Raw genomic sequence first — 141,819 nt, 5'->3', positions numbered from 1 at the left:
GAAGACTTTGAAAATGCCAAGTTGGGTGAGTCTCTCTCTCTCTACTGCTGTTTTGTCAGCACACAGATGCGTCTGTTCACCCTGCTCCAAGCTGCTGTCTCCAAGTTGCTATCTCCAAGATCTTTCTCCAAGCTGCTATCTTCTAATATCATCATCTACTCAATAAGCTGAGGTTGGCCACCCTGTGCTGATATTGAGCAGCTATTGCTGGTAACTATATCTGATGTATGTGGTTGTTTTGTGTATAAGTGTGTCTGTGTGTAATGATGTGCATAATAATTTGTGTGTGTTTGTATGAATGGTGTGTTCAAACTTCCACATCTAATTCATGTAATCAATAAACACAGCACTTTGTCTTATCCCCCCTTATCAGGTCTTGCTTTTGATTTGGGCAATTGGCAATTTGAGTAACACCCGGAGCTCCTGAGAGTGAGTAGCCCTGCTACTTGGCAGGGCAGTTTTTTGCACTGATGGGGCCAGGACAGGCCAGCTTTTTATGCTGCTGGGGACAGCACAGGTACTGGCTCCCAGCTCTAGCTTCCCCTGGCTGCAGACCCAGGAGGAGCCAGGCAGGGTTATTTTGCCCCAGGTGGCACAATTTGCCCCACACCAAAGTGCATGTCTGGGCACGTGCACTGAGGCAAAAAGCCCCTCCTCAAATTTGCACCACTTCTATATGAGCTACTGCAAGCGCACGTTTGCATGTGTAGATGCTCCCCTAATGTCTATGAACTCAATGAAGGGTGACCACCGTGATTCTTCCATGGGTAAGCAGGGAGCATCAAGGGATCTGAAGGCTGAGGACCCAGGAAATGGATGCAGAAATAGGGCAGGAAGAAGTAAGGAGCCAGGAGGGATGTTGTGAACTAGAGGACAGGGGTGTGGTGAGGCATGAGGGAGGCTGTCCCTCCCTGAGACTTGGGGAGCAAAGCAACACACTGCAAAAGTTACAATTTGTTTAAGTCCCATGATTTTTGCACGCCTCAATATTGTGAATACTTGTTTTTCAGTATCACTTTGGCACTTTGGGGCGATATAGCTAATTGCAGTGGTTCCCAACCTTTTTTAGACCATGGACTGGCAAACCGCAGACCGGAAGCGACTAGTGTACTTTTATACTTTTATACTCTGTATAAAAAAGGGTTGGCTACCGGTCTGCAGTATGCCGGCCACTTCTGGACTTCTGGTCCGGCACCTAACCCTCCAGTGGAGTGGCAGTCATCCCTTCACGGCCCAGCACTGAGCTACAGTCCGGGGGTTGGTAACCTCTGTCTTTTTGGACCAATTGCCTATTTCGAAGAAAATAAGACAAGATTTTCAATGCAGGATGTTCGTTAGGTCTTGCATTCAAAAGTGTGTCTAACTTTATTCTAGTCATGCAGATAGACCAATACAAGATGAAAGCATAAACATTTCCATGCCTCTTGCATAATTCCCGGACCTTTGTGCCTACAAAATCACGTTACGCTACCATGATTATGAGACAATGTTGGCAATCATGAATAAACAAGCATATTTTTACTCTTTGGGGATGTGGAGTAGAGTCTGAATTTAAAAAACCCACTCTGGCCTGAGGGCTTAGAAAGCAAAAAACAAAGCAAAGACTGCAGAAGTTACAATATACTTAAGTCTCATGATTTTTGCCAAACTCAATGTTGTGAATACTTGATTTTCAGTATGACCTGGGTACTCTCTGTTTTTGGCCACCTTGAATCATCAAACATGTGCATCTATGTCTATGTGACCACTGCAGTGCCTCTTGAAAAAAATCTTTCCATTGATCTTTAGATATGTTTTGAAGGTAGAGCAGTTACAGAACCAATGAGAGACTGGTTTGTTGCCTCTTTATTTGGTGATGGAGTCTCTAGTCCTCCAAAAGAACAGAAACAGGGGATGGGAAACAGAAACAGACAGCCTATGTTGCTTCTAGTTCCACTTAGTCCCACTTGCATAGTTAAATTCTGCATGTCCCCAAAAGTGACTGTATTTCACTCTTTCCAAAAACCACAAAATAGCTGGATCCCTCACCTGCTTCAGGTTGCTGTGATCCAGTTTCAGCTGTGGGCAGCGGTGGCTGAGCTTTGTGTAATGGCCTATTAGTGAGGGCACCTGTTCTGGAAATTGGAGGCCAAGGCTTTAGCTCCCCCTCAGCCTTGCAGGGATTTGAGGCTACAGAATTAACTCAACACAGATAAATGTAAGTAGAATAGAGTGCTTGGAGAAGTTGTGGGATCTCCTTCTTTGGAAGTTTTGAAGCACAGGCTGGATAAGTATCATTAGACAGGGCTGATTAAGAAGTAACATTCAAGCATTCATTCAGGTGCTTGGACCAGATGACCTTGGGTGACTTGAATGCCCTTTCCAACTTGACAACATAGCATAAGAACATGACGAGTGCCATACTGGGCTGGACTAATGGTCTATTTAGCCCAACATCCTGTTTCCAACAGTGGCAGAAGTGGGTGCTATAAAGGGAGAGCATTGAACCAGACATTTCTAGTTGGATGTATCTAATATTAAATAACCTCCATGGCATTTATTGGTTTACAGCTGCCAATGGTCCCATTCAATAGCCATCAATCATCCATGAAACTCTCCAGTCTCTTCTTGAACCTATTTTATCTGCCTCCACGAACTCCTGTGCAAAGAATTCCAAGTTATCTTCAGAGTGCATAAAAAGGTACTTTCTCTTATTAATTGTAAACCTGTCACCTGCTGATTTCATCAGGTGTCTTTTCCTTTTAGTGTTCTGGGACATGGTGACCAACAGTTCCCTGTTCACTTGAACCATACTCCTCATGATTTTATAGACCTCTACCATAACCCTGCCTTAGCCTTCTACTTTCCATACTGAAAGCCTCTGAGTCTAAGATTCTCACCTCCCAGTTCTCAGAATAGTGCCAGAAGCCCCAGACCATGGCCTATGCAAAGCTGAGAGCACCACCCCTCCTGCTGAAACTAGCTGACTGTGAGAAAAAGGATGCAAGAGTCATACAACTAGAAGAACATGCAAGAGGGAGCCTGATTTTGTATCTGCAGGAGGAGGTCCTTGGGCTTGGAGAAAAGGAGTCCTGGTTCTGCCCCTGACATTGATTATGCTCATTGCATTTAATGGTCTTTGGATAAAATGAATAAACAACATTGGGAGCACAGTAGATGTGCTTTTTGCAGACACAGCTTTGGGCTCCAGGACTCTTGCAACCTTTTCCTCTCTGTAAGCCGGCTGTACCTGGAGGAGCAGAGAATCTTCTCAGCTCTGCCCACTTCACATTCAGATGACCAGAACACTTTGCAGGGCAGTGGCAGATGTGGGTCCAGATCCCCCTGAGGTTAAGTTGAGGCCTCTTTTAACACTAATGCCCTCCTTATTGCTTTTGCACAATATGTCAGGAAGAAAATGAAGGACCAAATAAGATCAGCCTATGGTATGTGGTAGCTAGCTGTGGATATGTTAAAAAAAAACATATTGCCCAGGCTGAAGTAGAGTTCCAGCTCTGCTGAGAGGCCTGGTGTGAGGTCATGCCACAAATGCACATAGTCACTGTCACAGGGTACCATCTCCAAAGGTCACCATGAAGCCCCTGGAAGCCAAAAAAAAATGTCCTTTTACCCTATTCTATGGGCAATTGGCCCTTCTCACTTGCCACGCCTTGATAATTAATGGTTATTTAAGATGCAGGAGGCTGCCCTGGTCTTAATTCAATGATCACCTGGTGTTTGTGGTCTGCACTCTATGGGCTAATTGCATAGCTCCGATCTGTCCCTATTCCATGCCCCAAGCCTCACAGATGTCATCCTCATTGCCGTTCTCTCATTACACACACAAGCCTCCCCTGGGCCCTTAGAGCTCTTGGTGTTTCCCTCAGCCCTTCCCTGGGATGCCATACCCCTTAGTCTCTCATTTGGCCCCTGTCTGGGCCCTCAGGACCCTCAGTTTCTCACTTGGCCCCTCTCTTAGCTTCCAGGTTCCTTGGTCTCTTCCTGGACACTTTTAGTCCCACACATTCCTGGCCTCTCTCCAGGCCTCTGGACCTGTCTGCTCTCATATTTTCCTGGCTCCTTGCTGGACCTCTGATCCCACTCTTTCCCCGCAGCCTCTGGACACTTCTGGACTTACTTCTGGTTTTACTTTCTCTCAGCTCCAGCTCTTCCTGCTGGGTACGCTCTCAGCCTCAGGGTCCTGTTCTCAATTTCTCCTTTGGACCCTCCCCAACTCGAGTGGCACCACCTTAGCCATTGTCATTTTGGGCCACAGTCTCCTCGATCCTGTTCCTTTCAGGCTGTGGCCATACATGGACCTTTTCCCTATCCATTCCAAGGTCCTGGCCCTGCCTCAGGCCAATTGAGATCTCCAGGCTTCTTCAGGTCTGGCAGGCTCTGCAGTGGTCTCTCCTGGACTTTTTGACCCCTCTTGGGCCCTGGCCCTGCATGGGTCCATTGAGATTTCTGCTCCTTCTAACTGGCCTCCTCTTTGGGCCCTAGGACCACCGAAACCTCCTTCCAGTGCTTTTTTCTCAGGATGTGCTCCCCTAGCCTTTCCCCACCAAAAGGTAACCCATAAGGCAATGGGGGATGGTGTTTTTGGGTGCCTTATACTTGCCCTTCCCTGGAATTTGCCATCAGTGGTACTGTCTAGAAGCAACACTGCCACAAGCCTCCCAGTTCTGGCTATCTTTGCCCATCCTGGTCTGTAAGACTCCAGCCTCACCCATCTTGAGCTACAGACTCCCAGGCCTGCTGGCCCTAGTTCAGTCTCTTTACCTTGGGCTCCCCTGGTTCTTTCATCCTCCGGTCCCTCTGGACCCCCCAGACTCTTCAATAGGTCCCTTACACTTGGCCCTGCTCTCTGGCTTGCTTACATACCTCATCAGGTCCCTCATACTTGGCCCCTGGACTCATCAGGCCTCATACTGGCAGCCTTTTTCTAGGTGTCACACCCCTCTTCAGGTCCTACATGCTTGGCCCTTCTCTCTGGGCTCACCCTGAAATGGGTCCTATATACTTGGCTCCTCTTTCTGGATTAGCCAGAGCCCACTGGCTCTTGGTCTCTCTTTCTGGGCTCATGCGGACCCCTTCCTGGGTCCCTGGGAACCTCCTCCACACTTAGTTCCTTCCCAAACCTACAGACTGCTTCAAATGCTGACTTCCTAGAGCTGCAGCCATCCTGCTGAGGTGGTGTTCTCTCAGCTGGCTCCAAAAGCTTACTGCCAGCCCTGCTCAGGGACCAGGCTTATATCTGCCTTAAGCCCAGCCCTTCTCCTGGGTTAGATGAATCCCTCCAATCAGCCCTAGCCACCTACTGCAGAATCCCTGGGTCAGATAACCCCATAATCAGCTCTGGACTCAACTGCAGGTTTCTACACCAGCTACATCTCCCCTTCAACTGGCAGGCACCCTATGCAGTCTGCCAGTACTGCATCAGAAGAACAGGCTGTGGGTCACAATTTCTTTCTGTCCTGGGAGCAGAAACTTGGTTTCTAAATGAAAATCAAGCCTTTGGCTAACTTCCTGATTTCATATAATCAGTTGCAGGAGATAGAAGAGACCTAAAGGGTTGAAGAGAGTAAAAAGAAATGGGATTTTGGGGGGCTAAAAGTGGAAGACATGGAAATGCTCCAGGAGGCATGGGGAACAGAGGGATCCAGGTCAATGAACTAAGCCCAACCTGTAAGGCCTGGCTTTCTCTGAAGCAGCCTCCTCAGGGCCCCATGTACCTCTTTGTTCCTCAGTGTGTAGATCAGGGGGTTCAGCATTGGGGTGACCATTGTGTAGAACAGGGAGACAATCTTGCCCTGACCCTTGGAGGGAGGTTGCAGGTATGTGTAGATGCCGGGGCCATAGAAAAGTGACACCACAGCCAGGTGGGAGGTGCAGGTGCTGAAGGCCTTGCGCCTGCCCTCAGCCGAGCGGATCCTCAACACAGCAGCACCAATGTAGCCGTAGGAGATGAGGATCAGGCTCACAGGCACCACCAGGAAGATCACACTAACAGAAAGCAGTTCTGCCTCATTGAAGGAAGTGTCAGTGCAGGCCAACTTGAGCAAGGCGGGCACCTCGCAGAAGATGTGATCAATATGGTTCCGACCACATCGTGGCAGCTGCATAGTTAGCACTGTCTGTGCCAGTGAATTGACCAGACCACCAAACCAGGATCCAGCAGCCATAAGCAGGCAGAGGTTTTGGCTCATAATTGCTGAGTAGTGCAGGGGCCGGCAGACAGCAGCGTAGCGATCAAAGGCCATGACTGCCAGCAGGAGGCACTCTGTGGACCCCAGGCCAAGGGAGATGTAGAGCTGGGCCACGCAGCTGCCCCAGGAAATTGACCTGCGCATGCTACGAAAGTTCACCAGCATCTGGGGGCCAACGCTGGTAGTATAGCAGATGTCAAGGAAGGAGAGGTTGCTGAGGAAGAAGTACATGGGTGTGTGGAGATGGGGGTCCAGCCGAGAGACGACAATGATGGTGACATTCCCAAGCAGCGTCATCATGTAGCTGACTAAAATGAGCACAAACAGCAACAGCTCCAACTGTGGTTGATCAGACACCCCGAGCAGGATGAATTCCTCGGCAGTACTCTGGTTTTCTTCTTTCAGGTTCTGCCATGCTGCTCTGCTATGCATCACCTGTAGGTACAGAAAAAGGAAGGGTGACAAGGACCCTTCGGGAAGGAGGTTGGTGATAACAGGTATCAGAACGTGACTGGCAGTGTCTGGTGCACGTGAATCATGGAGAGCTGTGCAGCTTAGTGAGCAGATAACAGCTACACCTGGAAAAGGCTGGAAGGCTGGGATTGTGAGTATTGTTAGCAGTTTAGACTCCATGACTAGGAAATGGTGGCAGGTCTAAGAGATGGTGTGAGACTATCTACAACAGGGCTGTCCAACCTGTGACTCATGGACTGCATTTGGCCTACAAGGGGCTCTTTTGCAGTCCCTGAGCCCTCAGCCAACAGCAACTTACTGACAACTCTGATTGCAGTAGCAGACGGGGCCTCCATGCTCCCTCTGTGGTCTGTGGCTTCTGCTTCCTGCCCCTGTCCTGGGGGATAGTAGGGCTATGCAAAGCTTCGGATCGTGATTCAGTTATGATTCAAATGATTCAGAGGCTGAATCTATAAATCTAAATGGAATCACTAGAAGGTTAATGTTTTCCAAATCAATTTGGAGCTTCCAAATCGATTCGGAAAAGATTCGGCGATTCAGCTCTACGGTATAATGTGGAATCAATGAAATATCTATAACTTTGTTGTTTTTGGTTGATTCAGATGAAACTTACAAGGATGGTAACTTCTGCTGAGGGCATGACGCCTGCCAAGGTTCAAGGTGATAGGTGCAGGGGTTTCTGGGAAACTGCACCTTAAATCCTGAAAGCAAAACTCATGTCACGTGTGTCTGTTAAGCCACAGTGGGGTCAAGATTGCAGGATTGGTAGCTCTTGCTGAGGCAAAAAAGTGTGCCAAGTTTCAAAGAGATAAGTGGAGGGGTTTCTGGGAAACTGCATCTCAAACTGCTGACAAGCAAAACTCACGACATAGGTGACAGTGTGTGTGTGTTAAGGCGCAGAGGCGTGAAAACTGCAGGGGAAGTGTGGGTTCTGGGGCCCGGCACCTCTGGCTGCAGGCAGGCAAAACTTGGACAGCTGACTCCCCAGGTACCTCTGCACTTTTACTTGCGCTGCTACTTCCCTCTCCCCCGCCCCCCTTCTCCCCCACCAGCCTGTCCCTCACCCCCTAACACCTCCATTTCCATTTTCACTGACCGGCTTTCTTGCCTGCATTGCATGCCAGGTCAGCCTCTGGCTTCTTTATTATTCCGTCCATCCAGGACCAGGAGACACACCAACTGCAGGTACTTCCTCAGCCTGACAAAAGGTTTTTCCACCCAAAAGCTTCCTAAGATATATTTTTCTTACTATTTTATTTTTTTTCATAATAAACATATAAACATAAAAACACAAGATAAGCCACCACATACCACAAGTAACATATATCCAACACAACATCTTTACTTGTTGCTGTCAATTCCTTTATAAAAAGAAAGGCTCTGTGACAGTTCTGTCTGGTACCTTTGATGCTGCTGGTGCTTGGGTGTTAAGTTATTTTAACCTGCCGTTGTTTACAGCGGTGGACCAGGCCAAGGCAGTAGGGGAGGAGAAGGCCTCATGGAGGCACACCGCTATGTTGTGCAGAGGCCCCAGTGCCAGGAAGGATGCACCTGAACACACACACAGTCCCACAAGCACCTATGTCATGAGTTTTGCCTACTCGTGGCCAGAGGTGCAGGGCCCTAGAACCCAGGCTCACCCTGCACATATATCCTTGACAGCTGGCAGGCTTTGTGGCCACAGCAGGGGCTACCACCCCTGCAGTTTTCACCCCACTGTACCTTAACACATACACAGTGTCACCTATGTCATGAGTTTTGCTTGTCAGCAGTTTGAGGTGCAGTTTCCCAGAAACCCCTGAACCTATCTCCTTGAAGCTTGGCATGCTTAGTGGGCTCAGCAAGAGCTACCACCCATGCAATTTTCATCCCACTGTGGCTTATCGGCCAAATAAAATCAGGAAAGCGATTTGGATCTCCGAATTGAATCGGCTGAATCCGAACCAGCTGAATCCGAATCTGAATCGAATAGTTGCCTTTTCTCACAGGCCTAGGGGATAGGGGGAGCAGAAGGACAGTCCATGGTGCTGAGGTCAAGGTGGGAGGCACTCAGCCCCAGCTCCTTAAGGAGCTAGACATCCTGAGTCTGATACATGCTTGTTGGTAGATTAGTATCTGGGCACATTCTTCGTTGAAAGACTTTTTACTTACAGGACCAGCTTGCACTAATACAGAATAATCCTATTTGATGATTCAGTCCTTGCCCTTTTCATGTCCTTGTCACAAGGTATTTAGCGGAATTCACAGATTTGTTCGAATCTGACTGAGCCATCCAGTGAATGCTACTGCTTTGGCCTCAAAGTTTGCAACCTCTGAGCTGTCAACTATTCACCTTAGCAACCATGCCACCCCAGCCCCTGTTGAGCCAGTGATCCATAGGTGAAGACATACTTTCATTGTAGTATAGAAGTCTGGATTTTCCTAGCCTAGAAATAAAGCAAACACTAAAAAAAGAATTACAGCCTTATTCCCCATTACTATATAGGTAAATGTTTCTGGTGGAGGGTGCTAATTTTTCAGAGGCCAGTTAGACTATAGGAAACTGGATTTAAAATGGACTCTTGGTTAGCCACAGTCCATGGTTACAGTTGTTCCCCAGCACATGTGGATATTGGTTATGGGGAACTTAGAAATTATAGAGGTCAGGCAGGCAGAATGGAGCTGCAGCTGGTATGTATGGGCATGTGTAGATGAAATGGGGGCCCTAAATTGAAGTGGTGGGATTTTAAAAACACCACTTCAATTTAGGGTGAAGTAAACCCCCGTGTTGTGTACACCCATGCCTCACCTTCCTCTCTAGCGGGTGAAGCGGTCCCTGGGCTGTAGGAGGGTGGGGGAGGGGGAGTTGGTAATTCGCTTCACGGCAGTGGCACCCCCCCCAGTGGCATTCATCCAAATGAACCTGGCTCAGGAAGTCCTGGGGGGCACCGCAGCCACGAAGGGAAGGAGCTCATGCAGGCAGGCAAGCTCCAGAAGGAAAAACAAAGATCAGGCTTGCCGCTTTTTTTTTTTCCTTTGGTGGAACTTGCCTTCCCAGGCTGCTGCCAGGCTGCCTGCACAGCCCCTGAGCCTCACTGAGCCTGTTGCTTCGCTTCATGGCTGTAGGGCAGCGAATTAAAACTTCTCAGATGTGTTTTAGTTTGCTGTGCTCCAGTGTCATTTAAGGCGCAGTATGCTGCCGAATGTTCTACAGCAGCTGGAATTAATGTTCAATACACCATGGACACATGCAAACACCAACACCATTAAAATGGTGCAAAAGCATTTAACCTGCTTTAAAGTGTTGTGCACACATGCCCCTCATTTTTTCTATACATGCCCTATGAGAAGTAAATATCTGCAAAATCTAGTGAAACTCAACCTAGCACTTGAAATATATTAAATTTCTATGTGAAAGTACATCACCTAGGCTTCCTAGGGTTGTAGTGTTCCTACAGGATAGGCTGAGAGGTGGGAGTGGAGAATAAACTGCTGTGGCCCTGCCAGTTTTGATCAGACCTGCAAAGCAAGGAGTGTGCAAGTCAAAGAACCTGGAGCAGAGTTTGGGTCTATAGAATTACATTGGTAAAAACAGGGTCCATTGCATCATCCTATTTCTAAAGCATCCATGTACACGAGTGGTTCTCAACCTTTTTTTGTACCAGGACCCATTTGTAAACATTGATGGCCAGTCCTGACCCAGTAAATAGTTTAAGTAGAAAATAGCCCCTTGGTCCTATCAGTACTCCTCACTCCTAACCCACAGCCCTCACTCCCTCCAGCCCTCCTGGTGCCACTCATTCCCAGCCCACTGCCTCCACCCCAGGCGGTGAGATTCATTGCTGCCACCAACACTGCTGAGACCCCAGCACCAACCATATCAACAGCAACGCAAGGAGTAATGGACAGGGGTGGGACTGTGCTGTTCTCACTTCCTTCTGCCTCCAGCTTTTCAGGCATTGGACCACAGGTCTACTCTGCCACCATGGCCCAGGTGCTGCCACCACTCCTCTCAGGCCACCCACATATCCCCACCATGCCTCCATCCCTCTAGGGTAGAGCTGCAGCCTGAGGGCAGTGGCAGTGGCAGCTGGGTCATGGTTTTGGGATAGAGCTGCACCCGGCATACAAGTGGCTGGCAGTGGGAGGAGGTGAAAGCAGAGTGGCCTTCATGCTGGTGGCAGTGCAGCTGGTGCGGGGGTCCCAGCAATGGCAGCATTGAGTCTTGCTGCCCCACTCTGGGCTTCTGCCTGCTGGGCTATGAAGCAGTGCCTGCTGGTACCAGTCTAGCTAGGCTGCAGAAATGTGCCTACTGTGGGTACACAAATCGGGAGGGAGGGGGGCACATACCCCCCCCCATGCCTCTCTAACATGTCGCCTATGCCCCCCCCATAAAGTGGGTCATGACCCACAGGTTGGAGGACACGGATGTAGAACTTTAACCTAAGTATGAATCCTTCTACATTTGGGTATATGATGTTATTCTTTATTTGCTAGCAATATTCTATTTTGAAAATTTCAATAAAGTTTGTTTTTGCATTCACTCCACTGGAGGACCCATTTTGCTGAGAACAGGGGCTGTCTAAAAAAAGGTCTCAAACCCCTACATGTCCTTCAGTGGCCAACAGCTATTAGTGTGCCCAGATCTAGCACTCATCATATTCTTGCTCAATCCATTCTGGTGAGTTCTGGCTTTTACCTTTCCTCCATCCTCACATCCTGTCTCATTCCTCTTTACCTCTTTACCGTGTTCTTATTTCTCTCCAGTAGCACCACTAACCTTACAGAGCTGTCAAATGAGGCAGTCTCTCAAATATAAATTGAACTGCTAGCTTTTACTTTTCCTTCATCCTCACATCCTGCCTCATTCCTCTTTATCCTGATCTCTTTGATAGCACCACTAACCTTACAGAGCTTTCAAATGAGGCAGAGTCTAAAAAATATACCGAACACCTAGAAGACAGCATAGCAAACTCCTGAGGGTATTATACTCTAAAACATGACATTTCAAGTATACACAGGATTGGAGCAGAGAAAGAGAGGAGAAATCTAAGTGACAAACCAGGTAGGCAGAAAGATTAAATGAGTTTTGTCCAGCTGCTGCATGACTTCTCTGTTCTTTTGAAATCAGCATTAAGCAAGAAAAATGAAGACAAGGATGGGAGAAAACCTGAAATACAGGAATTCCCCACCGGTGTCTTTGATGGGTGTTAATTTACAAATATTCTAAGGAGTTTGTTAATCTTTCTAAGAAGCCAGCGCATGCATGGGGAGTGACTTCTGCCCTGCCAAGGAAAACCCTCACTATCATACACCTCTTCCAAGCCAGGAAGCAGGAGTGCTTTTGGCCACTGATGCCTGGCTGAATTTTCTCAGTTGAAGTGATGGACTTGTGAGAGGTGTGAAAGACAGTGTGTGTGACAGAGAAGGTTGGAAAATGATGGTCTGGGAGGATGGTTACAGCAGGGTGAGGATTCAAGAGATTCCCCTCCTGCTGCAAGCTCAGTATTGTGTCTCTGGCCAGTCCCTCCTTCTATTTGAGAATAAATATGTGCTTCTTGTATAAAATTAGTATGATAATTCTTTTCCCTCTCCGTTGTGCTACTTATGTAGTTAAATCAAAGTACCTAGTTTCTGTCTCTCTCCAGGCCTGTCTGTGCAGCACCTGGAACAATGTGGCTTTGTCTCAACTGAATTAAAGACTGTCTGTCTCAGGGTATCTGTGAAGAGCCCAGCAGATAGAGCCCACATCTCAGCTGGGGAAGGGGCTGCCTCTCTCTATGTGTCTGTGTTGAGCCTGGCACGAGGGGACCCTAATCTCATCTCAGATACAGACCACTTCTCATCGTGTGCATGAGTAGCGCATGCAATAATGATCTACAGAACTTAGCTTAAGCCTCTCAGTTTTGTTGTGATACAGATTCAGTACAAATCCCCCTGACTGTCTGTCCTAGAGACAGACTGTGAAGAAGAGAGTAAAATTGGAGCAAAGAACAGAGAAGGGAGCCTGGAAAATTTTCCATGCCCAGATCCATAAACTAGAAGTTGTACAGGAAAACCTGCATCCACTTGTAATTGTACTGAGGTTCTGCACAGCCAGACCAACAGTGCCACGAGATACAAGTGCACAGTTGAAAATATCTGTGGCCTTATCCAGTAACAACAGTTTTTCCTGGGCTTTTCAGAGGGCCTTAGTGGTCTAATTGCCCAGATCCTGCCACATAGCTCGTATTCAGTCAGTCACTCTCATTATCACAGTGTTAGCCCAAGGCAGTTGGTCAGTCTTTCCCTCCAGCCATTCTGCTCTTCCCTCCCCTCACCCCCATGGAGAGGGCCATGTCACACCCTCTCCTTTGTAGCTCAGACTCACCTCCATTTAATGCTGGTTGTGATCGCCCCAATTCCTCCTGCCTGGGCTGTGCCCAATAGTTCAGAATTTGTGAGCAGATCTCAGATCGATGATCTCTGATCTCCCTCTTGCCAGAAAGACAACAGCCAGTAGTTATGGAGCTGCAATGGCTCTGAAGCACCATAGGCAGGGTAACCCTAGCTGTCCTGTCTGTGCACAGAGGAGCAGAATTGCTTGAAGCTGGCTCTGGAGGTCGAGGGCAACAAGTGCTGCTTCACATCCCAGTGGCTAGGTGGTCTGGGGGAAGGCTTGGTCAGAGGGAAGCACAGCCCCTCAGAGCCAGCATCACCCTGGTGTGAGGTCCCCCGGTCCCGGTACCAAGGCTTGACGTTGAGTAAGAGACCTGGAGATGATGCAGACCTTTGTGTCAGTGCACTGATGCCAGGCAGGGGTGTCCTAAGTCTGTCTCCGCTGGAACAGCATCGTCAGAGCCCACTGACATTGTTGATGGGAGAATTAGAAATGTCAGCTGTGCCCCGGTCAAAGTGCATGTGAGAGAGGGAGAGATGAAGAAAGATGGAGAGAGACAGCCTCAGCTGTAAGGAGACAGTAGCTGGATAGCTCTGAGTCAGGGACTCTGGAAAAGCAGAAACAAAGGGATGGTTGGCTATTTATAACTGGAAAGAGGGAGAGTGATACATTCAGAAAAAGAAAAACAACACAGTAAGAGAAAAAGATGTATCAATTGACAGAAAGAGAGAACTAAAAAGGTGGGCATATGGGAACAAAAAGAGTTGGAGGGAGAAATATATTTGATATATAGATTTGAAAATGGATACATAAAAGGATCAAGAGGGGATAAAGAAAAGCAGATTGAAAGAATATCCAGTAGGAGAGAAAGAGTTGGATAAAAAAATCAATTGGGGGAGAGAGAGTGGTGAGTGGGAACAGAGAGAAAGCGATGGAGAGAAGTACACAGAGGGGGAAGGGGGAGAGAGACAGAAAGTAGGATACAAATTGGGAGATAAAAATATGCAGAGAGCTAAAGAACATGAGTTGGAAAGGTCTGCAGAAGGGGAGTGGATGCAGGAGTGAGAGGCCCATCTGTCTGCAAGGCTGTGTGCCCTGCTGCAGCCTAGCCCTGCTCTCCTTGGGCTCACAGACCTGGTCTCTGTCCTGCAGAGACATGAGCTCAGGTCTGAAGCCCCATGTCTTTGCTGTGCTCGGCTCCCACTCACAACTCAGGATCCCTCTCCCCAGCTCTAAAGGCCATGGCCACTGGGGGAGGAGGCCGGGAGGCGGGAGGGGGTGGAGCAGAGCATGGCTGGAAGTAGCTGTGCGTGGCATTGGGCACTTGGCTGGAAGTAGGCATGGAGCCCAGGGGAGCTGCATCCCAAACACAGCATGAGACTCCTGCATCAGTGGGACCCCCCGAGGGAGCGCCAGGGAAGTGACCTCTCACCCACGGGCCTTTCCCACATCCGGTCACAGCGCTGTGCAGCGCATATGGGTCCTGCCCCACCACAGGCTCCCCCTGGTTGCAGTCTCATTTCCCAGCCCACAGCCCTGCTTGGTGCTTGTAAAAGCAACCCGGGTCTCACAGCATGTGGAGAGCTGCTCAGCCCTGTCCTTTTGAACAAGAGTGGACAGGCGAGTGGAGGGGGTGGGAAAACAGTGGGGGTGACTAGAGGCCCCTTTTGTTGAGAGCACCACATACAGCCACCAGCACAGTGGTGGGTGACAACCAGGGCCATCCATGGCAGGAGTGGGGGGGGGCACAAATTGGAGCTATCGCCCTGGGCCCCGTGCTTTGGGGGGCCCCATGGAGCTGGGCAGAGCAGCAGCTCCACATCCAGCTGCTCACTACCCCCCCCACCCGCTGCCCCCCCACGTCCAGCTGCTCGCTACACACCCTCAGCTTCTTCAGCTCTGGGATCAGAGCGGGGGGGGGGTCCCACATTGGCTGATTTACCCCGAGCTCCACACTCTGCTTGGGTCACCTCTGGTGACCATGCACCGCCACTGGCATGGTGACAGCTGGCACTGTCCTATGTGTAGCTGCCACCATGGGCATCGAGCAGCTCTGCTACATCTCTTGTCTTGGCTATGAGTTGAGCTGGGAAAATAGTTACTCTTTTTAACTGGTTTGAGCGCAGGGCTGAAAACAATGTGCAGCAGAGCCGTGTGGAAGTGAGAACGGGGAGCTGAGTGTGGGAGGAAGGGGGGATCCAGAGGGTACGGCTGAGAGTCTGGACTCCGGGACTCCCTCTTGCATGAGAGAGTCCCAGAGTCCAGACCAATCTCTCTCTAATGGTTAGAGCAGTGCAGAGCTGGGAATCTGGATTCCTGAGCTGTTTTCATTGCTCAGTTATCTGTTCTGTGTAACAAGGCCCCTACCCTTTACCAGAATGGGAATGGTTGTCCAGGCGTAGCCAGCCCTTCTTCCCTCCATCACCCACCCCACTCCACCTTTTCCTCTCTTACCTTTAGTACTTTTGCCAGTGCATCCTGTCCCTGGTAGAGGTTCCTCCTCCCTAATTTCCTGGTTACCTGGTTCTGATTCCCCGCGTTGCTCTTGCTTCCTTCTGCCTCATGTCCATGTCTCTTCTGCTTGTGCCGGTGTGGTGATGCCTGAAGCAAACTGATAGGCAGGGGAGCCTGAAGCAAGATGGCTTCGGGATCCAGGTGCAGGCAGTGCCTGATGACCCAAGGGGTAGAAATAGAGGGGACTTCCACACAGCTCTGCTGCACATTGTTTTCAGCCCTGCGCTCAAACCAGTTAAAAAGAGTAACTATTTTCCCAGCTCAGCTCATAGCCAAGACAAGAGATGTAGCAGAGCTGCTCGATGCCCATGGTGGCAGCTACACATAGGACAGTGCCAGCTGTCACCATGCCAGTGGCGGTGCATGGTCACCAGAGGTGACCCAAGCAGAGTGTGGAGCTCGGGGTAAATCAGCCAATGCGGGACCCCCCACCCCCCCGCTCTGATCCCAGAGCCGAAGAAGCTGAGGGTGTGTAGTGAGCAGCTGGACGTGGGGGGGCAGCGGGTGGGGGGGGTAGTGAGCAGCTGGATGTGGAGCTGCTGCTCTGCCCAGCTCCATGGGGCCCCCCAAAGCACGGGGCCCAGGGCGATAGCTCCAATTTGTGCCCCCCCCACTCCTGCCATGGATGGCCCTGGTTGTCACCCACCACTGTGCTGGTGGCTGTATGTGGTGCTCTCAACAAAAGTGAGCCCTGTATAAGACCAAGCCTTAGGCCAGGGCAGGCAGTCTGGCTGTGGAAGCCTTCAGGGATGGGACCTTGTCTGAGAGGTGTCAGGACTGGAGCCCAGACTGCAGGGAGAGGACTCAGGAGGCAAGCTGAGCACCCCGGGCACTTTCTGTTTTGTTTTCTTTTCTACTTGGAGCCTACCACATAGGGGCATGGTGAACCCCATGTGGGACACTCCTTTAAACTGGGACTGGTGCTCATATTTTATAGTTCTCCAGTTTCCTTGTAGAGCTGAGTTGAACCTGTAGGGGATGTGGAGAGCACTGAAAGGGGATGATTGGGGATATCCTAAACATGACATTGCGCTGAGTGGGCAGGGGATAAGGACTAGAGTAAATTCTGTGCCCACACAAGGCATAGCTTGCCTGGACTGTAAAGCAGGGCCATTAAAGTACGTTCTGTGGCCACATGAGGTCAATCTTGCCTAGACTGTGAAGCAGGGGAGAAACTGACTCAGGGCTCCTAGCTGCCTACGTAGTGGATATTGTGGTTTCTGGAACCTGTGATCATAGGGTGTTCCCAGAGGGCCTGAATAGAGGCCCCTGAGCTAGAGGGCTCAGCAAGAGTAAAATTGGGATGAGGCTGGGGGCAGGGTTGGGATCTTAAAGCAGACGTGGCCCACCTCTTCAAAAGTGTGCCTTGCCCACTGTGCAGCCTCCCCTATTAATTTTGACATCAAGACATGGCAGGAAAGACTACTGAATAGTGGGGAGACGGGAAGGTGTAGGCATTGAGGAGGTAAACCAAAGGCTTAGGAGTTGGTGTCACTGTGCATGCTTTGGATACCTTGACCTTGGTATGCAGTTCAAAGATAACGGTCTACATGCAAGGGATGGTATTGTTACGCCTCAGCTCTGTATTCTTGGGCAACCCTAGCACAGGATGCAGTCTGTCTGACTCACAAAGGACTCACCCCCCCCTCCCTCCCCTCCTCTACCTAAATGAAACTGATTAAGATGCAGTGAGAGACGCACCTAAGACCCTCCAGGTCAGGGTGGCAAGAGTGAAGCAACTGTCCTAGGTCTCATTTGCATCCGAGATGGAACCAGATGACCATTCATTTACACGAGAGATGGAGAACAGAAAGCCTGAAGCAGAGACTGCAGTGAATTCTGGGACCAGAGAAGCAGGGGAGCACTGCATGATGGGAAATCTGTGCTTCAAATGTTAATCAACCCATGTTCACACGCACCCAGCTCAGCATTTATCAGACCAGTTCTAATCTGGATTTACAAAGGACTTTCCCCCCCCCCAGACATACACACACAGCTCTAAGTTTAATAGGCATCTCGGGCCGTACATTCCCCAGTCCCACTATGGGAGGCCTATTTAAACTTGATTGACTAAAACTCGGTTGCCGGGTTAGGGAATGATGAGGCAAAAGACCGAGTCTGAGGGGGTATGGGCAACATTTGAACAATGGTTAAGGGTTCATCACAACGTCCAGCCTGTTGGAACCCTAATCACAGGTGTTGTCATACTTTTCCTGAGACGACTGGTGGGAGTCCTCTCCACAAAAGGTTATGAGCACCCCAATAATTGTCTTAAGTCTGTTAAAAGACTATAGTAAAATCTGGAAAAGTCATGCTAAGCTGAGGCTTGTGCACAACAAGTAAAAATCCAAAATCCTGATGCTGCAAGCTATCTATTGTTCCTGAAGAAACCATGAGATATCCCATCAGTATATCTGCCATCCATAGGAATCTCAAGCTGACTCCCAAGTATTTGGGTTACTCCCTAATCTTAAGTGTTTCCTGATTATCAATCAGTTTCCTGAGATGTTCCAAACCAGATAACCCCTTGTCAATAGAAAAGACAATGATTTACACTATTGAGAGTGCTTCGAAGCAGCTGAACTGAGGGTATAAAAATCTGTAAAAAGTGTGTGTGCTTCAAGAAGAAGAAGAAGAAGAAGAAGAAAGAAAGGAGAAGGAGAGGAAAAGGAAAGAAGAAGAAAACTCCTGTGCTGACACCATCCCCTGTTGTTCTTGAGACTCTGGAAGAACAGATCGTCTCTCTCTTCAAGGATTGTGCTACAGACTGTGCCTGTCAGCTTTGTAGCCTGAGTACCTTGGACTAGGTGAGATCCCATCGCTCTCTCTCTTCTCTCTAGGCATAAACTTCTGAACCTGAACTGTATCAGTTAAGCTTGAGCTAAGTTTCCCCAAATATTTAGTGAAACCAGGGTAGTATTGTCATTGTTTGTGTTTGTTTTTCTTTTGCATGTCTATTACTACTAGTACTATTATATATTTCATATGCTTAGCAATAAATAACTTTTATAGTCAAACTGGTAGTAATTGGGTATATTTTTCCTTCTCTGCTTCTCTTTCCTCCTGTGCTCTGCAGCAACGCTTCTTTTACCTATGCTAAAGATCCCTGTGAAGCCCCAAAATACTGTGGGGTCTGCTCATCAAGAGGCCAAGGATTGGGACGTGCTGAGTTTGAAACACATAAGGGGATCAGCTTGCACAGGCTGATTGACCCAGTTTGACTCAGATGTGCCCTTATGAACTGAATGCTGGCCCATGAGGGTGTCAACTGGACACCCAGCCGGATTCAGAGGGATTCTGTTCACCTGTGTGCTTGTGTCTGACTGCAGTTTATTGTTGCTCTTATGAACTGATTCTTGGCATACGAGGGTGTCAGCCTGTCCATGCTGATCAGCCCGGCCAGGTCAGGCGTGTCACATTAATTTGTGTGTGTTTGTGTGTATGACTGATTTGGTGACTGGAGGAACCCAGTCCCATTGAGATTGAGTCCTGCAAGATAGCTCCACTGGGGGTGAGGGCTTGCAGAAGGGAGAAATACAGCTCCGTATAGTAACACAAGCAGCACATTGACAGAATCACCAAGACCCTAGAAACTATCCCTAATAAATGAGCACACCCCAAAGTAACGGGCAAATTTGGTAACAGTATTCATCTCACAAGCAGAGGGAAGAAGTTCTTTGCTACAAGAATCAATGACTTGTTGAGGAGGGCTTTAAACTAGGCATGTCTGGGGGTGGGGGAGAAGGCTCCACTACTGTACACGAATCCTTTAGCCATGATGACACAGGGGAGGGCATTTAGGCAATGGATGTCCAGATAAGTACTGACAGCTGGAGACACTAGCAGCATGACAGAAGACCTGAGGTGACAAGGGGGGATCTCAAGTGTCTTTATGGGAATGCCAGAAACATGGGAAATAAATAGGAGGAACTGACACTCCTGGTAGACAAGGAATTTGATCCGACTGGATTGATGACATGATTGGGCAGTGAATATTGAGGGGTATAGACTTTATAGGAAGGATTGGGTTGGGAAAAAGGGAGACAGTGTAGTTCTCTATGTGAAAGAGCAGTGCCCCTCTCTGCAGGTCATGTTTGACAGCAGGGAAGGTCCCTTGAAACTCTCTGGGTCAGGATACTATGGGGATTAGGAGAGGTAGGAGTCTACTATGGGCCTCCCTCCCAAGAAGAGGAGAGCTGTCAGGCATTCTCTGGCGAACTGACTGAGGCAGCTAGCACTAGAGATATGATTGTCCATTCGGCCAGCTCCTGCAAGTCAGCCAACTTCTTGGCAACAATAGAAAATCTGTTCTTGACACAGGTTGTGGAAGGGCCTACTAGGGGTAAGGCCACTCTGGATTTAGTGCTGACCAAAGGGGAGGACATGATAGGTGACCTGAGGATTGGAGGTACTCTAGGCAACAGTGATCATGACCTGATTAGGTTCACCATCCACCGTAAGGCTGGGAAATCAGTCAGCAGAACAGAAGTCCTAGATTTCAGAAAGGCAGACTTTGGCAAACTCAGAAGGCTAGTTGGAGAGGCCCTCTGCGATCAGTGACTGGATGATTTGGGAGTTCAGGAATGGTGGTGCTTCTTTAATGAGTCAATTCTCACTGCTCAGAAACAGGCTATCCCCATGTGGACAAAAATCAGGAAAGGAGCCTGAAAAAGAGAAGGCTGAGAGAGGACTTGGTAGCAGCAGAGTAATGGCCACAGTCTGGATACCTTAGTTGTGAAGTAGTTTTTCCTTATGTTGAGCCTAAAACAAGCCTGAAATGATCTTCCAGGAGTTTGTGACCATTACTCCTAGTTTTCCCCAAGGGTGCCTTGGTGAACAGTTGTTCACCAAACCCTAGATGTACACTTCTGATGTAGTGGTAAGCTGCTACCAAGTCCCCTCTTAGCCTTCCCTTTTTCAGGTTGAAGAGTCCCAGGTCTCTCAGCCTTTCCTCATATAGCTTGCCGTGCAAGTCTCTGATCATATGGGTAGCCCTTCTCTGGACTCTCTTGAGCTTTACCATGTCCTTGTTAAGGTGTGGAGCCCTTAACTGGATGCAGTAATCCAGGTGCTGAGTAGAGCCGAGTAGAGCAGGAGAATCGCTTCTTTGCAATGGTTTTGCTGGAAATGCATCAATTGATGCATGCCAGCGTATTGTTGGCCCTACTGGCTACAGCATTGCACTGCCAGCTCATGTTCATACTGTGGGCAATTATTACCCCCAGGTCTCGTTGACAAGTGATGAGGGATCTTTAGTCCTGATGCCCGATGAGAGGCAGCAGTTGCACAAGCACCCATGTCACGAGTTTTTCTTGTCTGCAGCTTGAGCTGCAGTTTCCCCAAACCCCTGCACCTATCTCCTTGAAACTTGGCAGGCTTTGTGGTCTCAGCAGGGGCTAGCATGCCTGCAGTTTTGACCTCACTGTGGCTTAACACATACACGTGACATGAGTTTTGCTCTCAAGACTTTGGGGTGCAGTTTCTCTTTACCCTCTGCACCTATATTCTTGAAACTTCGTATGCTTTATAGCCTCAGAAGGGGCTACGATTTCTGGAAGTTTCATGAAAATCAGGCCAGAAATGACAACGTTATAGCCTGTTTCATCCTTCCTCATTATATCCTGTGGGCGAAACGTCGAAACAGGGTCGAAACAGCAAAACGTTTCGACAGAACGGCACGGAACAGGCATTTTGACTTGAAACAAAAGTCGAAACGGGATACTGTTCTGTCAAAACATTGAAATGCTGGTTGAAATGGAACGCTTCTGTTTTGCACAGCCCTACTTGACACAGTATTGCTAATTCTCACAATCACAGTGCAAGTCCTATGACAATTTGTCCTTTGCTTAAAGCTTTAGCTTGTTAATGTAGGTGATTCTAAGAGAAGCAAGGATTGTTTAGGGGTGATACCTCTTATTGGACCAATTGCCTGATTGGAAACAAATAAACCAAGCTTTTCAATGCAGGACATTCATAAGGTCTTGCACTCAGAAATTATTCTAGCTTTCTTCCAATGACGCAGACGGGCCAATGCAAGAACTAATCCCAAAGACTTCCATGTCCCTTGAAAAATTCCTGGACCATTGTGGCTACCTCATCATTCTGACACTACCATGATGATAAGAGAATTCTGGCTATCGTGGATATACAAGCAAATTCTTAATCTTTGGAGCTGCAGAATAAAGTCTGAATTAAAAACACCCATTCTGGCCTGAGGGCTTGGAAAGCAAAAGGCAAAGCAACACAATGCAAAAGTTACAATTTACTTAAGTCCTGTGATTTATGCCAAACTCAATATTATGACTACTTTATTTTCAGTATGACCTGGGCACTCTCTCTTGGCCACCTTGAGTCATCAAACATGTGCCTCTATAGGATCACTGCAGTGTCTCTTGAAATGATTAGGTATCTTTCCATTGATTTTTAGATCAGTTCTGAAGGCAGAGCAGTTACAGAAGCAATGAGAGACTGGTTTGTTGCCTTTTTATTTGGGAAGCTGATGAGGGAGTCTCTAGTCCTCCAAAAGAACAGAAGCATGCACCGGGGAACAGATAGAGCGAGACAGCCTACATCGCATCTAGTTCCACTTAGTTCTACTTGCACAGTTAAACTCTGCATGTCCCCAAAAGTGATTGTATTTCACTCCATGCAAAAGACACAAAACATCTGGTTTAATTACTGTTTCAGGTCACTGTGATCCAGTTTCAGCTGTGGGCAGCAGTGGAAGAGCCGCTCACCTTTTGTGTAATGGCCCATTAGTTAGGACACCTGTTCTGGAAATTGGAGGTAAAGGCTTTAGCTCTCCCTCTTCTTTATATGGATTTGAGGCTGGGCAGGAGGGGTGGGGGGGAGCTGGGAAAGTTATAGCTGCCCTAGGAACAACAGACTGAGCTCTCCTTCTTTGGAGATTTTGACGCAGAGGCTGGATAAGTATAATCAGACAGGAATGATAAAGAAGTAACATTCATGCATTCATTCAGGTGGTTGGACCAGATGACCTTGGATGACTGTGATGTCCCTGCCAACTTGACAGCATAAGAAGATAACAAGTGCCATACTGGGTCAGACCAATGGTCCATCTAGCCCAACATCCTGTCTCTAATAGCGCAGAAGTGAGTGCTAAACATGGAAAGCATTGAACCAGGCATTTCTATGATTGATCTATCTCCTATTCAGTAACTTCCCTGCTATTTATTGGGTTATAGATGCCAGAGGAAACACGTCCAACCATTCTGTTCAATTGCCATCAGTCATCCATGAATTTCTACCATCTCTTTTTGAACCTGGCTATTTTATCTGCCTCCCACTCTCCCATGGCAATGAATTCCAAGTTATTTTCACATTACATAAAAGGTACTTTCTCTTGTTAATTGTAAACCTGTCACCTACTAATTTCATCAGGTGTCTTTTCCTTTTAGTGTTCTGGGACATGGTGACCAACAGTTCCCTGTTCACTTGAGGTCCTTGGGCAGGGAGAAAAGGAGTCCTGGTTCTGCTCCTAACATTGTTTATGGTCTTTACATTCAATGGTCAATGGATAAAGTAAATAAATTGGGAACATAATAGTTTTGCTTCTTGCAGACCCTGTCTTGAGGTTCAGGACTCTTGCAACCCTTTCCTCATTATAAGTCAGTTGAAGCTGAAGGAGTGGAGGATCTTGTCAGCTATGCCTACTTTGCATTCAGGTGGTCAGGACACTTTGTAGCGAAGTGGCAGATGTGAATTGAGATTCCCCTGAGGCTGAGGTGAGGCCTCATTATAATGGAAATACCCTCCTTAATGATGTTCAGCATGTCAGGTAGAAAATGAAGGGCCAGTGAAGATCAACCTGTGGCATGTGGAAGGAATCTGGCAGTGGATAAATAAAAAAAAATATAGCCCATCTCCCAGGATGAAGTAGAATTCCTGCCCTGTGGTGAGAGGCCTGGTGTGAGGTTGTGCCACATCTGGACATAGTCGTTGTTACAGGGTACCATCTCCAGCGGTTGCTGTGAAGTGGCTGGAGAGCAGTTTGCCCTTCTTGCCTACTGTGCCTTGATATAAAATGGTTATTTAGGTTGTAAGAGGCTGCCCTGCTCTTAATTTAATGACCACCTGGTGTTTGTGGTCTGCACTTTATGGGCTAATTGTGTGACTCTGATCCATCCCTACACCACACCCCAGACCTCACAGGTGTCATCCTCATGGCTGTTCTCTCATTGCACACACAGCCCTCCCCTGGGCCCTCAGAGCTTTTGGTCTTTCTGTCAGCTCCTCGCTGGGCCCTCAGACCCCTCAGTCTTCCACTCGGCCCCTCTCTGAGCTCCCAGACTGCTCGGTCTCTCCCTGGACCCTTCTGGTCCCACACTTTCTTGGCTCTTGTCTGAGCCTTTGGACCCTTCTACTCTCACTCTTTCCTGGCCCCTTCCTGGGCCTCTGGACACCTCTGATTCCACTTTTTTTCCTGCTGCCTCTAGAGTCTTCTTGTTCCACTACTGGTCCCACTTTCCCAAACTCCAACTCTCTGTGTGGGCCCACTCTCAGCCCCAGGATCCTGTTGTCCTTTCTGGGCCTTCTCTCAGTCTCAGGGCTCCTGCAGTCTCTGCAGTGGTCCCTCTTGACCTTTTCATTCCTCTTGGGCCCTGGCACTGCATGCGCCAGTTGAGATTCTGGGTGTCAAACCCAGCTGCCAGCCCTCACTCACCCATGGGTCTGCTTGCTGTGCTAACAAATGTCCCTTCTGTGGGCTCAAGCCCTCTCAGGTCTTCCTCTGGGATCCAATCTGCCCTTCATTGGGCCCTTAAGCCTATGAGCTCTCTGGCCCTGTTAGTAATTGCCCTTCTATGGTCCCTCTACCTGGCCCCACCTTGGGACCCTAAGACCACTGTAAAGCTGCTTCCAGTGCTTTTCTCTCAGTGTGCTCCCCTAGCCTTTCCCCACCAAAGGGTGTCCCATAAGGCAGTGGGAACTGAGGTATTAAGACGCCCCATAATCATTCTTCCCTGGGGTTTGCCATCAGTGGCACTGTCAAGGGGCTACCCCACCACAAGCACATGACACCTAGCCCTGGTAAGGTGCTGTTTTAGTTCATACCCAGGACCCACCTCCAGGGTTTCTTGCTCTGGGTATGTTAACCTAGTTCAGTCTCTCACCTCTGGGCCCCCTGGCCCTGGCTCTTATTCCCTGGTCCCTCTGGGCTCCCTTAGACCCTTCAACAGGTCCTTTACACTGAGCCACGATCTCTGGGCCCCAGATACCTTATCATGTCCTACACACATGGCCTCTCTCTCTCCCCTGGATCCCTGAGCAGGCCTGGGTTCTGTGTGTGCATGCATGTCCAATGCACCCCCAGATACCTGAGGGGGGGGGGTGTGTGTATGTGCCCCCACCCCAAACCCACACACATGCCCGTATCTTTGGGCTCACTCAGACCCCTTCCTGAGTCCCTAGGAACTTCTTCCATCCATTTAGTTCCTTCCTAAACCTCCAGACTGCCTCAAATGTTGCCTCAAATGCTGACCTTCTGGACATGTAGCCATGCTCAGGGCACAGGCTTATACCCACTGTAAATCCAGCCCTCCTCCTGGGTCAAATTAATCTCTCCCATCAGCCCTAGCCACCCCCTGCAGACTGCCTGGGTCAGATGACCCTTTAATTTGCTCTGGACCCACCTGCAGTCTGCTACTCCAGCTGCTTCACCCCTTAAATTGGCATGCGCTCTATACAGCCTGCAGGAGCCACATCGGAAGAACACGCTGTGGGTCACAATGTCTTATTATCCTGGAGAAGAACCTTTCTTTTTAGATGAAAATCAAGCCTTTGGCTAATTTTCTGATTTCATATTATCAGTCACAGGAGACAGAAGAGACCTGAAGGACTGAAGAGAATAAAAAGAAATGGGATATTTGGGGGCTAGAAATGGAAGGAAGGGAAACGCTTCAAGAGGCATGGGGAACACAGGATCCCAGGCTGATTGATTAACCCCAACCTATAAAGCCTGGCTTTTTCTGAAGCAGTCTCCTTAGGGCCCCATGTACCTCCTTGTTCCTCAGTGTGTAGATCAGGGGGTTCAGCATTGGGGTGAACATTGTGTAGAACAGGGAGACAATCTTGCCTTGATCCTTGGAGGGAGGCTGCAGGTACATGTAGATGGCTGGGCCATAGAAGAGAGACACCACAGCCAGGTGGGAGGTGCAGGTGTTGAAGGCCTTGCGCCTGCCCTCAGATGAGCGGATCCTCATCACAGCAGCACCAATGTAGCCGTAGGAGATCAGAATGAGGCTCACAGGCACCACCAGGAACATCACACTTACAGAAAATAGCTCAGCTTCATTGAAGGAAGTGTCAGTGCAGGCCAACGTGAGCAGGGCGGGCACCTCGCAGAAAATGTGATCAATATGGTTCCGACCACACCGTGGCAGCTGCATAGTTAGCACTGTCTGTGCCAGTGAATTGACCAGACCACCCAACCAAGAACTGGCAGCCATGAGCAGGCAGAGGCGATGGCTCATAATTGTCATGTAGCGCAGGGGCTGGCAGATAGCAGCATAGCGATCGAAGGCCATGACTGCCAGCAGGAGGCACTCTGTGGCACCCAGTCCAAGGGAGATGTAGAGCTGGGCCACGCAGCCACCCCAGGAGATGGCCTTGTGCGTACTGAGGAAGTTCACCAGCATCTGGGGGCCAACGCTAGTGGTATAGCAGATGTCGAGGAAGGAGAGGTTGCTGAGGAAGAAGTACATGGGTGTGTGGAGACGGGGGTCCAGCCGGGAGATGACAATGATGGTGATGTTCCCAAGCAGCGTCATCATGTAGCTGATTAAAATGAGCACAAACAGCAGCAGCTCCAACTGTGGTTGATCAGACATCCCCAGCAGAATGAATTCCTCAGTAGTACTCTGGTTTCCTTCATGTTGATTCTCCCATGCTGCTTTGTTGTGCATCGCCTGTAGGTACAGAAATAGGAAGGCTGACAAAGACCCTTCAGGCAGGCAGGAGGTTGGTGATAACAGGGATTGGAGTGTGACTGGCAGTGTCTGGTGTGCGTGAATCCTGGAAGGCTGTGCAATTCAATGAGCTGAAAGTAGCTACACCCCCAGTGAGTGGTTCTGGAAAAGCCTGGAAGGGTAGGTTTGTTGGCATTTGTAGCACTGTTGAATCTATTACTAGGAAATGGTGGCAGGTGAAAGAGATGAAATGAACATGTCTATAATGAAGCTGTCCAACTTTTGGCTCGTGGGCTGCATGCGGCCTACAAGGGGTTAGTTTGCAGTCCCTGAGCCTGCAGCTAGTAGCAGTGCCCCCCACTGCTCTGGCTGCAACAGCAGGCTGGGCCTCCATGCTCACTTTATAGGATGGGAGAAAAGCTGAAATACAGGATTTCCCCATCAATGTCTTTGATACATATTAATTAATGATCTCCCTGGATTTGTAAATTTTTCTAAGAAGCCAGGACATGCAGGGGGAGAGAGTGGAGCAGTGCCAAGAAAGACCCTGGCTCTCATACAGCTCTTCCAAGTCAGAAAGCAAGAGTGTTTTTGGCCACTGCTGCCTGGCTGAATTTTCTCAGTTGAAGTGATGACCTTGTGAGAGGCATGAAAGAGAGGGTGAGTGACAGATAGACTTGGAATATGATCGTCTGGGCGGGTGGTTTTGTGGCTTATTCTAGGGTGAGAAGTGAAGAAACTGGAATTCTGTTCCCTTTCCTGCTGCAAACTCACTACATGATCTCTGGCCAGTCCCTCCATCTCTCTTGGCATGTCTACACGTTGATTAATGAGCCATAGTTACTACACATTAAGTTCAGTATTTGGTTATCCAAGTACTAATTCAATGCTCAGTAACTCACACAACTGCACAGTAGCACTGGCATTTTTTTATTGCTGCTTACTGTGCAGCAGCCTGATAAGACTGTACAGTAGCGTATTAGCAGGGCTTTTGCCCTGAACACACCTGCGCAGTGTTATTAGGCTACTGTGTAGTAAGCATTTCTTGTAGATGCACCCTCTGAGTATATACCTATTCTCTTTGTTTAAATATTGAATAATAACCCTTTTCCCTCTCCATTGTGCTTCTTACCTAGTTAAATCGGGGTACCTAGACTGTTAAATTTCTTTCTCTCTCCAGACCTGTCTGTGAAGCACCCTAAACAATGTGACCTTGTCTCAATTGAATTAAGGACTTTTTCTCCCTGGGTGTCTGTGCAAAGCACAGCAAACAGGGCCTGCATCTCTGCTGGGGTAGGAGCTTCCTCGCCCTATGTGTCTGTGTAGTGCTTGGCACAGAAGGATCCTAATCTCAGCTCAGACGGAGACCGTCTCTCACTGAGTGCATGCATAGACCCTGCAGTAATGGGCTACAGAGCTTCACTTGAGCCTCTGAGTCTTGTCATGGTACAGGTTCAGTGTAACCCCGCAACTGTCTGTCCTAGAGCCAGATTGTGAGGAATAAAGTAAAATTGGAGCAAAGAACAGAGAAGGAGCCTGGAAAATATTCCATGCCCAGATCTGCCAACTGGATGCTGTGCAGGAAATCCTGAACCCACCTGTAATCGTACTGAGGTTCTGCACAACCAGATCAAAGGTGCCATAACATACAAGTGCACAGTTGGGACTAGCTCTTGTCTTATCCAGTAACGACACAACCTGTGCTGGACTTTTCAAGGGGCTTCAGTGATCATACTGCCCAGATCCTGCCACGTAGCAACTAGTTAGTTAATCAGTCAGTCAGTCACTCCCATTATCACAGTGTTAGCCCAAGACAGTCGGTCAGTCTTTACCTCCACTCATTCTGCTCTTCCCTGTCCTCACCCCATAGGATATGTTGAACCCTTCCCTCTGTTGCTCAGACTCACCTCCATTTCGTGTTGGTTTGATCACCCCAATATCTCCTTCTTGGACAGTGCCCAGTAGTTCAGTTGTTGTGGGCAGACTCCAGATTGATGATCTCTGATCTCCCTCTTGCCAGGGAGATGGAAGCACCTGGTTGTGGAGCTGCAATGGCTTTGAGGCACCATAGGCAGGGTAATTCTTGCTGTCCTGCCTGGTGCAGAGGAGCAGAATTGCTTGAAGCTGGCTCTGGAGGTCCAGAGCAGCAACAGCTGCTTCACATGCCAGTGGTTTGGGGGAAGGCTCGGTCAGAGAGAAGCGCAGCCCCTCAGAACCAGCAACACCCTGTTGTGAGGTCCCCCGGTCCTGGTACCAAGGCTTGGTTTTTTGTAAGAGATCTGGAGACAATGCAGACCTTTGTGTCAGTGCACTGCTGCCAGGCAGGGGTGTCCTAAGTCTGTCTCTGCTGGAATAGCCTCCTCAGAGACCATTGACACTGGTGATGGGAGAATTAGAAATGCCAGCTGTGCCCAGGACAAAGTGTGTGTGAGAGGGAGAAATGAAGAAGGATGGAGAGAGATAAACTCAGCTGTAAGGAGACAGTGGCTGCAGCACTGCCAGGCAGGGAATACGGAGAAGGAAAAACACAGAGATGGGTGGATGTTTATAAAAGGACAGAGGGAGAGTGATAAAATAATAAAAAGAAAAAAAACAAAGTGACAGAAAAAGACATATTGATTGACAGATGAAGAAAGGGAGACCTGAAAAGGTGGATGGATGGGAACAAAAAGAAATGGAAAGTGAAAGAAATCTGATGTATAGATAAAAAAATGATTAAAGAAAAGGATCTAAAGGGGCCAATTAAAAGTAGAAGGATACAGTAGGAGAGAAAGAGATGGATAAGAAATTGGTTACAGGAGAGAGAATGACAAGTGAGAGGACACAAGTGTGAACAGAGAGAATTGGTTAGAGACGAGTATATATAGAGAGACAAAGTAGGGGACAAATTGGGAGATAAAAATATGCAGAAAGCTAAGAAGCATGAGTTGGAAAGGTCTGCAGGTGGGGAGTGGATGCAGGAGTGAGTGGCCCATATGTCTACACGGCCATGTGCCCTGCCGCAGCCTAGACCTGCTGTCTTTGGGCTCACAGACCTGGTCTGTGTCCTGCAGAGACACAAGCTCAGGTCTGAAGCTCCATGTCTTTGGCTGTGCTTGCCTCCCATCTACAGCTCACAATCCCTAGCTCTAAAGGCCATGGCTGTTAAGGGGAGGGGGCAAGGGGAGGGAGGAGGAAGGGGTGGAGCAAAGCATGAATGGAAGCTGAAGCTGTGCCTGGCATTGGGCACTTGGCTGGGAGCAGGCATGGAGCCCGGGGGAGCTACATCCAAAATACAGCATGAGATTCCTGCAACAGCGGGACCCCCCGAGGGAGCACCGGGGAAGTGACCTCTCACCCACGGGCCTTTCCCACATGTGGTCACAGCGCTGTGCGGAGCATATGGGTCCTGCCCCATCACAGGCTCCCCCTGGTTCCAGGTCTCTTTTCGCAGCTCGCAGCCCTGCCTTGTCATTTGTAAAAGCAACCCAGACCCAGCAGCATGTGGATGGCTGCCCAGACCTGTCCTTTTCAACAGAAGGGCATGGGAAAACAGTGTGGGTGACCAGAGGTCCCTTTTGTTGAGGGCAGCAAATACAGTCACCGGCACAGAGGTAGCTGACCACCCATCACCATTGGCACGGAGGCATCTGGTGCTGTCCTTTGTGTTGCTGCCGCCATGGGCGTCAAGCTGCTCTGCTGTCTCTTGTCCTTACATGGCTATGAGATGAGCTGGGAAAGTTGTTAGCCTGTTTCCCTGTTCTGAGCGCAGGGCTAAAATCAATGTGTAGTGGAGCTGTGTGGAAGTGAGAGCGAGGAGCTGAGCATGGGAGGAACTGGGGACCAGAGGGTGCGGCTGAGACTCTGGACTCCGGGAATCTCCCTTGTGTGAGAGGAGAGTGGGGTTTAATGGTTAGAGCAGTGCAGCGCTGGATTTCCAGATTCCTGGACTCTTTTCATCGGCCCCAACCCATTACCAGAATGGGAATGGTTGTCCAGGGGTGTCTGGGCCTTCTCCTCTCCATCATCCACCACATTCAACCTTGTCCTCTCTTATGTTTTGTGTGTTTGCCAGTGCATCTGATCCCTGGTAGAGGTCCCTTCCCCCTGGTTTCCCAGTCCTTTCTTCTGAGTCCCCCCTCTGCTCTCATTTCCTTCTGCTTCATCTCTGTATCTCTCCTGCTTCTGCCCCTTTGGTGACACCACAGGCAAACTCACAAGCAGGGGAGCCTGAAGCAAGATGGCCATGGGGTCCAGGTGCAGGCAGAGCCTGATGGCCCAGGGGCAAAAGTAGAGGGGTCTTGTGACCCAGCAAGCCCTGTACAAGCCCAAGCCTCAAGCCAAGGTGGTCATCTGGCTGTGGAAGCCTCCAGGGATGGGACCTTCTCTGAGAGGTGTCAGGACCGGAGTGCAGACGGTGGTGAGAGGACTCAGGAGGCAGCCCTGAGTGAAGCGAAGCTGGGGGCTCTGCAAGGAAGCAAGCTGAGCACCCTGGGCACTTCCTGTTTTGTTTTCCTGTCTACTTGGAGCCCACCACCTAGGGGCATGGGGAGCCCTGTGTGGGACAGTCCTTTGAACTGGGTCTGGTGCTTGTATTTTGTAGTTCTTGTTTTCTCTGGAGAGCTGGATTGTGACTGTAGGGGAGGTGGAGAACAGTGATAGGGGGTGACTGGGGACACCCTAAACATGAAACTGCACTGAGTGGGCAGGGGATAATGAGTAGAGTAGGTGCTGTGGCCACATGAGGTCGAGCCTGGACTGTGAATCCGGGGGGTTAAAGTATGCTCTGTGACCACATGAGGTCGAGCTTCCCCTATCAGGCAGGAAGTGGCAAGGGAAAAACTGGAGCCAAAGCCCATAGCTGCCTACATAGCAGATATTGGGGGTGCTGGAACCTGAGGCCAGGAGCTGGTGTCCCTGAATAGAGAGCATTGAGCTAAAGGGCTCAGCAAGGGCTCAATTCCAGATGAAGCTGGGGGAAGGGGAGAAACCTTGGAGCAGACAAGGCCTGCCTCTTTGAAAGGGTGCCCTGCCCTCCGTGCAGTCTCCATTATTAATGTTGACTTCAAGACGTGGCAGAAGAGACTACTGAATATGGGGGAAACTGGAGGGCATTGGCACTAATAGGCCTCTAGAGGTGGGTACCCTGTAGCGGCACTTGTATGCAGCATACAGTGTGATAAATATATGTACATTAATGTTGGCCTGTAAAAAGATTGGGACTGGCCTGTGGTAGCACAGGTGATAAGCTGCATGCAGTTTGGCACAGTGTGTGCTGCTTTGTTATCCTGTGTTGTAGTGCTGCCCTGCTCTTCAGCACCTCACCTCCACAGCCCTCCTCTCTACTCCCCCTCTTCTCCTGGAGCAGGTGCCTACCATCACCAACAAATTCAGCCCCGTGCCTTTACACCCCGGGTGTCAGGGTTAGGAATCAGGTGCTTGTGCCATGAAGGATGGAGGTGATGGTGGCATCACCCAGCTTGGAAACTGAGGAGGGGAGTAGCAGCCCATGGCATCCTGCTGCACTAAACTGGTTGCGGACCCATGGTTAAGTAGGATATGTGCTGCACTAGCTGGCCAATCAATCAACTTACAGCAAAGCTTGTTTAATTCTTGGATTCTGGCCACTGATCGGTTGTCCAGAAGTAGTGAGTAATAAAGTAAGTGGCCAATGCTATACTGTTGTATGAAGTGGGTAGCTGTCCATTTGGCCAGAGAATGTGCATAAGGAAGGGTGTGGAGTACTGGGCTAGGTGGCCAGTGATATCTTGCAAACATTTTGGATGCCCTAAACCTGTCTGGTGCCTGAGCTGCAACAAAGAGATAGAGCAAATTAGGTTAGCTGGCTCGTGAGACTTTGGCTAAGGTGGGAGGTCAAGCATTGATCCGAGTATGCCGGTGCTCTGGCCTGGGCTGGATTTTTCTTTCTCCCTGTTTCCAGCCCTGTCAGGAAAGCCCTGGGCTGTGTGTGACATGCCCCTGAGTGACTCCATGCTGGGCCCTCCCTCACCTGACTTGAACAAAGGAGATTTTGGTGGATGCCTTGCACAAGCAGGCCCAGCAGATGTGAGCCTGAATTGGAGGTGCTGATGCCCCTGATTCCTCATTAGGCTGCTGTTGGTGGGCATTGTAAGCATCTTGGCACCTGCTGTGCCTGGAGAGAACCGAGGAAATACCTGGGTCTTATTAAATACATGTCCTGTTTGTGCTGCAGCCTCTGAGGAGCCCCATGGAAAGTGCAGGCAGATCATTGTAAAGTTTGTGTGCGCAGTTCAGAAATGAACTGAAGTGAATCCAGAAGGAACCCAACTGAATGTGAATTCAAGTCTCAGGAGAGGAGGCGGGCTTGGAGAAATGAACAGGAATATAGAGGTAGGCAATTATTTTGGGTAGAGGGCTGGTTATTGAGTTTTGGCAAGCCATCAAGGGCTGCATGACAGGCAGCCAAGAGCAGATAACTATTCATTTTCTAAATTTTTTTAGGGGCTTCGCGGGCCAGTTGGAATGACTTGGTGGGCCGCATCTGGCCCACGGGCCGCATTTTGCCCACCCCTGCCCTAGTGGATGTGGCCAGGATCCTTTTAGTCCAGTGTTCAGTAGGGCACCCCCACCCCTCAACTTCAGAGCAACATACCTGGTGGACAGGTGTGGTTCATTCTGCTTTTAGGAGGAGTTTCTTATTTATTCATGCAAATCAGTAATTTATATATGAATTAGGGAATGCTACTGCACACAAATGAACCATTTCATGCTGCCCCATGTATCTTACCGTCAGTCATCCAAATCTTGATCCAGTGTCACCCTTTTGGAAGAAATTGGAGATATTGCCTCAGTCATCCCACTGTTGACTCAGAGTTACCCTGCCAAAGTAATTAAGAGAAATTTTCTTCTCCCTTCAAGAAGAGTGACCCCACTGAAGTCACAGATGTTGATTCCTGCCTCATAAACATCCCTGGTACCAACCAAGGGTGACCACGGTGATTCTTCCATGGCTAAGCATGGAGCAGCAGGGGATCTAAGGACCCAGGGAATGGATGCAGGAACAGGGCAGGAAGAAGTAAGGAGCCAGCAGGGATATTGTGAGCTGGAGGACAGGGGTGTGGTGAGACATGAGGGAGGCTGTCTCCCAGGTTAGGCCTGGGACTGGGGGAGCAAAGCAAGAGACAACAAAAGTTATAATTGATTTAAGTCCCATGGTTTTTGCCAAACTCAATACTGTGTCTACTTGATTTTCAGTATGACCTGGGCACTCTGTTTGACCACTTTGAATCATCAAACATGTGCATCTATGGGACCACTGCAGTGCTTCTTGAGTAGGCATCTTTCCATTTTTAGATAAATTCTGAAGGCAGAGCAATTACAGAATAAATGAGAGACTGGTTTGTTGCCTTTTTATTTGGGCAGCTGACGGGGGTGTTTCTAGTCCTCCATAAGAACAGAAACAGGGGATGGGGAACAGATCGAGAGAGGTGTCCTATATTGCCTCCAGTTCCACTTAGTCCCTCTTGCACAGTTGAAGTCTACATGTCCCCACAAGTGACTGGGATTTGAAACTATGGGGTGTGTTGACACTGGATTTTAGGAACACAGCTCCTATATCTTTCTTCCGGGCGAGCACAACCCTCAGACCGACCACAACACCTGCCAGTTGATAATAGGTGAGTTTATTGATATCCAGTAAGAACAGAAAAGCAACAACTCAAACAATCAAGCAATTCTCTATCCACCAGTTGTAGAGATGTCATCAAAGTACGTCTGGTCAGGACGCAGGCTCCAATCTGAGGCACTTTCTCTTAGGTGTCAGTAGCCTGAAAGTGGGATACCGAGGCCCACAGCCCCCCTCCAGTGGGGTGCATGAGATGGGTGGCTGGTATGCCCTCGGTCCATGCTGACCTCAGGGACCCTTCCTGGGGGACGGGGATGGGGACCCCTTTCAGGGAGGAGAAGGAGGAGAAACGGGAAGGGATGAGAAAGAACAGGGAGGGACCCTTTGTTAATCTAGAGTCTCTGCTTATGTATTCTCCTTCCCCCTTGATGACTCTTCATCTGTGGCTATCTCTGGTTGGCTGTCTCTCTGTGGTGACACATCCACATAGTCTTCTGGGCCTACTCCTAATTTGGTCTTTTCTCCAAAACCGGGACTCAGCCCCCCCTGCTTTCTGGGACCTTGTAGCTGGTGTCCCTTACCTTGTGTTATGGGACAGTATGGTACATACTACTTTGGTTCCCAGGCTGTGTCTCCTTGTTGTGTTAGAAAACCTGTCTGCCTTGAAAGCTGTGATCTCGTGTTATGGCATGGCCCGCTCAGTTCTCAGGCCGTGTCCATCCATTGGCCTTGTTGTGCTAGACAGCCTGTCTGTTTTCAGGGCCATGAGAAGCTGCGTGTGTCTCCCAAGCTCTTTAGAAATCCATTTAACCCCTGCTGCCCATCTTGAACCCTTATAATACATATAAATACTTATAAGCAAATTTCCAAAAACACAGACCTTTAATACCATTTTTAAGCCAACAGGGTGGGGCTAGGAATATTACGGCTGCACTAGGAACAACAGAATGAGCTCAACACAGACAGATGTAAGTGGAATAGACTGCCTGGAAAACTTGTGGGATCTCCTTCTTCGGAGGTTTTGACTCAGAGGCTGGATAAGTATAATTAGACAGGGATGATTAAGAAGTAGCAGTCATGCATTCATGCAGGTGGTTGGACCAGATGACCTTGGATAATGGTGACATCCCTTCCAACTTAGACAAACTCTAGACAAATTACAGAGGTGGGCAGATGAGAATAGGATGGAATTCACCGCAGACAAGTGCAAGGGGCTGCATCTAGGGAGAAGGAACCAGCAACACACCCATAGGCTGGGGAACACCCTTCTTGTCAAAACGGTGGCAAAAAGGGATCTTGGAGTCATTGCGTTATTGGGAACACAGTAGACGTGCTTCATGTAGACACAGCTTTGGGTTCCAGGACTCTTGCAACCCTCCCTTCTGTGTAAGCCAACTACAGCTGGAGGAGCAGAGGAGCTTCTCAGCTCTGCCTACTTCACATTCAGGACAGGTTACAGGGCAGATGTGGCTTCAGATCCTCCTAAGCCTGTAGTGAGGCCTCATTCTTACAATGCAAATGCCCTTCTTACTGGTTACAAAACGTCAGGTGGAAAACGCAGGGTCAAATAAGATCATCCTGTGGCATGTGGTAGCTGGCTCTGGATAGGTTAATAATAGCCTGCATGCTATAGCAGTCTCAGCAGCCTAAAAACACATCTCTCAGGCTGAAGTAGAATTCCCACCGTGTGGTGAGAGGCCTGGTGTGAGGTCGTGCCACATCTGGACATAGTCATTGTCACAGGTACCATCCCCAGTGGTCACCATGGAGCCCCTGAAGGCTGACAATATTTCCCTTTACCATGTTCTGTGGGCAGTTTGCCTTTCTTCCCTGCCATGCCTTGATGTAAAATGGTTATTTAAGATGTAGGAGGCTGCCCTCATCTTAATTTAATGACCTCCTGCTGTTTGTGGTCTGTATTTCATGGGCTAATTGCATGATTCCAAGCTGTCCCTACTGCATGTCCCAAGCCACACAGGTGTCATCCTCATGGCTGTTTTCTCATTACACAAACAGCCCTCCCCTGGGCCCTCAGAGCTCTTCGTCTTTCTGTCAGCTCCTCGCTGGGCCCTCAGAGCCCTCAGTCTCCCACTCAGTCCCTCTCTGAGCTCCCAGACCCCTCGGTCTCTCCCTGAATACTTCTGGTCCTACTTTCCTGTTCTCTCTCTGGGACTCCGGACACCTCTGATCCCACTCTTTTCCTGCTGCCACTGGACCCTTTTGGTCCCACTTCTGGTTCCCCTTCCTCTAAGCTCCAGCTCTCTCTGTGGGCTTGCTCTCAGCCTCAGGTCCTGTTCTCCTTGCTGTGTCCACTCTCACCCTCAGGGCTGCTGTTCTCACTTTCTCCTTTGGACCCTGCATAACAAGGGTGGCACCACCATAGCCGGATCACAGTCTCCTTGATCCTGTTGCTTTCAGGTTGTGGTCACACATGGACCTTCAGCCTATCCATTTCAAGGCCCTGGTCCTGCCTCAGGCCAGTTAAGATCTCCAGGCTCCCCCAGGTCCAGCAGTCTCTGCAGTGGTCTCTCCTCAACCTCCTGGCCCTAGCTCTCTCATTCCCTGATCCCGCTGGACCACCCCCCCACAGACCCTTCAATAGTTCCCTTACACTTAGCTCTGCTCTTTGGGCCCAAGGAAACTCATCAGGACACTCGGCATGTCTCTGTCCCCTGGATCCCTCGTCAGGCCTGATGCTCATGGATTCTTTCTAGGCCCCAGACCCTTCATCAGGTCCTACATACTTGGCCCCTTTCTCTGGGCACACCCAGACCCTACAATGTGTCCCTTTCACTTGGCCCTCTAGCCTCACCCAGACTCCACAATAGGCGCCATACATTTAGCTCCTTTCTCTGGGCTCACCCAGGGCCCTTCCTGAGTCTCTAGGAACCTCCTCCACCCCTTTAGTTCCCAAACCTGCAGACTACCTCAAATATTCCCCTCCTGGAGCTGCAGCCCTTCTCAGGGCCTGGGCTTATATCTGCCTTCATCCCAGCTCTCCTTCTGGGTCAGATGAATCCCTCACATCAGCCCTGGTCACCCCCTGCTGACTCCCTGGGTTAGATTATCCCATAATTAGCTCTGGGCCCACATGCAGCCAGGTACTCCGGCTGCATCTCCTCTTAAACTGGCAGGCACCCTATGCAGCCTGCCAGAGTCACATGAGAAGGAGAACAGGCTTGTGGTCACAATGCCTTATTATCATGGGGGCAGAAACAACGGGCAGTTTTACACATTCATGTGCCACAATAGCAGCTACTTTGAAAAGTGCCCAGTGCTGGGGCATGTGCACGTGCATAAACAGTGAAGTGAGTGTCAGCACACAGAAAAGGGTGGTGGTGAGCCTTTGAACTAAAACACGTCACAGGTGTTTTATACAAACGTATGTGACACAACTCCGGGTCTGTCAGCTTGCATGCAGGGCAAACTTGATTAACCAAGTCTGCTCTAACATACTGGATTTCTGAAGCATAGGAGTAGACAAAAGTATGTGTATAAATGCCCTTTGTTTTTAGATGAAAAAGAAACGTTTTCATAATTTTCTTATTTCATATAATGGGTCACAGGACATAGAAGAAACTTGAAGGATTGAAGAAATTAAAAAGGAATGGGATATTTTGGGGCTAGAAATGGAAGGAAGGGAAATGCTTCACGCGGTATAGGGAACAGAGGGTTACAGGTCGATTGACTAACCCCAACCTATAAGGCCTGACTTTCTCCAAAGCAACCTCCTCAGGGCTCCATGTACCTCCTTGTTCCTCAGTGTGTAGATCAGGGGGTTCAGCATTGGGGTGACCATTGTGTAGAACAGGGAGACAATCTTGCCCTGACCCTTGGAGGGAGTCTGCAGGTACATGTAGATGGCCGTGCCATAGAAGAGCGACACCACAGCCAGGTGGGAGGTGCAGGTGTTGAAGGCCTTGCGCCTGGCCTCAGCCGAGCCAATCCTTATCACAGCAGCACCAATGTAGCTGTAGGAGACCAGGATGAGGCTCACAGGCATCACCAGGAAGATCAAACTGAGAGAGAATTGCTCAGCCTCAATAATAGAAGTGTCAGCACAGACCAGCTTGAGCAGGGCGGGCAACTCGCAGAAGATGTGATCAATATGGTTCCGACCACACCGTGGCAGCTGCATAGTTAGCACTGTCTGTGCCAGTGAATTGACCAGACCACCAAGCCAGGAACTAGCAGCCATGAGCAGGCAGCGGTGATGGCTGATAATTGTCACGTAGCGCAGGGGCTGGCAGACAGCAGCGTAGCGATCGAAGGCCATGACTGCCAGCAGGAGGCACTCTGTGGAACCCAGGCCAAGGGAGATGTAGAGCTGGGCCACACAGCCACCCCAGGAGATGGCCTTGCGTGTACTGAGGAAGTTCACCAGCATCTGGGGGCCAACGCTGGTGGTGTAGCAGATGTCGAGGAAGGAGAGGTTGCTGAGGAAGAAGTACATGGGAGTGTGGAGACGGGGGTCCAGCCGGGAGACGACAATGATGGTGACATTCCCAAGCAGTGTCATCATGTAACCGATGAAAAGAAGCACAAACAGCAGCAGCTCCAACTGTGGTTGATCAGACATCCCCAGCAGGATGAATTCCTCGGTAGTACTCTGGTTTTCTTTGTGCTGATTCCCCCATGCTGCTTTACTGTACATCACCTGTAGGTACAGAAATAGGAAGGGTGACAAAGACCCTTCAGCCAGGCAGGAGGTTGGTGATAACAGGGATTGGATAGTGACTGGCAATTTCTAGTGTGTGTGAATCCAGGGGGGGTGTGCAGCTCACTGAGCATAGAGTAGCTACACTGCCACTGAGTAGATCTGGAAAAGGCTGGAGGGGTGGGTTTGTGAGCATTGGTAGGTACAATCCATGACTAGAAAATGGTAGCAAGTACAGGAAATGATGTGACAATGTCTACAATAGGTTCTGTCCAAATTTTGGTTTATGGGCTACATGTGCCCTACAGGGGGTTAGTTTGTAGGCCCTGAGCCCTCAGGAACAACCAACTTCCCCCTTTCTTCTGGCTGCAGTAGCAACTGGGGCCTTCATGCTACCTGTAGGACCTGTGGTTTCTGCTTCCTGCCCCCGTCCTGGGAGACAGGTGGTGCAGAAGGACAGTCCCAGGTGCTGAGCACGGGAAACTGGCGCTGCCTTAGTCAGGCCCCTCCCAGCAACCATGCACTGACTGGGTAGCGGGGGAGGTCCCCTGTGAACAATCTCACTGACGGGGGACTTCTCCCTCAGCTGATCTCTCTCCACTCCTCAGATGGCGCTTGTACTGGCATTCCTACCTGCCCCCCGCCCGTTGCCTAAGCAGCAAGTGTGGCCAGTCAGGGGGTGCACCAGTGCTCTCAGGGGATGCATGTGCACCCCCGTGCACCTCCTACATGTTGCCACTGGTGCCAAGGTCAGGTTGGGAGGCACCGAGCCCCAACCGCTTAAGAAGCTGGACAACCCAGGTGTTAGACATGCTTGTTGGTAGATTAGTACCTGGACACGCTCTTAGTTGAGAGCCTTTTTACTCAAAGGACCAGTTCCCAGTAATACAGAATATGCCTTGTAGGTGATCCAGTCCTTACCTTTTTCGTGTCCTTATGACAAGATACTTAACGGAATGCACAGAATAGCTGGAACCTGACAGGGCTGCACAGCGAGCGCCTCCGCTTTGGCCTCAAAGTTTACAAGTTCTGGGCTGTCAACCACGTGCCCTGCCACCAACACCACCCCAGATTCCTTTGAGCCAGTGATCTACAGCAGATGTTCTTTCATTCTAGTAGAACAGTCTGGATTTATAGTTTCATAGTTGGTCGGGTCAGAAGGGACCTGAGCAGATCATCAAGTCTGACCCCCTGCCACGGGCAGGAAAGAGTGCTTTGGTCAAACAACCTGGCAAGGTGATTATCAAGCCTCCTTTTGAAGACCCCCAGGGTAGGAGCAAGCACCACTTCCCTTGGAAGTTGGTTCCAGATCCTAGCCGCCCTGACTGTGAAGTAGTGCTTCCTGATGTCCAGCCTGAACCTACTCTCAGTCAACTTACGGCCGTTATTCCTAGTGACTCCTGGTAGTGCTCAGGGGGACAGGGTCTGTCGTGTTCCCTGGTGGTCCCCCTTGGTAATTTTATAGAAGGCCACCAGATCCCCTCTCAGCCTCCTCTTGTAGAGACTGAACAGGTTCAGGTCCCATAGCCTCCCCTCATAGGGCCTGCTCTGCTGCCCCCTGACCATGCGAGTGGCCCTCCTCTGGACCCTCTCCATGTTGTCCACATCCCTTCTGAAGTGCGGTGCCCAGAACTGGACACGGTACTCCAGTACTGGCCTGACCAGTGTTGCACAGAGGGGGAGGATCACTTCCTTGGTCTTGCTCGTGATGCATCTGTGGATGTATGACAAGGTGAGGTTGGCCCTACTGACTGCATCCTCATATTGTTGGCCCATGTTTATCTTGGAATCAATAATGACTCCAAGATCCTTTTCTGCCTCTGCACTGATGAGAAGGGAGTTCCCCAGCCTGTAGGTCTGCTGCTGGTTCTTCCTCCCCTGGTGCAGTACCTTGCACTTGTCAGTACTGAAACCCATCCTGTTCTCATCCGCCCGCCCCTGTAACCTGTCCAGATCTAGTTGCAGCCTGTCCCTCCATTCTAACACGCCCACTTCTCCCCACATCTTAGTGTCATCTGCGAACTTAAACAAGGTGCTTTTTACCCCATCGTCCAAGTTGCTGATGAAGATGTTGAACAATGCTGGCCCAAGGACTGAGCCCTAGGGAACCCCACTGCCCACATCCCTCCAGGTCAAAAGTGACCCATCCACCACTTCTCTGGGTACAGCACTGCAGCCAATTTGCGACCCATCTGACTGTGTAAGCATCGACACCACAGTCGCCTAATTTTTTGATGAGAATGGGGTGAGAGACAGTGTCAAAAGTCTTCCTACAGTCCAGAAAGACTATGTCCACTGTGACACCTGCATCCAAGGATTTTGGGAACTGCTCGTAGAAAGCCACCAGGTTGGTTTGACAGGACCTGCCTCTAATGAGCCCATGTTGGTTGCCCCTAAGCATAATCTCCCCTGCTGGTCCCTTGCAGATGTGTTTTTGGATACTTTTCTCAAAGAGCTTCCCCAGGACTGAGGTAAGACTAATAAGCCTATAGTTTCCTGGGGCTTCTTCTTCCCTTTTTTGAAAATGGGGACTACATTGGCCCTTTTCCAATCCTCTGGCACCTCACCAGAGTACCACGAGTGCTTGTAAAGCTGTGCCAAGGGTCCTGCAATGACCTCTGCCCATTCCCTCAGCGCTCTGGGGTGGAGATCATCTGGACCTGCTGATTTGAAGATGTCCAGCCCCACCAGAAGTTCCCTGCCCCGGCTATGCCTTTCCTGAGTTCATCCGGGATCCCAGAGAGGGGGATGTCCCAGTCCCTGCTCAGAAATATGGAGGTAAAGAATTTGTTAAAGAGGTCAGCTTTATCATCTGGTACAACCACCAGATTGCCTAGCGTGTCCTGCAGAGGTCCCACATTACCCGGTGCCTTCTTTTTACTCCCTATGTATTTAAAAAAGGACTTCTTGTTATCTTTGATCCGGGCCGCTAGTCCCAGTTCCATCTCCGCCTTGGCCTTCCTAACAGCCCCGCTACAGTCTCGAGCAATGGAGGTATAATCCTCCTTGGTGATGGCCCCTCCCTTCCATCACGTGTATGCCTCCTTTTTAGCTTTCAAAGGATCCTGAATGCCTTTGGGGAGCCGTGGGGGCTTTCAAACCTAGAAATAAAGCAAATGCAAAAAAGAAGCACAGCCTTATGTCATGTTACTATATTGGTAAAGGTTTGTGGTGGAGGGTACTAATTTGTCAGATGCCAGTTAGACTATAGGAAACTGGATTGAAAATGGACAGAGGTGATGGGTTATCCACAATCTTTTGTTACAGTTGTACCCCAGCACATGTGGGTATTAACTATGAGGACCTTACAAATTATAGAGGTCAAACAGGGAGAATGGAGCTGCAGCTGGTATGTATGAGAAGTTAGGAGCTGCAGAAGCTAATGCAACTGAACCTAGCACTTGAAGTATATTCCATTTCTGTGCGAAAGTGCATCACCTCTCTGGCTAGGCTTCCTGGGCAAGTAGTGTTATTAAGGGACCTTCTGAGAGATGGGAATAGACCATAAACTGCTGTGGCCCTGCCAGGCTTGATCTGACCAGGAAAGCAAGGAGTGCGCAGGTCAAAGAACCTGGAGCAGAGATTGCGTCTATAGAATTGCATTGGTAAAAGCAGTGTCCACCTGCATCCTTCTAGTTCTAAAGAATCCCGGTAGACCTTTAACCTAATTATGAATCACACTACACCTAGATATATGGTGCTATTCTTTATTTGTTAGCAATATTCATATTCTGGGAATGTCAATAAAGTTTGCTTTTGTCTTTGCGCCATTGGAGGACTCATTCTGCTAAGAACAGGGGCTGCCTAAACATAACCCTCAGACCCCTACATTTCCTTCAGTGGTCAACAGCTATCGCTGTGCCAGAATGTGATCTAGCACTCGTCACGTTCTTGCTCAGCCCATTCTACTCAGTTCCAGCTTTTCCTTTTCTCCATCTTCACATGCTGTCTCATTCCTCTTTCCCCAATCTCTTCTATAACATCATAACCATACCAAACTAGCAAATGAGACAAAGAGTCTCACAGATATACTAAACTCCTAGAAGACAGCATAGGGACCTCCTGAGGGTTTTACAGTCCCAGACAGACACTTGAAGTACACACAGGAAGGGAGCAGAGGAGGGGAGGAGAAATCGAAGTGAGAACACAGGTAGGCAGAAAGATTAGATGAGGATTGTCCAGCTACTGCATGATTTCTCTGTTCTTTTGAATTTGGCATTAAGCAAGAAAAAATGAAGACAAGAATGGGAGAAAATCTGAAATTCAGAATTTCCCCATCAACGTCTTTTATAGGTGTTAATTTATGAACTCCCTGGATTACTTGTAAATCTTTCTAAGAAGCCAGAGCATGCAGGGGGAGAGAGTGGAGCAGTGCCAAGAAAGACCCTCACTCTCACGCAGCTCTTCCAAGCCAGAAAGCAAGAGTGGTTTTGGCCACTGCTGCCTGGCTGAATTTTCTGTGACTCTCTCCAGTAAAAACACAATCTGTGCTGGGCTTTTTAAAGGGCTTTAGTGATCATACTGCTCAGATTCTGCCACACAGCTCCTACTTAGTCTATCAGTCAGGTATACAGTCATGAACACAATTTGTTCAATATTAGCCCAAGGCAGTCAGTCAGTCTTTCCTACTAGTCATTCTGCTCTTCCTTCCCCTCACCCAAAAGGCTATGTTGAACCCTTCCCTCTGTTGCTCAGACTCACCTCCATTTCATGCTGGTTCCAATTGCCTCAATCTCTCCTTTCTGGCCAGTGCCCAATAGTTCTGTATTTACGTGCGGCTCCCAGCTCCATGATCTCTGAACTCCTGCTTGCAAGGGAGATGAATTCTGCTGAGGAGCAGAATTGCTTGAAGCTGGCTCTGCAAGTCCAGAGCAACAAGGGCTTCTTCACATCCCAGTGGGTAGGTGGTTTGGGGGAAGGCTCGGTCAGAAAGAAGCACAGCCCCTCAGACCAGCATCACCCAGGTGTGTGGTCCCCCAGCCCCAGTGCCAAGGCTTGGTTTTGAGTAAGGGACCTGGAGACTATGCATACCTGTGTGTCAGTGCACTGCTGCCAGGCACGGGCGTCCTAGGACTGTGTTCATTGGATCAGCCTCCTCAGAGTCCACTGACATTGTTGATGGGAGATTTAGAAATGCCAGCCAAGCACAGGGCAAAGTGCATGTGAGAGAGGGATAGATGAAGAAGATTGGAGAAAAACAACGTTAACTGTAAGGGGGCAATGGCTGGATAGCTGCCAGTCAGAGAATACAGAGGAGAAACACAGAGATGGATGGATATTTATAAAAGCAGAGAGGGAGAGTGATAAAATCAAAAAAGGAGAAAAAAAACAGTGAGAGAGAAAAAGGCATATCAATTGAAAGATAAAGAATGGGAGAACTAAAAAGGTGGGTAGATGGGAACAAAAACAATAGGAAAGAGAAATTAATCTGTTGTATAGGTGACAAATGAATCCAGAAAAGGAGCTAAAGGGGACAAAGAAAAGTAGAAGGATACAGTAGGAGAGAAAGAACAGGAAAAGAAATTGGTTACAGGAGAGAGAATGAGAAGTTGGAGGACACAAATGGGAACAGAGAGAAAAGGATGGAGAGGAGTATAGAGAGAGGGAGAGGAGAGAGACAGAAAGTAGGAGAAAAATTGGGAGATAGAAATATGTAAAGAGCTAAGGAGCCTTGAGTTGGAAAGCTCTGCAAACGGGGAGTGAGTGCAGGAGTGAGTGGCTCATCTGCCTGCTAGGCTGTGTGCCCTGTCGCAGCCTAGACCATTTCTAAATGTGGGCTCACAGACCTGCTCTCTGTCCTGCAGAGACACGAGCTCAGCTCTGAAGCCCCGTGTCTTTGTCTGTGCTTGGCTCCCACCCACAGCTCACGATCCCTCTCCGCAGGTCTAAAGGCAATGGCCGTTGGGAGGGAATGGGGGGAAGGAGGAGGGAGAGGGTGGAGCAGAGCGTGAATGCAATTTGTAGCTTTGAGTGGGGTTGGGCACTTGGCTGGGAGCAGGCATAGAGCCCGGGGGAGCTGCATCCCAAATACAGCATGAGACTCCTGCAACTGCGGGACCCCCCGAGGGAGCGCCAGGGAAGTGACCTCACACCCACGGGCCTTTCCCACATCTGGTCACAGAGCTGTGCGGAGCACATGGGTCCTGCCCCACCACAGGCTCCCCCCTGGCTCCAGGTCTCATTTCCCAGCCCACAGCCCTGCCCTGGTGCTTGTAAAAGCAACCCAGGCCGCGCAGCACGTGGAGAGCTGCCCAACCCTCTCCTTTTCAACACTATGGGGTTGGGAAAACAGTGTGGGTGACCAGAGTCCCCTTTTGTTGATGGCACCAAATACTGCCACCGACACAGTGGTGGCTGACCACACACCACCACTGGCATGGTGGCACCAGGCACTGTCCTTTGTGTTGCTGCCACCATGGGCGTCAAGCTGCTCTGCTGTGTCTCTTGTCCTTACATGGCTATGAGATGAGCTGGGGAAGTCGTTAGCCTGTTTCCCTGTTCTGAGCGCAGGGCTAAAATCAATGCGTAGTGGAGCTGTGTGGAAGTGAGAGCGAGGAGCTGAGCATGGGAGGAACTGGGGACCAGAGGGTGCGGCTGAGACTCTGGACTCCGGGAATCTCCCTTGTGTGAGAGGAGAGTGGGGTGTAATGGTTAGAGCAGTGCAGCACTGGATTTCCAGTTTCCTGGACTTTTTTCATCAGACCCTACCCATTACCAGAATGGGAATGGTTGTCCAGGGGTGTCCAGGCCTTCTCCCCTCCATCACCCACCTCATTCAACCTTATCCTCAATTACCTTTTGTGTGTTTGCCAGTACATACGATTCGTGGTAGTGGTCCCTTCCCCCTGGTTTCCCAGTCCTTTCTTCTGAGTCCCCCCTCTGCTCTCACTTCCTTCTGCTTCATCTCTGTATCTCTCCTGCTTCTGCCCCTTTGGTGACACCACAGGCAAACTCACAAGCAGGGGATCCTGAAGCAAGATGGCCATGGGGTCCAGGTGCAGGCAGAGCCTGATGGCCCAGGGGCAGAAGTAGAGGTGCTGTGTGACTCAGCAAGCTCTGTACAAAGCCCCTAGCTACCTACATAAGAGATATTGCGGGTGCTGAAACCTGTGGTCATGGGCTGTGCTCAGAGCTGAGCCAGGATCTGGTGGCCCTGAATAGAGAGCCCTTAGTGGGAGGGCTCAGCAAGAGAAACATTGAGATGACCTTGAAGCAGACAAGACCCATCTCTTTGAAAGTGTGTCTTGCCCTGGGTGCAGCCTCCATTATTAATTTTGATCTCAAGACGTGGCAGAAGAGACTACAGAATATGGGGGAGACTGGAGGGCATAGGCACTAATAGGCCTCTAGAGGTGGGTACCCTGTAGTGGCACTTGTAGCCAGCATACACTGCGATCAATGTGTACGTTAATGTTGGCCTGTAAAATGATTGAGACCAGCCTGCAGTAGTGTAGCAAAATCCCCCTTTTCCTCTTGCCTGCATTTGCTCTCCCCTCTTTGGATATGTTTCTCTTTTTCTACCTTTTCTTCCTTCCTCTCTCTTTCACTTTAAGATAAGGAATTGTGTTTTAAAGTTTGTATGTGTGCATTTTGTATCTCCCCTTGTAGTTTGGTATTTTTATCTATTTGTGTGCCATGGCATTTGTAGCTTATATTTTATACTCCTCACCTTTCATCTTTCAACTGAATGTGTTTAGTTTCATACGTAAGTTATACATTGTAACAATGTTAATAAGGGCAGGAATCAAACTGTCCTTCCCTGTATCAGGCTGGCCCCTGAAAGAGCGAGCAAATCAGTGATTGAATGTGTAACAAGGTAGCACACAGCAATTAACACATGGAAGCTGCAGATCAGCCAACGGAAGAACTCAATAGAACACAATGTAACTGTGACAGAAATGCCACCATCTGTGCCCCTCTCCAGAGACCTGTCTCTGCCAGCCTGAGAGGCTGCTGTTGAATCCCTCAGGGCAGGGATCTCCCTCCTTGTCTGCATGACAAAAGCCTGGTGCCTGAATGCTCTGGTCACCTGGGCAGGGGGGAAAGGCCCGGCCCTGCGCACGGGCCCAGGTAGCCAGGGATGCTTGGTAGATTGGTCGGCTTCTGGCCAGTATTGGCAGCTTCGATTGGACCGGGCTGCTGAGGTCAGAGAGGATTTTAAGGGCCCGGTCCAGGAAGAAGGCAGCCATTAGCCATGCGGTCATCCAGGTGAATCTGAACCTGGCTCTCTCCTCATCACCGCATGCTCCAAGAGCGACCTGCCTCCAGAGGAAACTCCAACCACCTCTGGATGATGCGAGTGAGTAAGCTACTTGAGATCCGATTAGATATTTAGCTTACAGTAATTCAGATGCGTGTTTAAACAGGTACCTCAGCCATGCTGGTTTGCTCTATGGGATTCCTCTGATATTCCTCTGATATTGTTCTACTTTTTACCCTGTTTCCGCCCTACCCCCTGTAATCAATAAAGTTCTCCTTGTGACCGGTGTGGGAGACTTATTGAGGGGTGGGTCTAAATTATGCCGAGGAGGCCCCTTAGGTCTGTGGACTAAGGGAGACTTTCCTAATAAGCCCCTGACTTGGGAAGTGCCCCAAGTGCTGGTATTGGGTCTAGTACCCATTGGACGATCAGGCCTGTGTTCTCCAAGGTGCGCAGAGCCAGAATTGAGTCCAGAGCCTTGGATGGTGGCAGCGGGACCCCAGGCTAGCGGGTGTGCTCCAGGGAAGGGGTCGGCCGGACGGGAGGCACCCCAAGGGAGGCACTCAGAGCCTGGAAGGTGGGCGGGCGGGCGCAGGGAGGTGGGCGGCTCAGCGCAGGAGCGCCCCCTACTGGCCCGCCACAGTAACAACCGGGAAATCTCTAAAAGGCACTGATCAAGGGCTAAAAGCCCTGGCCTGAGTTAATCAACGCCAGGGACCAACTTTTGGGCTGAATATCTCCAGATCAACCTCTCCCAGAGCCCTATTCTAAATTCATCAACGGACTCCCAAACCTGCACGTACATGCGGACAACCCCTGGGGCTGACAGATACTGTCCAGTAGCCACCGAGGGGGGGAAGTCCCACGAGGGTCAATGACCTCTGGATTGGGCAAACCTGAAAACTGGGGAGTCACCAAAGTCTGCCAAGGACAGATAAAAGGCAGTGAAAAGTGACCCTCAGTGGCGCCCTCTTGATCTCCAACTCGACCAGACCTGTCCAGCCAGAAGGACCAGCCGGCGACCCCCTTCTGGAGGATAACACCACGCTGAAAGAAGCCTCAACGACAGACTCCAGCGCTTGTAGGATAGGTATACCTGACTCTGTAGCCTGCTACTGTGTGTGCATGTGTGCATGTGTGTGTGTGTGGGGCACAGCCTCAAGGTTTATGATTACAGTGTTTCAATCCGCCTAATAAACTAGAATACTAAGGATCCTGAGTTGGGCATTTGTAGCCAACAGAAGCACAGGTTATAAGGTGCATGCAGTTTGGCCCAGTGTGTGCTGCTTCATTACCCTGTGATGTATTTCTTCAGCTGCTCAACTCCACAGCCCTCCTCTCTGCTCTCTCTTCTCCTGGAGCAGAGGCCTACCATCACCAACAAATTCAGCCCCGTGCCCTCGCACCCCAGGTGTTAGAGTTAGGAATCAGGTGCTTGTACCATGAAGAATGGAGGTGATGGTGGCATCACGCAGCTTGGAAACTGAGGAGGGGAGTAGCAGCCCATGGCAGCCTGCTGCACTAAATTAGTTGCAAACCTATGGTTCAGTAGAATATGTGCTGCACTAGCTGGTGAATCAGTCAACTTGCAGCAAAGCTTGTTGGATTTTGGGCTTCTGGCCACTGATCCAGAGTCCAGCAGTAGTGAGTAATAAAGTAACTGGCCAATACTATAATGTTGTACGACATGGGTAGCTGTCCATTTGGCCAGAGAATGTGCATAAGGAAGGGTGTGGAGTACTGGGCTAGGTGGCCAGTGATATCTTGCAAACATTTTGGATGCCCTAAACCTGTCTGGTGCCTGAGCTGCAACAAAGAGAGAGAGCAAATTAGGTTAGCTGGCTCGTGAGACTTTGGCTAAGGTGGGAAGTCAAGCATTGATCCGAATATGCTGGTGCTCTGGCGTAGGCTGGATTTTTCTTTCTCCCTGTTTCCAGCCCTGTCAGGAGAGCCCTGGGCTGTGTGTGACATTCCCCTGAGTGACTCTGCGGAGTCTCCATGCTGGGCCCTCCCTTACCTGACTTGAACAAAGGAGGTTTTGGTGGATGCCTTTCACAAGCCTCTCCAGCAGATGTGAGTCTGAATTGGAGGTGCTGGTGCCCCTGACTCCTCATTAGACCTCAGGTTGTGGCGCAACGGGCATTGTTAGCATGCTGGCACCTGCTCTTCTTGGGGAGAGCTTAGAAAGAACCTGGGTCTTATTAAATACATTTCCTTTTTGTCCTGCAGCCTCTGAGGACACCCATGGAAAGTGCAGGCAGATCATAAAAAGATTTTTATGCCCAGTTCAGAAATGAACCAATGTGAACCCAGAGGGAACTGAGCTCCATGCAATTTCAGGGCAAAGGAGAGGAATCAGGGCTGCAGAAATGAATGGGAATGTAGAATTGCCCTAGTGGATGTGGCCAGTGTCCCTCAAGTCCAGGGTGCAGTAGGGCATCCCACCCCTCAGCTGCAGAGCGACACACATGGTGGACAGGTGTGGTGCATTTTGCTTTTAGGAGGAGTTTCTAATTTATCCACACAAGTCAGGAATTTATATATGAATTAGGGAATGCTGCTGCACACAAATGAACCATTTCATGCTACCCCACATGAATGCTGCGTGCCACTGGAGGCTGGGGGTGGGCACAGCTAGCTCCCATAAGTGGTGGTGGAACTGGCGCTGTTGGCAGCAGGAGCAGGGCAGCAGCAAATGGTTAGCTCCCACAGGTGGCCATGGCACTGTCCACGGCATGGCAGGAGCGTGGTAAGTGCTGACCGGCAGCCGGCGACCACCCGCAGATGCTGCTGGCAATGTCAGCAGCAAGGGCAGGAGGGTGGTGAGTGGCAACCACCCATAGGCATCGCTGGCATTGTAGGTACCACTTTTTTGCAGGGGGTGCACCACCAATCTCAGGGAGTGCACATGCACCTGTGTGCACCCCCTATGTGTTGCCAATGCTGCCCCATGTACCTTTCCTTCATTCATCCAAATCTTGATCCAATGTCACCCTTTGGAAGAAATTGGAGATATTGCCTTGGTCATCCCACTGGTGACCCAGAGTCACCCTGCCAAAGTAATTAGGGGAAATTCTCTTCTCCCTTGAAAAGGATTGACCCTGCTGAAATCACAGTTGACTCCTGCCTCAGATTCCCCTTGTATGAACCAAGGGTGACCACCGTGATTCTTCCATGTGTAAGCATGGAGCAGCAAGGGGTCTGAGGGCTGAGGACCCAGGGAATGGATGCAGGAACAGGGCAGGAAGAAGTAAGGAGCCAGCAGGGATATTGTGAGCTGGAGGACAGAGGTGTGGTGAGGCACGATGGAGGCTGTCTCCCAGGTTAGGCCTGGGACTGGGCGAGCAAAACAACAGACTGTTAAAGTTATAATTTATTTAAGTCCCATGATTTTTGCTGAACTCAATGTTGTGAATACCTGATTTTCAGTATGACGTGGGCACTCTCTCTTTTTGGCCACCTTGAGTCATGAAACATGTGCATCTATGGGACCGCTGTAGTGCCACTTGAAATGAGTAAGCAACTTTCCATTTTTGTCTAGATCCATTCTGAAGGTAGAGCACTAACAGAACCAATGAGGGACTGGTTTGTTGCCTCTTTATTTGGGCAGCTGATGGGGGTGTCTCTAGTCATCCAAAAGAACAGAAACAGGGGATGGGGAACAGATCGAGAGAGGCGTCCTATATTCCCTCTAGTTCTGCTTAGTCCCTCCTGCACGGTCAAAGTCTGTATGTCACCAAAAGTGATTGTCCATCACTCAGTGCAGAAGACACAAAATAGCTGGATCCCTCACCTGGTTCAGGTCGCTGTGATCCAGTTTCAGCTGAGGGCAGCAGTGGAAGTACCACTCACCTGTAATGGCCTATTTGTTACGACACCTGTTCTGGAAATTGGTGGGCCAGGCTTTAGCTCTCCCTAAGCTTTACAGGGATTTGAGGCTATGGGGAGGGGCTGGAAAAGTTACGGCTGCACTAGGAACAAGAGAATGAGCTCAACACAGACAAATGTAAGTGGAATAGACTGCCTGGAGACCTAGTGGGATCTCCTTCTTTGGCAGTTTTGATGCAGAGGCTGGATAAGTATAATTAGACAGGGATGATTAAGAAGTAGCATTCATGCATTCATGCAGATGGTTGACCAGGTGACCTTGGATAACAGTGACATCCCTTCCAACTTAACAACATAGGATGAGAACATGATGTGTTCATGCTGGGTTTAAGTAATGGTCTGTTTATCCCAACATCCTGTCATTGACGGTCTCGAAGTGGGTGCTATGCAGGGAGAGCTTTGAACCAGACGTTTTTAGATGGATCTATCCCCAAATCAATAATCTCCCTGGCCTTTTTGCGTTACAGATGCCCGAGGAAACGTCTCCAGCCATTCTGTTCAATAGCCATCCATCATCCATTAATTTCTTCAATCTCTTTTTGAACCTGGCTGTTTTATCTTCCTCCACCATATCTTGTGGCAATGAATTCCAAGTTATCTTCACATTGCATAAAAAGGAACTTTCCCTTGTTAGTTGTAAACCTGTCACCTACTAATTTCAGCAGGTGTCCCTTACTTCTATTGTTCCCGGACTTGGTGAACAACAGTTCCCTACTCACTTGATTCATACCCCTCATGATTTTATAGACCTCTACCATAACCCTGTCTTATGCTTCTGCTTTCCATACTGAAAGCCTCTGAGTCTAAGATTCTCACCTCCCAATTCTCATAATAGTGCCAGAAGCCCCAAACCATGGCCTGTGCAGAGCTGAGAGCACCGCCCCTCCTGCTGAAACTAACTGACTGTGAGAAAAAGGATGCAAGAGTCATAAAACTGGAAGAGCATGCAAGAGGGAGCCTGAATCTTTAGCCACAGGAAGAGGTCCTTGGTTTGGTAGAAAAGCAGTCCTAGTCCAGGCATTGTTTATGACCTTTACATTCAATGGCTGGGCCCTCAGATCTCTGTCTTTCCCTCAGCACCTCCCCTTAGTCTCCCACATGAACCCAATCTGGGCTGCCAGGCCCGTCAGTCTCTCCATGGACATTTCTGGCTCCTGCACTTTCCTTGGACACCTCTGGGCCTTTGGACACCTCTGACCACAGGGTATCATCTCCAGCGGTTGCTGTGAAGCCCCTGGAGGGCAGTTTGCCCTTCTCGCCTGCTACACCTTGATGTAAAATTGTTATGTAGGTTGTGTGAGGCTGCCCGTCTCTGAATGTAATGACCACCTGGTGTTTGTAGTCTGCACTTTATGGGCTAATTGTGTGACTCCAATCTACCCCTACACCACACCCCAGGCCTCGCAGATGTCATCCTCATGGCTGTTCTCTCATTGCACACACAGCCCTCCCCTGGGCCCTCAGAGCTTTTGGTCTTTCTGTTAGCTCCTCGCTGGGCCCTCAGACCCCTCAGTCTCTCACTCGGCCCCTCTCTGAGCTTCCAGGCCCCTTGCTCTCTCCCTGGATCCTTGGATCCCTGGATCCTTCTGGTCCCACACTTTCTCTGATCCTTTCTACTCTCACTCTTTCCTGGCCCCTTCCTGGGCCTCTGGACACCTCTGATTCCACTATCTTCCTGCTGCCTCTGGATCCTTGTGGTCCCACTTCTGGTTCCACTTTCTCTAAGCTCCAGCTCTCTCTGTGGGCTTGCTCTCATCCTCAGGTCCTGTTCTCCTTGTTGGGTCCACTCTCAGCATCAGGGCTCTGTTCTCACTTTCCCCTTTGGACCCTGCCCAACCTCATCACATCCTTCACACTTGGCCTCTCTCTCTCCCCTGGACACCTCATTAGGCCTGAGTTCTGTGCGTGCATGCATGTCCATTGCACCCCAACACACCTGAGGGGGGTGTGTGGGGGTGTGTGTGTGTGTGTGTGTGTGTGTGTGTGTGTGTGTGCCCCTCCCCCACCCCAACTTGCCCATCTCTCTGGGCTCGCCCAGACCCCAAAATAGGTCCCATACACTTGGTCCCTCTTTCTAGTCTCACCTCGACCCACAATAGGTCCCATACAGTTGGCTCTTCTAACTAGGCTCACCCAGACCCCACAATACACCATACACTTAGCTCCTCTCTTTGGGCTTACCCCAACCCCACACACATGCCCATATCTCTGGCCTCACCCAGACCCCTTCCTGAGTCCCTAGGACCCTCTGCCACCCCTTTAGTTCCCTCCCAGACCTCCAGACTGCCTCAAATGTTGCTTCAAATGCTGACCTTCTGGACATGCAGTCTTGCTCAGGGCGCAGGCTTATATCCCAGTAAGCCTAGCTCTCCTCCTGGGTCAGATCAATCTCTCCCATCAGCCCTAGCCACTGCCTGCAGACTACGTGGGTCAAATGACCCCATAATTAGCTGTGGACCCACCTGCAGGCTGCTACTCCAGCAGCATCTCCCCTTAAATTGGCATGTGCTCTATGCAGCCTGCCAGAGTCACATCACAAGAACACGCTGTGGGTCACAATGTCTTATTACCCTGGGTGAAGAACCTTTCTTTTTAGATGAAAATCAAGCCTTTGGATAATTTTCTGATTTCATATTATCAGTCGCAGGAGACAGAAGAGACCTGAAGGACTGAAGAGAGTAAAAAGAATGAGATACTTTGGGGCTAGAAGTAGAATGAAGGGAAATGCTGCAGGAGGCATGGGGAACACAGGACCCCAGGTTGATTGACTAACTCCAACCTGTAAGGCCTGGCTTTCTCCGAAGCAGTCTCCTCAGGGCCCCATGTACCTCCTTGTTCCTCAGTGTGTAGATCAGGGGGTTCAGCATTGGGGTGAACATTGTGTAGAACAGGGAGGCAATCTTGCCCTGACCCTTGGAGGGAGGCTGCAGGTACATGTAGATGGCTGGGCCATAGAAGAGAGACACCACAGCCAGGTGGGAGGTGCAGGTGCTGAAGGCTTTGTGCCTGCCCTCAGATGAGCGGATCCTCATCACAGCAGCACCAATGTAGCCGTAGGAGATCAGAATGAGGCTCACAGGCACCACCAGGAGCATCACACTTACAGAAAATAGCTCAGCTTCATTGAAGGAAGTGTCAGTGCAGGCCAACGTGAGCAAGGCAGGCACCTCGCAGAAAATGTGATCAATATGGTTCCGACCACACCGTGGCAGCTGCATAGTTAGCACTGTCTGTGCCAGTGAATTGACCAGACCACCGAACCAAGAACTGGCAGCCATGAGCAGGCAGAGGCGATGGCTCATAATTGTCATGTAGCGCAGGGGCTGGCAGATAGCAGCGTAGCGATCGAGGGCCATGACTGCCAGCAGGAGGCACTCTGTGGCACCCAGGCCAAGGGAGATGTAGAGCTGGGCCACGCAGCCACCCCAGGAGATGGACTTGTGCGTACTGAGGAAGTTCACCAGCATCTGGGGGCCAAGGCTGGTGGTGTAGCAGATGTCGAGGAAGGAGAGGTTGCTGAGGAAGAAGTACATGGGTGTGTGGAGACGGGGGTCCAGCCGGGAGATGACAATGATGGTGATGTTCCCAAGCAGTGTCATCATGTAGCTGATTAAAATGAGCACAAACAGCAGCAGCTCCAACTGTGGTTGATCGGACACCCCCAGCAGGATGAATTCCTCAGTAGTACTCTGGTTTCCTTCATGTTGATTCTCCCATGCTGCTTTGTTGTGCATCGCCTGTAGGTACAGAAATAGGAAGGCTGACAAAGACCCTTCAGGCAGGCAGGAGGTTGGTGATAACAGGGATTGGAGTGTGACTGGCAGTGTCTGGTGTGCGTGAATCCTGGAAGGCAGTGCAATTCAATGAGCTGAAAGTAGCTACACCCCCAGTGAGTGGTTCTGGAAAAGCCTGGAAGGGTAGGTTTGTTGGCATTTGTAGCACTGTTGAATCTATTACTAGGAAATGGTGGCAGGTGAAAGAGATGAAATGAACATGTCTATAATGAAGCTGTCCAACTTTTGGCTCGTGGGCTGCATGCGGCCTACAAGGGGTTAGTTTGCAGTCCCTGAGCCTGCAGCTAGTAGCAGTGCCCCCCACTGCTCTGGCTGCAACAGCAGGCTGGGCCTCCATGCTCACTTTATAGGATGGGAGAAAAGCTGAAATACAGGATTTCCCCATCAATGTCTTTGATACATATTAATTAATGATCTCCCTGGATTTGTAAATTTTTCTAAGAAGCCAGGACATGCAGGGGGAGAGAGTGGAGCAGTGCCAAGAAAGACCCTGGCTCTCATACAGCTCTTCCAAGTCAGAAAGCAAGAGTGTTTTTGGCCACTGCTGCCTGGCTGAATTTTCTCAGTTGAAGTGATGACCTTGTGAGAGGCATGAAAGAGAGGGTGAGTGACAGATAGACTTGGAATATGATCGTCTGGGCGGGTGGTTTTGTGGCTTATTCTAGGGTGAGAAGTGAAGAAACTGGAATTCTGTTCCCTTTCCTGCTGCAAACTCACTACATGATCTCTGGCCAGTCCCTCCATCTCTCTTGGCATGTCTACACGTTGATTAATGAGCCATAGTTACTACACATTAAGTTCAGTATTTGGTTATCCAAGTACTAATTCAATGCTCAGTAACTCACACAACTGCACAGTAGCACTGGCATTTTTTTATTGCTGCTTACTGTGCAGCAGCCTGATAAGACTGTACAGTAGCGTATTAGCAGGGCTTTTGCCCTGAACACACCTGCGCAGTGTTATTAGGCTACTGTGTAGTAAGCATTTCTTGTAGATGCACCCTCTGAGTATATACCTATTCTCTTTGTTTAAATATTGAATAATAACCCTTTTCCCTCTCCATTGTGCTTCTTACCTAGTTAAATCGGGGTACCTAGACTGTTAAATTTCTTTCTCTCTCCAGACCTGTCTGTGAAGCACCCTAAACAATGTGACCTTGTCTCAATTGAATTAAGGACTTTTTCTCCCTGGGTGTCTGTGCAAAGCACAGCAAACAGGGCCTGCATCTCTGCTGGGGTAGGAGCTTCCTCGCCCTATGTGTCTGTGTAGTGCTTGGCACAGAAGGATCCTAATCTCAGCTCAGACGGAGACCGTCTCTCACTGAGTGCATGCATAGACCCTGCAGTAATGGGCTACAGAGCTTCACTTGAGCCTCTGAGTCTTGTCATGGTACAGGTTCAGTGTTACCCCGCAACTGTCTGTCCTAGAGCCAGATTGTGAGGAATAAAGTAAAATTGGAGCAATGAACAGAGAAGGAGCCTGGAAAATATTCTATGCCCAGATCTGCCAACTGGATGCTGTGCAGGAAATCCTGAACCCACCTGTAATCGTACTGAGGTTCTGCACAACCAGATCAAAGGTGCCATAACATACAAGTGCACAGTTGGGACTAGCTCTTGTCTTATCCAGTAACGACACAACCTGTGCTGGACTTTTCAAGGGGCTTCAGTGATCATACTGCCCAGATCCTGCCACGTAGCAACTAGTTAGTTAATCAGTCAGTCAGTCACTCCCATTATCACAGTGTTAGCCCAAGACAGTCGGTCAGTCTTTACCTCCACTCATTCTGCTCTTCCCTGTCCTCACCCCATAGGATATGTTGAACCCTTCCCTCTGTTGCTCAGACTCACCTCCATTTCGTGTTGGTTTGATCACCCCAATCTCTCCTTCTTGGACAGTGCCCAGTAGTTCAGTTGTTGTGGGCAGACTCCAGATTGATGATCTCTGATCTCTCTCTTGCCAGGGAGATGGAAGCACCTGGTTGTGGAGCTGCAATGGCTTTGAGGCACCATAGGCAGGGTAATTCTTGCTGTCCTGCCTGGTGCAGAGGAGCAGAATTGCTTGAAGCTGGCTCTGGAGGTCCAGAGCAGCAACAGCTGCTTCACATGCCAGTGGTTTGGGGGAAGGCTCGGTCAGAGAGAAGCGCAGCCCCTCAGAACCAGCAACACCCTGTTGTGAGGTCCCCCGGTCCTGGTACCAAGGCTTGGTTTTTTGTAAGAGATCTGGAGACAATGCAGACCTTTGTGTCAGTGCACTGCTGCCAGGCAGGGGTGTCCTAAGTCTGTCTCTGCTGGAACAGCCTCCTCAGAGACCATTGACACTGGTGATGGGAGAATTAGAAATGCCAGCTGTGCCCAGGACAAAGTGTGTGTGAGAGGGAGAAATGAAGAAGGATGGAGAGAGATAAACTCAGCTGTAAGGAGACAGTGGCTGCAGCACTGCCAGGCAGGGAATACGGAGAAGGAAAAACACAGAGATGGGTGGATGTTTCTAAAAGGAGAGAGGGAGAGTGATAAAATAATAAAAAGAAAAAAAACAAAGTGACAGAAAAAGACATATTGATTGACAGATGAAGAAAGGGAGACCTGAAAAGGTGGATGGATGGGAACAAAAAGAAATGGAAAGTGAAAGAAATCTGATGTATAGATAAAAAAATGATTAAAGAAAAGGATCTAAAGGGGCCAATTAAAAGTAGAAGGATACAGTAGGAGAGAAAGAGATGGATAAGAAATTGGTTACAGGAGAGAGAATGACAAGTGAGAGGACACAAGTGTGAACAGAGAGAATTGGTTAGAGACGAGTATATATAGAGAGACAAAGTAGGGGACAAATTGGGAGATAGAAATATGCAGAAAGCTAAGAAGCATGAGTTGGAAAGGTCTGCAGGTGGGGAGTGGATGCAGGAGTGAGTGGCCCATATGTCTACAAGGCCATGTGCCCTGCTGCAGCCTAGACCTGCTGTCTTTGGGCTCACAGACCTGGTCTGTGTCCTGCAGAGACACAAGCTCAGGTCTGAAGCTCCATGTCTTTGGCTGTGCTTGCCTCCCATCTACAGCTCACAATCCCTAGCTCTAAAGGCCATGGCTGTTAAGGGGAGGGGGCAAGGGGAGGGAGGAGGAAGGGGTGGAGCAAAGCATGAATGGAAGCTGAAGCTGTGCCTGGCATTGGGCACTTGGCTGGGAGCAGGCATGGAGCCGGGGGGAGCTACATCCAAAATACAGCATGAGATTCCTGCAACAGCGGGACCCCCCGAGGGAGCACCGGGGAAGTGACCTCTCACCCTCGGGCCTTTCCCACATGTGGTCACAGCGCTGTGCGGAGCATATGGGTCCTGCCCCATCACAGGCTCCCCCTGGTTCCAGGTCTCTTTTCGCAGCTCGCAGCCCTGCCTTGTCATTTGTAAAAGCAACCCAGACCCAGCAGCATGTGGATGGCTGCCCAGACCTGTCCTTTTCAACAGAAGGGCATGGGAAAACAGTGTGGGTGACCAGAGGTCCCTTTTGTTGAGGGCACCAAATACAGTCACCGGCACAGCGGTGGCTGACCACCCATCACCATTGGCACGGAGGCATCTGGTGCTGTCCTTTGTGTTGCTGCCGCCATGGGCGTCAAGCTGCTCTGCTGTCTCTTGTCGTTACATGGCTATGAGATGAGCTGGGAAAGTTGTTAGCCTGTTTCCCTGTTCTGAGCGCAGGGCTAAAATCAATGCGTAGTGGAGCTGTGTGGAAGTGAGAGCGAGGAGCTGAGCATGGGAGGAACTGGGGACCAGAGGGTGCGGCTGAGACTCTGGACTCCGGGAATCTCCCTTGTGTGAGAGGAGAGTGGGGTGTAATGGTTAGAGCAGTGCAGCGCTGGATTTCCAGATTCCTGGACTCTTTTCATCGGCCCCAACCCGTTACCAGAATGGGAATGGTTGTCCAGGGGTGTCTGGGCCTTCTCCTCTCCATCATCCACCACATTCAACCTTGTCCTCTCATGTTTTGTGTGTTTGCCAGTGCATCTGATCCCTGGTAGAGGTCCCTTCCTCCTGGTTTCCCAGTCCTTTCTTCTGAGTCCCCCCTCTGCTCTCATTTCCTTCTGCTTCATCTCTGTATCTCTCCTGCTTCTGCCCCTTTGGTGACACCACAGGCAAACTCACAAGCAGGGGAGCCTGAAGCAAGATGGCCATGGGGTCCAGGTGCAGGCAGAGCCTGATGGCCCAGGGGCAGAAGTAGAGGGGTCTTGTGACCCAGCAAGCCCTGTACAAGCCCAAGCCTCAAGCCAAGGTGGTCATCTGGCTGTGGAAGCCTCCAGGGATGGGACCTTCTCTGAGAGGTGTTAGGACCGGAGTGCAGACGGTGGTGAGAGGACTCAGGAGGCAGCCCTGAGTGAAGCGAAGCTGGGGGCTCTGCAAGGAAGCAAGCTGAGCACCCTGGGCACTTCCTGTTTTGTTTTCCTGTCTACTTGGAGCCCACCACCTAGGGGCATGGGGAGCCCTGTGTGGGACAGTCCTTTGAACTGGGTCTGGTGCTTGTATTTTGTAGTTCTTGTTTTCTCTGGAGAGCTGGATTGTGGCTGTAGGGGAGGTGGAGAACAGTGATAGGGGGTGACTGGGGACACCCTAAACATGAAACTGCACTGAGTGGGCAGGGGATAATGAGTAGAGTAGGTGCTGTGGCCACATGAGGTCGAGCCTGGACTGTGAATCCGGGGGGTTAAAGTATGCTCTGTGACCACATGAGGTCGAGCTTCCCCTATCAGGCAGGAAGTGGCAAGGGAAAAACTGGAGCCAAAGCCCATAGCTGCCTACATAGCAGATATTGGGGGTGCTGGAACCTGAGGCCAGGAGCTGGTGTCCCTGAATAGAGAGCATTGAGCTAAAGGGCTCAGCAAGGGCTCAATTCCAGATGAAGCTGGGGGAAGGGGAGAAACCTTGGAGCAGACAAGGCCTGCCTCTTTGAAAGGGTGCCCTGCCCTCCGTGCAGTCTCCATTATTAATGTTGACTTCAAGACGTGGCAGAAGAGACTACTGAATATGGGGGAAACTGGAGGGCATAGGCACTAATAGGCCTCTAGAGGTGGGTACCCTGTAGCGGCACTTGTATGCAGCATACAGTGTGATAAATATATGTACATTAATGTTGGCCTGTAAAAAGATTGGGACTGGCCTGTGGTAGCACAGGTGATAAGCTGCATGCAGTTTGGCACAGTGTGTGCTGCTTTGTTATCCTGTGTTGTAGTGCTGCCCTGCTCTTCAGCACCTCACCTCCACAGCCCTCCTCTCTACTCCCCCTCTTCTCCTGGAGCAGGTGCCTACCATCACCAACAAATTCAGCCCCGTGCCTTTACACCCCGGGTGTCAGGGTTAGGAATCAGGTGCTTGTGCCATGAAGGATGGAGGTGATGGTGGCATCACCCAGCTTGGAAACTGAGGAGGGGAGTAGCAGCCCATGGCATCCTGCTGCACTAAACTGGTTGCGGACCCATGGTTAAGTAGGATATGTGCTGCACTAGCTGGCCAATCAATCAACTTACAGCAAAGCTTGTTTAATTCTTGGATTCTGGCCACTGATCGGTTGTCCAGAAGTAGTGAGTAATAAAGTAAGTGGCCAATGCTATACTGTTGTATGAAGTGGGTAGCTGTCCATTTGGCCAGAGAATGTGCATAAGGAAGGGTGTGGAGTACTGGGCTAGGTGGCCAGTGATATCTTGCAAACATTTTGGATGCCCTAAACCTGTCTGGTGCCTGAGCTGCAACAAAGAGATAGAGCAAATTAGGTTAGCTGGCTCGTGAGACTTTGGCTAAGGTGGGAGGTCAAGCATTGATCCGAGTATGCCGGTGCTCTGGCCTGGGCTGGATTTTTCTTTCTCCCTGTTTCCAGCCCTGTCAGGAAAGCCCTGGGCTGTGTGTGACATGCCCCTGAGTGACTCCATGCTGGGCCCTCCCTCACCTGACTTGAACAAAGGAGATTTTGGTGGATGCCTTGCACAAGCAGGCCCAGCAGATGTGAGCCTGAATTGGAGGTGCTGATACCCCTGATTCCTCATTAGGCTGCTGTTGGTGGGCATTGTAAGCATCTTGGCACCTGCTGTGCCTGGAGAGAACCGAGGAAATACCTGGGTCTTATTAAATACATGTCCTGTTTGTGCTGCAGCCTCTGAGGAGCCCCATGGAAAGTGCAGGCAGATCATTGTAAAGTTTGTGTGCGCAGTTCAGAAATGAACTGAAGTGAATCCAGAAGGAACCCAACTGAATGTGAATTCAAGTCTCAGGAGAGGAGGCGGGCTTGGAGAAATGAACAGGAATATAGAGGTAGGCAATTATTTTGGGTAGAGGGCTGGTTATTGAGTTTTGGCAAGCCATCAAGGGCTGCATGACAGGCAGCCAAGAGCAGATAACTATTCATTTTCTAAATTTTTTTAGGGGCTTCGCGGGCCAGTTGGAATGACTTGGTGGGCCGCATCTGGCCCACGGGCCGCATTTTGCCCACCCCTGCCCTAGTGGATGTGGCCAGGATCCTTTTAGTCCAGTGTTCAGTAGGGCACCCCCACCCCTCAACTTCAGAGCAACATACCTGGTGGACAGGTGTGGTTCATTCTGCTTTTAGGAGGAGTTTCTTATTTATTCATGCAAATCAGTAATTTATATATGAATTAGGGAATGCTACTGCACACAAATGAACCATTTCATGCTGCCCCATGTATCTTACCGTCAGTCATCCAAATCTTGATCCAGTGTCACCCTTTTGGAAGAAATTGGAGATATTGCCTCAGTCATCCCACTGTTGACTCAGAGTTACCCTGCCAAAGTAATTAAGAGAAATTTTCTTCTCCCTTCAAGAAGAGTGACCCCACTGAAGTCACAGATGTTGATTCCTGCCTCATAAACATCCCTGGTACCAACCAAGGGTGACCACGGTGATTCTTCCATGGCTAAGCATGGAGCAGCAGGGGATCTAAGGACCCAGGGAATGGATGCAGGAACAGGGCAGGAAGAAGTAAGGAGCCAGCAGGGATATTGTGAGCTGGAGGACAGGGGTGTGGTGAGACATGAGGGAGGCTGTCTCCCAGGTTAGGCCTGGGACTGGGGGAGCAAAGCAAGAGACAACAAAAGTTATAATTGATTTAAGTCCCATGGTTTTTGCCAAACTCAATACTGTGTCTACTTGATTTTCAGTATGACCTGGGCACTCTCTCTGTTTGACCACTTTGAATCATCAAACATGTGCATCTATGGGACCACTGCAGTGCTTCTTGAGTAGGCATCTTTCCATTTTTAGATAAATTCTGAAGGCAGAGCAATTACAGAATAAATGAGAGACTGGTTTGTTGCCTTTTTATTTGGGCAGCTGACGGGGGTGTTTCTAGTCCTCCATAAGAACAGAAACAGGGGATGGGGAACAGATCGAGAGAGGTGTCCTATATTGCCTCCAGTTCCACTTAGTCCCTCTTGCACAGTTGAAGTCTACATGTCCCCACAAGTGACTGGGATTTTAAACTATGGGGTGTGTTGACACTGGATTTTAGGAACACAGCTCCTATATCTTTCTTCCGGGCGAGCACAACCCTCAGACCGACCACAACACCTGCCAGTTGATAATAGGTGAGTTTATTGATATCCAGTAAGAACAGAAAAGCAACAACTCAAACAATCAAGCAATTCTCTATCCACCAGTTGTAGAGATGTCATCAAAGTACGTCTGGTCAGGACGCAGGCTCCAATCTGAGGCACTTTCTCTTAGGTGTCAGTAGCCTGAAAGTGGGATACCGAGGCCCACAGCCCCCCTCCAGTGGGGTGCATGAGATGGGTGGCTGGTATGCCCTCGGTCCATGCTGACCTCAGGGACCCTTCCTGGAGGACGGGGATGGGGACCCCTTTCAGGGAGGAGAAGGAGGAGAAACGGGAAGGGATGAGAAAGAACAGGGAGGGACCCTTTGTTAATCTAGAGTCTCTGCTTATGTATTCTCCTTCCCCCTTGATGACTCTTCATCTGTGGCTATCTCTGGTTGGCTGTCTCTCTGTGGTGACACATCCACATAGTCTTCTGGGCCTACTCCTAATTTGGTCTTTTCTCCAAAACCGGGACTCAGGCCCCCTGCTTTCTGGGACCTTGTAGCTGGTGTCCCTTACCTTGTGTTATGGGACAGTATGGTACATACTACTTTGGTTCCCAGGCTGTGTCTCCTTGTTGTGTTAGAAAACCTGTCTGCCTTGAAAGCTGTGATCTCGTGTTATGGCATGGCCCGCTCAGTTCTCAGGCCGTGTCCATCCATTGGCCTTGTTGTGCTAGACAGCCTGTCTGTTTTCAGGGCCATGAGAAGCTGCGTGTGTCTCCCATGCTCTTTAGAAATCCATTTAACCCCTGCTGCCCATCTTGAACCCTTATAATACATATAAATACTTATAAGCAAATTTCCAAAAACACAGACCTTTAATACCATTTTTAAGCCAACAGGGTGGGGCTAGGAATATTACGGCTGCACTAGGAACAACAGAATGAGCTCAACACAGACAGAGGTAAGTGGAATAGACTGCCTGGAAAACTTGTGGGATCTCCTTCTTCGGAGGTTTTGACTCAGAGGCTGGATAAGTATAATTAGACAGGGATGATTAAGAAGTAGCAGTCATGCATTCATGCAGGTGGTTGGACCAGATGACCTTGGATAATGGTGACATCCCTTCCAACTTAGACAAACTCTAGACAAATTACAGAGGTGGGCAGATGAGAATAGGATGGAATTCACCGCAGACAAGTGCAAGGGGCTGCATCTAGGGAGAAGGAACCAGCAACACACCCATAGGCTGGGGAACACCCTTCTTGTCAAAACGGTGGCAAAAAGAGATCTTGGAGTCATTGCGTTATTGGGAACACAGTAGATGTGCTTCATGTAGACACAGCTTTGGGTTCCAGGACTCTTGCAACCCTCCCTTCTGTGTAAGCCAACTACAGCTGGAGGAGCAGAGGAGCTTCTCAGCTCTGCCTACTTCACATTCAGGACAGGTTACAGGGCAGATGTGGCTTCAGATCCTCCTGAGCCTGTAGTGAGGCCTCATTCTTACAATGCAAATGCCCTTCTTACTGGTTACAAAACGTCAGGTGGAAAATGCAGGGTCAAATAAGATCATCCTGTGGCATGTGGTAGCTGGCTCTGGATAGGTTAATAATAGCCTGCATGCTATAGCAGTCTCAGCAGCCTAAAAACACATCTCTCAGGCTGAAGTAGAATTCCCACCGTGTGGTGAGAGGCCTGGTGTGAGGTCGTGCCACATCTGGACATAGTCATTGTCACAGGTACCATCCCCAGTGGTCACCATGGAGCCCCTGAAGGCTGACAATATTTCCCTTTACCATGTTCTGTGGGCAGTTTGCCTTTCTTCCCTGCCATGCCTTGATGTAAAATGGTTATTTAAGATGTAGGAGGCTGCCCTCATCTTAATTTAATGACCTCCTGGTGTTTGTGGTCTGTATTTCATGGGCTAATTGCATGATTCCAAGCTGTCCCTACTGCATGTCCCAAGCCACACAGGTGTCATCCTCATGGCTGTTTTCTCATTACACAAACAGCCCTCCCCTGGGCCCTCAGAGCTCTTCGTCTTTCTGTCAGCTCCTCGCTGGGCCCTCAGAGCCCTCAGTCTCCCACTCAGTCCCTCTCTGAGCTCCCAGACCCCGCGGTCTCTCCCTGAATACTTCTGGTCCCACTTTCCTGTTCTCTCTCTGGGACTCCGGACACCTCTGATCCCACTCTTTTCCTGCTGCCACTGGACCCTTTTGGTCCCACTTCTGGTTCCCCTTCCTCTAAGCTCCAGCTCTCTCTGTGGGCTTGCTCTCAGCCTCAGGTCCTGTTCTCCTTGCTGTGTCCACTCTCACCCTCAGGGCTGCTGTTCTCACTTTCTCCTTTGGACCCTGCATAACAAGGGTGGCACCACCATAGCCGGATCACAGTCTCCTTGATCCTGTTGCTTTCAGGTTGTGGTCACACATGGACCTTCAGCCTATCCATTTCAAGGCCCTGGTCCTGCCTCAGGCCAGTTAAGATCTCCAGGCTCCCCCAGGTCCAGCAGTCTCTGCAGTGGTCTCTCCTCAACCTCCTGGCCCTAGCTCTCTCATTCCCTGATCCCGCTGGACCACCCCCCCACAGACCCTTCAATAGTTCCCTTACACTTAGCTCTGCTCTTTGGGCCCAAGGAAACTCATCAGGACACTCGGCATGTCTCTGTCCCCTGGATCCCTCGTCAGGCCTGATGCTCATGGATTCTTTCTAGGCCCCAGACCCTTCATCAGGTCCTACATACTTGGCCCCTTTCTCTGGGCACACCCAGACCCTACAATGTGTCCCTTTCACTTGGCCCTCTAGCCTCACCCAGACTCCACAATAGGCGCCATACATTTAGCTCCTTTCTCTGGGCTCACCCAGGGCCCTTCCTGAGTCTCTAGGAACCTCCTCCACCCCTTTAGTTCCCAAACCTGCAGACTACCTCAAATATTCCCCTCCTTCTGGAGCTGCAGCCCTTCTCAGGGCCTGGGCTTATATCTGCCTTCATCCCAGCTCTCCTTCTGGGTCAGATGAATCCCTCACATCAGCCCTGGTCACCCCCTGCTGACTCCCTGGGTTAGATTATCCCATAATTAGCTCTGGGCCCACATGCAGCCAGGTACTCCGGCTGCATCTCCCCTTAAACTGGCAGGCACCCTATGCAGCCTGCCAGAGTCACATGAGAAGGAGAACAGGCTTGTGGTCACAATGCCTTATTATCATGGGGGCAGAAACAATGGGCAGTTTTACACATTCATGTGCCACAATAGCAGCTACTTTGAAAAGTGCCCAGTGCTGGGGCATGTGCACGTGCATAAACAGTGAAGTGAGTGTCAGCACACAGAAAAGGGTGGTGGTGAGCCTTTGAACTAAAACACGTCACAGGTGTTTTATACAAACGTATGTGACACAACTCCGGGTCTGTCAGCTTGCATGCAGGGCAGACTTGATTAACCAAGTCTGCTCTAACATACTGGATTTCTGAAGCATAGGAGTAGACAAAAGTATGTGTATCAATGCCCTTTGTTTTTAGATGAAAAACAAACATTTTGATAATTTTCTTATTTCATATAATGGGTCACAGGACATAGAAGAAACTTGAAGGATTGAAGAAATTAAAAAGGAATGGGATATTTTGGGGCTAGAAATGGAAGGAAGGGAAATGCTTCACACGGTATAGGGAACAGAGGGTTACAGGTCGATTGACTAACCCCATCCTATAAGGCCTGACTTTCTCCAAAGCAGTCTCCTCAGGGCTCCATGTACCTCCTTGTTCCTCAGTGTGTAGATCAGGGGGTTCAGCATTGGGGTGACCATTGTGTAGAACAGGGAGACAATCTTGCCCTGACCCTTGGAGGGAGTCTGCAGGTACATGTAGATGGCCGTGCCATAGAAGAGCGACACCACAGCCAGGTGGGAGGTGCAGGTGTTGAAGGCCTTGCGCCTGGCCTCAGCCGAGCCAATCCTTATCACAGCAGCACCAATGTAGCTGTAGGAGACCAGGATGAGGCTCACAGGCATCACCAGGAAGATCAAACTGAGAGAGAATTGCTCAGCCTCAATAATAGAAGTGTCAGCACAGACCAGCTTGAGCAGGGCGGGCAACTCGCAGAAGATGTGATCAATATGGTTCCGACCACACCGTGGCAGCTGTATAGTTAGCACTGTCTGTGCCAGTGAATTGACCAGACCACCAAGCCAGGAACTAGCAGCCATGAGCAGGCAGCGGTGATGGCTGATAATTGTCACGTAGCGCAGGGGCTGGCAGACAGCAGCGTAGCGATCATAGGCCATGACTGCCAGCAAAAGGCACTCTGTGGAACCCAGGCCAAGGGAGATGTAGAGCTGGGCCACACAGCCACCCCAGGAGATGGCCTTGCGTGCACTGAGGAAGTTCACCAGCATCTGGGGGCCAACGCTGGTGGTGTAGCAGATGTCGAGGAAGGAGAGGTTGCTGAGGAAGAAGTACATGGGAGTGTGGAGACGGGGGTCCAGCCGGGAGACGACAATGATGGTGACATTCCCAAGCAGTGTCATCATGTAACCGATGAAAAGAAGCACAAACAGCAGCAGCTCCAACTGTGGTTGATCAGACATCCCCAGCAGGATGAATTCCTCGGTAGTACTCTGGTTTTCTTTGTGCTGATTCCCCCATGCTGCTTTACTGTACATCACCTGTAGGTACAGAAATAGGAAGGGTGACAAAGACCCTTCAGCCAGGCAGGAGGTTGGTGATAACAGGGATTGGATAGTGACTGGCAATTTCTAGTGTGTGTGAATCCAGGGGGGGTGTGCAGCTCACTGAGCATAGAGTAGCTACACTGCCACTGAGTAGATCTGGAAAAGGCTGGAGGGGTGGGTTTGTGAGCGTTGGTAGGTACAATCCATGACTAGAAAATGGTAGCAAGTACAGGAAATGATGTGACAATGTCTACAATAGGACTGTCCAAATTTTGGTTTATGGGCTACATGTGCCCTACAGGGGGTTAGTTTGTAGGCCCTGAGCCCTCAGGAACAACCAACTTCCCCCTTTCTTCTGGCTGCAGTAGCAACTGGGGCCTTCATGCTACCTGTAGGACCTGTGGTTTCTGCTTCCTGCCCCCGTCCTGGGAGACAGGTGGTGCAGAAGGACAGTCCCAGGTGCTGAGCACGGGAAACTGGCGCTGCCTTAGTCAGGCCCCTCCCAGCAACCATGCACTGACCGGGTAGCGGGGGAGGTCCCCTGTGAACAATCTCACTGACGGGGGACTTCTCCCTCAGCTGATCTCTCTCCACTCCTCAGATGGCGCTTGTACTGGCATTCCTACCTGCCCCCCGCCCGTTGCCTAAGCAGCAAGTGTGGCCAGTCAGGGGGTGCACCAGTGCTCTCAGGGGATGCATGTGCACCCCCGTGCACCTCCTACATGTTGCCACTGGTGCCAAGGTCAGGTTGGGAGGCACCGAGCCCCAACCGCTTAAGAAGCTGGACAACCCAGGTGTTAGACATGCTTGTTGGTAGATTAGTACCTGGACACGCTCTTAGTTGAGAGCCTTTTTACTCAAAGGACCAGTTCCCAGTAATACAGAATATGCCTTGTAGGTGATCCAGTCCTTACCTTTTTCGTGTCCTTATGACAAGATACTTAACGGAATGCACAGAATAGCTGGAACCTGACAGGGCTGCACAGCGAGCGCCTCCGCTTTGGCCTCAAAGTTTGCAAGTTCTGGGCTGTCAACCACGTGCCCTGCCACCAACACCACCCCAGATTCCTTTGAGCCAGTGATCTACAGCAGATGTTCTTTCATTCTAGTAGAACAGTCTGGATTTATAGTTTCATAGTTGGTCGGGTCAGAAGGGACCTGAGCAGATCATCAAGTCTGACCCCCTGCCACGGGCAGGAAAGAGTGCTTTGGTCAAACAACCTGGCAAGGTGATTATCAAGCCTCCTTTTGAAGACCCCCAGGGTAGGAGCAAGCACCACTTCCCTTGGAAGTTGGTTCCAGATCCTAGCCGCCCTGACTGTGAAGTAGTGCTTCCTGATGTCCAGCCTGAACCTACTCTCAGTCAACTTACGGCCGTTATTCCTAGTGACTCCTGGTAGTGCTCAGGGGGACAGGGTCTGTCGTGTTCCCTGGTGGTCCCCCTTGGTAAGTTTATAGAAGGCCACCAGATCCCCTCTCAGCCTCCTCTTGTAGAGACTGAACAGGTTCAGGTCCCATAGCCTCCCCTCATAGGGCCTGCTCTGCTGCCCCCTGACCATGCGAGTGGCCCTCCTCTGGACCCTCTCCATGTTGTCCACATCCCTTCTGAAGTGCGGTGCCCAGAACTGGACACGGTACTCCAGTACTGGCCTGACCAGTGTTGCACAGAGGGGGAGGATCACTTCCTTGGTCTTGCTCGTGATGCATCTGTGGATGTATGACAAGGTGAGGTTGGCCCTACTGACTGCATCCTCATATTGTTGGCCCATGTTTATCTTGGAATCAATAATGACTCCAAGATCCTTTTCTGCCTCTGCACTGATGAGAAGGGAGTTCCCCAGCCTGTAGGTCTGCTGCTGGTTCTTCCTCCCCTGGTGCAGTACCTTGCACTTGTCAGTACTGAAACCCATCCTGTTCTCATCCGCCCGCCCCTGTAACCTGTCCAGATCTAGTTGCAGCCTGTCCCTCCATTCTAACACGCCCACTTCTCCCCACATCTTAGTGTCATCTGCGAACTTAAACAAGGTGCTTTTTACCCCATCGTCCAAGTTGCTGATGAAGATGTTGAACAATGCTGGCCCAAGGACTGAGCCCTAGGGAACCCCACTGCCCACATCCCTCCAGGTCAAAAGTGACCCATCCACCACTTCTCTGGGTGCAGCACTGCAGCCAATTTGCGACCCATCTGACTGTGTAAGCATCGACACCACAGTCGCCTAATTTTTTGATGAGAATGGGGTGAGAGACAGTGTCAAAAGTCTTCCTACAGTCCAGAAAGACTATGTCCACTGTGACACCTGCGTCCAAGGATTTTGGGAACTGCTCGTAGAAAGCCACCAGGTTGGTTTGACAGGACCTGCCTCTAATGAGCCCATGTTGGTTGCCCCTAAGCATAATCTCCCCTGCTGGTCCCTTGCAGATGTGTTTTTGGATACTTTTCTCAAAGAGCTTCCCCAGGACTGAGGTAAGACTAACAAGCCTATAGTTTCCTGGGGCTTCTTCCTCCCTTTTTTGAAAATGGGGACTACATTGGCCCTTTTCCAATCCTCTGGCACCTCACCAGAGTACCACGAGTGCTCGTAAAGCTGTGCCAAGGGTCCTGCAATGACCTCTGCCCATTCCCTCAGCGCTCTGGGGTGGAGATCATCTGGACCTGCTGATTTGAAGATGTCCAGCCCCACCAGAAGTTCCCTGCCCCGGCTATGCCTTTCCTGAGTTCATCCGGGATCCCAGAGAGGGGGATGTCCCAGTCCCTGCTCAGAAATATGGAGGTAAAGAATTTGTTAAAGAGGTCAGCTTTATCATCTGGTGCAACCACCAGATTGCCTAGCGTGTCCTGCAGAGGTCCCACATTACCCGGTGCCTTCTTTTTACTCCCTATGTATTTAAAAAAGGACTTCTTGTTATCTTTGATCCGGGCCGCTAGTCCCAGTTCCATCTCCGCCTTGGCCTTCCTAACAGCCCCGCTACAGTCTCGAGCAATGGAGGTATAATCCTCCTTGGTGATGGCCCCTCCCTTCCATCACGTGTATGCCTCCTTTTTAGCTTTCAAAGGATCCTGAATGCCTTTGGGGAGCCGTGGGGGCTTTCAAACCTAGAAATAAAGCAAATGCAAAAAAGAAGCACAGCCTTATGTCATGTTACTATATTGGTAAAGGTTTGTGGTGGAGGGTACTAATTTGTCAGATGCCAGTTAGACTATAGGAAACTGGATTGAAAATGGACAGAGGTGATGGGTTATCCACAATCTTTTGTTACAGTTGTACCCCAGCACATGTGGGTATTAACTATGAGGACCTTACAAATTATAGAGGTCAAACAGGGAGAATGGAGCTGCAGCTGGTATGTATGAGAAGTTAGGAGCTGCAGAAGCTAATGCAACTGAACCTAGCACTTGAAGTATATTCCATTTCTGCGCGAAAGTGCATCACCTCTCTGGCTAGGCTTCCTGGGCAAGTAGTGTTATTAAGGGACCTTCTGAGAGATGGGAATAGACCATAAACTGCTGTGGCCCTGCCAGGCTTGATCTGACCAGGAAAGCAAGGAGTGCGCAGGTCAAAGAACCTGGAGCAGAGATTGCGTCTATAGAATTGCATTGGTAAAAGCAGTGTCCACCTGCATCCTTCTAGTTCTAAAGAATCCCGGTAGACCTTTAACCTAATTATGAATCACTCTACACCTAGATATATGGTGCTATTCTTTATTTGTTAGCAATATTCATATTTTGGGAATGTCAATAAAGTTTGCTTTTGTCTTTGCGCCATTGGAGGACTCATTCTGCTAAGAACAGGGGCTGCCTAAACATAACCCTCAGACCCCTACATTTCCTTCAGTGGTCAACAGCTATCGCTGTGCCAGAATGTGATCTAGCACTCGTCACGTTCTTGCTCAGCCCATTCTACTCAGTTCCAGCTTTTCCTTTTCTCCATCTTCACATGCTGTCTCATTCCTCTTTCCCCAATCTCTTCTATAACATCATAACCATACCAAACTAGCAAATGAGACAAAGAGTCTCACAGATATACTAAACTCCTAGAAGACAGCATAGGGACCTCCTGAGGGTTTTACAGTCCCAGACAGACACTTGAAGTACACACAGGAAGGGAGCAGAGGAGGGGAGGAGAAATCGAAGTGAGAACACAGGTAGGCAGAAAGATTAGATGAGGATTGTCCAGCTACTGCATGATTTCTCTGTTCTTTTGAATTTGGCATTAAGCAAGAAAAAATGAAGACAAGAATGGGAGAAAATCTGAAATTCAGAATTTCCCCATCAACGTCTTTTATAGGTGTTAATTTATGAACTCCCTGGATTACTTGTAAATCTTTCTAAGAAGCCAGAGCATGCAGGGGGAGAGAGTGGAGCAGTGCCAAGAAAGACCCTCACTCTCACGCAGCTCTTCCAAGCCAGAAAGCAAGAGTGGTTTTGGCCACTGCTGCCTGGCTGAATTTTCTGTGACTCTCTCCAGTAAAAACACAATCTGTGCTGGGCTTTTTAAAGGGCTTTAGTGATCATACTGCTCAGATTCTGCCACACAGCTCCTACTTAGTCTATCAGTCAGGTATACAGTCATGAACACAATTTGTTCAATATTAGCCCAAGGCAGTCAGTCAGTCTTTCCTACTAGTCATTCTGCTCTTCCTTCCCCTCACCCAAAAGGCTATGTTGAACCCTTCCCTCTGTTGCTCAGACTCACCTCCATTTCATGCTGGTTCCAATTGCCTCAATCTCTCCTTTCTGGCCAGTGCCCAATAGTTCTGTATTTACGTGCGGCTCCCAGCTCCATGATCTCTGAACTCCTGCTTGCAAGGGAGATGAATTCTGCTGAGGAGCAGAATTGCTTGAAGCTGGCTCTGCAAGTCCAGAGCAACAAGGGCTTCTTCACATCCCAGTGGGTAGGTGGTTTGGGGGAAGGCTCGGTCAGAAAGAAGCACAGCCCCTCAGACCAGCATCACCCAGGTGTGTGGTCCCCCAGCCCCAGTGCCAAGGCTTGGTTTTGAGTAAGGGACCTGGAGACTATGCATACCTGTGTGTCAGTGCACTGCTGCCAGGCACGGGCGTCCTAGGACTGAGTTCATTGGATCAGCCTCCTCAGAGTCCACTGACATTGTTGATGGGAGATTTAGAAATGCCAGCCAAGCACAGGGCAAAGTGCATGTGAGAGAGGGATAGATGAAGAAGATTGGAGAAAAACAACGTTAACTGTAAGGGGGCAATGGCTGGATAGCTGCCAGTCAGAGAATACAGAGGAGAAACACAGAGATGGATGGATATTTATAAAAGCAGAGAGGGAGAGTGATAAAATCAAAAAAGGAGAAAAAAAACAGTGAGAGAGAAAAAGGCATATCAATTGAAAGATAAAGAATGGGAGAACTAAAAAGGTGGGTAGATGGGAACAAAAACAATAGGAAAGAGAAATTAATCTGTTGTATAGGTGACAAATGAATCCAGAAAAGGAGCTAAAGGGGACAAAGAAAAGTAGAAGGATACAGTAGGAGAGAAAGAACAGGAAAAGAAATTGGTTACAGGAGAGAGAATGAGAAGTTGGAGGACACAAATGGGAACAGAGAGAAAAGGATGGAGAGGAGTATAGAGAGAGGGAGAGGAGAGAGACAGAAAGTAGGAGAAAAATTGGGAGATAGAAATATGTAAAGAGCTAAGGAGCCTTGAGTTGGAAAGCTCTGCAAACGGGGAGTGAGTGCAGGAGTGAGTGGCTCATCTGCCTGCTAGGCTGTGTGCCCTGTCGCAGCCTAGACCATTTCTAAATGTGGGCTCACAGACCTGCTCTCTGTCCTGCAGAGACACGAGCTCAGCTCTGAAGCCCCGTGTCTTTGTCTGTGCTTGGCTCCCACCCACAGCTCACGATCCCTCTCCGCAGGTCTAAAGGCAATGGCCGTTGGGAGGGAATGGGGGGAAGGAGGAGGGAGAGGGTGGAGCAGAGCGTGAATGCAATTTGTAGCTTTGAGTGGGGTTGGGCACTTGGCTGGGAGCAGGCATAGAGCCCGGGGGAGCTGCATCCCAAATACAGCATGAGACTCCTGCAACTGCGGGACCCCCCGAGGGAGCGCCAGGGAAGTGACCTCACACCCACGGGCCTTTCCCACATCTGGTCACAGAGCTGTGCGGAGCACATGGGTCCTGCCCCACCACAGGCTCCCCCCTGGCTCCAGGTCTCATTTCCCAGCCCACAGCCCTGCCCTGGTGCTTGTAAAAGCAACCCAGGCCGCGCAGCACGTGGAGAGCTGCCCAACCCTCTCCTTTTCAACACTATGGGGTTGGGAAAACAGTGTGGGTGACCAGAGTCCCCTTTTGTTGATGGCACCAAATACTGCCACCGACACAGTGGTGGCTGACCACACACCACCACTGGCATGGTGGCACCAGGCACTGTCCTTTGTGTTGCTGCCACCATGGGCGTCAAGCTGCTCTGCTGTGTCTCTTGTCCTTACATGGCTATGAGATGAGCTGGGGAAGTCGTTAGCCTGTTTCCCTGTTCTGAGCGCAGGGCTAAAATCAATGCGTAGTGGAGCTGTGTGGAAGTGAGAGCGAGGAGCTGAGCATGGGAGGAACTGGGGACCAGAGGGTGCGGCTGAGACTCTGGACTCCGGGAATCTCCCTTGTGTGAGAGGAGAGTGGGGTGTAATGGTTAGAGCAGTGCAGCACTGGATTTCCAGTTTCCTGGACTTTTTTCATCAGACCCTACCCATTACCAGAATGGGAATGGTTGTCCAGGGGTGTCCAGGCCTTCTCCCCTCCATCACCCACCTCATTCAACCTTATCCTCAATTACCTTTTGTGTGTTTGCCAGTACATACGATTCGTGGTAGTGGTCCCTTCCCCCTGGTTTCCCAGTCCTTTCTTCTGAGTCCCCCCTCTGCTCTCACTTCCTTCTGCTTCATCTCTGTATCTCTCCTGCTTCTGCCCCTTTGGTGACACCACAGGCAAACTCACAAGCAGGGGATCCTGAAGCAAGATGGCCATGGGGTCCAGGTGCAGGCAGAGCCTGATGGCCCAGGGGCAGAAGTAGAGGTGCTGTGTGACTCAGCAAGCTCTGTACAAAGCCCCTAGCTACCTACATAAGAGATATTGCGGGTGCTGAAACCTGTGGTCATGGGCTGTGCTCAGAGCTGAGCCAGGATCTGGTGGCCCTGAATAGAGAGCCCTTAGTGGGAGGGCTCAGCAAGAGAAACATTGAGATGACCTTGAAGCAGACAAGACCCATCTCTTTGAAAGTGTGTCTTGCCCTGGGTGCAGCCTCCATTATTAATTTTGATCTCAAGACGTGGCAGAAGAGACTACAGAATATGGGGGAGACTGGAGGGCATAGGCACTAATAGGCCTCTAGAGGTGGGTACCCTGTAGTGGCACTTGTAGCCAGCATACACTGCGATCAATGTGTACGTTAATGTTGGCCTGTAAAATGATTGAGACCAGCCTGCAGTAGTGTAGCAAAATCCCCCTTTTCCTCTTGCCTGCATTTGCTCTCCCCTCTTTGGATATGTTTCTCTTTTTCTACCTTTTCTTCCTTCCTCTCTCTTTCACTTTAAGATAAGGAATTGTGTTTTAAAGTTTGTATGTGTGCATTTTGTATCTCCCCTTGTAGTTTGGTATTTTTATCTATTTGTGTGCCATGGCATTTGTAGCTTATATTTTATACTCCTCACCTTTCATCTTTCAACTGAATGTGTTTAGTTTCATACGTAAGTTATACATTGTAACAATGTTAATAAGGGCAGGAATCAAACTGTCCTTCCCTGTATCAGGCTGGCCCCTGAAAGAGCGAGCAAATCAGTGATTGAATGTGTAACAAGGTAGCACACAGCAATTAACACATGGAAGCTGCAGATCAGCCAACGGAAGAACTCAATAGAACACAATGTAACTGTGACAGAAATGCCACCATCTGTGCCCCTCTCCAGAGACCTGTCTCTGCCAGCCTGAGAGGCTGCTGTTGAATCCCTCAGGGCAGGGATCTCCCTCCTTGTCTGCATGACAAAAGCCTGGTGCCTGAATGCTCTGGTCACCTGGGCAGGGGGGAAAGGCCCGGCCCTGCGCACGGGCCCAGGTAGCCAGGGATGCTTGGTAGATTGGTCGGCTTCTGGCCAGTATTGGCAGCTTCGATTGGACCGGGCTGCTGAGGTCAGAGAGGATTTTAAGGGCCCGGTCCAGGAAGAAGGCAGCCATTAGCCATGCGGTCATCCAGGTGAATCTGAACCTGGCTCTCTCCTCATCACCGCATGCTCCAAGAGCGACCTGCCTCCAGAGGAAACTCCAACCACCTCTGGATGATGCGAGTGAGTAAGCTACTTGAGATCCGATTAGATATTTAGCTTACAGTAATTCAGATGCGTGTTTAAACAGGTACCTCAGCCATGCTGGTTTGCTCTATGGGATTCCTCTGATATTCCTCTGATATTGTTCTACTTTTTACCCTGTTTCCGCCCTACCCCCTGTAATCAATAAAGTTCTCCTTGTGACCGGTGTGGGAGACTTATTGAGGGGTGGGTCTAAATTATGCCGAGGAGGCCCCTTAGGTCTGTGGACTAAGGGAGACTTTCCTAATAAGCCCCTGACTTGGGAAGTGCCCCAAGTGCTGGTATTGGGTCTAGTACCCATTGGACGATCAGGCCTGTGTTCTCCAAGGTGCGCAGAGCCAGAATTGAGTCCAGAGCCTTGGATGGTGGCAGCGGGACCCCAGGCTAGCGGGTGTGCTCCAGGGAAGGGGTCGGCCGGACGGGAGGCACCCCAAGGGAGGCACTCAGAGCCTGGAAGGTGGGCGGGCGGGCGCAGGGAGGTGGGCGGCTCAGCGCAGGAGCCCCCCCTACTGGCCCGCCACAGTAACAACCGGGAAATCTCTAAAAGGCACTGATCAAGGGCTAAAAGCCCTGGCCTGAGTTAATCAACGCCAGGGACCAACTTTTGGGCTGAATATCTCCAGATCAACCTCTCCCAGAGCCCTATTCTAAATTCATCAACGGACTCCCAAACCTGCACGTACATGCGGACAACCCCTGGGGCTGACAGATACTGTCCAGTAGCCACCGAGGGGGGGAAGTCCCACGAGGGTCAATGACCTCTGGATTGGGCAAACCTGAAAACTGGGGAGTCACCAAAGTCTGCCAAGGACAGATAAAAGGCAGTGAAAAGTGACCCTCAGTGGCGCCCTCTTGATCTCCAACTCGACCAGACCTGTCCAGCCAGAAGGACCAGCCGGCGACCCCCTTCTGGAGGATAACACCACGCTGAAAGAAGCCTCAACGACAGACTCCAGCGCTTGTAGGATAGGTATACCTGACTCTGTAGCCTGCTACTGTGTGTGCATGTGTGCATGTGTGTGTGTGTGGGGCACAGCCTCAAGGTTTATGATTACAGTGTTTCAATCCGCCTAATAAACTAGAATACTAAGGATCCTGAGTTGGGCATTTGTAGCCAACAGAAGCACAGGTTATAAGGTGCATGCAGTTTGGCCCAGTGTGTGCTGCTTCATTACCCTGTGATGTATTTCTTCAGCTGCTCAACTCCACAGCCCTCCTCTCTGCTCTCTCTTCTCCTGGAGCAGAGGCCTACCATCACCAACAAATTCAGCCCCGTGCCCTCGCACCCCAGGTGTTAGAGTTAGGAATCAGGTGCTTGTACCATGAAGAATGGAGGTGATGGTGGCATCACGCAGCTTGGAAACTGAGGAGGGGAGTAGCAGCCCATGGCAGCCTGCTGCACTAAATTAGTTGCAAACCTATGGTTCAGTAGAATATGTGCTGCACTAGCTGGTGAATCAGTCAACTTGCAGCAAAGCTTGTTGGATTTTGGGCTTCTGGCCACTGATCCAGAGTCCAGCAGTAGTGAGTAATAAAGTAACTGGCCAATACTATAATGTTGTACGACATGGGTAGCTGTCCATTTGGCCAGAGAATGTGCATAAGGAAGGGTGTGGAGTACTGGGCTAGGTGGCCAGTGATATCTTGCAAACATTTTGGATGCCCTAAACCTGTCTGGTGCCTGAGCTGCAACAAAGAGAGAGAGCAAATTAGGTTAGCTGGCTCGTGAGACTTTGGCTAAGGTGGGAAGTCAAGCATTGATCCGAATATGCTGGTGCTCTGGCGTAGGCTGGATTTTTCTTTCTCCCTGTTTCCAGCCCTGTCAGGAGAGCCCTGGGCTGTGTGTGACATTCCCCTGAGTGACTCTGCGGAGTCTCCATGCTGGGCCCTCCCTTACCTGACTTGAACAAAGGAGGTTTTGGTGGATGCCTTTCACAAGCCTCTCCAGCAGATGTGAGTCTGAATTGGAGGTGCTGGTGCCCCTGACTCCTCATTAGACCTCAGGTTGTGGCGCAACGGGCATTGTTAGCATGCTGGCACCTGCTCTTCTTGGGGAGAGCTTAGAAAGAACCTGGGTCTTATTAAATACATTTCCTTTTTGTCCTGCAGCCTCTGAGGACACCCATGGAAAGTGCAGGCAGATCATAAAAAGATTTTTATGCCCAGTTCAGAAATGAACCAATGTGAACCCAGAGGGAACTGAGCTCCATGCAATTTCAGGGCAAAGGAGAGGAATCAGGGCTGCAGAAATGAATGGGAATGTAGAATTGCCCTAGTGGATGTGGCCAGTGTCCCTCAAGTCCAGGGTGCAGTAGGGCATCCCACCCCTCAGCTGCAGAGCGACACACATGGTGGACAGGTGTGGTGCATTTTGCTTTTAGGAGGAGTTTCTAATTTATCCACACAAGTCAGGAATTTATATATGAATTAGGGAATGCTGCTGCACACAAATGAACCATTTCATGCTACCCCACATGAATGCTGCGTGCCACTGGAGGCTGGGGGTGGGCACAGCTAGCTCCCATAAGTGGTGGTGGAACTGGCGCTGTTGGCAGCAGGAGCAGGGCAGCAGCAAATGGTTAGCTCCCACAGGTGGCCATGGCACTGTCCACGGCATGGCAGGAGCGTGGTAAGTGCTGACCGGCAGCCGGCGACCACCCGCAGATGCTGCTGGCAATGTCAGCAGCGAGGGCAGGAGGGTGGTGAGTGGCAACCACCCATAGGCATCGCTGGCATTGTAGGTACCACTTTTTTGCAGGGGGTGCACCACCAATCTCAGGGAGTGCACATGCACCTGTGTGCACCCCCTATGTGTTGCCAATGCTGCCCCATGTACCTTTCCTTCATTCATCCAAATCTTGATCCAATGTCACCCTTTGGAAGAAATTGGAGATATTGCCTTGGTCATCCCACTGGTGACCCAGAGTCACCCTGCCAAAGTAATTAGGGGAAATTCTCTTCTCCCTTGAAAAGGATTGACCCTGCTGAAATCACAGTTGACTCCTGCCTCAGATTCCCCTTGTATGAACCAAGGGTGACCACCGTGATTCTTCCATGTGTAAGCATGGAGCAGCAAGGGGTCTGAGGGCTGAGGACCCAGGGAATGGATGCAGGAACAGGGCAGGAAGAAGTAAGGAGCCAGCAGGGATATTGTGAGCTGGAGGACAGAGGTGTGGTGAGGCACGATGGAGGCTGTCTCCCAGGTTAGGCCTGGGACTGGGCGAGCAAAACAACAGACTGTTAAAGTTATAATTTATTTAAGTCCCATGATTTTTGCTGAACTCAATGTTGTGAATACCTGATTTTCAGTATGACGTGGGCACTCTCTCTTTTTGGCCACCTTGAGTCATGAAACATGTGCATCTATGGGACCGCTGTAGTGCCACTTGAAATGAGTAAGCAACTTTCCATTTTTGTCTAGATCCATTCTGAAGGTAGAGCACTAACAGAACCAATGAGGGACTGGTTTGTTGCCTCTTTATTTGGGCAGCTGATGGGGGTGTCTCTAGTCATCCAAAAGAACAGAAACAGGGGATGGGGAACAGATCGAGAGAGGCGTCCTATATTCCCTCTAGTTCTGCTTAGTCCCTCCTGCACGGTCAAAGTCTGTATGTCACCAAAAGTGATTGTCCATCACTCAGTGCAGAAGACACAAAATAGCTGGATCCCTCACCTGGTTCAGGTCGCTGTGATCCAGTTTCAGCTGAGGGCAGCAGTGGAAGTACCACTCACCTGTAATGGCCTATTTGTTACGACACCTGTTCTGGAAATTGGTGGGCCAGGCTTTAGCTCTCCCTAAGCTTTACAGGGATTTGAGGCTATGGGGAGGGGCTGGAAAAGTTACGGCTGCACTAGGAACAAGAGAATGAGCTCAACACAGACAAATGTAAGTGGAATAGACTGCCTGGAGACCTAGTGGGATCTCCTTCTTTGGCAGTTTTGATGCAGAGGCTGGATAAGTATAATTAGACAGGGATGATTAAGAAGTAGCATTCATGCATTCATGCAGATGGTTGACCAGGTGACCTTGGATAACAGTGACATCCCTTCCAACTTAACAACATAGGATGAGAACATGATGTGTTCATGCTGGGTTTAAGTAATGGTCTGTTTATCCCAACATCCTGTCATTGACGGTCTCGAAGTGGGTGCTATGCAGGGAGAGCTTTGAACCAGACGTTTTTAGATGGATCTATCCCCAAATCAATAATCTCCCTGGCCTTTTTGCGTTACAGATGCCCGAGGAAACGTCTCCAGCCATTCTGTTCAATAGCCATCCATCATCCATTAATTTCTTCAATCTCTTTTTGAACCTGGCTGTTTTATCTTCCTCCACCATATCTTGTGGCAATGAATTCCAAGTTATCTTCACATTGCATAAAAAGGAACTTTCCCTTGTTAGTTGTAAACCTGTCACCTACTAATTTCAGCAGGTGTCCCTTACTTCTATTGTTCCCGGACTTGGTGAACAACAGTTCCCTACTCACTTGATTCATACCCCTCATGATTTTATAGACCTCTACCATAACCCTGTCTTATGCTTCTGCTTTCCATACTGAAAGCCTCTGAGTCTAAGATTCTCACCTCCCAATTCTCATAATAGTGCCAGAAGCCCCAAACCATGGCCTGTGCAGAGCTGAGAGCACCGCCCCTCCTGCTGAAACTAACTGACTGTGAGAAAAAGGATGCAAGAGTCATAAAACTGGAAGAGCATGCAAGAGGGAGCCTGAATCTTTAGCCACAGGAAGAGGTCCTTGGTTTGGTAGAAAAGCAGTCCTAGTCCAGGCATTGTTTATGACCTTTACATTCAATGGCTGGGCCCTCAGATCTCTGTCTTTCCCTCAGCACCTCCCCTTAGTCTCCCACATGAACCCAATCTGGGCTGCCAGGCCCGTCAGTCTCTCCATGGACATTTCTGGCTCCTGCACTTTCCTTGGACACCTCTGGGCCTTTGGACACCTCTGACCACAGGGTATCATCTCCAGCGGTTGCTGTGAAGCCCCTGGAGGGCAGTTTGCCCTTCTCGCCTGCTACACCTTGATGTAAAATTGTTATGTAGGTTGTGTGAGGCTGCCCGTCTCTGAATGTAATGACCACCTGGTGTTTGTAGTCTGCACTTTATGGGCTAATTGTGTGACTCCAATCTACCCCTACACCACACCCCAGGCCTCGCAGATGTCATCCTCATGGCTGTTCTCTCATTGCACACACAGCCCTCCCCTGGGCCCTCAGAGCTTTTGGTCTTTCTGTTAGCTCCTCGCTGGGCCCTCAGACCCCTCAGTCTCTCACTCGGCCCCTCTCTGAGCTTCCAGGCCCCTTGCTCTCTCCCTGGATCCTTGGATCCCTGGATCCTTCTGGTCCCACACTTTCTCTGATCCTTTCTACTCTCACTCTTTCCTGGCCCCTTCCTGGGCCTCTGGACACCTCTGATTCCACTATCTTCCTGCTGCCTCTGGATCCTTGTGGTCCCACTTCTGGTTCCACTTTCTCTAAGCTCCAGCTCTCTCTGTGGGCTTGCTCTCATCCTCAGGTCCTGTTCTCCTTGTTGGGTCCACTCTCAGCATCAGGGCTCTGTTCTCACTTTCCCCTTTGGACCCTGCCCAACCTCATCACATCCTTCACACTTGGCCTCTCTCTCTCCCCTGGACACCTCATTAGGCCTGAGTTCTGTGCGTGCATGCATGTCCATTGCACCCCAACACACCTGAGGGGGGTGTGTGGGGGTGTGTGTGTGTGTGTGTGTGTGTGTGTGTGTGTGTGTGCCCCTCCCCCACCCCAACTTGCCCATCTCTCTGGGCTCGCCCAGACCCCAAAATAGGTCCCATACACTTGGTCCCTCTTTCTAGTCTCACCTCGACCCACAATAGGTCCCATACAGTTGGCTCTTCTAACTAGGCTCACCCAGACCCCACAATACACCATACACTTAGCTCCTCTCTTTGGGCTTACCCCAACCCCACACACATGCCCATATCTCTGGCCTCACCCAGACCCCTTCCTGAGTCCCTAGGACCCTCTGCCACCCCTTTAGTTCCCTCCCAGACCTCCAGACTGCCTCAAATGTTGCTTCAAATGCTGACCTTCTGGACATGCAGTCTTGCTCAGGGCGCAGGCTTATATCCCAGTAAGCCTAGCTCTCCTCCTGGGTCAGATCAATCTCTCCCATCAGCCCTAGCCACTGCCTGCAGACTACGTGGGTCAAATGACCCCATAATTAGCTGTGGACCCACCTGCAGGCTGCTACTCCAGCAGCATCTCCCCTTAAATTGGCATGTGCTCTATGCAGCCTGCCAGAGTCACATCACAAGAACACGCTGTGGGTCACAATGTCTTATTACCCTGGGTGAAGAACCTTTCTTTTTAGATGAAAATCAAGCCTTTGGATAATTTTCTGATTTCATATTATCAGTCGCAGGAGACAGAAGAGACCTGAAGGACTGAAGAGAGTAAAAAGAATGAGATACTTTGGGGCTAGAAGTAGAATGAAGGGAAATGCTGCAGGAGGCATGGGGAACACAGGACCCCAGGTTGATTGACTAACTCCAACCTGTAAGGCCTGGCTTTCTCCGAAGCAGTCTCCTCAGGGCCCCATGTACCTCCTTGTTCCTCAGTGTGTAGATCAGGGGGTTCAGCATTGGGGTGAACATTGTGTAGAACAGGGAGGCAATCTTGCCCTGACCCTTGGAGGGAGGCTGCAGGTACATGTAGATGGCTGGGCCATAGAAGAGAGACACCACAGCCAGGTGGGAGGTGCAGGTGCTGAAGGCTTTGTGCCTGCCCTCAGATGAGCGGATCCTCATCACAGCAGCACCAATGTAGCCGTAGGAGATCAGAATGAGGCTCACAGGCACCACCAGGAGCATCACACTTACAGAAAATAGCTCAGCTTCATTGAAGGAAGTGTCAGTGCAGGCCAACGTGAGCAAGGCAGGCACCTCGCAGAAAATGTGATCAATATGGTTCCGACCACACCGTGGCAGCTGCATAGTTAGCACTGTCTGTGCCAGTGAATTGACCAGACCACCCAACCAAGAACTGGCAGCCATGAGCAGGCAGAGGCGATGGCTCATAATTGTCATGTAGCGCAGGGGCTGGCAGATAGCAGCGTAGCGATCGAGGGCCATGACTGCCAGCAGGAGGCACTCTGTGGCACCCAGGCCAAGGGAGATGTAGAGCTGGGCCACGCAGCCACCCCAGGAGATGGACTTGTGCGTACTGAGGAAGTTCACCAGCATCTGGGGGCCAAGGCTGGTGGTGTAGCAGATGTCGAGGAAGGAGAGGTTGCTGAGGAAGAAGTACATGGGTGTGTGGAGACGGGGGTCCAGCCGGGAGATGACAATGATGGTGATGTTCCCAAGCAGTGTCATCATGTAGCTGATTAAAATGAGCACAAACAGCAGCAGCTCCAACTGTGGTTGATCGGACACCCCCAGCAGGATGAATTCCTCAGTAGTACTCTGGTTTCCTTCATGTTGATTCTCCCATGCTGCTTTGTTGTGCATCGCCTGTAGGTACAGAAATAGGAAGGCTGACAAAGACCCTTCAGGCAGGCAGGAGGTTGGTGATAACAGGGATTGGAGTGTGACTGGCAGTGTCTGGTGTGCGTGAATCCTGGAAGGCTGTGCAATTCAATGAGCTGAAAGTAGCTACACCCCCAGTGAGTGGTTCTGGAAAAGCCTGGAAGGGTAGGTTTGTTGGCATTTGTAGCACTGTTGAATCTATTACTAGGAAATGGTGGCAGGTGAAAGAGATGAAATGAACATGTCTATAATGAAGCTGTCCAACTTTTGGCTCGTGGGCTGCATGCGGCCTACAAGGGGTTAGTTTGCAGTCCCTGAGCCTGCAGCTAGTAGCAGTGCCCCCCACTGCTCTGGCTGCAATAGCAGGCTGGGCCTCCATGCTCACTTTATAGGATGGGAGAAAAGCTGAAATACAGGATTTCCCCATCAATGTCTTTGATACATATTAATTAATGATCTCCCTGGATTTGTAAATTTTTCTAAGAAGCCAGGACATGCAGGGGGAGAGAGTGGAGCAGTGCCAAGAAAGACCCTGGCTCTCATACAGCTCTTCCAAGTCAGAAAGCAAGAGTGTTTTTGGCCACTGCTGCCTGGCTGAATTTTCTCAGTTGAAGTGATGACCTTGTGAGAGGCATGAAAGAGAGGGTGAGTGACAGATAGACTTGGAAAATGATCGTCTGGGCGGGTGGTTTTGTGGCTTATTCTAGGGTGAGAAGTGAAGAAACTGGAATTCTGTTCCCTTTCCTGCTGCAAACTCACTACATGATCTCTGGCCAGTCCCTCCATCTCTCTTGGCATGTCTACACGTTGATTAATGAGCCATAGTTACTACACATTAAGTTCAGTATTTGGTTATCCAAGTACTAATTCAATGCTCAGTAACTCACGCAACTGCACAGTAACACAGGCATTTTTTTATTGCTGCTTACTGTGCAGCGGCCTGATAAGACTGTACAGTAACGTATTAGCAGGGCTTTTGCCCTGAACACACCTGCGCAGTGTTATTAGGCTACTGTGTAGTAAGCATTTCTTGTAGATGCACCCTCTGAGTATATATCTATTCTCTTTGTTTAAATATTGAATAATAACCCTTTTCCCTCTCCATTGTGCTTCTTACCTAGTTAAATCGGGGTACCTAGACTGTTAAATTTCTTTCTCTCTCCAGACCTGTCTGTGAAGCACCCTAAACAATGTGACCTTGTCTCAATTGAATTAAGGACTTTTTCTCCCTGGGTGTCTGTGCAAAGCACAGCAAACAGGGCCTGCATCTCTGCTGGGGTAGGAGCTTCCTCGCCCTATGTGTCTGTGTAGTGCTTGGCACAGAAGGATCCTAATCTCAGCTCAGACGGAGACCGTCTCTCACTGAGTGCATGCATAGACCCTGCAGTAATGGGCTACAGAGCTTCACTTGAGCCTCTGAGTCTTGTCATGGTACAGGTTCAGTGTTACCCCGCAACTGTCTGTCCTAGAGCCAGATTGTGAGGAATAAAGTAAAATTGGAGCAAAGAACAGAGAAGGAGCCTGGAAAATATTCCATGCCCAGATCTGCCAACTGGATGCTGTGCAGGAAATCCTGAACCCACCTGTAATCGTACTGAGGTTCTGCACAACCAGATCAAAGGTGCCATAACATACAAGTGCACAGTTGGGACTAGCTCTTGTCTTATCCAGTAACGACACAAACTGTGCTGGACTTTTCAAGGGGCTTCAGTGATCATACTGCCCAGATCCTGCCACGTAGCAACTAGTTAGTTAATCAGTCAGTCAGTCACTCCCATTATCACAGTGTTAGCCCAAGACAGTCGGTCAGTCTTTACCTCCACTCATTCTGCTCTTCCCTCTCCTCACCCCATAGGATATGTTGAACCCTTCCCTCTGTTGCTCAGACTCACCTCCATTTCGTGTTGGTTTGATCACCCCAATCTCTCCTTCTTGGACAGTGCCCAGTAGTTCAGTTGTTGTGGGCAGACTCCAGATTGATGATCTCTGATCTCCCTCTTGCCAGGGAGATGGAAGCACCTGGTTGTGGAGCTGCAATGGCTTTGAGGCACCATAGGCAGGGTAATTCTTGCTGTCCTGCCTGGTGCAGAGGAGCAGAATTGCTTGAAGCTGGCTCTGGAGGTCCAGAGCAGCAACAGCTGCTTCACATCCCAGTGGTTTGGGGGAAGGCTCGGTCAGAGAGAAGCGCAGCCCCTCAGAACCAGCAACACCCTGTTGTGAGGTCCCCCGGTCCTGGTACCAAGGCTTGTTTTTTTGTAAGAGATCCGGAGACAATGCAGACCTTTGTGTCAGTGCACTGCTGCCAGGCAGGGGTGTCCTAAGTCTGTCTCTGCTGGAACAGCCTCCTCAGAGACCATTGACACTGGTGATGGGAGAATTAGAAATGCCAGCTGTGCCCAGGACAAAGTGTGTGTGTGAGAGGGAGAAATGAAGAAGGATGGAGAGAGACAAGCTCAGCTGTAAGGAGACAGTGGCTGCAGCACTGCCAGGCAGGGAATACGGAGAAGGAAAAACACGGTGATGGGTGGATGTTTATAAAAGGACAGAGGGAGAGTGATAAAATAATAAAAAGAAAAAAAACAAAGTGACAGAAAAAGACATATTGATTGACAGATGAAGAAAGGGAGACCTGAAAAGGTGGATGGATGGGAACAAAAAGAAATGGAAAGAGAAAGAAATCTGATGTATAGATAAAAAAATGATTAAAGAAAAGGATCTAAAGGGGCCAATTAAAAGTAGAAGGATACAGTAGGAGAGAAAGAGATGGATAAGAAATTGGTTACAGGAGAGAGAATGACAAGTGAGAGGACACAAGTGTGAACAGAGAGAATTGGTTAGAGACGAGTATATATAGAGAGACAAAGTAGGGGACAAATTGGGAGATAGAAATATGCAGAAAGCTAAGAAGCATGAGTTGGAAAGGTCTGCAGGTGGGGAGTGGATGCAGGAGTGAGTGGCCCATATGTCTACACGGCCATGTGCCCTGCCGCAGCCTAGACCTGCTGTCTTTGGGCTCACAGACCTGGTCTGTGTCCTGCAGAGACACAAGCTCAGGTCTGAAGCTCCATGTCTTTGGCTGTGCTTGCCTCCCATCTACAGCTCACAATCCCTAGCTCTAAAGGCCATGGCTGTTAAGGGGAGGAGGCAAGGGGAGGGAGGAGGAAGGGGTGGAGCAAAGCGTGAATGGAAGCTGAAGCTGTGTGTGGCATTGGGCACTTGGCTGGGAGCAGACATGGAGCCCGGGGGAGCTACATCCAAAATACAGCATGAGACTCCTGCAACAGCGGGACCCCCCGAGGGAGCACCGGGGAAGTGACCTCTCACCCTCGGGCCTTTCCCACATCTGGTCACAGCGCTGTGTGGAGCATATGGGTCCTGCCCCATCACAGGCTCCCCCTGGTTCCAGGTCTCTTTTCGCAGCTCGCAGCCCTGCCTTGTCATTTGTAAAAGCAACCCAGACCCAGCAGCATGTGGATGGCTGCCCAGACCTGTCCTTTTCAACAGAAGGGCATGGGAAAACAGTGTGGGTGACCAGAGGTCCCTTTTGTTGAGGGCACCAAATACAGTCACCGGCACAGCGGTGGCTGACCACCCATCACCATTGGCAAGGAGGCATCTGGTGCTGTCCTTTGTGTTGCTGCCACCATGGGCGTCAAGCTGCTCTGCTGTGTCTCTTGTCCTTACATGGCTATGAGATGAGCTGGGAAAGTTGTTAGCCTGTTTCCCTGTTCTGAGCGCAGGGCTAAAATCAATGCGTAGTGGAGCTGTGTGGAAGTGAGAGCGAGGAGCTGAGCATGGGAGGAACTGGGGACCAGAGGGTGCGGCTGAGACTCTGGACTCCGGGAATCTCCCTTGTGTGAGAGGAGAGTGGGGTTTAATGGTTAGAGCAGTGCAGCGCTGGATTTCCAGATTCCTGGACTCTTTTCATCGGCCCCAACCCGTTACCAGAATGGGAATGGTTGTCCAGGGGTGTCTGGGCCTTCTCCTCTCCATCATCCACCACATTCAACCTTGTCCTCTCTTATGTTTTGTGTGTTTGCCAGTGCATCTGATCCCTGGTAGAGGTCCCTTCCCCCTGGTTTCCCAGTCCTTTCTTCTGAGTCCCCCCTCTGCTCTCATTTCCTTCTGCTTCATCTCTGTATCTCTCCTGCTTCTGCCCCTTTGGTGACACCACAGGCAAACTCACAAGCAGGGGAGCCTGAAGCAAGATGGCCATGGGGTCCAGGTGCAGGCAGAGCCTGTTGGCCCAGGGGCAAAAGTAGAGGGGTCTTGTGACCCAGCAAGCCCTGTACAAGCCCAAGCCTCAAGCCAAGGTGGTCATCTGGCTGTGGAAGCCTCCAGGGATGGGACCTTCTCTGAGAGGTGTTAGGACCGGAGTGCAGACGGTGGTGAGAGGACTCAGGAGGCAGCCCTGAGTGAAGCGAAGCTGGGGGCTCTGCAAGGAAGCAAGCTGAGCACCCTGGGCACTTCCTGTTTTGTTTTCCTTTCTACTTGGAGCCCACCACCTAGGGGCATGGGGAGCCCTGTGTGGGACAGTCCTTTGAACTGGGTCTGGTGCTTGTATTTTGTAGTTCTTGTTTTCTCTGGAGAGCTGGATTGTGGCTGTAGGGGAGGTGGAGAACAGTGATAGGGGGTGACTGGGGACACCCTAAACATGAAACTGCACTGAGTGGGCAGGGGATAATGAGTAGAGTCGGTGCTGTGGCCACATGAGGTTGAGCCTGGACTGTGAATCCGGGGGGTTAAAGTATGCTCTGTGACCACATGAGGTCGAGCTTCCCCTATCAGGCAGGAAGTGGCAAGGGAAAAACTGGAGCCAAAGCCCATAGCTGCCTACATAGCAGATATTGAGGGTGCTGGAACCTGAGGCCAGGAGCTGGTGTCCCTGAATAGAGAGCATTGAGCTAAAGGGCTCAGCAAGGGCTCAATTCCAGATAAAGGTGGGGGAAGGGGAGAAACCTTGGAGCAGACAAGGCCTGCCTCTTTGAAAGGGTGCCCTGCCCTCCGTGCAGTCTCCATTATTAATGTTGACTTCAAGACGTGGCAGAAGAGACTACTGAATATGGGGGAAACTGGAGGGCATAGGCACTAATAGGCCTCTAGAGGTGGGTACCCTGTAGCGGCACTTGTATGCAGCATACAGTGTGATAAATATATGTACATTAATGTTGGCCTGTAAAAAGATTGGGACTGGCCTGTGGTAGCACAGGTGATAAGCTGCATGCAGTTTGGCACAGTGTGTGCTGCTTTGTTATCCTGTGTTGTAGTGCTGCCCTGCTCTTCAGCACCTCACCTCCACAGCCCTCCTCTCTACTCCCCCTCTTCTCCTGGAGCAGGTGCCTACCATCACCAACAAATTCAGCCCCGTGCCTTTACACCCCAGGTGTCAGGGTTAGGAATCAGGTGCTTGTGCCATGAAGGATGGAGGTGATGGTGGCATCACCCAGCTTGGAAACTGAGGAGGGGAGTAGCAGGCCACGGCAGCCTGCTGCACTAAACTGGTTGCGGACCCATGGTTCAGTAGGATATGTGCTGCACTAGCTGGCCAATCAGTCAACTTACAGCAAAGCTTGTTTAATTCTTGGATTCTGGCCACTGATCGGTAGTCCAGCAGTAGTGAGTAATAAAGTAAGTGGCCAATGCTGTACTGTTGTACAAAATGGGTACCTGTCCATCTGGCCAGAGAATGTGCATAAGGAGGGGTGTGGAGTACTGGGCTAGGTGGCCAGTGATGTCTTGCAAACATTTTGAATGCCCTAAACCTGTCTGGTGCCTGAGCTGCAACAAAGAGATAGAGCAAATTAGGTTAGCTGGCTCGTGAGACTTTGGCTAAGGTGGGAGGTCAAGCATTGATCCGAGTATGCTGGTGCTCTGGCCTGGGCTGGATTTTTCTTTCTCCCTGTTTCCAGCCCTGTCAGGAAAGCCCTGGGCTGTGTGTGACATGCCCCTGAGTGACTCCATGCTGGGCCCTCCCTCACCTGACTTGAACAAAGGAGATTTTGGTGGATGCCTTGCACAAGCAGGCCCAGCAGATGTGAGCCTGAATTGGAGGTGCTGATGCCCCTGACTCCTCTTTAGGCTGCAGATGGTGGGCATTGTAAACATCTTGGCACCTGCTGTGCCTGGAGAGAACCGAGAAAATACCTGGGTCTTATTAAATACATGTCCTGTTTGTGCTGCAGCCTCTGAGGAGCCCCATGGAAAGTGCAGGCAGATCATTGTAAAGTTTGTGTGCGCAGTTCAGAAATGAACTGAAGTGAATCCAGAAGGAACCCAACTGAATGTGAATTCAAGGCTCAGGAGAGGAGGCGGGCTTGGAGAAATGAACAGGAATATAGAATTGCCCTAATGCAGGGGCAGGCAATTATTTTGGGTAGAGGGCTGGTTATTGAGTTTTGGCAAGCCAGGAGGAGGGCTGGTTATTGAGTTTTGGCTGCATGACAGGCAGCCAGGAGGAGATAACTATTCATTTTCTAAATTTTTTAGGGGCTCTGCAGGCCAGATAGAATGGTTTGGTGGGCTGCATCTGGCCCACGGGCCGCATCGTGCCCACTGGATTCTTTTAGTCCAGTGTTCAGTAGGGCACACCCACCCCTCAACTTCAGAGCAACATACCTGGTGGACAGGTGTGGTTCATTCTGCTTTTAGGAGGAGTTTCTTATTTATTCATGCAAATCAGTAATTTATATATGAATTAGGGAATGCTACTGCACACAAATGAACCATTTCATGCTGCCCCATGTATCTTACCTTCAGTCATCCAAATCTTGATCCAGTGTCACCCTTTTGGAAGAAATTGGAGATATTGCCTCAGTCATCCCACTGTTGACTCAGAGTTACCCTGCCAAAGTAATTAAGAGAAATTTTCTTCTCCCTTCAAGAGGAGTGACCCCACTGAAGTCACAGATGTTGATTCCTGCCTCATAAACATCCCTGGTACCAACCAAGGGTGACCACGGTGATTCTTCCATGGGTAAGCATGGAGCAGCAGGGGATCTAAGGACCCTGGGAATGGATGCAGGAACAGGGCAGGAAGAAGTAAGGAGTCAGCAGGGATATTGTGAGCTGGAGGACAGGGGTGTGGTGAGACATGAGGGAGGCTGTCTCCCAGGTTAGGCCTGGGACTGGGGGAGCAAAGCAAGAGACAGCAAAAGTTATAATTGATTTAAGTCCCATGATTTTTGCCAAACTCAATACTGTGTATACTTGATTTTCAGTATGACCTGGGCACTCTCTCTGTTTGGCCACTTTGAATCATCAAACATGTGCATCTATGGGACCACTGCAGTGCTTCTTGAGTAGGCATCTTTCCATTTTTAGATCCATTCTGAAGGCAGAGCAATTACAGAATAAATGAGAGACTGGTTTGTTGCCTTTTTATTTGGGCAGCTGACGGGGGTATCTCTAGTCCTTCAAAAGAACAGAAACGGGATGGGGAACAGATCGAGAGAGGTGTCCTATATTGCCTCCAGTTCCACTTAGTCCCTCTTGCACAGTTGAAGGCTGCATGTCCCCACAAGTGACTGGGATTTGAAACTATGGGATGTGTTGACACTGGATTTTAGGAACACAGCTCCTATATCTTTCTTCCGGGGGAGCACAACCCTCAGACCGACCACAACACCTGCCAGTTGATAATAGGTGAGTTTATTGATATCCAGTAAGAACAGAAAAGCAACAACGCAAACAATCAAGCAATTCTCTATTCACCACTTGTAGAGATGTCATCAAAGTACGTCTGGTCAGGACGCAGGCTCCACTCTGAGGCACTTTCTCTTAGGTGTCAGTAGCCAGAAAGTGGGATACCGAGGCCCACAGCCCCCCTCCAGTGGGGTGCATGAGATGGGTGGCTGGTATGCCCTCGGTCCATGCTGACCTCAGGGACCCTTCCTGGGGGACGGGGATGGGGACCCCTTTCAGGGAGGAGAAGGAGGAGAAACGGGAAGGGATGAGAAAGAACAGGGAGGGACCCTTTGTTAATCTAGAGTCTCTGCTTATGTATTCTCCTTCCCCCTTGATGACTCTTCATCTGTGGCTATCTCTGGTTGGCTGTCTCTCTGTGGTGACACATCCACATAGTCTTCTGGGCCTACTCCTAATTTGGTCTTTTCTCCAAAACCGGGACTCAGGCCCCCTGCTTTCTGGGACCTTGTAGCTGGTGTCCCTTACCTTGTGTTATGGGACAGTATGGTACATACTACTTTGGTTCCCAGGCTGTGTCTCCTTGTTGTGTTAGAAAACCTGTCTGCCTTGAAGGCTGTGATCTCGTGTTATGGCATGGCCCGCTCAGTTCTCAGGCCTTGTCCATCCATTGGCCTTGTTGTGCTAGACAGCCTGTCTGTTTTCAGGGCCATGAGAAGCTGCGTGTGTCTCCCAAGCTCTTTAGAAATCCATTTAACCCCTGCTGCCCATCTTGACCCTTATAATACATATAAATACTTATAAGCAAATTTCCAAAAACACAGACCTTTAATACCATTTTTAAGCCAACAGGGTGGGGCTAGGAATATTACGGCTGCACTAGGAACAACAGAATGAGCTCAACACAGACAGAGGTAAGTGGAATAGACTGCCTGGAAAACTTGTGGGATCTCCTTCTTCAGAGGTTTTGACTCAGAGGCTGGATAAGTATAATTAGACAGGGATGATTAAGAAGTAGCAGTCATGCATTCATGCAGGTGGTTGGACCAGATGACCTTGGATAATGGTGACATCCCTTCCAACTTAGACAAACTCTAGACAAATTACAGAGGTGGGCAGATGAGAATAGGATGGAATTCACCGCAGACAAGTGCAAGGGGCTGCATCTAGGGAGAAGGAACCAGCAACACACCCATAGGCTGGGGAACACCCTTCTTGTCAAAACGGTGGCAAAAAGGGATCTTGGAGTCATTGCTGACTCCAGGATGAACGAGCCGCCAATGCGAGGAGGCGGTCAGCAAGGCTAACCAGACCTTGTCATGCATCTACAGATGCATCACAAGCAGGTCCAGGGTGGTGATCCTTCCCCTCTATGTGGCATTGGTCAGGCCACAGTTGGAGTACTGCATCCAATTCTGGGTGCCGCATTTCAAGAGAGATATGCCTATCACTGAGAGGGTTCAGAAGAGGGCCATTTGCATGGTAAAGGGGCAGCAGGGCAGGCCCTACAAAGAGAGGCTAAAGGGCCTGGTGTCCATTTACAAACTCCCCAGGGGGGGACCAGTGAAAATTGGGGGAGGCTGTGTTCCCCCCACCACCACCCGGGGTTACTAGGAATAACGGCCACAAATTGTTAGAGAGCAGGTTCAGGCTGGACATCAGGAGACATTAGTTTACAGTTAGGGCTTCCAGCCTCTGGAATGGGCTCCCAAGTGAGATGGTTCTCTCTCCTACCTTGGGGGTCTTCAAGAGGAGGCTGGACAGATATTTGGCTGGGGTGATATGACCCTGGCACCCATTCCTGCCCAGTGCAGGGGGTTGGACCTGATGATCTGTTTAGGTCCCTTCTGACCCCAAGCACTATGATACTATGAACTTGACCACATAAGATGAGAACATGACAACTGCTGTGCTCGGTTGAACTAATGGTGTATTTAGCCCAACATCCTGTCAAGAACAATGCCGCAGTGGGTGCTATGCAGGGAGAGCATTGAACCAGACATTTTTAGATGGATCTATCCCCTAATCAATAACCTCCCTGGCATTTTTGGGTTACAGATGCCAGGGAAAACATCTCTAGCCATTCTGTTCAATAGCCGTTAATCATCCATGAATTTTTCCAGTCTCTTTGTGAACTGGCTGCTTTATCAGCCTCTGCCAGATCCTGTGTCAATGAATTCCAAGTTATATTCACATTGCATAAAAAGGAACTTTCTTTTGTTAGTTGTAAACCTGTCACCAACTAATTTCAACAGGTGTCCCTTTCTTCTATTTTTTTGGGACTTGGTGAACAACAATACCCTGTTTACTTGATCCATACCCCTCATGATTTTATACACCTCTGCCATAGCCCCACCTCAGCCTTCTGCTTTCCAAACTGAAAGCCACTGCATCTGAGATTCTCACCTCCCGATTCTCAGAGTAGTGCCGGGCCCCAGACGATGGCTTACGCAAGGCTGAGAGCACCGCCCTGCCTGCTGAAACTAACTTACTGTGAGAAAAAGGATGCACGAGTCATACAGCTAGAAGAACATGCAAGAGGGAGCCTGATTCTGTAGCTGTGGGAGGAGGTGCTTGGTCTGGTAGAAAAGGAGCTCCCCAAATTGTTTATGCCCTTTGCATTCAGTGGTCATTGGATGAAATGAATAAGCATTATTGGGAACACAGTAGATGTGCTTCGTGTAGACACGGCTTTGGGTTCCAGGACTCTTGCAACCCTCTCTTCTGTGTAAGCCAACTACAGCTGGAGGAGCAGAGGAGCTTCTCAGCTCTGCCTACTTCACATTCAGGACAGGTTACAGGGCAGATGTGGCTTCAGATCCTCCTGAGCCTGTAGTGAGGCCTCATTCTTACAATGCAAATGCCCTTCTTACTGGTTACAAAACGTCAGGTGGAAAACGCAGGGTCAAATAAGATCATCCTGTGGCATGTGGTAGCTGGCTCTGGATAGGTTAATAATAGCCTGCATGCTATAGCAGTCTCAGCAGCCTAGAAACACATCTCGCAGGCTGAAGTAGAATTCCCACCGTGTGGTGAGAGGCCTGGTGTGAGGTCGTGCCACATCTGGACATAGTCATTGTCACAGGTACCATCCCCAGTGGTCACCATGGAGCCCCTGAAGGCTGACAATATTTCCCTTTACCATGTTCTGTGGGCAGTTTGCCTTTCTTCCCTGCCATGCCTTGATGTAAAATGGTTATTTAAGATGTAGGAGGCTGCCCTCATCTTAATTTAATGACCTCCTGGTGTTTGTGGTCTGTATTTCATGGGCTAATTGCATGATTCCAAGCTGTCCCTACTGCATGTCCCAAGCCTCACAGGTGTCATCCTCATGGCTGTTTTCTCATTACACACACAGCCCTCCCCTGGGCCCCCAGAGCTCTTCGTCTTTCTGTCAGCTCCTCGCTGGGCCCTCAGAGCCCTCAGTCTCCCACTTGGCCCCTCTCTGAGCTCCCAGACCCCTCGGTCTCTTCCTGAATACTTCTGGTCCCACTTTCCTGTTCTCTCTCTGGGACTCCGGACACCTCTGATCCCACTTTTTTCCTGCTGCCACTGGACCCTTTTGGTCCCACTTCTGGTTCCACTTGCTCTAAGCTCCAGCTCTCTCTGGGCTTGCTCTCAGCCTCAGGTCCTGTTCTCCTTGCTGTGTCCACTCTCACCCTCAGGGCTGCTGTTCTCACTTTCTCCTTTGGACCCTGCATAACAAGGGTGGCACCACCATAGCCATCATCACGCGGATCACAGTCTCCTTGATCCTGTTGCTTTCAGGCTGTGGTCACACATGGACCTTCAGCCTATCCATTTCAAGGCCCTGGCCCTGCCTCAGGCCAGTTGAGATCTCCAGGCTCCCCCAGGTCCAGCAGTCTCTGCAGTGGTCTCTCCTCAACCTTTGAACACCTCTTGGGCCCTTGCCCCCCATGGGACAGTTGAGGTTCCTGATGTCAAACCCAGGTGCCAGCCCTCACTCACCCATGGGTCTGCTTGCTTTGCTAATGAATACCCCTTCTATGGGCTCAGTCCCTCTCAGGCCATCCTCTGGGGTCCAATTTGCCATTCACTGGACTCTTATGCCTATGGGCACTCTGGCCCTGTTAGTAATTGCCCCTGCTCTTGTTAGTAATTACCCCTGCCCCTCTCAGGACCCTAGGGCCACTGGAAACCTCCTTCCAGAGCTTTTCTCCCAGGGTGTGCTCCACTAGCATTTCCCCACCAAAGGGTGACCCACAAGGCAGTGAGGGCTGGGGTTTTTGGGTGTCCCATACTCACCCTTCCTTGGGGTTCCCCATCAGTGGCACTGTAAAGGGTCTACCCCACCTCAAGCAGCCCTACCACCATGACAACCAGCGCTGGCACAGTGCAGGTTTAGGTCTTAACCAGGACCCGTCTCCAGCCTTTCTTGCTCTGAGTATATTTGCTTCTCCTGGGCTATAGACTTCCAGCCCCATTCCTCACCCCTTTTGGGCTATAGACTCCCAGGCCCTCTGTCCCCAAGTTCAGTCTCTCACCTTGGGGCCCCCTGGCCCTGACTCTCATTCCCTGATCCCGCTGGACCACCCCCCCACAGACCCTTCAATAGTTCCCTTACACTTAGCTCTGGTCTTTGGGCTCAAGAAAACTCATCAGGACACTCGGCATGTCTCTGCCCCTGGACCCCTCGTCAGGCCTGACACTCATTGATTCTTTCTAGGCCCCAGACCCTTCATCAGGTCCTACATACTTGGCTCCTTTTACTGGGCACACCCAGACCCTACAATATGTCCCTTTCACTTGACCCTCTAGCCTCACCCAGACTCCACAATAGGCGCCATACATTTAGCTCCTTTCTCTGGGCTCACCCAGGGCCCTTCCTGAGTCTCTAGGAACCTCCTCCACCCCTTTAGTTCCCAAACCTGCAGACTACCTCAAATATTTCCCTCCTTCTGGAGCTGCAGCCCTTCTCAGGGCCTAGGCTTATATCTGCCTTCATCCCAGCTCTCCTTCTGGGTCAGATGAATCCCTCACATCAGCCCTGGTCACCCCGTGCAAACTCCCTGGGTTAGATTATCCCATAATTAGCTCTGGGCCCACATGCAGCCAGGTACTCCGGCTGCATCTCCCCTTAAACTGGCAGGCACCCTATGCAGCCTGCCAGAGTCACATGAGAAGGAGAACAGGCTTGTGGTCACAATGCCTTATTATCATGGGGGCAGAAACAATGGGCAGTTTTACACATTCATGTGCCACAATAGCAGCTACTTTGAAAAGTGCCCAGTGCTGGGGCATGTGCACGTGCATAAACAGTGAAGTGAGTGTCAGCACACAGAAAAGGGTGGTGGTGAGCCTTTGAACTAAAACACGTCACAGGTGTTTTATACAAACGTATGTGACACAACTCCGGGTCTGTCAGCTTGCATGCAGGGCAGACTTGATTAACCAAGTCTGCTCTAACATACTGGATTTCTGAAGCATAGGAGTAGACAAAAGTATGTGTATCAATGCCCTTTGTTTTTAGATGAAAAAGAAACGTTTTCATAATTTTCTTATTTCATATAATGGGTCACAGGACATAGAAGAAACTTGAAGAATTGAAGAAATTAAAAAGGAATGGGATATTTTGGGGGTAGAAGTGGAAAGAAGGGAAATGCTTCACGAGGTATAGGGAATAGAGGGTTACAGGTCGATTGACTAACCCCAGCCTATAAGGCCTGACTTTCTCCAAAGCAACCTCCTCAGGGCTCCATGTACCTCCTTGTTCCTCAGTGTGTAGATCAGGGGGTTCAGCATTGGGGTGACCATTGTGTAGAACAGGGAGACAATCTTGCCCTGACCCTTGGAGGTTGGCTGCAGGTACATGTAGATGCCCGGGCCATAGAAGAGCGACACCACAGCCAGGTGGGAGGTGCAGGTGTTGAAGGCCTTGCGCCTGCCCTCAGCCGAGCCAATCCTTATCACAGCAGCACCAATGTAGCTGTAGGAGACCAGGATGAGGCTCACAGGCACCACCAGGAAGATCAAACTGAGAGAGAATTGCTCAGCCTCAATAATAGAAGTGTCAGCACAGACCAGCTTGAGCAGGGCGGGCACCTCGCAGAAGATGTGATCAATATGGTTCCGACCACACCGTGGCAGCTGTATAGTTAGCACTGTCTGTGCCAGTGAATTGACCAGACCACCAAGCCAGGAACTAGCAGCCATGAGCAGGCAGCGGTGATGGCTGATAATTGTCACGTAGCGCAGGGGCTGGCAGACAGCAGCGTAGCGATCGAAGGCCATGACTGCCAGCAGGAGGCACTCTGTGGAACCCAGGCCAAGGGAGATGTAGAGCTGGGCCACACAGCCACCCCAGGAGATGGCCTTGCGCGTACTGAAGAAGTTCACCAGCATCTGGGGGCCAACGCTGGTAGTATAGCAGATGTCGAGGAAGGAGAGGTTGCTGAGGAAGAAGTACATGGGTGTGCGGAGATGGGGGTCCAGCCGGGAGACGACAATGATGGTGACATTCCCAAGCAGTGTCATCATGTAACCGATGAAAAGAAGCACAAACAGCAGCAGCTCCAACTGTGGTTGATCAGACATCCCCAGCAGGATGAATTCCTCAGTAGTACTCTGGTTTTCTTTGTGCTGATTCCCCCATGCTGCTTTACTGTACATCACCTGTAGGTACAGAAATAGGAAGGGTGACAAAGACCCTTCAGCCAGGCAGGAGGTTGGTGATAACAGGGATTGGATAGTGACTGGCAATTTCTAGTGTGTGTGAATCCAGGGGGGGTGTGCAGCTCACTGAGCATAGAGTAGCTACACTGCCACTGAGTAGATCTGGAAAAGGCTGGAGGGGTGGGTTTGTGAGCATTGGTAGGTACAATCCATGACTAGAAAATGGTAGCAAGTACAGGAAATGATGTGACAATGTCTACAATAGGACTGTCCAAATTTTGGTTTGTGGGCTACATGTGCCCTACAGGGGGTTAGTTTGCAGGCCCTGAGCCCTCAGGAACAACCAACTTCCCCCTTTCTTCTGGCTGCAGTAGCAACTGGGGCCTTCATGCTACCTGTAGGACCTGTGGTTTCTGCTTCCTGCCCCCATCCTGGGAGGCAGGTGGTGCAGAAGGACAGTCCCAGGTGCTGAGCACGGGAAACTGGCGCTGCCTTAGTCAGGCCCCTCCCAGCAACCATGCACTGACCGGGTGGCGGGGGAGGTCCCCTGTGAACAATCTCACTGACGGGGGACTTCTCCCTCAGCTGATCTCTCTCCACTCCTCAGATGGCGCTTGTACTGGCATTCCCACCTGCCCCCCGCCCGTTGCCTAAGCAGCAAGTGTGGCCAGTCAGGGGGTGCACCAGTGCTCTCAGGGGATGCATGTGCACCCCCGTGCACCTCCTACATGTTGCCACTGGTGCCAAGGTCAGGTTGGGAGGCACCCAGCCCCAACCGCTTAAGAAGCTGGACAACCCAGGTGTTAGACATGCTTGTTGGTAGATTAGTACCTGGACACGCTCTTAGTTGAGAGCCTTTTTACTCAAAGGACCAGTTCCCAGTAATACAGAATATGCCTTGTAGGTGATCCAGTCCTTACCTTTTTCGTGTCCTTATGACAAGATACTTAACGGAATGCACAGAATAGCTGGAACCTGACAGGGCTGCACAGCAAGCGCCTCCGCTTTGGCCTCAAAGTTTGCAAGTTCTGGGCTGTCAACCACGTGCCCTGCCACCCACACCACCCCAGATTCCTTTGAGCCAGTGATCTACAGCAGATGTTCTTTCATTCTAGTAGAACAGTCTGGATTTATAGTTTCATAGTTGGTCGGGTCGGAAGGGACCTGAGCGGATCATCAAGTCCGACCCCCTGCCACAGGCAGGAAAGAGTGCTTGGGTCAAACAACCCCGGCAAGGTGATTATCTAGCCTCCTTTTGAAGACCCCAGGGTAGGAGCAAGCACCACTTCCCTTGGAAGTTGGTTCCAGATCCTAGCTGCTCTGACTGTGAAGTAGTGGTTCCTGATGTCCAGCCTGAACCTACTCTCAGTCAACTTATGGCCGTTATTCCTAGTGACTCCTGGTAGTGCTCAGGGGGACAGGGCCTGTCCCGTTCCCTGCTGGTCCCCCTTGGTAAGTTTATAGAAGGCCACCAGATCCCCTCTCAGCCTCCTCTTGTAGAGACTGAACAGGTTCAGGTCCCATAGCCTCCCCTCATAGGGCCTGCTCTGCTGCCCCCTGACCATGCGAGTGGCCCTCCTCTGGACCCTCTCCATGTTGTCCACATCCTTCCTGAAGTGCGGTGCCCAGAACTGGACACGGTACTCCACCTGCGGCCTGACCAGTGTTGCACAGAGGGGGAGGATCACCACCTTGGACCTGCTCGTGATGCATCTGTGGATGTATGACAAGGTGAGGTTGGCCCTACTGACTGCATCCTCATATTGTTGGCCCATGTTTATCTTGGAATCAATAATGACTCCAAGATCCTTTTCTGCCTCTGCACTGACGAGAAGGGAGTTCCCCAGCCTGTAGGTCTGCTGCTGGTTCTTCCTCCCCCGGTGCAGTACCTTGCACTTGTCAGTGTTGAAAACCATCCTGTTCTCAGCTGCCCACCACCGTAACCTGTCCAGATCTAGTTGTAGCCTGTCCCTCCATTCTAACACGCCCACTCCTCCCCACATCTTAGTGTCATCTGCGAACTTAAACAAGGTGCTTTTTACCCCCTCGTCCAAGTTGCTGATGAAGATGTTGAACAGTGCGGCCCCAAGGACTGAGCCCTAGGGAACCCCACTGCCCACATCCCTCCAGGTCAAAAGTGACCCATCCACCACTTCTCTGGGTGCAGCACTGCAGCCAATTTGCGACCCATCTGACTGTGTAAGCATCGACACCACAGTCGCCTAATTTTTTGATGAGAATGGGGTGAGAGACAGTGCCAAAGGCCTTCCTACAGTCCAGAAAGACTATGTCCACTGTGACACCTGCGTCCAAGGATTTTGGGAACTGCTCGTAGAAAGCCACCAGGTTGGTTTGACAGGACCTGCCTCTAATGAGCCCATGTTGGTTGCCCCTAAGCATAATCTCCCCTGCTGGTCCCTTGCAGATGTGTTTTTGGATACTTTTCTCAAAGAGCTTCCCCAGGACTGAGGTAAGACTAACAAGCCTATAGTTTCCTGGGGCTTCTTCCTCCCTTTTTTGAAAATGGGGACTACATTGGCCCTTTTCCAATCCTCTGGCACCTCACCAGAGTACCACGAGTGCTCGTAAAGCTGTGCCAAGGGTCCTGCAATGACCTCTGCCAATTCCCTCAGCGCTCTGGGGTGGAGATCATCTGGACCTGCTGATTTGAAGATGTCCAGCCCCACCAGAAGTTCCCTGCCCCGGCTATGCCTTTCCTGAGTTCATCCGGGATCCCAGAGAGGGGGATGTCCCAGTCCCTGCTCAGAAATATGGAGGTAAAGAATTTGTTAAAGAGGTCAGCTTTATCATCTGGTGCAACCACCAGATTGCCTAGCGTGTCCTGCAGAGGTCCCACATTACCCGGTGCCTTCTTTTTACTCCCTATGTATTTAAAAAAGGACTTCTTGTTATCTTTGATCCGGGCCGCTAGTCCCAGTTCCATCTCCGCCTTGGCCTTCCTAACAGCCCCGCTACAGTCTCGAGCAATGGAGGTATAATCCTCCTTGGTGATGGCCCCTCCCTTCCATCACGTGTATGCCTCCTTTTTAGCTTTCAAAGGATCCTGAATGCCTTTGGGGAGCCGTGGGGGCTTTCAAACCTAAAAATAAAGCAAATGCAAAAAAGAAGCACAGCCTTATGTCATGTTACTATATTGGTAAAGGTTTGTGGTGGAGGGTACTAATTTGTCAGATGCCAGTTAGACTATAGGAAACTGGATTGAAAATGGACAGAGGTGATGGGTTATCCACAATCTTTTGTTACAGTTGTACCCCAGCACATGTGGGTATTAACTATGAGGACCTTACAAATTATAGAGGTCAAACAGGGAGAATGGAGCTGCAGCTGGTATGTATGAGAAGTTAGGAGCTGCAGAAGCTAATGCAACTGAACCTAGCACTTGAAGTATATTCCATTTCTGTGCGAAAGTGCATCACCTCTCTGGCTAGGCTTCCTGGGCAAGTAGTGTTATTAAGGGACCTTCTGAGAGATGGGAATAGACCATAAACTGCTGTGGCCCTGCCAGGCTTGATCTGACCAGGAAAGCAAGGAGTGCGCAGGTCAAAGAACCTGGAGCAGAGATTGCGTCTATAGAATTGCATTGGTAAAAGCAGTGTCCACCTGCATCCTTCTAGTTCTAAAGAATCCCGGTAGACCTTTAACCTAATTATGAATCACACTACACCTAGATATATGGTGCTATTCTTTATTTGTTAGCAATATTCATATTCTGGGAATGTCAATAAAGTTTGCTTTTGTCTTTGCGCCATTGGAGGACTCATTCTGCTAAGAACAGGGGCTGCCTAAACATAACCCTCAGACCCCTACATTTCCTTCAGTGGTCAACAGCTATCGCTGTGCCAGAATGTGATCTAGCACTCGTCACGTTCTTGCTCAGCCCATTCTACTCAGTTCCAGCTTTTCCTTTTCTCCATCTTCACATGCTGTCTCATTCCTCTTTCCCCAATCTCTTCTATAACATCATAACCATACCAAACTAGCAAATGAGACAAAGAGTCTCACAGATATACTAAACTCCTAGAAGACAGCATAGGGACCTCCTGAGGGTTTTACAGTCCCAGACAGACACTTGAAGTACACACAGGAAGGGAGCAGAGGAGGGGAGGAGAAATCGAAGTGAGAACACAGGTAGGCAGAAAGATTAGATGAGAATTGTCCAGCTACTGCATGATTTCTCTGTTCTTTTGAATTTGGCATTAAGCAAGAAAAAATGAAGACAAGAATGGGAGAAAATCTGAAATTCAGAATTTCCCCATCAACGTCTTTTATAGGTGTTAATTTATGAACTCCCTGGATTACTTGTAAATCTTTCTAAGAAGCCAGAGCATGCAGGGGGAGAGAGTGGAGCAGTGCCAAGAAAGACCCTCACTCTCACGCAGCTCTTCCAAGCCAGAAAGCAAGAGTGGTTTTGGCCACTGCTGCCTGGCTGAATTTTCTGTGACTCTCTCCAGTAAAAACACAATCTGTGCTGGGCTTTTTAAAGGGCTTTAGTGATCATACTGCTCAGATTCTGCCACACAGCTCCTACTTAGTCTATCAGTCAGTTATACAGTCATGAACACAATTTGTTCAATATTAGCCCAAGGCAGTCAGTCAGTCTTTCCTACTAGTCATTCTGCTCTTCCTTCCCCTCACCCAAAAGGCTATGTCGAACCCTTCCCTCTGTTGCTCAGACTCGCCTCCATTTCATGCTGGTTCCAATTGCCCCAATCTCTCCTTTCTGGCCAGTGCCCAATAGTTCTGTATTTATGTGCAGCTCCCAGCTCCATGATCTCTGAACTCCCTCTTGCAAGGGACATGGAAGCACCTGGTTGTGGAGTTGCAATGGCTCCAAGACACCATAGGCAGGGTAACTCTTGCTGTCCTGGCTGCATGCCGAGGAGCAGAATTGCTTGAAGCTGGCTCTGCAAGTCCAGAGCAACAAGGGCTTCTTCACATCCCAGTGGGTAGGTGGTTTGGGGGAAGGCTCGGTCAGAAAGAAGCACAGCCCCTCAGACCAGCATCACCCAGGTGTGTGGTCCCCCAGCCCCAGTGCCAAGGCTTGGTTTTGAGTAAGGGACCTGGAAACTATGCATACCTGTGTGTCAGTGCACTGCTGCCAGGCACGGGCGTCCTAGGTCTGTGTCCACTGGATCAGCCTCCTCAGAGTCCACTGACATTGTTGATGGGAGATTTAGAAATGCCAGCCAAGCACAGGGCAAAGTGCATGTGAGAGAGGGATAGATGAAGAAGATTGGAGAAAAACAACGTTAACTGTAAGGGGGCAATGGCTGGATAGCTGCCAGTCAGAGAATACAGAGGAGAAACACAGAGATGGGTGGATATTTATAAAAGCAGAGAGGGAAAGTGATAAAATCAAAAAAGGAGAAAAAAAAACAGTGAGAGAGAAAAAGGCATATCAATTGAAAGATAAAGAATGGGAGAACTAAAAAGGTGGGTAGATGGGAACAAAAACAATAGGAAAGAGAAATTAATCTGTTGTATAGGTGACAAATGAATCCAGAAAAGGAGCTAAAGGGGACAAAGAAAAGTAGAAGGATACAGTAGGAGAGAAAGAACAGGAAAAGAAATTGGTTACAGGAGAGAGAATGAGAAGTTGGAGGACACAAATGGGAACAGAGAGAAAAGGATGGAGAGGAGTATAGAGAGAGGGAGAGGAGAGAGACAGAAAGTAGGAGAAAAATTGGGAGATAGAAATATGTAAAGAGCTAAGGAGCCTTGAGTTGGAAAGCTCTGCAAACGGGGAGTCAGTGCAGGAGTGAGTGGCTCATCTGCCTGCTAGGCTGTGTGCCCTGTCGCAGCCTAGACCATTTCTAAATGTGGGCTCACAGACCTGCTCTCTGTCCTGCAGAGACACGAGCTCAGCTCTGAAGCCTCGTGTCTTTGTCTGTGCTTGGCTCCCACCCACAGCTCACGATCCCTCTCCGCAGGTCTAAAGGCAATGGCCGTTGGGGGGGAATGGGGGGAAGGAGGAGGGAGGGGGTGGAGCAGAGCGTGAATGCAATTTGTAGCTTTGAGTGGGGTTGGGCACTTGGCTGGGAGCAGGCATGGAGCCCGGGGGAGCTGCATCCCAAATACAGCATGAGACTCCTGCAACTGCGGGACCCCCCGAGGGAGCGCCAGGGAAGTGACCTCACACCCACGGGCCTTTCCCACATCTGGTCACAGAGCTGTGCGGAGCACATGGGTCCTGCCCCACCACAGGCTCCCCCCTGGCTCCAGGTCTCATTTCCCAGCCCACAGCCCTGCCCTGGTGCTTGTAAAAGCAACCCAGGCCACGCAGCATGTGGAGAGCTGCCCAGCCCTGTCCTTTTCAACACTATGGGGTTGGGAAAACAGTGTGGGTGACCAGAGTCCCCTTTTGTTGATGGCACCAAATACTGCCACCGACACAGTGGTGGCTGACCACACACCACCACTGGCATGGTGGCACCAGGCACTGTCCTTTGTGTTGCTGCCACCATGGGCGTCAAGCTGCTCTGCTGTGTCTCTTGTCCTTACATGGCTATGAGATGAGCTGGGGAAGTCGTTAGCCTGTTTCCCTGTTCTGAGCGCAGGGCTAAAATCAATGCGTAGTGGAGCTGTGTGGAAGTGAGAGCGAGGAGCTGAGCATGGGAGGAACTGGGGACCAGAGGGTGCGGCTGAGACTCTGGACTCCGGGAATCTCCCTTGTGTGAGAGGAGAGTGGGGTGTAATGGTTAGAGCAGTGCAGCGCTGGATTTCCAGTTTCCTGGACTTTTTTCATCGGACCCTACCCGTTACCAGAATGGGAATGGTTGTCCAGGGGTGTCCGGGCCTTCTCCCCTCCATCACCCACCTCATTCAACCTTATCCTCAATTACCTTTTGTGTGTTTGCCAGTGCATCTGATCCCTGGTAGAGGTCCCTTCCACCTGGTTTCCCAGTCCTTTCTTCTGAGTCCCCCCTCTGCTCTCACTTCCTTCTGCTTCATCTCTGTATCTCTTCTGCTTCTTCTCCTTTGGTGACACCACAGGCAAACTCACAAGCAGGGGAGCCTGAAGCAAGATGGCCATGGGGTCCAGGTGCAGGCAGAGCCCGATGGCCCAGGGGCAAAAGTAGAGGTGTCGTGTGACACAGCAAGCCCTGTACAAAGCCCCTAGCTCCCTACATAAGAGATATTGCGGGTGCTGAAACCTGTGGTCATGGGCTGCGCTCAGAGCTGAGCCAGGATCTGGTGGCCCTGAATAGAGAGCCCTTAGTGGGAGGGCTCAGCAAGAGAAACATTGAGATGACCTTGAAGCAGACAAGACCCATCTCTTTGAAAGTGTGTCTTGCCCTGGGTGCAGCCTCCATTATTAATTTTGATCTCAAGACGTGGCAGAAGAGACTACAAAATATGGGGGAGACTGGAGGGCATAGGCACTAATAGGCCTCTAGAGGTGGGTACCCTGTAGCGGCACTTGTACCCAGCATACACTGCGATCAATATGTACATTAATGTTGGCCTGTAAAATGATTGAGACCGGCTTGCGGTAGCACAGGTTATAAGGTGCATGCAGTTTGGCCCAGTGTGTGCTGCTTCATTACCCTGTGATGTATTTCTTCAGCTGCTCAACTCCACAGCCCTCCTCTCTGGTCTCTCTTCTCCTGGAGCAGGGGCCTACCATCACCAACAAATTCAGCCCCGTGCCCTCGCACCCCAGGTGTTAGAGTTAGGAATCAGGTGCTTGTACCATGAAGAATGGAGGTGATGGTGGCATCACGCAGCTTGGAAACTGAGGAGGGGAGTAGCAGCCCATGGCAGCCGGCTGCACTAAACTGGTTGTGGACCCATGGTTCAGTAGAATATGTGCTGCACTAGCTGGCGAATCAGTGAACTTGCAGCAAAGCTTGTTGGATTTTGGGCTTCTGGCCACTGATCCGGAGTCCAGCAGTAGTGAGTAATAAAGTAAGTGGCAAATGCTGTCCTGTTGTATGAAATGGGTAGCTGTCCATTTGGCCAGAGAATGTGCATAAGGAGGGGTGTGGAGTACTGGGCTAGGTGGCCAGTGATGTCTTGCAAACATTTTGGATGCCCCAAACCTGTCTGGTGCCTGAGCTGCAACAAAGAGAGAGAGCAAATTAGGTTATGTGGCTCATGAGACTTTGGCTAAGGTGGGAAGTCAGGACATTGACCTCTGTACGCTGGTGCTCTGGCCTGGGCTGGATTTTTCTTTCTCCCTGTAACCAGCCCTGTCAGGAAAGCCCTGGGCTGTGTGACATGCCCCTGAGTGACTCTGCGGAGTCTCCATGCTGGGCCCTCCCTTACCTGACTTGAACAAAGGAGGTTTTGGTGGATGCCTTTCACAAGCCTCTCCAGCAGATGTGAGTCTGAATTGGAGGTGCTGGTGCCCCTGACTCCTCATTAGACCTCAGGTTGTGGCGCAACGGGCATTGTTAGCCTCCTGGCACCTGCTCTTCTTGGGGAGAGCTTAGAAAGAACCTGGGTCTTACTAAATACATTTCCTTTTTGTGCTGCAGCCTCTGAGGACACCCATGGAAAGTGCAGGCAGATCATAAAAAGATTTATATGCCCAGTTCAGAAATGAACCAAAGTGAACCGAGAGGGAACTGAGCTCCATGCAATTTCAGGGCAAAGGAGAGGAATCAGGGCTGCAGAAATGAATGGGAATGTAGAATTGCCCTAGTAGATATGGCCAGCATCCTTCAAGTCCAGGGTGCAGTAGGGCATCCCACCCCTCAGCTGTAGAGCGACACACATGGTGGACAGGTGTGGTGCATTTTGCTTTTAGGAGGAGTTTCTAATTTATCCACACAATTCAGTAATTTATATATGAATTAGGGAATGCTGCTGCACACAAATGAACCATTTCATGCTACCCCACATGAATGCTGCGTGCCACTGGAGGCTGGGGGTGGGCACAGCTAGCTCCCATAGGTGGCGGTGGAACTGGCGCTGTTGGCGGCAGAAGGAGGGCAGCAGCAAGTGGTTAGCTCCCACAGGTGGCCATGGCGCTGTCCGCAGCGTGGCAGGGGCATGGTAAGTGCCAACTGGCAGCCGGCGACCACCCGCAGATGCTGCTGGCGGTGTCGGCAGTGAGGGCAGGAGGGTGGTGAGTGGCGGCCAGCTATAGGCGCCGCCGGCATTGTAGGTACCACTTTTTTGCAGGGGGTGCACCACCAATCTCAGGGAGTGCACATGCACCTGTGTGCACCCCCTATGTGTTGCCAATGCTGCCCCATGTACCTTTCCTTCATTCATCCAAATCTTGATCCAATGTCACCCTTTGGAAGAAATTGGAGATATTGCCTTGGTCATCCCACTGGTGACCCAGAGTCACCCTGCCAAAGTAATTAGGGGAAATTCTCTTCTCCCTTGAAAAGGATTGACCCTGCTGAAATCACAGTTGACTCCTGCCTCAGATTCCCCTTGTATGAACCAAGGGTGACCACCGTGATTCTTCCATGTGTAAGCATGGAGCAGCAAGGGGTCTGAGGGCTGAGGACCCAGGGAATGGATGCAGGAACAGGGCAGGAAGAAGTAAGGAGCCAGCAGGGATATTGTGAGCTGGAGGACAGAGGTGTGGTGAGGCACGATGGAGGCTGTCTCCCAGGTTAGGCCTGGGACTGGGCGAGCAAAACAACAGACTGTTAAAGTTATAATTTATTTAAGTCCCATGATTTTTGCTGAACTCAATGTTGTGAATACCTGATTTTCAGTATGATGTGGGCACTCTCTCTTTTTGGCCACCTTGAGTCATGAAACATGTGCATCTATGGGACCGCTGTAGTGCCACTTGAAATGAGTAAGCAACTTTCCATTTTTGTCTAGATCCATTCTGAAAGTAGAACACTAACAGAACCAATGAGGGACTGGTTTGTTGCCTCTTTATTTGGGCAGCTGATGGGGGTGTCTCTAGTCATCCAAAAGAACAGAAACGGGGGATGGGGAACAGATCGAGAGAGGTGTCCTATATTCCCTCTAGTTCTGCTTAGTCCCTCCTGCACGGTCAAAGTCTGTATGTCACCAAAAGTGATTGTCCATCACTCAGTGCAGAAGACACAAAATAGCTGGATCCCTCGCCTGGTTCAGGTCGCTGTGATCCAGTTTCAGCTGAGGGCAGCAGTGGAAGTGCCACTCACCTGTAATGGCCTATTTGTTACGGCACCTGTTCTGGAAATTGGTGGGCAAGGCTTTAGCTCTCCCTAAGCTTTACAGGGATTTGAGGCTATGGGGAGGGGCTGGAAAAGTTACGGCTGCACTAGGAACAAGAGAATGAGCTCAACACAGACAAATGTAAGTGGAATAGACTGCCTGGAGACCTAGTGGGATCTCCTTCTTTGGCAGTTTTGATGCAGAGGCTGGATAAGTATAATTAGACAGGGATGATTAAGAAGTAGCATTCATGCATTCATGCAGACGGTTGACCATATGACCTTGGATAACAGTGACATCCCTTCCAACTTAACAACATAGGATGAGAACATGATGTGTTCATGCTGGGTTTAAGTAATGGTCTGTTTATCCCAACATCCTGTCATTGACGGTCTCGAAGTGGGTGCTACGCAGGGAGAGCTTTGAACCAGACGTTTTTAGATGGATCTATCCCCAAATCAATAATCTCCCTGGCCTTTTGGGGTTACAGATGCCCGAGGAAACGTCTCCAGCCATTCCGTTCAATAGCCATCCATCATCCATTAATTTCTTCAATCTCTTTTTGAACCTGGCTGTTTTATCTTCCTCCACCATATCTTGTGGCAATGAATTCCAAGTTATCTTCACATTGCATAAAAAGGAACTTTCCCTTGTTAGTTGTAAACCTGTCACCTACTAATTTCAGCAGGTGTCCCTTACTTCTATTGTTCCCGGACTTGGTGAACAACAGTTCCCTACTCACTTGATTCATACCCCTCATGATTTTATAGACCTCTACCATAACCCTGTCTTATGCTTCTGCTTTCCAAACTGAAAGCCTCTGAGTCTAAGATTCTCACCTCCCAATTCTCAGAATAGTGCCAGAAGCCCCAAACCATGGCCTGTGCAGGGCTGAGAGCACCGCCCCTCCTGCTGAAACTAACTGACTGTGAGAAAAAGGATGCAAGAGTCATAAAACTAGAAGAGCATGCAAGAGGGAGCCTGAATCTTTAGCCACAGGAAGAGGTCCTTGGTTTGGTAGAAAAGCAGTCCTGGTCCTGCTCCCCACATTGTTTAAGCCCTTTACGTTCAATGGCTGTTGGATAAAATGAATAAACATTATTGGGAACACAGTAGATGTGCTTCATGTAGACACAGCTTTGGGCTCCAGGACTCCTGCAACCCTTTCCTCTGTGTAAGCCCAGCCAGCTGGAGGAGCAGAGGATCTTCTCAGTTCTGCCTATTTCACACATTCAAGTGGTCAGGACACTTTTCAGAGCAGTGGAAGATGTGGTTTAAGATCCCGCTGAGACTATGTTGAGGCGTCATTATGACACAGATGGACAACACGTCAGGTAGAAAATGGAGGGCCAGATAAGGTCAGCCTGTGGCACATGGTAGCTGGCTCTGGAGAGGTTAAAAAAATAGCACATCTCCCAGACTGAAGTAGAATTCCTGCCCTGTGGTGAGAGGCCTGGTGTGAGGTTGTTCCACATCTGGACATAGTCATTGTTACAGGATACCATCTCCAGTGGTTGCTGTGAAGCCCCCCGAGGCAGAAAACAAATCCCTTTTACCCTGCTCTATGGGAAGTTTGCCCTGCTTTCCTGCCATACCTAGATGTAAAATGGTTATTTAAGATGAGGAGGCTGTCCTCATCTTAATTTAATGACCACCTGCTGTTTGTGTTCTGCACCTTATAGGTTAATTGCATGGCTCCAATCTTCCCCTACACCACGCCCCAAGCCTCACAGATGTCATCCTCATTGATGTTGTCTCATTACACACGCAGCTCTCTGCTGGGCCCTCAGATCTCTGTCTTTCCCTCAACACCTCCCCTTAGTCTCCCACATGAACCCAATCTGGGCTGCCAGGCCCGTCAGTCTCTCCATGGACATTTCTGGCTCCTGCACTTTCCTTGGACACCTCTGGGCCTTTGAATACCTCTGACCACAGGGTATCATCTCCAGCGGTTTCTGTGAAGACCCTGGAGGGCAGTTTGCCCTTCTCGCCTGCTACACCTTGATGTAAAATTGTTATTTAGGTTGTGTGAGGCTGCCCTTCTCTGAATGTAATGACCACCTGGTGTTTGTGGTCTGCATTTTATGGGCTAATTGTGTGACTCCAATCTACCCCTACACCACACCCCAGGCCTCGCAGATGTCATCCTAATGGCTGTTCTCTCATTGCACACACAGCCCTCCCCTGGGCCCTCAGAGCTTTTGGTCTTTCTGTCAGCTCCTCGCTGGGCCCTCAGACCCCTCAGTCTCTCACTTGGCCCCTCTCTGAGCTTCCAGGCCCCTTGCTCTCTCCCTGGATCCTTGGATCCCTGGATCCTTCTGGTCCCATACTTTCTCTGATCCTTTCTACTCTCACTCTTTCCTGGCCCCTTCCTGGGCCTCTGGACACCTCTGATTCCACTATCTTCCTGCTGCCTCTGGACCCTTGTGGTCCCACTTCTGGTTCCACTTTCTCTAAGCTCCAGCTCTCTCTGTGGGCTTGCTCTCAGCCTCAGGTCCTGTTCTCCTTGTTGGGTCCACTCTCAGCATCAGGGCTCTGTTCTCACTTTCCCCTTTGGACCCTGCCCAACCTCATCACATCCTTCACACTTGGCCTCTCTCTCTCCCCTGGACACCTCATCAGGCCTGAGTTCTGTGCGTGCATGCATGTCCAATGTACCCCAACACACCTGAGGGGGGGGTGTGGGTGTGTGTGTGCGCCCCTCCCCCCAACATGCCAATCTCTCTGGGCTCACCCAGACCCCAAAATAGGTCCCGTACACTTGGTCCCTCTTTCTAGTCTCACCTTGACCCACAATAGGTCCCATACAATTGGCCCTTCTATCTAGGCTCACCCATACCCCACAATACACCATATACTTAGCTCCTCTCTTTGGGCTTACCCCAACCCCACACACATGCCCGTATCTCTGGCCTCACCCAGACCCCTTCCTGAGTCCCTAGGAACCTCTGCCACCCCTTTAGTTCCCTCCCAAACCTCCAGACTGCCTCAAATGCTGACCTTCTGGACATACAGCCTTGCTCAGGGCGCAGGCTTATATCCCAGTAAGCCTAGCTCTCCTCCTGGGTCAGATCAATCTCTCCCATCAGCCCTAGCCACTGCCTGCAGACTCCGTGGGTCAAATGACCCCATAATTAGCTGTGGACCCACCTGCAGGCTGCTACTCCAGCAGCATCTCCCCTTAAATTGGCATGTGCTCTATGCAGCCTGCCAGAGTCACATCACAAGAACATGCTGTGGCTCACAATGTCTTATTACCCTGAGTGAAGAACCTTTCTTTTTAGATGAAAATCAAGCCTTTGGCTAATTTTCTGATTTCATATAATCAGTCGCAGGAGGCAGAAGAGACCTGAAGGACTGAAGAGGTTAAAAAGAAATGGGATACTTTGGGGCTAGAAGTGGAATGAAGGGAAATGCTTCAGGAGGCATGGGGAACACAGGGCCCCAGGTTGATTGACTAACTCCAACCTGTAAGGCCTGGCTTTTTCCGAAGCAGTCTCCTCAGGGCCCCATGTACCTCCTTGTTCCTCAGTGTGTAGATCAGGGGGTTCAGCATTGGGGTGACCATTGTGTAGAACAGGGAGGCAATCTTGCCCTGACCCTTGGGGGGAGGCTTCAGGTACATGTAGATGGCTGGGCCATAGAAGAGTGACACCACAGCCAGGTGGGAGGTGCAGGTGTTGAAGGCCTTGCGCCTGCCCTCAGATGAGCGGATCCTCATCACGGCAGCACCAATATAGCTGTAGGAGATCAGAATGAGGCTCACAGGCACCACCAGGAACATCACACTTACAGAAAATAGCTCAGCTTCATTGAAGGAAGTGTCAGTGCAGGCCAACTTTAGCAGTACAGGCACCTCACAGAAGATGTGATCAATATGGTTCTGGCCACACCGTGGCAGCTGCATAGTTAGCACTGTCTGTGCCAGTGAAGTGCTGTGGCCACTGAGCCAGGAACCAGCAGCCATGAGCAGGCAGAGGCGATGGCTCATAATTGTCATGTAGCGCAGGGGCTGGCAGATAGCAGCGTAGCGATCGAGGGCCATGACTGCCAGCAGGAGGCACTCTGTGGAACCCAGTCCAAGGGAGATGTAGAGCTGGGCCACGCACCCACCCCAGGAGATGGCCTTGCGCGTACTGAGGAAGTTCAGCAGCATTGGGGGGCCAAGGCTGGTGGTGTAGCAGATGTCGAGGAAGGAGAGGTTGCTGAGGAAGAAGTACATGGGTGTGTGGAGACGGGGGTCCAGCCGGGAGACAACAATGATGGTGACATTCCCAAGCAGTGTCATAACGTAGCTGATTAAAATGAGCACAAACAGCAACAGCTCCAACTGTGGTTGATCAGATACTCCCAACAGGATGAATTCCTCAGTAGTACTCTGGTTTAACTCATGCAGATTCTCCCATGCTGCATTGCTATGCATCACCTGTAGATACAGAAATAGGAAGGGTGACAAAGACTCTTTAGGCAGGTAGGAGGTTAGTGATAATAGGTATTGGAGTGCGACTGGCAGTGTCTGGTGTGCATGAATCCTGGAGGGCTGTGCAACTTGGTGATCAAAGAGTAGCTACACCCCAGTGAGTGGATCTGGAAACAACTGGCAGAGTGGGTTTGTGATCATTGGTAGGTAGAATCCCTGGGTAGGAACTGGTGGCAGGTGCTAGAGAAGTTGTGAGAATGTCTACAACGGGATGTCCAACTTCTGGCTCATGGGCTGCATGTAGCCTACAAGGAGTTAGTTTGCAGTCCCTGAGCCCTCAGGCCCTAGCAACTTTCCCAACTGCTCTGGATGCAGTAGCAGTCGGTGCCTTCATGCTACCTCTAGGAACTGTGGCTTCTGCTTCCTGCCCCTGTCCTGGGTCCAGAAGCACAGTCCATGGTTCTACAGTCGGGTTGGGAGGCACCCAGCCCCAACCACTTAAGGAACTGGTCAGCCTGGGTGTTAGACATGCTTGTTGGTAGATTAGTACCTGGACCCTAGGGCTGTGTGAAGCTTCAGTAGCTGATCTGATTTAGAGGAGATTTGGCCCGATTCAGGGACTGAACCTCTGAATCCAAATCAAATTGGGAGACCAAGTAAAAGCTCTGAATTGATTCAAAGCATCCGAATCAATTTGGAAATAGATTTGGAAAGATTCGAATGATTCAGAGATTCGACCATAGACTAATCAGGCAGCTGACAGCTGCCTCCAGCTGATAAGTCTTTTGGGGTTGGGGGAGGGAAGGGGCATGGGGGAGGGAGGGATTGGTTTGGGACAAGCTGTCCTGTCAGGGCCGGGGGAGTGTTACTCAGAGAGGGGGCTGGAGGGTGCAGGATGTGGGCACGACAGCACTGGGAGCAGGGGCTCTGCCCTGCTGCCACTTGCCCAGCTGGGGTGGGGGAGGGAGCGGGGTGCGGGCACGGCTTGCTCCAGGCAGAAGGGGGCAAGTCAGCAGGGCATAGCCCCCACTCCCAGTGCTGCCGCACCTACATCAATCCCTCCCCCACCCCCCGCCATGCTGGCTGGGCGAGTGGCAGCAGAGCATAGGTCCCACAGTACCCCTCGCTGGGGCAGAGACAGGCACAACCAGGGCAGCTGTGGGAGAGGCCCCCATGGCTGCCGTGCCTGGCTCCATCCCCAGCACAGCCCCAGCCTAGTCCTGGCAATTAAAAAAAAATAAAAATCCCCACACTCACTGCAGGAGCAGTGATTGGGGCCTCTGGGTGATCATGACAGAGCATGCAGCTTCGGACAGCGAGGGGCAGCGGGGATCTCCCCCCCCGCTTGGCATCTGTGTAGCAGCTGCCCCATGGTGCGGGTACAGTACAGCTCGGCAGGGCATTGTGCGCTGTCAGGGAGCTGGGGCTGCTCCACGTGTCAGCTGGAGCCCAGCACCACTCAGCCCCAGGAGCCCCAGCTTCCACATAGTGCACAGCACTCTGCTGAGTCGTGCTGCACCTGCATGATGTGACAGCTGCCGTGTAGGTGCCAAGTGGGAGGGGGCAATCCCCACTGCCCCCCGACTGCCTCCCACTGCCCCTGCTGTGTGGGAGGCCTCTGCCTCAAGTGTCCACAGGACCCATTGCCACTCCTGCTGCTGGTGAGTGCGGGGATTTTATTTTTTTATTTTTTCAAGGTCCTCACTCACCGACTGCAGCAGCAGTGATTGGGGCCTCTTGGCACTCATGACAGGACTCCCCTGCACAGCACAGGGCAGTGGGGAGGCAGTGGGGATAGCCCTCCCCACCCCCCCACCTGGCATCCATGTGGCAGCTGTTCCATCACATGGGTTCAGCCCAGCTCAGCAGCACGCTGCACGCTGTCTGGGAGCTGGGGCAGCTCTGGCAGTCACCTGGAGCCTGGCAGCACTCAGCCCCAGCAGCCCCAGCTCCCAGGCACTGCGCAGTGCCCTGCCAAGCCGTACAAGACCCACACCATGGTGCAGCGGCTGCATGGGTGCCAACCGAGGAGCGGGGTAATTCCCACTGCCCCCCACTGCTCTGTGCTGCATGGGGGGGATTTGCCACGAGCACCCAGAGGCCCCAATTGCCGCTTCTGCAGCCGGTGAGTACAGGGCTTTTTTTTTTTTAAGTGCCAGGACTAGTCTGGGGTTGGGTGGGGGATAGGGCTGGGTAGGGCAGCCATGGGGACTTGTGTCATGGCTTCTCCTGCCTGGGGAGAGGCAGGCAGAGCTGGAGGAGCTGCAGGAGAACCTGCAGCCGCCTGGCTGCACCTGCCTCTCCCCAGCTGATCCGAATCACCAAATCTATCTGAATCAGTGCTGAATCTTTGGAAGCTGATTCAGCTGAATGAATTCAGGACAGTGATCCAAATCTCCAAATTGAATCGCTGTCCTCCAAATTGGCCGGATCGGAAACAAATACTTCCTTATTTGCACAAGCCTACTGGACACCACTTAGCTGAGAGTCTTTTTACTCAAAGAACCAGCTCCCAGTAACACAGAATATGCCTGTTAGGTGATCCAGTCCTTACCTTTTTCATGTCCTTGTGACAAGATACCAGCAGAATTCACGGATTTGTTGGAGTCTTACAGGGCCATACAGTGAGTGCTTCTGCTTTGGCCTCAGTGTTTGTAACCTCTGGACTGCCAACCATGCACCTTATCACTTACACTACCCCAGGTCCAGATGAGCCAGCGATCTACAGGAGAAGATGTTCTTTCATTCTAGTAGAACAGTCTGGATTTTCCTATCCTAGACATAAAGCAGACACAAAAAAAGAATCACGGCCTTATATTGTGTTACTGTATTGGCAAAGGTTTCTTGTGGAGGATGCTAATTTTTCAGACGCCAGTTAGACTCTTGGAAACTGGATTTAAAATGGACTGAGGTGATGCGTTAGCCACAATCCTTGGTTACAGTTGTACCCCAGCACATGTGGGTATTGGCTTTGAGGACCTTAGAAATCATAGAGGTCAAACAGGGAGAATGGAGCTGCAGCTGGTATGTATGAGAAGTAAAGAGCTGCAAAAGCTAATGAAACTGAACCTAGCACTTGAAGTGTATTCCATTTCTGTGTGAAAGTGCATCACCTCACTGGCTAGGCTTCCTGGGGAAATAGTGTTATTAAGGGACCTTCTGAGAGATGAGAATAGAGTATAAACTGCTGTGGCCCTACCAGGGTTGATCAAATGAGCAAAGCAAGGACTGTGCAGGTCAAAGAACCTGCAGCTTAGTTAGCACCTATAGAATTGCATTGGTAAAAGCAGTGTCCACCTGAACTGGGTATGAGGACCTTAGAAATTATAGAGGTCAAACAGGAAGAATACAGCTGCAGCTGTTATGTATTGAGAAATGAAGATCTGCAAAAGCTAGTGAAAATCAACCTAGCACTTGAAGTATATTCCATTTCTGTGTGAAAGTGCATCACCTCTCTGGCCAGGCTGCCTGGGGATGTACTGTTATTAAGGGAGTAGAGAGTAAACTGCTGTGGCCCTGTCAGGGTTGATCAGATGAGCATAGCAAGGAGGGTGCAGGTCAATGAACCTGCAGCATAGTTTGCATATATACTATTGCATTGGTAAAAGCAGTGTCCACCTACATCTTTCTATTTCTAAAGCATCAGTTTAGATCTTTACCCTAAACATGAACTTCTCTATATCTGGATATAAGATGCCATTCTTTATTTGCTAACAGTATTCATATTTTGAAAATTTAAATAAAGTTTGCTTTTGTCTTTGCACCATTGGAAGTCTCATTCTGCTGAGAACAGGGGCTGTCTAAACATAACACTCAGACCCCAACATTTCCTTTGAGGGTCAGCAGCTATCACTGTGCCCAGATCTAGCACTCATCACATTCTTGCTCAGTCCATTCTGCTCAGTTCCAGATTTTAATTTTTCTCCATCTTCACATGCTGCCTCATTCCTCTTTCCCCTGATCTCTTCTATAACATCATAACCATACCAAACTAGCAAATGAGACAAAGAGTCTCACAAATATACTAAACTCCTAGAAGACAGCATAGGGACCTCCTGAGGGTTTTACAGTCCCAAACAGACACTTGAAATACACACAGGAAGGGAGCAGAGGAGGGGAGGAGAAATCAAAGTGAGAACCTAGGTAGGCAGAAAGATTAAATTAATTTTCTCCACCTACTGCACGATTTCTCTGTTCTTTTGAATTTGGCATTAAGCAAGAAAAATGAAGACAAGAATGGGAGAACATCTGAAATTCAGGATTTCCCCATCAGCGTCTTTGATAGGTGTTAATTAATGAACACCCTGGATTATTTGTAAATCTTTCTAAGAAGTGAGGGTATGCAGGGGAGTGAGTGGAGCAGTGCCAAGAAAATCCTTACTCTCATACAGCTCTTCCAAGTCAGAAAGCAAGAGTGGCTTTGGCCACTGCTGCCTGGATGCATTTTCTCAGTTGAAGTGATAGCCTTGTGAGAGGCATGAAAGAGAGACTGAGTGATTGAGAAGGCTGGAAAGCAGTGGTATACAAGCGTGGTTTTGTGGCTGAAAGTAGCATAAGGAATGAAGAAACTTGAATTCTGTTCCTCTTCCTGCTGTAAGCTTACTATGGGGTCTCTGGCAAGTCCCTTCACATCTGTGGGCTTGTCTACACATTCATTAATGCGCGCTAGTTACTGTGTATTAAGTTTAGTACTTGGTTAGCCAAGTACTAATTCAATGCTCAGTAACTCACACAACTGCACAGTAGCACTGGCAGTTTTTTATTGATGCTTACTGTGCAGCAGCCTGATAAGACTGTACAGTAGCGTATTAGCAGGGCTTTTGCCCTGAACACACCTGCGCAGTGTTATTAGGCTACTGTGTAGTAAGCGTTTCTTGTAGACGCACCCTCTGAGTATATACCTATTCTCCTAGTTTAAATATAGAATAATAACCCTTTTCCCTCTCCGTTGTGCTACTTACCTAGTTAAATTGGGGTACCTAGATTGTTAAGTTTCTTTCTGTCTCCAGACCTGTCTGTGAAGCCCCTGGCTAAATGTGACCTTGTCTCAACTGAATTAAGTACTTTTTCACCCTAGGTGTTTGTGCAGAGCTCAGCAAACAGGGCGTGCATCGCTGCTGGGGCAGGATCTTCCTTTCCTTATGTGTCTGTGTAGTGTTTGGCACAGAAGGATCCTAATCTCAGCTCAGACAGAGACCATCTCTCACTGAGTGCATGCATAGACCCTGCAGTAATGAGCTACAGAGCTTCATTCACTTGAGCCTCTGAATCTTGTCATAGTACAGATTCAGTGTAACCCCACAACTGTCTGTCCTAGAGACAGACCATGGAGAACAGAGTACAATTGGATCAAAGAACAGAGAAGGAGCCTGGAAAATATTCCATGCCCAGATCTGCCAACTAGATGCTGTGCGGGAAATCCTGCACCCACCCGGAATCATCTGAGGTTCTGCACAACCAGACCTGCGGTGCCACGAGATCCAAGTGCACAGTTGGGACTATCTGTGACCTTCTGCAGTAACAACACAATCTGTGCTGGGCTTTTCAGGGGGCTTCAGTGATTATACTGTCCAGATCATAGGGGACTCATAGGGGACGTACTGGGGGGACGGGGGGGGGGGGGGGCACATGCCCCTCCCTGAGATTGGCTGCCGCCAACACCACCGTTGGCTTCCGTAGGCAGTTGCCACTCGCCGCTCACCACCTGCCACCCGCCTCCCCCCTGACACTGCCACTGCCGATGGTGTCTGTGGACAGTTGCTACTTACCACCGATGCTGCCACCTACAAGTGGTGCCCCCCCCTCCACCCCAGTCTCAGAAGGCACCAGTCATTCGTGGACCAGATCCTGCCATATATCTCCTACTTAGTCTATCAGTCAGTTATACAGTCATGCAGTCACTCCCATTATCACAATATTAGTGCAAGGGAGTCAGTCAGTCTTTCCTTCCAGTCATTCTGCTCTTCCCTCCCCTCACCCCAAAAGCCATGTCAAGCCCTTCCCTCTGTTGCTAGGACTCACCTCCATTTTGTGCTGGTTGTCATTGCCCCAATCTCTCCATCCTAGTCACTGCCCAATAGATCTATATTTGTGGGCAGATTCCACAGCCCCTCAAAGCCAGCATCACCCTGGTGTGACGTCCCCCAGTCCTGGTACCAAGACTTGATTTTGAGTAAGGGACCTGGAGACAATGCAGACCTTTGTGTCAGTGCACTGCTGCCAGGCAGGGGAGTCCTAAGTCTGTATCTGCTGGATCAGCCTCCTCAGAGCCCACTGACATTGTTGATGGGAAAATTAGAAATTCCAGCTGTGCCTGAAACAAAGTGTGCGTGAGAGAGGGAAAGATGAAGAAAGATGGGGAGAGACAACCTCAGGTGTAAGGAGACAGTGGCTGTATCGCTGCCAGTCAGGGAATATGGAGGAGAAAAATAGAGGTGAGTGGATATTTATGAAAGGAGAGAGGGAGGGTGATGAAATAATAAAAAGACAAACAACAGAGTGAGAGAAAAATACAGATCAATTGAAAGATAAAGAAAGGGAGAACTAAAAAGGTGGGTAGATGGGAACAAAAAGAGTTGGAGAGAGAAAGAAACCTGATGTGTAGAAAAAAAAATGGATACAGAAAAGGATCCAATTGGGACAGAGAAATGTAGAAGGATACAGTAGGAAAGAAAGAGCTGGGTAACAATTTGGTTACGGGAGAGAAAATGAGAAGTGGGAGAACAGAAATGGGAATAGAGAGAACTGGGTGGAGAGGAGAATATGGAGGGAGAGAGAAAGGGAAGGTAGGATACAAACTTGCATATAAAAACATGCAGAGAGCAAAAGAGCATGTGTTGGAAAGGTCTGCAGAAGGGAAGTGGATGCAGGAGTGAGCGGCCCGTCTGTCTGCAAAGCCGTGTGCCCTGCCACAGCCTAGCTCTGCTCTTTGGGCTCACAGACCTGATCTTTGTCCTGCAGAGATGCTAGCTCAGCTCTGAAGCCTCATGTCTTTAGCTGTGCTTGGCTCCCACCCACAGCCTCCCTCTCCCCAGATGAAAAGGCCATGGCCACTGGGGAAGGGGCTGGGGGTGGAGGAGTAGGAAGCGGGTGGAGCAGAGCATGAAAGGAGGTTGTAGCTGTGCATGGCATTGGGCACTTGGCTGGGAGCAGGCATGGAGCCGGGGGAGCTGCATCCCAAACACAGCGTGAGATTCCTGCAAGAGTGGGACCCCCCGAGGGAGCACCGGGGAAGTGACCTCTCACCCACGGGCCTTTCCAACATCCGGTCACAGCACTGTGCGGAACATATGGATCCTGCCTGCCACAGGCTACCCCTGGTTCCAGGTCTCATTTCCCAGCCCTTGGGCCTGTCTTGGCACTTGCTAAATCAACTCAGGCCCTGCAGTATGTGGAGAGCTGTCAAGTAGGGCTGGGCAAAACAGCAGTGTTCCACTTCAACTTCTGTTTTGACAGAACAATGTTTTGTCTTGAGTTTTGTTTTTGTTTCGAAATCATTGCTCCCTTCTGTTTCATCAAAGCGGTTTTGCTATTTCGACACTGTTTCAAGGTTTCACCCATAGGCTATAATGGGAAAGCACAAAATAGCCTATGACTTTCTCACTGCTTGCCTGAGTCCAATGAAACTTGCAGGTAGGGTAGCCCCTTCTGAGGGCATGCAAGTTTCAAGGAGATCGGTGCAGGGGTTTCTAGGAAACTGTACCTCAGGCTACTGGCAAGTAGGAGCCGGGGAGCAGGAGCAGCATCCTGTGATCGGCAGATAGATCAGGGGCTAGCATCCCTGGAAGGAGTCTGGCAGAGCCCCTGCAGTCCTCCTGGGGGTATGGGTAGGCCCCCAATCTGCCTGCCAGATCAGGATCCATTGTTGCTCCTGCCATCTGGGATCCAGCGCTGGGGATCTGAGCCAACTGGGGGAAGTGCCTCCTCCAGCCAGACTGAGTTCCCAGCCCCTCGCAGCAGTGGGGAGCTCAGCCAGGCTGGTGGAAGTGCTTCCCTCAGCCCGGCTGAGTTCCCCAGCCCTGCAAAGGGTTTGGAACTAAGCCTGGCGATTCCCCCAGCCAGGCTCAGCTCCCAGCGGCTCGCAACCCTGGGGAACGCAGCCCAGTGGCGGGAGGCACCAGCTCTGCCCGCCTTCCACCACCGGGCAGAGCTCCATGGGGCTGGTGGAGCCAAGTGGAGCACAGCCTGGCGGCAGGAGATGGGCAAAGCCAGTGCTGTGCTATGATCGGCTCCACCAGCCCCATGGAGGGCAGCTCAGTTGTGGAAGATGGGGAGCACCCTGGCTGTGCTCCCCACTGGGCTGAACCACATGGGAATGCAGCCCTGGCTCTCCCCTGTCTCCCACCACCTGTCTGGCTGCTTCAAAATTCATATGTATCGAAACTTTCTAAACATTTCAACTGGTCTCGTTTTGTTTTGAGGCTGTTTCAAAGCCATTCATTTTGTTACAATTTCACTGTTTCAAGCTCAAAATGAGTCAAAACAGTGTCAAAACAAAACAACCAGCGAAATTTTGCACAGCCCTACTGTCAAGCCCTGTCCTTTTAAACAGGAATGGAAGGGTGAGTGGAGGGGGTGGCAAAATGGTGGGGGTGACCAAAGGCCCATTTGCTCAGGGCACCAAATACAAGCACTGGCACAGTTTTTCCATGTTTTTCTTTCTTACCTGCTGTGTGTTTGCCCATGAATCCTGTCCCTAGTAGAAGACTTTTCCTCCTAGTTTCTTGGGTAATTGGTTCTGATTCCCCACTTTGCTTTCCCTTCCTTTCAATTCATCTCCATGTCTCTTCTGCCTGCACTCTAGTGGTGATGCCAAAGGCAAACTCATAGGCAGAGGAACCTAAAGAAAGTTGGTCATGAGATCTAGGTGCAGGCAGAGCCTAATAACCGAGGGGCAGAAGTAGAGGGGTCTTGTCACCCAGCAAGCCCTGTATAAGACCAAGCCTCAGGCCAGGGCAGGCCATCTGGCTGTGGAAACCTCCAGGGATGAGACTTTCTCTGAGAGGTGTCAGGACCGGAGCACAGACTGTGGTGAGAGGACTCAGAAGGCAGCCCCGAATGAAGAGAAGCTTGGGGATCTTCATAGGAAGCAAGCTGAGCACCCTGGGCACTTTCTGTTTTGTTTTCTTTCCTACTTGGAGTCCACCACCCAGGGACATGATGAACCCCATGCTGGGCATTCCTTTGAACCAGGACTGGTGCTTGTATTTTGTAGTTTTCCTGTTCCCGAGAGGCCTAGGTTGTGGCAGTAGGGGAAGTGGAAGCCACTGAAAAGGGGTGACTCTGGACACCCTGAACTTGAAATTGTGCTGAATGGACAGGAGATAAGGACTAGAGTAGATTCTGTGGCCACATACAGCTGAACTTGCCTGGACTATAAAGCAAGGGGGTTAAATGTTAAATGTATGTTTCTTGGACACATGAAGTCGAGTTTGCTGGCACTGTAAGGCAGGAGGTGGCAGGGGGAAAGCAGGATTCAAGCCCCCTAGTTGCCTATGTTGTTGATATTGAAGGTGCTGGAACCTGAGGTCGTGTGGTGTGACCAGAGCTAAACCAGGAACTTGCAGTCCTTAATAAAGGGCCCTGATCTAGAGGGCTCAGCAAGAGTAATGTTGGGACAAGGCTGGGGGGGAGGGACCTTGAAGCAGACATGTCTCACCTCTTCAAAAGCATTCCTTGACCTCTGTGCAGCCTCCCCTATTCATTTTGACATCAAGACATGGTGGACAAGATTAATGAATAAGGGGAGACTGGAGGGTGTAGGCACTAATAGGCGTCTACAGATGTGTAGCCTGTAGTGATACTCGTACGCAGCATACACTCTAATCAATATGTACAATAATATTGGGTTTAGGCTGTTCATGCATTTATCATAGGAGACTCACCTTCTGCTGTCCCACCTCCCTTTGCCAGCCAGCCAGGAGCCAGGAAAAATGCCCAGAAGTTTGCTAATCAGTCAGTCAGTTTTATCCAGTTGTCAGTTATCCAGTCAGTTGTGTGGAGTCATGCTTACTGTCCCTAGGTGGCAGAACAGAACAGAGTGATTAATTTTTTTCCATGTTTTGGGCTTTTCTGGTTGTCATGTGGTGCCTGGAAGGAACTTTTCCCCCTCTTGCTGGTACAAGTGCTTAGGGGGCTTTTGTCACCATCTTCAGAAGCATTGGGTGTGGGCTACAGCCAAGCCTGGAGTGCTCCTGATCAGATTAAACCCAAGGGTTCCTGGTTAAAGAGTTTTGCCCTTCTGCAGTGGGCTAGGGAGTGCTACACCAGCTCTGCATTATATGGTATAGTACAGGGGTCATTAACCTCTGGCCTGTTGAATGACTCTAGCCTGTGAAATGACTGGAAATTGCTGTAGTAGCACAGGGAATCAGCAGTATGCAGTTTGGCCCAGTGTACGCTACTTCATTGCCCTGCATAGTACTGCTGCACCCCTTTTCAGCATCTCACTTTTACAGCCCTCCCCTCTGATCTATCTCTCCTACAACAGATGCCTACCATCACCAACAAATTCAGCCCCCCACCCCTGCACCCCAGGTGGCAGTGTTGGGAATCATGTGTTTGTACTGCAAAGAATGGAGGTGATGGTGACAGCAGGCAGCTTGGAAACTGGAGAGGGGACTATCAGCCCATAGCAGCCTGCTGCCCCAAATCCTTGGTGACCCATGGTTCAGTAGAATATCTGCTGCACTGGCTGGCCAGTCAACTGACAGCAAAGCTTCTTGGATTCTGGGCTTCTGGCCAATCCTCTGGTGTTGAGAGGCAGTGGGTAGGTCTACACATGCATTTACTGTGCAGTAATTTACTGCTCAGTAAGTTAGTGTGCAGTAAGAAGTTTTTAGGCAGGTGTCTACATGTTTAGGCATTACAGTGCAGTAACTCTGTGTGTGGACTAAAATTAGTCCTAAATCAGTCCACACACAGTATTACTACACAGTAAGATGTCTACACATGCCTTACTCTGCAGCAACTAATTAGGTGTAAATTTTCTACCTGCACCATGCAGATAGCAAATTTACATCCAAGTTGGCCTAAGTCACCATAGTTACTACACAGTATGAGTGTGAACATGTAGATGCATGCCCATACTGTGCAGTATGTTTTGGTTTCTGCACAGTAAGTTAAATTATAGTGCAGTAACTGTGCACATGTAGACATGCCCAATGAGTGACAAAGTAATTGCCCAACCTTATGGCGTTATACAAAACTGGCACTGGTCCATTTGGCCCGTGAACTAGCATAGGAAAGGGTGTGGAGTGCTGGAGTAGCAAGCCAGTGATGTTTTGCAGATATTTTGGATGCTCCAAACCTGTCTTGTGCCTGAGCTGCAACAAAGAGATAGAGCAGATTAGGTTAGCTGGCTTGTGATACTTTGGCTAAGGTGGGAGGTCAGGACACTGACCTGACTAAGCTGATGCTCTGGTCTGGATTTTTCTTTCTCCCTGTTTCAGCCCTGTCAGGAAACCCCTGGGCTGTGTGTGTGATTCCCTTGAGTGACTCTGACAGAGGCTCCGTGCTTAGACATCCCTCACCTGACTTCAACAAAGGTGATATTGGTGGATGCCTGGCACAAGCAGCCCCAGCAGAGGTGGTGCCTGAATTGGATGTATTAATGCTCCTGACTCCTCATTAGACCCTGAGTTGTAGTGCATTGGGCATTGTTAGCATCTTGGCATCTACTCTGTCTGGGGACAGTTGAGAAAGGACTTGGGTATTATTAAATACATTTCTTGTTTTTGCTGCAGCCTCTGAGGAGCTCCATGGAAAGTGCAGGCAGATCATTAAAAAGTTTTTGCATTGAGAGAACCCAACTCATTGCATGAGGCACTCAAAAGCACTCCGTAAGGACAAGTGCAAAGTCCTGCACTTAGGACAGAACAATCCCATGTACCGGCTGGGGGCTGACTGGCTGGGCAGCAGCCCTGCAGAAAAGGAGTGCTTTCATTAACTTATGTGTGTGCATGCCAGAAGCCAGGCTAAGCTGGCGCAGGCCACCTCTGCTTCTGGCACTGTTTTCAGAATGGGATGGGGGGAAGGGCATGGAGGGAGCTCATTCTGAGGGTTGCACAGCTGGCACTGAAGGGTGGGGCAGGTGGATTGAAGGTGGACTGGATTGGAGCCTCTTTGAGATAATCAAACACTATCCAGGGAACACATTCAGCTAAAACCATGCTGGAAAAATGTCTTTGATTAGGTAACTGAGCCCAATCTCAGGGCATGCTATCTTCCTTTATAGCTGGGGCTGGCCTCTTCTGCACTCTGGACTAGAAGGACCCTGGTCACATACAGCTGGGACTATTTTAAATCCCTGTTCATTGCTCCAGCCCTACCTCCGCTCCTGTTCCTTGAACTTGGACTGATTTGGGCTGAGTTGGGTTCCCTCTGGATTCATTTAGATTAACTTCCCAATTGGGCATAAAAACTTTTTAATGGTCTGCCTGCACTTTCCATGGGGCTCCTCAGAGTCTGCAACATAAATAGGAAATATTTTAATAAGACTTAGGGTCCCTCTCAACTATCCCCAGCTGGAGCAACTGTTAAGATGCTGACAGTGCACGTTGCACCACGGCCTGCTGCATAGTGATGAGTCCAGGGGCAGTGATGCCTCCTACTGAGGCTCCTTCCAGCATGAGGCCACTTGTACCAGGCTTCTGCAAAGCTCTCCTCTGTTGAAGTCCAATGATGGATGCATCAGCAATTAGCCACTTGTTCACAGGTGCGGCAGCAGGCTGGAGGGAGATAAAAGGCTACTTAAACAAACACTTACCCTTAACCCAGATGGGGAGGGGATAGCAGAAGGGGAAGAGTATGAACATGAGTATGAGTGTTTAAGGCTCCAGCCCAGTGGCAGCAAGATCCTATCCAGGCCAGGCCAGGCTGGCTAAGCATGGGGACACAGAGGGTGACCGCCACCACTCCCTGTATTCCCAGAGCTCTGGGGATACTGCTGCCTTCCTCTTCTGGTCCCTGCCCACCAGGCTGTTTCTTGATGAATAAACGGAATGATTCAAACCAGTCACAATTTATAGATATTTATTTTTTATATTTTGACGTGATTTTATAAAGCTTTTAGCTGTATAGAATCATAGAAAAGGAGGGTTGAAGGGACCTCAGGAGGTCACATCTAGTGCAACCCCTGCTCAAAGCAGGACCAGCCCCAACTAGATCATCCCAGCCAGGACTTTGTCTAGCTGGGTCTTAAAAACCTCTAAGGATGGAGATTCCACAACATCTTTGGTGAGCCAAAAAGTTTTTTCATAAGAAAGTTTTTTCCTTATATCTAACCTAAATTTCCCTTGCTGCAACTTGAGACCATTGCTGCTTGTTCTGTCATAGACTGCCACCACTGAGAACAGTCCAGCTCCATCCTCTTTTGCACCCCACTTCAGGTAGTTGAAGGCTGCTCTTAAATCCCTTCTCAGTCTTCTTTTTTCTAGACTAAATAAGCCCAGTTCCCTCAGCCTATCCTCAGAATTCATGTCCTCCAAAACCAATGGAAATGACGATTTGGGCTTCCTGAAAAAAGGGAGAGTGTTCGGGGCATCCTGAAATGCAAGGCTTTAGAAACCGTGACTTGGACACAATTGTGGAACTGAAATAAATGGTGACTGCCACATCCCACTGCTTTGACTTCTGTTTTCTGAGCCCTCAGGCCACCACTGGTTCTTGACTCAGACTTCACTCCATAGCCCACCCAGATTAAAGCCTTGCTTATTTTCTCCTGATAGACAATATTCTCTTATAATCACATACATTCATGAATCATGGCTTTAATAAAAGGAAGGAATCTCACAGGACTTGCAACTTCGTTGTGAGAAGTAGCGACACTGTCAGGCTGGAGTGGATGCTTGAAGTGGCCTATTGCTATTTTATACTTTAGCTGTGGCAACCTGTGCTGCTTGTGTGTTGTAACCAGGGGTGCTGTTCCACTGGATCAAGCTTACCCTCATACTCATGGGACTCTGTGCTGAACTGGCACCACTGACTTTGCCCTGGAGTTGCCAACTTTGCCTTTCCAATACAGAACTCAAACCACAAAAATTACAATGAATTGATTTCATTCACTGTACTCTCAGTATGATTTTTCAAAAGGAGATTACCTTTCACTAAAATAGAGGATAGCAACGTAGAAGGTGAAAGGGTAAGAGGCTGAAGAGAGAGAGAGAAAGAGAGGGAAGGGGAGTGCCCCACTCGGTTAATGGTTGGAGTTTCTTTCTGTTTGAAGGCTGACTCTCTTAAGCTCTTACAATAGGCAGGCTGACTACAAGTGTCTTACAATTCCCTGCACCTGGTTGCAATCTGTAGTTTAGGCTGGAGGTCCCAAATTGGACCCCCCAGGCTGGTAATGGGTAATATAGGCTGGGGGTCCAAATTTGGGGTCATATGAGCAATGGATTCCTGAGAAAGGGCCCACCTAAAAACATCCGGTATTGTACATCTGAAATCATTCTTACATTTAATTTGCCCAGAAATGGGATACAAGTTATAGTTGAGCTCCCCCCTGCCTTCCAGTCTATCACTCACATTACAGCTTAACTAGCAGAGGGACCCCAGTACTCTTTCCTGCCACGGCAGGGGGTCGGACTAGATGATCTCTTCAGGTCCCTTCCGACCCTACCATCTATGAAACTATGAAACTGGCTGGCCCTTCCTGGGAGCTGTTATGCAGGCAGAACTCAGGGTGAAGTTAAAAGAATAAGTTGGGCAAAGAATGAATGCAATGCAGCTGGGTTCTGTCAAAAATGGAGGACTTCTGGGAAACCACATGCTACAGTACCTAAGCAGCTCAGGGAGACATGCTGTGGTCACTGAGTCTGTCTTTGCAGAAATCTCAGCTTCAGCTGTAAGCGTGTCACTGTGCATGGGTCGATCCAGGAATTTGAAAAGATTGGTGAAGAAGATGCCACCAGAGCCCCCTTCCTGTGACCCCATGTAGGCAGTGGGACACAGCAACCCTGGCCAGGCACTTTCTGGAGTCCCTGAAGCAATAGACTCCTCTCTGCACAGCTCAGCCCCCTTCTTCTCCACTGCAAGTACCCCCCTCCTCTCCCATGCTCCCCAGCAGGGGTTGCTTTGAGGTGGAAGAAGGGGGAACCTGCCCCCTGCCATCCATGGCTGACCCAGAGGTGGAGGAGCCCCAGGGATATTCCTACCCCACTCCAGCCAAGAGTATAGGGAAGCAGCATCTTGGGGTGCCTGTCTTGGCTGGGGACAGTGCAGTGGTGGTTAGGTCCCCCCTTCCAGAGTGTGCTTCCAGACCATGAGGGCCACCCAGGAAGTGGGCAGGGAACAGGTCCGCCTGGAAACCACTGTCTCCAGCTGACCTGGGGACAGGGAAAGCTCCAGGGCCAGGACTGCTTGTCCCTTGATACAGCTGCAGGCTGTGGGGAGTGGCTGCCTCCCCTCTGCCTCCCCTCCACTGTTTTTCCCCATTGACCCAAGGGATCCAGTTGATGGGCACATCTGTGCTGAGGATGAGGGTTAGCAGGGCTGGGGATGGCGGCCTCCCTGGGAGACTCCCCCCTTATTCTTTCAGGAACTCCTGCTCCCTGCCCACCCCATGGTTATCTCCACAGCTAAAGCCCTCAGACCAGCAGGGGAAAGATGGTGGAGGGGGAGGGAGCAGGAAGCCAGCATCCTGTGCAAGTACTGCCCACAGCTCCAAGCTGGAGTAGGGAGGAGTGGTCCTGGGACTTCCCCTAGCCTTGGATTAGCTGGGGACAAACAGCAGGCGCATCCTTCCTCCACCTCCTGCTCCCCTCACGCAGCAGGGCACTGCTCCGCTGCATCCCTAGATCTGCCCCTGTTGCTCTGCTCTGAATTAGTGCGCTGTTGGGAAGAGCACCCTGAGCAGCACATCTGTTTTACGGGTCCTCAAGTTGGTCTAATAAAAGGAGCAGGTTCACTCAAAGAATCTTGTCTGCCTATGTCCTTAGAGCAACATGGCTACAACCTACACCCCTGTTACAGGTCCTCAGACTGTTTTCTGGGCTGTTCCTGTCCTTTACCCCTGCTATGAACAGGGTATTGAGTGAGGTCCCTGCCTCTGCTGGGTGTGAATCATATTTGGTGTGGAGCACAGACTCTTATATCTGTTTGCATTGGGGAGTGGGAATGGCCATTGGGCTGAATGGAGCAGGGCATTCCCCTCAGAGCCAGTCTGTTGAGTTGCATGGATCTGGACAGCATGTTCTCATCCGGTTCATGACATCCCATTGAGGTGACCATGCCGCACCCTGCTGCCCAGAACCTCCCTCTCTGCAAGCAGATGTGCAGAGCCCTTGTCCCAGACACTAGCCCAGATTCAGAACCAGGACTCCGTATCTGTATTCCCCTGCCTTTTCCTTCCCTCCATCTGGTACATGTCCTGCTCACAACACCACCATGCTGCTCCTTCCCATGGGCCTTCCCACTTACTTGGGGACATGAACTGGCAAAAAAAAAGAAAAGAAGATGGAGATGCATAGAGGGTGCACATGGGTGCACGTGCATCCCCTGAGCATGGTGCTGCAAAAAGGCACTGCTGACACTGCTTGTGAGGAAAAGGCCTCAAAACAGCAGGGCTGTGGATGGGGCATCTTGGAGCAGCAGGGAGATGTGCAGGGCTGGTTCAGAACAGTGGGAATGTTGGAAGGATTGCTGAAGGAGTTGCAACATGGAGGGGCATGAACGCTGTGTGCCCCCAGAGGCAGGGGCAGCACAGCGAGCTCCCACAGGCAGCGCTGGCACTGTTGGCAGTGGGAGCATGGCAGTTGCAAGTGGGGAGCTCCCACAGGCAGCTGCGGCACTGCCAGAGGCAGCAGGTGGTGGGTGGAGAGTGCCAACCGGCGGTCAGCGACCACCTACAGACACTGTCGGCAGTGGTGGTGGCAGCCAGCAGCAATCACGGACCACTCGCAGATGCTGCTAGCAGTGTTGGCGGGGGGGGATGCGAGTGGTGACCACCCGCAGGCACCGCCAACAGTGCTGGTGGTGCCTTTTCACAGGGGGTGCACCGCCACACTCAGAGGGTGCACATGCACCCGTGCACATCCCCTACACATCGCCAATAGAGATGTCAGAAGAGCTGAGGGAAGGTATGAGTTGGAGAACTGATGGAAAATTGAATATGCAGGAAAGGGGTTTGGGCAGGTGGGATGCACCTACGTAGCAGAGAATGCTGCAAGGTTTTGGCCCAGTCCCCCCAAACACAACTATAAACACTCACCACTCATATACTCACCATACGACTCACCACTCACATACTCACCACTGTGGTACATAAGCATCTTTCATTGACATGATAAACATATGCTTACAACACTCCATGGGACAAGAAGAGCTAATATTTCCATTATTCCAAGGAAGCTAAGACACACAACCCCAGATGCCACACCATCTCTGGACAAGATGGTAGCCCATTTGCAGCTAACTTTAGGCACTTTTAGGTTCTATTTCCCTGGACAGGGGTGTAGGTTCAATTACAATCTGGGTGAGGGGGGTTGTCCTAACTAATAGCCAAGGGCCTGAAATACTAGGCTGGAGGGGTTGGAGAGAGGTAAGATTCTCCTCTACCAGTGTCATTAGCCAGGGGTTTCTTCATCTAATGTTTCAGGGACTTGCACAGTGTTCAGGCACCTTCCCGAGGGAAGCAGGATCACTACTGAGTAAAAGTGGCTAGAGCAGATCCTTTCCAAGCATGCAGAGGGGGAGTGGGATCTAGCAAACCATGTAGGTGGACCCAAGAACCACAAACACACCTAACTTCATCCATCGAAGTGCCACTGCCCAGCCTACAGGGAGTGGGCTTGGGGCCAGAGAATTGAGCACATATGGTCAAGATTGGAAACCTGCTGCTGAACAGGGAACTGAATCCAGCTTCCCCAACCCTAGGCCTGATGTGGGGGATGGCCTCCCTCATGCCTCACCTCAGCCCTCCAGTTCACAAAAATCCCTGCTGGCTCCTCACTTTTTCCTGCCCTGTTTCTGCATCCACTTGCTGGGTCCTCAGACCTCAGATCACCTGCTGCTCCCTATCAAGGTTTCAACTCAATCACCCCGGTTTACAAGAGGAAATACGAGGGGAGGATCAATGTCTCTGTCTGTAGTGGCTTCATGCCCCATCAAGGTAGAATTGCTCCAAGTTACTTTGAGAACATCACAATGGGTCAGTAATGGGATATGCAAAGGAAAGGGACATGGGCCAGCCTGAAATGATTCACTTGTGTTGCAGAGTCTCAACCTGCAATTCCTGCATGAATCACTGACTTCTGTGGATGAACAGGAAGCTTCCCTTAAACTCAGATTCTTCTACTTTTGTTCACCTGGGTCCTATTGAGTCTTCCTCAACCAAAGGCAGTCTCAGTACCAGAGGTCAACAGCTCCCTGATCCAGTCACCGTACCCCAACCTTCAAATGGATCCCTGAACTCCATCTCCCTTGTCTGGGTGGCCGTGTGCCACCAGCTGCATATCTTGGCAGACCTGATTGGGATTTGACATATTTTATCACAGGTCCCCAAAACTGCCTGTTCTGCCATCCACATATGCTGTGGCAGGACACATGAGGTGAGATTATACATTACAATTATATCATGCAATGAGCACTTAAAATTTGAGAGATCACACACTAAGGGTCATTAACAAGCGCTAATTGCCCTTTAGGCAACTCAAAGTTACAACACTTAGGGCAAGGATGGATTTTGAACTGTACTATCTAGCTTAAGTTAACTTCTGGGTGTTCACCTAAGATAAAACCACCAATGTATAGTCCTCCAGTATCCCAGGAGACACTGCTCCCAGGTGGACTAGCATTCATCAAAGAGTCTACAGCATTGGGCCAATAGTGTGTGAGGGGGGAAGACCTGGAGGGGGGAAGAGGGAGGGGGAAAGGAGGAGTTTCTGGATCGGGAGCTGTCAGATGGCTGGCCCCTCTGCCCCCCAAACCCCCAAATCAACCCCTCCATCCCCAGATCACTCCCTTGCTTCCCCCTCCTCTGCTCCCCATCATGGCTCTTCCTTGGAGTCATGCCACCCCAATCAGCCAAAGGGTGGCTGAAGTTCTGGTGGGGGGTTCCCCTCCTTGCCTACCCCTAAGGTCCCTGCAGACCAATGCTGACCATGCATGCCCTGATCCAGCCCTGTGAGGGTCTGCAAATAAAAGGGAGGCAGGGGGGACAAAGTGGGGGCCAGGAAGGAGCTGCCAGGCAGCTGCAGGATCTGGTGGGGGCTGGAACTGGGTGTGTGGGGTAGCATAGGCTGCAGGGCACCTGGGAGCAGGCAGGGAAGGGGGACCCCTCTGCTGCTTCTGCTGCTGCCACTGCTCTTGGGGTTGATTGGGGTAGCAGGGCAGCAATCAGGGGCAATTGGGGCTTGGGGGGGCAATTAGGGGAGTTTGGGAATGATCTGAGGCAGAAGGGGACAATTGGGAGTGTGGGGAGGAAGGACCCAGGAGCTGATGGGCAGCAGCAGGTGATTTGTGGGGTGGAAGGGGTAATTGAAGTGGGAAGCAGGGGCAGTGCTACCCACTCTCTTTCCTGGAATATACTGTGACGAGTGCTGGTGAGCAAGACAGGCATGGAGCAGATACGCAGCCCCTAGCAATGTGCCCACTCACCAGCCCTCTAGCGGCAAGTCTGAGCACATTAGAGAGAGTATTAACCCTGAATGTGTAACTGAGCATCACTAGCGGTAGTTAATATTAACACAGTATCATTCCTGAGAATTAGCACCTGAGACCTCTAGCATGTAATCTTGCCCACAGGTTTTGGGATCAATGATAAAATTGGTCAGATGCCAGGCACGGGACAAAGCTCACATCTGGAGGGAGCCAGAGAGGGACAAATCCTAGTTTTTGTCTCAACTCCTTGTCTCTCCCACTGGCAAAGTTAAATTCTTCTGGTGTTAAAGCAATCATATTGCACTGAATGAAGCAGCCACAAAACACTGGCCTTCCTTACCTGACTCAGTTCTGCTGTGATCCAGTATCACATGGCATGGGGTGGAGCAGCGGTTGTCCTTGAAGTGGTAGATCAGGACTGTAAGACCTAGTATCATGGTCAAGACCATTACTTTCTCTCCTTACACTTAGTAAAATTTCCAAATCACTAGGCTATAGCCTAGGCAAGGGTGAGACCTTACTGAAACTAGCTTATTGGGTGGAAAGGTATGAATAAGTCCAGGAAAGCATACAAGAAGGAATCAGGGTGGGAGAGAAAGTCCTGTTTCTGCTCACATTTTGCACTAAGGGCACTTGTACACATGACAGGGGTTTAGTCCCCTAAATTGAAACAATGGGTTTTTAATTGTGATGATTTAAAAACCCATCATTTCAACTTAGGGACTTCTGTCACTGTTACGGCATGGGCTCTGATCCTTTTTTTTTGTGAAGTCTGCCTGCCTCTCCCATGGCCAGGGAGCAAGATGTGGGGGGCCCCGGTCCTTCTCTCCACAGTGGTGGTGCCCCCGGGGCCACCTAGGTGGACTCCTAGCGGGCCTGGGGCTGCCACAGCTCAGAGCCACCCAATCCAATGTTTCCCTAAGCTTGCCGGGGCTTCCAATGTGCTGTGAACTGTTCCCACTGCCTTCTCCAGCTGCCAGCACATCCAGCCACCCTCATGCTGTTTCCCTGCACTGCCCTGGGGGCAAGCCAGACTATTCCAGGGTAGTCTCAGCTGGCAGGAAGGTGGCAGGGATGGTGCATGGGGCACTTCTCTGGGAACGAGTTGGATATGGTGGGTGCTGCCTCCAAGCTGGGGCAGCACCCTCCCACTAGCTCCCTGACCAGGTGGCCCTGGAGGATGCCACCACCATGGAGGGAAGGACCATGGGCCCCTGTAGTTCAGGGGCTGCTCAGTATTCCAGCAGCTGGCACGAGCAGGCTCTGCCAGAAAAAAAAAGCTGCAAGGAGCCAAATTGTTTGGTTTTTTTGCAAAGCCAGACTGTGGCTGGGGAGCAAGCTGCTGCCTGGCCCTCAGCTGTAGAAGGCTCCAGTGCCCCCCAGGGCCACCTGGGTGGGCTGCTAGTGGGTGAGGGGTGCCCCAGCTCAGAGGCAGCACCCACCATATCCAACTCTTCCCCAGAGCAGTGCCCCGTGCACCATTCCTGCCACCTTCCCACTGCCTAGGACCACCCGGGAATAGGCTGGCTTGCTCGTAGTGCAGTGTGGGGAAATAGCAGGAGGGTGGTTGGGTGTGCTGGTAACCAGGAAAGGTGGTGGGGATGGTGTATGGCATGCTGGAAGCCCGGGCGGACTCAGGGAAGCATTGGATCGGGTGCTTCCAAGTTGGGTCAGCCCCAAGCCCATTAGCAACCTACCTGGGTGGCCCTGGGGAGGTGCCGCCACTGTGGAGGGAAGGACTGAGGCTTCCTGCAGCTCAGCGGCCACTCGGTCTGCTGATGGCTCAGCCCTGGCCATGGAAGATGCAGGCAGGCTCCATGGAAAAAAAAAAAAGGATCAGGCCCCTCGCCACTAATGCCTTCAGCCTGCCTCTCCCATGGCCAGGAGGCAAGCTGTCAGATTAAAGGTTGCAAAGTTACAAGTAGCTGCATTGCAAACAAAACTATGTGCCTGTGTGTTTTAGTTTGCAATGTAACAAACTCACTTAAATTGCAAAAAAACCCAACCCCATACATGTAAAGTGTGCCACAATTAAACCACAAAAATGGGCAATGTGATGAGTACCCACAAAAATGGGCACTCATCATGAGTACAAGCACCCCAGATCATCGTTGTACAAAATGAATAAACATCAGTGGCAATGAATGGAATCATGGTTCTTCTTGCAGGCTCCACTTTGAAGTCCATTCCTTTACTCGGTGTGATCCAGCTGCACCAGGAGGAGTGCCGACTTCAGAGCCTGGAGCTTAGAGTGCATTACGAAGAAGTGGGAAATGTGGGTTTAACACCCCTTGAGATTGAGGTGGGGCCCTACTCCTGGGCAAAGCCCCCCTCCCCCCCTTTGGGAAAAAGTTGAGAAGAGGATGAAGGGCAAAATAAAATCAGCCTGTGGACACACAGTGGCTTGCCCAGGGAGAGAATGGAAAAACTGCATGAAACAGAATTGCATTCCCATGGGTGTGAGACTTATCATGCAAGGATCTTATCATATTAGAGATATAATAGGTTATGGGGCAACACATCTTCCCCTCCTAGGCAATTTTCCCAGGCCATAGCATTCAAAATGGGGAAGGAGGACATAAGAATTCATGAAATTGCCATATAAATCAATGCATCCTTCTGGTTCAGAGCTACTTCTCTTACACTTGAGTCAAGTATCCACACTTGGTCTGTATCAACAAGGGGTAGAAACTTATTTTTAAAATGAAAACCAAAGTGTTGGGCAATCACCTGACTTTAGATGATGGGTCACAGGAAGTGGAAATGGCCTGCAAGATTATGGGAGGAGAAAATGGAAAAGCAGTTTATTGGGGTGTAGGTAGCACACAGGCAAAACTCTTTAGATGTGATATAAGAATAGAGCATCCAAAGGCCAGTGACTAGCCCCAAGCCTTGGATGTTGGGTTTCTTCCCAAAACCTTCCACAGGGCCCTGTGTACTTCCTTGTTCCTCAGCGTGTAGATCAGAGGGTTCAGCATGGGGGTGACCAATGTGTAGAAGAGGGAGATAATCTTTCCCTGGCCCCTGGACTGGGGCTGCAGGTAGACATATATGCCTGTTCCATAAAAAAGTGACACTACAGCCAAGTGGGAGGCGCAGGTGTTAAAGGCCTTGTGCCTGCCCTCAGCTGAGCGAATCCTCAGCACGGCAGCACCAATGTAGCCGTAGGAGACCAGGATGAGGCTCACTGGCACCACTAGGACAAACACACTTACTGAGAAGACCTCAGTCTCCATGAAGGAGGTGTCAACGCAGGCCAACTTGAATAGGGCTGGCTCCTCACAGAAGAAATGGTCAATATGATTCTGTCCACACAGAGGCAGCTGCATAGTCATCACGGTCTGTGCCAGGGAATTAACCATGCCACTGAGCCAAGAGCATGCAGCCATGAGCAGGCAGAGGAGGCGGCTCATGATGGTCATGTAGCGCAGGGGGTGGCAGACAGCTGCATAGCGGTCATAAGCCATGACCGCCAACAGCATGCATTCAGTGGATCCCAGGGCAAGGGAGATGAAGAGCTGGACCATGCAGCCGGCCCAGGAGATGGATTTGTGAGTGCTGTGCAAGTTCACCAGCACCTGGGGGCCAACACTGGTGGTATAGCATATGTCAAGGAAGGAGAGGTTGCTAAGGAAGAAGTACATGGGTGTGTGGAGACGGGGGTCCAGCCGGGAGAGGACAATGATGGTGACATTCCCAAGCAGTGCCACAATGTAACAGATTAAGATGAGCACAAACAGCAGCAGCTCCAACCGTGGTTGATCAGACACCCCCAGCAGGATGAATTCCTCCACAACACTCTGGTTTCCTACATCCTGTGCTGCTTTGCCATCAGTCACCTGTAGGATCAGAGACAGTAAGGTGAGTAATACCCTGCAGACAGGAGGTTGGTGATAACAGGCATCAGAGTGTGACTGGTGGTGGGTGTTTTGGATGTGGCAATCACAAATCAGTTCACTTTCCAGAAAGTAGCCACACACTGAAAGAATGAATTTGGGAAAGTTAAGCAGCTGGCGTTGTCAGCACTGGTAGCATTGGAAGGACGACTAGAAATTTGGAACAGCTATTAAAGAGGCTGTATGAGAATTAATATAGAATTCTCTATAGTATTTGTCTAGGAAAGACTTGGTGGTGGATTGGCATCAGTAGACCCTCACATAGGTGATACATAGGGGAGGCACAGGGTGGCACATGTCCCCCCTGAGACTGGCCACCACTGACTTCTGCAGGAGGTCGCTGCTTGCACCTGCCCTCTCCTTGCCACCAACATGGCCAGCAGCTTCTATGGGTGGTCTCTGCTCTCCGCTTGCCACCCCCCCTACACCATGGTTCCCACTCACCACCATGTGGCCCTCCGCAGTCTCAGGAGCCACCAGATGTTCATGCACCCTTATAATTTAGACCTTATTTTACTCTCAAAATGTACCTTTACTAATATAGAGTACACCTACTTGCTGATCAAAATGACCTTCTGGAACAGAAATACATTTATGCTAGTATAATTGGGTCTACAATATGACTTTCACTGGTATAAAATATGAAAAAAATATCACAGATATATGCCATATTATCATATTGGTAAAAGTTCCCAGAGTGGCCCAACCCTCATATCTGGGTATATTAAAAAAATGCACTTAGTGCATTTCAAAAGAACTTAGTTTCCAGAAATCCCAGAAGATTTCAGAGCTGAAAGCAAGTGAATTTGGGAGAAGATGGGATCTTGAATTAAGGACAAACTGAGTGATAAATGGAGTATTTTGATTTAGTGTGCACACATCCCAAGTGATGTGGGAGAGATGAGATTCAGTGGCCCAGTGAAATTGGGGTATAGATGGAATAGTGATTTTTCAGTAAAGGTGACAGAATGGGATCCCAAAGGGCACTGGCAGGAGCAAAAAGAAGATGTGTTGCAGAGGATGTATAACAAGTATCTATGTACTTATCTAAAGCACTACGTATATTATTGTGCTGTAACTACTCCATTACTTTGTAGGTATGGTACCTGGAGGATGCAGAGAGTTAATTTTTCAGAGGCCACTTACATATTAGACATGGATTTAGAATGGGCTAAGATAGCCCATTCCATGCACTGGAAGGGAGCTCAGGAGGTGACATCTAGTCCTGACCCCTGCTCAAGGCAGAATCATCTCTGAATAAACCATTCCACCTGAGTGGTTGTCTAACCCAGACAATACCCCCCAGTTCAAGTTTTTACTATTCCTCCATCTTCATCTTTCTTCTTACTCCCCTTCTCTCCAGTGATAGCACTGCTAACTTTCACTGTTATGCAAACAAGGTAAGAGAAGGAATCTTACAAACACCCTGGGTAGCTAGAAGACAGTATGGGGGCTTTCTGGGGGGGTTTATACATCTAACCACAAAATTACATACATACATAGGAAGGAAAGGAGGAGAAAGATCTAAGTGACAAATCAGGTAGGTAGAAAAATGAATTGACTATTGTCCATATACTGCATTAAAATAAATATCTTTGATAGCAGCTAGGTAATTCACTCCCTGAATTCCTAGTAAATCTTTTGGAGAAGGCAGGGCAAGTAGCAAGAATGGGGGTGCAGGAGGAAGCGGTTCTGAAGTGGTGACAGGGAACAACCTAGGATGTGATACTGTTTTTCCAACCTAGAAAATGTTTTTTGTTAGTGCTGCCTGACTGGTTTTTCCCATTTGACATCTTGACACTGTGAGAACTGATATGGAGGCACATAAAAGATACAAAGGCTGAGGTAACTGTGGTCCAGAAGGGCCGTTTTGTGGATAATGCCGGCATACGATTCAAGAGATGTGAACTCTGTTCCCAAAGCTACTGTAGATTCACTGTGGAGTCTTAGGTCAGTCATTTCATGTCTCAGAATCTGTACCCAGGTACAAACTGAGATTAATAATCTTTTTCTTTCTCCTTTATGCAACTTTCCTCTTTCTATTAGGTTAGACAGAGATGGAAGGTACCTATAGCGCTGCCCATACTCTAACACCCTTGGCACAGTGGTGTCATGATCTCAGGGGGGGACTGTTTCACACTGCATGTCTGTGCGGGGCTGGACAATTAAACCCCTGATCTTAGCTTGAGCCCCTAAGTACCATCATGATCTTGATTCAGCTTAAAGCCACCAAGGATCTGTCTCACAACCAAACTGGGGGAGAGAAGAAAATTGAAGGAAGGGTAGAGGAGAAAGACTCTCAGTCCCATATCCTCCAGCTAGGATTCATTAACCCACTTGCACTAGCATTATGGTTCTGCACAGCCACGCCATCAGTGCTGTGGGCTCTGAGTGCAGGATTGGGACCACAGCATCAGTTCCATCCATGTGACCCTGGCCAGTACCAGAACAGACAGTAATGGCCTTTTGGGAAGACATCTCTGATCTAACTGCCCATCGTCTACCACACCCCTCAGTCAAGCTATCATAGAATCATAGAAATTAAGGGCTGGAAGGGACCAGTCCATCTCTCAGCCTCATTCTCACAATATTAGCCTCAGCCAGTCAGTTATTCTCTCCCTCCATTCATTCTACTATTCCCTACCTATGTGCTGTACATTTTTAAAAACATTTACCCCTGTTGCCCAGACTCACCTCCATTTTTCTCTGGTTGCAGTCAACCCACTCTCTCCTGCCTGGGCAGCTTTTGATAGCTCACCATTTGAGGGCAGAGTCTGCTTCTCTGTTCTTGGCTGCAATCTCTGCTTCTCTGTCTCTGGAACCTTTCATCCTTGTTGAATCCTAGGAGGAGTCAGAGGCATGAAAGGCAGCGTGACGCTCACTGTCTTGTCCCCCAGCTAAGCGGCAGCAGTGTTGGGGCTGTGCAAAACCAGATCGCTTTGTATGTATTTCTGGGTACCTGGTTTATTGGCATAGAGAACTGGTCAGTCTGGCAGAGCTGGATTCAGACTGTCATGAAGGGCCCCAGTCCTAGCATCAAGGCTTGGTTATGAATGGGGGACCTGGGACCAGACCTTCCTGTCTGTGCACTGCACCCAGGCAGGGATGTTCTAAACCTGTCTCAGCTGAAACAAGTCTCCTAAAATCCCACTAAATTTAATCATGGGAGCTTGGAAATGCCATCCTGGGCAGTACAAAGTGTATGAGAGAGAGGGCTGAATGGCGGGGTCTAGAGAGTAGGGATTGAATGGTGCACATAAAGATACAGAGGGTGAAAAAGTGGATGCATGCCAGGTAGAGAAAGAGATGAACACATTGATGTTTTATAGAGAGAAAGACAGAGAAAAGACAGCTTACAGAAAGGGAGGAAACAAGGTCATATATGAGAGAGAACAGAGTAGAGAGTGAGAATGGTGGATAGATGGGTAGAAAAGGAGTTGAAGGGAGGGGGAAAATGAAGCAAGTCACTGAACAGAGAGAATAAGAACATTGGAAAAGAGGAGGACAGAGGGATATGTAAATTTACCAATTAAGTATGAGTTGAAGTTATATATGGGAAGGGGGAGAAATAGATACAAAGATACAGAAGGGTACAGAGAGAAAAGAAAGGAAACAAATGCTTGATGAGGAGCCAAAGTGCAGACAGTTGGAGAGATCGAACAGTGGTCAGAGGAATGTACAGCCCATCCACCCAATGAGTTGCAGTTCCTGGTCCACTTTGGCCCTCCTTTCTCTGTCCTGGACAGAGAGTCGCTCAGTTTTGAAACCTCATGTTTCAAATGGTGGGTGTCTCCTGCTTACAGAGCCAGTATCCCCAATCCCTGACTCTAAAGGCCTCTGGATGGAGGAGGGGAGAAGAGGCAGAGCAGAGTGTTCACTGAAGATTTAGCTTTGACTTTGTGCAAGGAGTTAGGCATTGGCATGGGGAATTTATGGAGCCCTGGGGATGCTGCATCCCAGATGGACCAGGAAACTTCTCCAATAATGACATCAGGTTGGGACACCACAGAAGCAGCTTTAGAAAGTGACTTCTGACCCCCAGGTTTCACCCGTATCAGGTCCTTATACTCTGTCAGGCATGTGGCCCCTACTATACTGCAGGTTCCCCTTTGCCCCTGAACTCATCTCACAGTTCTCAGGCCTGATCTTGAGTCTGTAAAACTAGTCCAGTTCCTACAACCTATAGAAGGCCCAAGCAGTCTGTATCCCATTAACTGGTGATAGGATGAACTGGGAAAGTTGTCTAACTGCTTTCCTATTCAGAGCTAACAACTGAGATCATTGTTCAGCAGGACTGCCTAGAAGTGAAAATGTGGAATCAATTCTGGGAAAAGGGTGTGATACAGCAGATAGGGCTGAGAGCCCAAACTCCTGGGTCCCCTTTACATGGGGTCTAATGATTAAAGCAGGGAGCATCAGGGAATCAGGACTCTTGGGTACTGTTCATTGCTTGACCAGTCCTTCTGCTCAGGAGATTATGTACAGTAATGTATGGTTAACTGATTTGCGTATGGGTCATTGTGCATGCACTTCTCTACCAACTCAGCTCCCTTTCCAGCCAGTCTGGGAGCCATGAAGACTGCCCATATGTATGTGACACCTGTAAACTCCCCTCCAACAGAGAGAAGGGAGCCCAGGAAAGTGTGCCTAAATTGGAATTAAGCTGAGATCATTTCCACTGGGCTTCAGTAAGCTTTTCCTTCTGCAAGAAGTTTAGTCTGGAGCTCAAAACATTGGACTGGCAGGTGAAAATCACAGGTGCTGCCCCTGACTCTGCTTCACCCCTTCCTTGAGTAAGTCATTTCCTCTGTCTGGGCCTCCTCTTCCCTGTCTGCACAATGGAGCTGATGGGACTTGCCCACCAGTGTGAGCTTCTGTAACAACCTGAATGATAACCATAGGCCTACACAAAGGATGAGTAGAGCTGGGATACTAGGCTAGAAAGGCATGCAACACACTGAGCTGTAAAGAGACACACTTTGAAGAGGGTGGCTACTGTCTAGCCATCAGGGCATAAGGCTCTTGAGTGGTGGGCTAACTGGCTGTGGTGCAGAATGTGGTGCAGTGGGATTCAGGGCTCTGGAATAGCTGGGCAATGATGTGTTATTGAAACTTGTTGGGATCTAGACCGGGGTGGGCAAAATATGGCTCATGGAGGGACTTTGTCCAGCCCATGGTGGTTCCCACCTAAGCCAGGCAGCATCCAGCCTGTGATGTGTCCCACCATTCCTGGGAGTGCAGCAGGGCTGGGGGGGCTCTGTGACCATACTCCATTTCCTGGCAGCCCCAGTGGTGGTGGCTTCTTCTGACTGCCACTGCCTTTGGCCCAGCACAATGACATATACCCAGTATGAAGCTGGAGATAGGCCTGCTGAGAGTCTCTGGGTTAGGGTCAGAGGGGACAGCAACAAGTGTGATGTGATGGTGGGGGCCTGCTATAGACCACCAGACCAGGAGGAAGTGGTGGATGAGGCTTTCTACAAACAGCTAGTGGGAGTTTCTGGATCACAGACTATGGTTTTCATGGGAGACTTCAATCATCCTGACATCTGCTGGGAGGCCAATACAGCAGTGTGCAGGCAATCCAGGAAGTTTTTGGAGAATATTGGGGGCAACTTCCTGGTGCAAGTGCGGGAGTGGCCAACTAGGGGCCATGCTCTTCTTGACCTGCTGCTCACAAACAGGGAAGAATTGATGGGGAGTATAGTAATGGATGGCAACTTGAGCAGCAGTGACCACAAGATGATTGAGATCAGGATCCTTAGGAAAGAAAGGATGGAGAGCAGTAAAGTAAGGACCCTGGACTTCAGAAAGCAGAATGAATGCTAGTCAGGTAGATAGAAAACTGGCTGGAGCACTGGGCTCAGAGAGTTGTAATCAATGGCTCAATGTCTAGTTGGCAGCTGGAATCAAGTGGAGTGCACCTGGGTCTGGTCCTGAAGTCAGTTTTGTTCAATGTCTTCATCAATGACCTGGAAGATGGCATAGAGTGCACCCTCAGCAAGTTTGCAGATGACACCAAGCTGGGGGGAGTAGTAGATACGGGCTAGGATTCAGAGTGACTTAGACAAATTGGAGGATTAAGCCAAAAGGAATCTCATGAGGTTCAAATGTTGGCACTAGATTTAGGGCCCAAGTGGCTTGTTCCAGAGGTGCAGGGGGACCCACCCTCAGACCAACCACGACCTTTCCATTTGATAATGGAACAAGGAACAGTGGTCACAAACTGACAGAGAGCAGATTTAGGCTAGATATCATGAAAAACTTCTTCACAGTAAAAGTGGCCAAAATTTGGAATGGGCTTTCAAGGGAGGTGGTGCTCTCCCCTACCTTGAGGGTCTTTAAAAGAAGGCTGGATAGGCATCTGGCTGGGATCACCTGACCCCAGCACTCTTTCCTGCCTAGGCAGGGGGTCGGACTCAATGATCTGTTGAGATCCCTTCTGACCCTAGCATTTATGAATCTATGAATAATAGGCAAATTTATTGATACACAATGATAACAGAAAAGAAACAATACAAACAATCAAACAATTCTATATATCTACAAAATCCAAAAAAGTATGGTACATGCCCCCAGTTTCTCAGACTATGTGTATATCCATTGGCCTTGTTGTGTTAGACAGCCTGTCTGCTTTGAAGGCTGTGTGAAACTGCGTGTGTGTGTGACCCAGGCTTTTTAGAAAACAATTCACCCCTGCTGCCCATCCTGAGTCATTCTAATGTATAAAATCACTGGAATCACCTGGAAAGTTCATGAGAGTAGTGGGGAGGGCCCCCACCAGTCATCCCAGGAAAAGTATGATGGCATTTGTGGTCAGGGGCTCCAATGGGCTGGACACTGTGAGGAACCCTAAATCATTGTTCAAATCTCACCCATACCCAC

General features: G+C 50.1%; 6 protein-coding genes across 6 annotated transcripts; all 6 read right to left on the bottom strand.

Moving 5' to 3' along the window:
• Positions 1-5,654: 5,654 nt before the first annotated feature.
• LOC102564589 (putative olfactory receptor 2B8) lies at positions 5,655-7,302 on the bottom strand. Its single transcript, XM_014604067.1, has 2 exons — positions 7,276-7,302; positions 5,655-6,623 (listed from the first exon to the last, which is right to left on the bottom strand). Exons 1-2 carry the CDS (start codon positions 7,300-7,302, stop codon positions 5,655-5,657), a joined length of 996 nt encoding a protein of 331 aa, XP_014459553.1.
• An 18,188-nt stretch (positions 7,303-25,490) lies between these two features.
• LOC132243691 (olfactory receptor 2G3-like) lies at positions 25,491-38,698 on the bottom strand. The gene is made up of 2 exons (XM_059714083.1): positions 38,084-38,698; positions 25,491-26,432 (listed from the first exon to the last, which is right to left on the bottom strand). The coding sequence occupies exons 1-2, from the start codon at positions 38,696-38,698 to the stop codon at positions 25,491-25,493; spliced, it is 1,557 nt and encodes a 518-aa protein (XP_059570066.1).
• A 14,806-nt stretch (positions 38,699-53,504) lies between these two features.
• Positions 53,505-66,769, bottom strand: LOC132243690 (olfactory receptor 2G3-like). The gene is made up of 2 exons (XM_059714082.1): positions 66,155-66,769; positions 53,505-54,499 (listed from the first exon to the last, which is right to left on the bottom strand). The coding sequence occupies exons 1-2, from the start codon at positions 66,767-66,769 to the stop codon at positions 53,558-53,560; spliced, it is 1,557 nt and encodes a 518-aa protein (XP_059570065.1). The 3' UTR covers positions 53,505-53,557.
• A 14,805-nt stretch (positions 66,770-81,574) lies between these two features.
• Positions 81,575-96,882, bottom strand: LOC132243689 (olfactory receptor 2G3-like). The gene is made up of 2 exons (XM_059714081.1): positions 96,268-96,882; positions 81,575-82,569 (listed from the first exon to the last, which is right to left on the bottom strand). Exons 1-2 carry the CDS (start codon positions 96,880-96,882, stop codon positions 81,628-81,630), a joined length of 1,557 nt encoding a protein of 518 aa, XP_059570064.1. The 3' UTR covers positions 81,575-81,627.
• Positions 96,883-110,479: 13,597 nt separating this feature from the next.
• On the bottom strand, positions 110,480-111,445 carry LOC102565415 (olfactory receptor 2G6). The gene has a single exon (XM_006259517.2). It carries the CDS (start codon positions 111,443-111,445, stop codon positions 110,480-110,482), a length of 966 nt encoding a protein of 321 aa, XP_006259579.2.
• Positions 111,446-133,917: 22,472 nt separating this feature from the next.
• On the bottom strand, positions 133,918-135,384 carry LOC102565646 (olfactory receptor 2G3-like). Its single transcript, XM_014600613.2, has 2 exons — positions 135,379-135,384; positions 133,918-134,877 (listed from the first exon to the last, which is right to left on the bottom strand). The coding sequence occupies exons 1-2, from the start codon at positions 135,382-135,384 to the stop codon at positions 133,918-133,920; spliced, it is 966 nt and encodes a 321-aa protein (XP_014456099.1).
• Between the last annotated feature and the right edge of the window lie 6,435 nt (positions 135,385-141,819).

This window comes from Alligator mississippiensis, chromosome 11 (genome assembly GCF_030867095.1).
Source record: "Alligator mississippiensis isolate rAllMis1 chromosome 11, rAllMis1, whole genome shotgun sequence".
NCBI classification, from domain to species: domain Eukaryota; kingdom Metazoa; phylum Chordata; order Crocodylia; family Alligatoridae; genus Alligator; species Alligator mississippiensis.
This window is presented reverse-complemented; position numbering and strand designations above follow the sequence as displayed.

Coding starts and splice junctions, on each gene's coding strand:
- LOC102564589 (XM_014604067.1), bottom strand. CDS start 7,302: ATGCCCTCAGCAGAAGTTACCATCCTT. Junction 6,624..7,275: donor CAGCAGAAGTTACCATCCTT/GTAAGTTTCATC, acceptor CTGTACCTACAG/GTGATGCATAGCAGAGCAGC.
- LOC132243691 (XM_059714083.1), bottom strand. CDS start 38,698: ATGTACAGTAAAGCAGCATGGGGGAATCAGCACAAAGAAAACCAGAGT. Junction 26,433..38,083: donor CTGACACTTCTATTATTGAG/GCTGAGCAATTC, acceptor GCAGCATGGGAG/AATCAACATGAAGGAAACCA.
- LOC132243690 (XM_059714082.1), bottom strand. CDS start 66,769: ATGTACAGTAAAGCAGCATGGGGGAATCAGCACAAAGAAAACCAGAGT. Junction 54,500..66,154: donor CTGACACTTCTATTATTGAG/GCTGAGCAATTC, acceptor GCAGCATGGGAG/AATCAACATGAAGGAAACCA.
- LOC132243689 (XM_059714081.1), bottom strand. CDS start 96,882: ATGTACAGTAAAGCAGCATGGGGGAATCAGCACAAAGAAAACCAGAGT. Junction 82,570..96,267: donor CTGACACTTCTATTATTGAG/GCTGAGCAATTC, acceptor GCAGCATGGGAG/AATCAACATGAAGGAAACCA.
- LOC102565415 (XM_006259517.2), bottom strand. CDS start 111,445: ATGCATAGCAATGCAGCATGGGAGAATCTGCATGAGTTAAACCAGAGT.